The sequence below is a fragment of the Felis catus genome, chromosome A1, assembly GCF_018350175.1.
Source record: "Felis catus isolate Fca126 chromosome A1, F.catus_Fca126_mat1.0, whole genome shotgun sequence".
Lineage (NCBI taxonomy): Eukaryota > Metazoa > Chordata > Mammalia > Carnivora > Felidae > Felis > Felis catus.
The window spans coordinates 66,541,691-66,685,869 of record NC_058368.1 but is presented as its reverse complement, the minus strand read 5'-3'; the positions used below and the strand labels follow the sequence as shown (position 1 = coordinate 66,685,869).

At 41.0% G+C, this 144,179-nt stretch overlaps 3 protein-coding genes across 7 annotated transcripts in view; 2 read left to right on the top strand and 1 right to left on the bottom strand.

Moving 5' to 3' along the window:
* SOX21 (SRY-box transcription factor 21) overlaps window positions 1-833 on the top strand; it is a 2,428-nt gene extending 1,595 nt beyond the window's left edge. Inside the window, exon 1 of the mRNA XM_023252642.2 lies at window positions 1-833. This exon is cut by the window's left edge and continues 1,595 nt beyond it. The gene's annotated coding sequence lies outside the window, so the exon portion shown is untranslated.
* Window positions 834-60,962: 60,129 nt separating this feature from the next.
* On the bottom strand, window positions 60,963-102,515 carry GPR180 (G protein-coupled receptor 180). 3 transcript variants are annotated; one of them, XR_002741714.2, is made up of 10 exons: window positions 102,273-102,515; window positions 99,478-99,636; window positions 91,169-91,369; window positions 84,567-84,747; window positions 84,376-84,425; window positions 81,521-81,678; window positions 78,823-79,014; window positions 76,873-76,950; window positions 75,292-75,611; window positions 60,963-63,163 (listed from the first exon to the last, which is right to left on the bottom strand). XR_002741714.2 is itself a non-coding variant. In XM_023252632.2 (9 exons), exons 1-9 carry the CDS (start codon window positions 102,415-102,417, stop codon window positions 75,453-75,455), a joined length of 1,323 nt encoding a protein of 440 aa, XP_023108400.1. In that variant the 5' UTR covers window positions 102,418-102,515; the 3' UTR covers window positions 68,742-75,452. The 3 variants fall into 3 exon arrangements, 1 of the variants encoding a protein (XP_023108400.1); XR_002741712.2 differs by having other exon boundaries at window positions 60,963-63,147; XM_023252632.2 differs by lacking the exon at window positions 60,963-63,163 and having other exon boundaries at window positions 68,742-75,611.
* Window positions 102,516-105,889: 3,374 nt separating this feature from the next.
* Window positions 105,890-122,277, top strand: TGDS (TDP-glucose 4,6-dehydratase). 3 transcript variants are annotated; one of them, XM_019828546.3, is made up of 12 exons: window positions 105,890-106,119; window positions 108,285-108,351; window positions 109,331-109,399; window positions 111,226-111,316; window positions 113,694-113,755; window positions 115,089-115,187; window positions 116,239-116,298; window positions 117,511-117,554; window positions 118,191-118,356; window positions 119,729-119,787; window positions 120,215-120,312; window positions 121,519-122,277. In XM_019828546.3, exons 1-12 carry the CDS (start codon window positions 106,034-106,036, stop codon window positions 121,602-121,604), a joined length of 987 nt encoding a protein of 328 aa, XP_019684105.2. In that variant the 5' UTR covers window positions 105,890-106,033; the 3' UTR covers window positions 121,605-122,277. The 3 variants fall into 3 exon arrangements, with proteins under 3 accessions (XP_019684105.2, XP_006927417.2, XP_003980524.2); XM_003980475.5 differs by having other exon boundaries at window positions 105,892-106,119; window positions 113,694-113,836; XM_006927355.4 differs by lacking the exon at window positions 120,215-120,312 and having other exon boundaries at window positions 105,891-106,119; window positions 113,694-113,836.
* Window positions 122,278-144,179: the final 21,902 nt, after the last annotated feature.

Here is a 144,179-nt window from a genome sequence, read left to right as displayed (position 1 = left end):
TTAGCCCTTTAAAAAAAAAAAAAAAAAAAAAAGACTGCTAGGTTTCCCTGAATCCACTTGCTTGGATTTCTGACACAGTTTACAGAAAGATAAAAGGCACTGTTCCTATTATCCCCTTATGGCTGAGTTCACCTTAAGATTGTAAATGTGTATATGTCCGTGAAAACACTGAGTCTGAAAATGTGTTGTTGGCGTTGCCCTAAATTTGAGTCGGTTTTAGACTCTAAAGCATTTTGAGCAAATGTCAAAGTTAACTTTTAAAAATTGCGGGACTATTTCTAGAATCGCAATTTTATCTTAAGAATAAATCAGACTTTTTTGTCTGAGTGGTAATTATATATTTATTATTTAGCAAAACTGAAAAAAGAAAAAGACACCAGAATTGTTTTGACAGATGTCTCTCATTTTCAGCTAGCATTTCTTCACCAACTTGAACCGCTTAAATGTGTTTTGGAGTTTCCTCCCTAATTAGCTTATTTTTTAGATTACCTGCAATTCATTTGCAAATTATGATAAAACACATTTTAGAGAAAAGAACCTCAATTATAGCTTTTTGTTCCTTTTTTAAATGTATATATTTTGACTAATGTTTGTGAATGAAGTTGGCTAACATGTATTTAGTTTCATTTTGACTTTATGTAATATAAAGTTTAAAAAAGTTTAAGTATTGGTTTTAACCTTTATGTGTAAATGGTTTTCTTGTGTGATCTTCTAATTTAATATTAGACGTCTAAACTATATCTGTAAATTAGAATCCGACTATCACTCTGTTCATTTTTTTTGAACAAAGAGTTTAAATAAAGCCTGAACCAGGGAAAAGAGAAAATCCTCTATTTCTTGTTGAGTTCCTAACAAGATTTTTATCTGAATTGCCCTTACGTGCCTGGTCCAGGTGAAGTGTAAGGTATCCTGCAAAGGCAGCCTTTGTTTCACTTTTGAATAGATTTACTAGGAAATCTAAATCAAGCCATTGTTATTCAGAGCCAAAAACCTGATTTATCACATTTTTAATCGTGAATAGGAAAGAAGATAAAAAAAAAAAAACCCAAGTAGTTGTATTATCTTGGGGAAAAAAAAGCATTCATGAAGCAGTAGAACAGAGCCCATTGAAAACATCCAGACCGTTCAAAGCATTTCACTAGTTTCCAGTAACATTTTAAGAGGGGAAAGTTGCCTGACCACTTTATCTTGTTAGTAGGAGAGCCCCACCACTTAAGTCAGTGTAATTTGTTCCTGTATCTTTGGCATATTCCTTGTTTACACCTTAAGATTTTATTTGGAAGGGTAATCACTACTCACGACAGTGTACAACTTTTGGCCTCTTTAGGGCTTTATTCTGTCATACTAAATTGCTTTAAAGTAGAAGTATAACAAATTCTGATGCAGAGGGTTGAATTTCCAGGGCTAGACAAGTTTCCACTGGAGAAAGCCTTGAAATCATAAAGGATTTTCATTTTAGAAAAGAAATTATAGGGCACCAGGAAGAATATCAGAGGAAAAAAAAAAAAAAAGTAACCGTAAGGTGATCTTGATTTTCCGCCCACCCGGACAGAAATTCTCAAGATACAGGACTCAACTAGTCCTAAACTAGTTTCCCCATTGACAGAGACCATCTCTGGGAGCTGCACGTCTTTATAAGCGACCCGACTCTTTTAAGTCATTGTTTTCCCCCAACGGAATAATATTTTAAAAACCATGCAAAGTTTTGGAAATGTGAGAAACAGGCTCTCCTGGTTTGACCCTGATTTACTAATTAAAACGATCCCTCTCCTGTTATTCCCTGAGCTCTTTGCAATATTATAAGTTAATTCATATGGTTCTGAGCGATTATGCAAAACTAATTTGGACTGTCCAGGGGTAATTATCCCTGACACGGTTAATTAAATCCTTTCAAGGCTTCGTCTTTCCCTTTTGTAGCAGCCCATCACTTCTCAACACGGAACTTCCTGCGGCTTGCTGGAAATCACCCCAGCCCTAAATCTTAGTTACCTCCCTGAGCCTTCCAGCTCGGCCCCACCGGCCCGAAGATTCCCCGCCCCCTCCCACCCCTCCCTTTTTCCCAAAGATCAGCTTGTTCTGGGAGCAAGGCTCCTGAGTGTTGGTGAATGAGAAGAGGTCTGGAAAGATGAGTGAAGGGAGGGGGGTGGGGAGTTGCCGGGGGAGGGGGGAGGTGAGCACATCACCAACAGATTGTGCGGCTTGTGGGGTTGAGTATGTCCACAGGCCCCGCGGGGGTGACTAGTTTATCACCCCTCCGACTCCAGTGCTCTTGCTAACAAGTTGCGCCTGGAGAAAGCCTCCCTCCAAGTTAGCCTGTGCAGAAGTAAGTGGGAGCGACTCTGCGGCAAGAGAGTGGAGAAGGGGCTAGGTGTGTGTGTTTAAGAGTCAAAGTCGCCCACAAATACAGCGCTGGGACTAGGCAAAGAGCTGATGCAGACTTGAGATCTATCTCTCGCTCTTCATCCATCTCCTCTCTCCCTCCCTCCCTCCTTCCTTCCTTCCTTCCTTCCTTCCTTCCTTTCCTTCCTTCCCTGCTTCCTTTCCTTTCCTTTCTTTCCTTTTCCTTCCTTCCTTCCTTCCTTCCTTCCTTCCTTCCTTCCTTCCTTCCTTCCTTCCTTCCTTCCTTCCTTCCTTCCCCACATTTTCCTTTCCTTTTAAGGCTTCAGAAAACCACAACGACATTTTTTAGGTAGTCACGGTTGCCCAAAGGCTGTAAACAAGCCTCACATCGGAGGGGCCAGGCGTGCTGCCTTCGGGCTTTGCGCAAACAGGTGGAATTTATTCTGTTCCAGCATGAAGAAGCAGAGCTGGGGGACGCCACCGTGCGAGAGATGGCTTCCGGGAAGCAGTGGAGCTGGCCGCTGTTGTCGCTTCTATTGACAATTTCCTCTCCCCCTCACTCCCCCGCCCACGCAAGAAGCAAGAACAAAACAGCGCGCGCCCCTTCTCAGCCCCCGACTCGGGCGGCCTCCGCGAGGGGCGCAGAAGCTGGAGAGAAGGTCCGACCGGCTCCCCGGAGCAGATAGGGACCCGCGCGCCAGCCAATCAGAGCGCGGCTGGGCGCGGGCGCTCCCCGCCGCCGCCGCCGCCGCCCCCTGCGGGCGAGGGAAGTTCCCCGCAACTCGCGGGCCTCCGCGTCGGTGTCTTTCTCGAGCCCACAGCCCCGCGCAGGCAGAGAGAGCGCCGTCCAAACTTTATTAATCTCTCCCCCGTTCTTTCTCCCTCAGCCCAGTGCATCTCAAAGGTCAGCCCTCTTCTTTTAAAAGACTGATATTATTAATTCACTGACAATCCCCCCCCCATTTCTTTTTTCTCTCTTGCAGGGGGAAAAAGGGCGGGGGGGGGGGGGAGAAGGCATAGTGAAAGAGCTTTTTTTTTTTCCATCTTTTTTTTTTTTTTTTTTTGTCCTTCAGTGGGAGCGTTTAGACAGTCGAGGAGGTTTTGTCCGGGAACAAAACGCAGGGTTGGGAGGTTTTGTGAGAGTGTTGTTTGTTGAAGTGGAGCTAAGAAAAAGCGGCGGCTTTCTCCTCATTGTGAAGAAACCAATCAGTGGTATTTGGAAAACTGTTAGCATTGTGCACTTCTTCTGTGTCCATTGTGAGGCGTTTCTTTTCACAAGGTTTTTTTTTCAGCCGATCCAGCTGGCCGGAATGAATAGCGGCGCAATGTGTACACGCTTTGTCCCTCCGGCCTTCAAGTAGCCCCCATTGAATAGACTAAGTTGACACTGCGTGACAGTGAAACAACATAATAAAAAATACATGAGCCCCTGAATAGGAGCAGGCGCATAAATAAATAAAATGGGTGACCAAAACTGGATAAACTGAATGACAAAACGGTGAAAGGGGAACAAAAAGATATTTAACACGCTAGATTAGCATTAGAATGCGATCTACAAGGCAGAACAATTGATGAATAGGTTTACCGGCCAAGAAAGAAATGGACTAAATGCCCTTTGAATAGATATGCTTTTTGCAAGGGCTTTGAATAGATATGCTTTTTGCAAGGGTTGAATGGGAAAAGGTAAAGATGAAGCTATGCAAATGAGCGGGGGAACTTTTTATATATATTCTTTAAACACACACACACACACACACACACACACACACACACACACACCGCGGGAGGAGAGTGCTGCCTCGGGATGTTTATAGAAGCAATAATTGCCATTATTAGCATTGTCTATAGCAGATAGAAAGTGAACAGGTTGGGATAATATAGGGTAGCAGTAATTATTCTTCTAATTAATGGTCCTTTGGTACTTGAAAAAAGAAAAAAGGAAGGGAGAAGTAGAAGTTATGCAGAAGTTAGGTTTCCTTGTGTCCGTTTGCCCAGCGTTGGAATCTGTAGAGCAGCAAGTCTGGCGATCCCAAGGTGTGTGCTGATCTTAGAACATTCCGGGGAGCCAATCCTTAGGCTCTGGGTTTGGGGCCTGATTTACATTAATGCTGCGTTTTTGAGAGTCTAATACAGTGTCTGGTGCATGGTAGGTGCTGAATGAAGAATTGTGGAATGAAGGAATCTAAATTTCATGGGGGAAGCCGCGCCTCCTGTGGATGTGGGGGGAGGGGAAATACCAAGGTCGCTTTGCCTTTCACCGCCCCCTACCATCCCCGCCCCCTTTATCTCAGGGAGTGGTCCAGGAGGGAAGATCGCCCCCACTTTTCTGAGGGTTCTTCCTTCCTTTGTCCATCTGGGCTGCTGGAAAAGACCTAAAAACCGAACAAGAGAGGAACAACTACTGCCCCCCCCATTCCTGTCCTCACCTCTAAATCCACCCCAAAGCCGGAGCTTTTGAGGCGCCCCAGCAGGCCGCATAGAAACATTGTACCCACCCCTTTAAAGAATTAGAATACACTTAAAGCATGGCTTTCTCTTAATTTTCTCCCCTTGCCCCCCACCCCCACCCCGTTTCCCCTCCTGTCTGTACGTCTTTGACCCAATTCCACAGGACTGGGGAGCCTCCTGGCTGAATTGCCGGCGGAGGCAGGGCGCGAACCCGCAGAGATCTGGGCAGTCCTTGGATTCCTTGTGCTGCCCTGGAGGCAGACGTCGGGAGAACCCTTTCCAGCAGACGAAGTCCATTATTTTCGATAGTTGACGGCCAGGCCCGCCGGGCCGCTGGGCCACCCAGCCGTCGAGCTTTCCAGTTGCTTTCTGAGTTGCCCCTAACTTATATGAACAATGCAAATTATAGACAGCAGAGCTGACAGGTCCCTGCAAACGCGTGGAAACTCCGAGGGCTCTCGGAGCAGCAGCTCTCCCGACCTCCCCGACGGCTGGCGGGAAACTGGGTTTTGAAAAGCAGTGACAATTGCTTCTGAATTGTGGTGACAAAGGGAGGAGGGAGAATCCCAAACTCTAAAAGCAGGTTTTTTTTTTCCTTCTTCTTTTTTAAAGAAGCAATTGAGCCTTACCAAGTGAGGGGGGCCGCGCGGAAGCCTCGCATATTTTAAAGTGTAACCCGAGCCTTCACGGTTTCAGCTTCACTTAAAACATGCAAATTCTTAGAAACTGACAAATCTGAAAAACTTGCAGTGAGCTCTATCCGGGATAAACCCGTTCAAAGTCACTTTAAGGTGATAAAATTCACAGCGATTCGGGGTGATGCGCATTTGAGGGGGAGGCAGCGACCTGTTGGATTGGGGTTCCAGGTTCCAGGTGGCCGCTGGGCCTCCGGCGACCGCCTCGACGCAAAGCGGGGAAGTGGTAGTCACAGGGCAACCGGTAAAGGCATCTTCGCTTTGGTGACCCCCACCGCCCGGTCCCACTCCCCACCCCAGCCCCTTCAGTGCATGCTTTGTCAGGTAGGCTCCGTCACTGTCGCCGCGGCCGCCCCATCATTCACACTTGACTGAAGGAAATAAAATCGGCTTCGGCTTTTTAATTCCTTTTGAAGATGTTTCCACCTGATTTCTACCTCCTTTGGGCTCTTCGCTTGATTGGGGGAGGGGTTATTTAGGGACTTCTTGACAAACAGCACAAGTTTGGGTACTAATTGTAAACACCCCGTTGCTCTCTTTGAATGTATTTATTATCATATTAGCCGAGTACTTGGAGACACACGGCCTATTACTCATTTCCAGCCTCTAGGCAAAGAATTCTCCTACTGAGATCGACCAGTAAAACGAGATTTCTTGAGGGAAATTACGAGGACGTCTTCAGACTCTCTTCACGGAATGATATTACTGGATTGTCAATTTCACTTGAACAGCCTCCTCCCTACCCGGCCCAGCCTTACTATTTTATTTCGGGATCACCCCAAGGTAATTAGCCACTCGCAGAAAGCTTGGAATCTCAAAGGGAGAGGCGCAGCCTAGGATAACAGAGACCAAGTGAGGCTTTTCAGATTCGGTTGGCTCCACTGGGGCTCCCTTTTTCATAAGGTCAGGAGTAGAGAGAAGGCTGTTTGCAAGAGGGAATACCTTTGAGAGGGCTCTCAGGAACCCAGGATGTGTGTGTCGGGGGAAGGAGGGGGGGGCAAGCTTCCCAGAATACTACCCCCATGACACCGCAGGAAACTCTGTCCTCTCTAGAGTTCCCCGCAGGTACCGCCAACTGAGTTCAGGGGACTTTACAGCGCTTTCCCCATTTGCTCATTTTATGTTCAAAAGTGCGCGCGCGCGCGCGCGCGCGCGCACACACACACACACACACACACACACACACACACCTGCTTTGGAGTGGACCCGGGTTCATTTACCGTCATATATAACGTAAAGCCCGGGTTTGGGAATAGCCGCCGAGATTCCGACAGACTGAAGTCCATGCGAGCGTGCGTCGAGTAGGAGGAAATTGCGTGGAATTATGACTGCGCCCAAAAAACACACGCGAATTCTTCCCACCAACGTTTTCGCGAGCGCTCCCCCTCACTCTCTCTTGCCTAGCTGAAATTTTGGTAAGGCTGTTTGCTTTAAACTGGATCACCTGAATGGTGGCCTACATGGCCTCACCCTGCCAGCATAGACCGGCTCAGTAGCGAGGAGAGAGCGAGCCTGGGAGAGCAGATGGAGAACCTTTTCAGGGAGGCGTAGGAAAAGTGGGTGCTGAGCGAAACGGAAGGGAGAGAGAGAAGGTGAAAGAAAAAGAACATGGGGATGAGAAAACGAATAGAACTGCAGCACTATTGACACTCCCTCTTGCCTTCGGGTTCAACACCTGGGAAAGGTGCAGCCGAGGGCGGGTGAGGGACAGGACCTGCCCAACAGCAGGAACCCCAGACTTCCAGACGCCCCCCCCCCCCAACCCAGACTCCTCTGCAAGGTCCCTGCCGGTTCAGCCCCTACTGAGAAGAGTGGTCCGGTTGGGGAGGGCAGGAGTGGGAGGCGATGATCACGCGGGCTCTGACAGGTTCCGCGTGGAACTGAGGGATCCCGAAGCGAGGAAGGGCCCTGAAGCCCCCCCCCCCCCCACCCGTCCTCAGCCCCTGCAACGCCCTCTCTGCGGTTGGAGCCGCCTTAGAAAGAGGAGTCTCTGGAATTGGGGCCAGCCTCTCCTCCACGAATTTAATCCCTGCAGACCCATAGTGGAAAACGCATTCTGTGCTGCCTGAAACTTACGAAAAATAAATAGCAATTATGATAGCACTTTAGAAGCGGGGTGAGTGCAAGCGTGGGACGTGGAGCTTTAGCTCTTGTCTTTTCCTGGGAAAGCTGCCCTGATAGACCTTTAGGACAACCTGGGAGCTCTTCCCAGCTTCCGGCGAGCCTGGGGGCATAAATAAGGCCCTTAGCTAATCGCCCCAATCCCGCTTCTCAGCCACCGCCTCACTTCGGGGCCGCTTGGGAACTGGGCTACGGGGGACAAAAGCGTAGGCTGCTTTGCCCCAGACCAGGGCTTCCTCGCGCCTCTAGAGCCCAAGCCCAAGTTGGCTGTTCTTCCTTTCCAGGGACTCGGTTTTCCCCTGCAAACCTAGACTTGAGTAAGTAGTTAGAGCGGTTGATGAATATGTATTCGAACGGACTGTTTAAGGCCGCGTGAATAAACATGAGCCCGCGGCAGCAGCGCCCTTCACCTCTCTGGGAGGCGGGGAGACGGCACCCGCGAGTCTCGAATGCCTGATACCACCGGGACGGGGGTCGGCCGGAGCAGCGCTGAGTCTCTCTGAGCCCCCACACCTGCTACACCCCCTCCTCTCCCCCCCACATGAATTCCCGAACGCACCGCGGGTGGCACAGGTCGGCGCGCACCCACTCCCCGGGGTCTTTGGAGACCGTTTCCTTTCTCGAAAGCTGCCTTGACTTTCGTTACTGAGGTGCAGACTTTGGGAACCTAGCGGGTGGGAGAGGCGCTCTTCCCCCCTCTCCAAGTTTTGGGCTCACATTACTCAACGCGAGCCTCTGCTGCGCGCAAAACTGGAGAACCCTGAACTTGTCCCCGGGTCTGACGGAGGGAGGTCGTGACCCACCTGCGGGAGAAGAAAACGTCGAGCTTCGGGTTCCAGGGAGGGGACTGCCCTCGCCGAAGGCGGAAGGCGTTTGTTTTCTGATGTGGTGGGGCCGAGGGGAGGCCGCGGGGAACAACTATCCACCTACCACCCTTCCAAAGCCCCCGCCACCTCCCGCTGGGAAAAGTCGCCCTCGGGCCTCTTTGTCTCCCTGGAGCCGGGGCGTCTGCGTCTTTGGAGGCTGTGAGGAATAACAAAGCTGAATGTACACGCAGGCCTCGGCAGCTTCACCACCCGCACCCGCCAAAGGCCCCCACGCTCTCTGTTTTCTCTGATGCACGCACTGGGCAACAGGCCTGGGCCGGGCCAGAATCGGGTGCCGGCGGCGGGAGCGCAGCCCGGGAGCTCAGCAGGAGGCAGAGGCTTAGCTTGCCCCTGGCCCTGGAGGACCAGTCGAGATCCAAGCCTCCTCCGACCCTGAGGCCTTCCTCAAGCCTCAGACTCCCGCAGCCTCGGAAATGCCAGCGCCCCACGTTCACCCTCCCCTTGAGTGTGAGAGGAGGAAAGTGGGCTTCCGCACCCCCCACGCCGTGCGCCCCGGGACAGCGACCCTTCCCAGAGCAGAGAAGCGCTGGGAGGTGGCAAGCGATCGCACCCCCAGGCCGCGGGGTTCGGTGGCTAGCGCACTCCTTGGAGTTATTTTTGCTAGCGCTTGTCAGAGGCCAAGAGAATGCGGTCTTTGAGATAAAGAGGAGAGTTTGTCTTCCAGCTAGCTGAAGCTTTGGGGACTAGATCCAGGCCGTGTTTCTACCCTGATCGCACCCCGGAGGCTTACTCAAAAAGGGTTCCCTGAAAATAATGACTTGTCCGCTGCAGTAGGCTTGGGGCATCGCTCCAGGCCAGGTCACCTTCATGGGTGAGGCGGTATAAAGGCCGCTCTAGTACAGGACTGCAAGCTCTTCCTGCAGGAAGAACAGGGCTGGTAGTTGTAGAAGCAGAGGGCAAGCCTTGGGGAAGGTTTGGAGAATTCCAAATGGTTCCGTTGGCTAAGGAGAGCTTTCGGCTGGGGAAATACCCTCACAAGAAGGTCAGGAGTGGGCGAAGAGAAGGTACTTGGGGTTCTGGACTAAAAGATGGGGGCAAAGCTGGACAGAACACATCTGGGATAAATTTCATCCATATAATAGCAAGGCAGAGAACACTAAGTCATTTGGAGATGGGGATGAGCCAATCATAAGAACTGCTCTTCCTGAGCTAATTTGTGCCAGGAGCACCCCATCAGGCGCCTAAGAAGCATCGCTCACAATGTACCCTGTGTGAATGGCGCCCCCCTTTGCAACAGTAAGATTTCCCTTCTGACATCCTGGAAAAATCCACAGAAGCCCCTTGATGATTTGCTGTTTCTGATGTACTCTGCTCTCCAAGCTGAAATTCACTTTATCATGACTGTGGGCAGATGGGTCTGGGGATGCTGTTAGTCAAGCTAGAAAAGTTTGTCTCCTATTCATTATAGCATTATGTACAGTAGCTGAGATAGGGAAGAATGTAAACATCTGTGAATACATGAATAGATAAAGAAGATGTGTACATACATACACACACACATACATATATACCACAGGGTGTGTGTGTGTGTGTGTGTGTGTGTGTGTGTGTGTGTGTGTATCACATCTTCTTTATCCATTCATCTATTCACAGATGTTTACATTCTTCTCTATCTCCACTATTGTAAATAATGCTACATACACACACACACACACACACACACACACACACACACACACACACTGGACTATTACTCAGCCATAAAAAAGAATGAATTCTTGCCATTTGTGACAACATGGATGGACCTAGAGGGTACTATGCTAAGTGAAATAAGTCAGACCAAAAAGGAAAAATACTGTATGATTCATTTATACGTGGAATCGAAAAAATAAAACAAGCAAACAAAACAAAACAGAAACAGACTCATAGATACAGAGAACAAACTGGTGGTTGCCAGAAGGGAGTTGTGTGGGGGGGAATGGGCAACATAGGTGAAAGGGATAAGAGGTACAAACGTCCAATTATAAAGTAAATAAGACACTGGGATATGATGCACAGCACAGGGACTATAGTCAATAATATTGTAACAACTTTGGTGATAAGGTAACTACACTTACTGTGATGACCATTTTATAACATACATAAACATTAAATCACTATGTTGTACACCTAAAACAATATTGTACGTCAATTATTCTTCAATTTACAAAAAGAAAGAAAGAAAAATTTGTCTCACTTTTCTGCTTCAACAAAACAAGCCACTAAAAAGCCTTTTCCCTTGAACTACAAATGTTGAAAGGCAAAGTCTTCTGGCTTATAATAGGGCTTTTGAAAAGTGAGAGAAACCCATGCGTGAAAACCCAGCTGGTGAGTGAATTCCTCAGCCACATCTCTTCTCTCACTTCCTTGTTTCCTTCTCCTACTCATGCTTCCTTGTGGCTCTTCTGACATTTTTATGAGTCAAAGAATAAAACTGTTAGTAAACCCTGGTAGTGTGCTTTAAAAGCACCACTGTTAAGGATTTGAGAGGGTAGAGCTGTGTCAGTCTAGATTTAGAATCCTGGCTATGCTGAAGGCTCCAACAGAGGAAGAAAGGAAAGCAAAGCCTGGATCTTCGTGTGATCTCCTACCATTCTACCAGGTATTCGGTGCTAATGAGCAGATACCGCACTGAACCCCCAACAGGGACCTACCTACCTACCAATTTCACACCCACAAATGCTGCCTTCTTTCCTGTGACTACAAATGGACAACAACTGCTCACAGCGAGGGCCAGCCTCTCCACCTGGGCATTAGACCCCATCTCCTTTCTGGTAGGTGACCTCTCAGATGCCCCCGAATGACCCCCACTTTCTGGAATTCATGCATTTGTGTCAACCTCTCCTTTTGAGTGTGGGCTAGACCTAGTGATTTGCTTCTAACAAAAAAGTGATGGGATGGCATTTCCTAATTAAATTACAGAAGTGATGACTCCCTCTCCCCCGCTTTCTCTCTTGGCTCTTGCTCTGGGGGAAGTCAGCTGCCATTTTGTGAGATGCTCCATAGAGAGCCCCACCTGGCAAGGATTGGATGGTCCTCTAACCAAAGGCCAACAAGGACCTGAAGCCTGCCACCAATAGAGCAAGTGACATGGAAATGCATCCTGACCCAGTGGAGCCTTGAGACAGGGCAGCTGGGGCTGACTCTTGATTGTGGTCTTGGGAAAGATCCTGAGCCAGAGGTCCTCAACAAGGCACCCCTGGATCTCTAAGCCACAGACATCATGAGATAATCAATGTTTATTGTTTGAAGCCATTAAGTTTGAGGATGATTTGTTATGGTGCAAGAGATAACTAATATACCATGTGACATATGTAAGGATATGGCTCCAGAAAATCTCTCCCCTTTCTCTTGCAATAGCAAAATTTTCCCTCCCTACTTAATCATTCTTGCCAGCATAAAAATAAGTGCTATGCTCTCTCTTTATTTATTTATTTATTTATTTATTTATTTATTTACTTACTTACTTATTTATTTTGAGAGAGAGAGAGAGAGAGGTAGAGAAAGCACGAGTGGAGGAGGGGCAGAGAGAGGAGGAGGAGGAGGAGGAGGAGGAGGAGGAGGAGGAGAGAGAGAGAGAGAATCCCAAGCAGGTACTGCACTGTCAGCAAGGAGACTGATGTGGGGCTCGAACCCACTAACTGTGAGATCATGACCTGAACATAAGTCAAGCGTCACACACTTAACCAACTGAGCTACCCAGGTGCCACAAATGTTATTCTCTCTTAAAACAAACAAACAAAAAAACCTCTCGTGACTCCATTTTCCCCTCTAGCTACCATTCCACTTCTCTGCTCCCCTTTATAGTGAATTTGTTAACAACAACAACAACAACAACAACAACAACAAATGATGTCTATATTCCCTATTTCTATTTCCCTGTTTCCTCTTTTCCTTAAACTCCTTGCAGTCAGAGTTTGTCCCCTCCCCCAACACCACCCATCAAAACCTGTTCTGACCCGGGTCACTGATGACTTCATAAATCAAATGGTCAGTTCTCATCGACAGCATTTGAGAGAGTTGGTCACTCCTCCTGGGAGCTATGTGGCAGCTAAGCAACCACACTCACCTGGTTCTTCTGCTACATCACTGGACCCTCTCTCCTAGTCTCCCTTCCTGATTTCACTTCTCTCCAACCTCTTGTCAAGTTTTATCAGATAAGATACAGATTCATTTCATATTCTCATCTCGTAGCTGAATGTTTGTGTCCTTCTGCCCCAAATTCATGTCAGAATCTGAGGCGCAGTGTGATGGTATTTGGAGGTGGGGATTTTGAGAAGGGATTAGGTCATGAAGGTGGAGTGGGATTAATGCCAAGAGACTCCAGAGTGCTCCCTTGCCCTTTCTGCCATTGGAGAACACAGCCAGAAGACAGCCGTCTGTGACTCAAGCAGCAGGCCCTCACCAGACACAGAGTTGGTCCCGGACTTCCCGACCTCTAGAACTCTGAGGAATACATTTCTGTTGTTTATAAGCCACTCAGCCTACGGTATTCTGTTTTAGTAGCTGGAATGGACTAGGACTTTCTCCAACCTTCAAATGAATTCCAATTGTCTTGGGAAATTATTTTAACAGTGTAGGAAACCACTGTAATGTAAATTACGTATCTTCATAAACAGCAATATGGGTTTATCAGTTAGTATGAGCCAGAGTACGCGGAAGTAACCTATAAACCCTTAATCTCAGTGGTTTACACAACAGAAGTTTATTTTCACTCTGACTCAGGTTAGTAGGGGGAGTGTGCTCATCCAGGCTGACAGAGATTCTTTTGTTTTTTAATTTTTTTTAATTTTACTATTTTTTTTTGGCAATGCTTATTTATTTATTTATTTATTTATTTAAAAAAATTTTTTTTTCAGCGTTCTTTATTTATTTTTGGGACAGAGAGAGACAGAGCATGAACGGGGGAGGGTCAGAGAGAGAGGGAAACACAGAATTGGAAACAGGCTCCAGGCTCCAAGCCATCAGCCCAGAGCCTGACGTGGGGTTCGAACTCACGGACCACGAGATCGTGACCTGGCTGAAGTCGGCCGCTTAACCGACTGCGCCACCCAGGCGCCCCAATGCTTATTTATTTTTGAGAGAGAGAGAGAGAGCGCGAGCAAGGGAGGATCAGAGAGAGAGAGGGAGACACAGAATCTGAGCTGTCAGCACAGAGCCGGACGCAGGGCTTGAACCCATGAACAGTGAAATCATGACCTGAATCAAAGTCAAGAGTCAGACACTTAACCAACTGAGCCACCCAGGTGCCCCCAGGCTGATAGAGATTCTATGTTAATAGACCTCTATTTTGCTGACTGCTTCAGCAGGGGAACACAGCATAACAACCATACACGGGCTCTTAAAGCTCCTCACTAAAAATTATGCACATCACTTCTTACATCTGTTTAGTCAAAGTAAGTCTTGTGGCCATACCAAACCTCAAAAGGGGCACAGAAATACCATCCCGACCACGTGCCCAGAAGGTGGAGAGCCAGAAATATTTGATGAACTCAGTATTGACCATCTCAATAGGTTTTATGTTAATCACCCTCAATCTTAAAAGAAAACATTACCAACTGGGCTCCTTTGTATTAAGAGACAATGTTATCTGGAAGAAAATGTGGCTAAAGCGCCCCTGACTTAACCAGTGGTCTTTTTACCTCCCGTAATTGAAAAGAGTTCCTATGGCTTTGCAGGTGCAGCCAAATTTGGGAAAGCCATGTGATGCTTGCTGCTCTGCCTTTCATCTCAGGCTTTGATAAAAAATGTCCATCTCCTCTCTGAATTCACAGCTTGCCAGGCGGTCTGTTGCACTGGAGGATTTCTGGAAGGTCCATAACCCCACTGAGGGATTTGAAACTGTACTTCAGCAGTACAGCTCAAGAGTTTCTTATTTCCTGAATTTATGCACCCCTCCCCCCCCAAAAAAGCCAGACTCTTCCTTCCATCTTTCCAATCTTGTCTCTACCCACTTCACATAAGCACTCATACATTCATCCTGATACACACGCCCCATCGAATGACTCTCTTTCGGGACCTGGTGTTGTAATTCTACATTTGTTCCCCCCTCCAAAGTCCTTCCCATCATTCAAAGATCTACTCAAATTTTGTCTTTTTCTAGATCTCACACCCTGCCAAGTTCTGATGCCATTTGGCTTTTTTCCCCTTCTGTTTCCCATTGTATTTTTGTTGTTGCTGTTTGTGTTCTATTAGGCACTTCTTGGCTTCATTGAATTGAATAATTCTCTGTATGTGTGTGTATCAACACAACTGTGTGAAAGGAAGAGTATCTTACTTAGCTTTGTATATGAAAATGGCCCCCTCTCCTTTCCGCAGTGTCTGGCCTAGACTCTGGTCCTCAGTAAATGTTTGTAATAATATACTCTCTGTGTTGGAATATCTTCTTTCTGAACCTACCAACAATTGGAAACACTTCTAGCTTTAATCAACTTTCTTTTCTCTTCTGATCTTATTATGTGTGGTCTCACTGTGAGCATTTCAGTTAGTTCAAATCTAAATGCCAGATTTACTTCCAAGAAGCCTAAATCTTAACATTTGAATATGAGATTATATCTTCTGGGCTCATATCTTGTCTGTATCTTGTGGGGTAAAGGGCTGAAGGAAGGAGATTGTTGAACACTCAATATGAGAAGAACCTTTCTGTATTAGTTGGGGTTATTAATGTGAGTTGTTATAACAAAAAACCCCCAACATCTCAGTGGCTCAACACAATTTTTCATGCACATCACTGTCCAAGGCAGGACATGTGGCTCCTCTCTAAGTAGTGACTTGGGACCCAAACTTCTTCCATGTTGTAGTGGGGCCATCACCTAGGGCCTTCTGGATTCTCTTGCATTCAGCTGACTGACAGGCCCAGACAGCCCATGGAATTTGCAGGGGTTTTATGCCCATGCCTGGAAACAGGAGGCATCACTTTGCCTATAATTCTCTGGCTAACACCTCCACCTAGTAATAAGGCATGCTGGGAAATCGATTCCACTGTTGTACCAAGACAAAGAAGAGAGGATTGGTAAACATCTACCTTGTTACTTTCAAAGGGCCTACGAAGTCATTTCTTCACTATGCAATATTGAGACATTGTTCCAACACCTTCTTGAACAGGGAGATTTGAATCCATGTAAAGGGGGCACGGGCAGCTTCCCTGTAACCATGCTGAATTTCTAGTCCTCTCCTTTGTCTATAAATCCCAGAATTTACTCTCAAAGCCACCCCTCCCCCAAACAACAACAACAACAAAAAGAATAAAGAGATAGGTAGGCAGTCTCTTCCATCAGGTTATTCTCTTCTCTCCCTGAACCCAGGCTACAGGAAACATTCTCAGAGAATGTTTCTCAACCTTAACAGAGCATCAGGGTCAATGTGAGCTTCTGAACCATTCCATTGAACATTACTCCCTCCTCCTAGAAACACTTCCTTCCCTCAGCCTCCAGGATCCCACTCTTTCTTGACTTTCCTCCTGTCTATCCCATCCTATCTCCTTTTTCTGTTTTTTTCTTCTTTCCACTAGCTTTAAACAGTAGGGTGCCCCAGGGCTCAGCCCTGGAAACTTGTCTCATCTCTGTCCAAGCTCATTCCCTTGGTGATTGTATTAGTTTTCTATTTACGGCATAATACGTTACCACAAACCAAGTGGCTTACATGGACATCCCTTGTCGACTCACAGTTCTGTAGGTCAGAAGTCAATGCGTGGTGTGGATGGGTCCTCTGCTCAGGGTCTCAGAAACGGAAGTCAGCAGGTCAGCTGGGCTGCGTTCTCATCTGCAGGTTCTGGAGAAGACCTGCTTTCCAAGCTCAGTCATGCTCAGCTTTAGAGTTCAGTTCCACAAGATTGTAGGACTGAGGCCCCCATTCTCCCTCTGGTTTTCAGCTGGGAACTGCCCTTGGCTCCTACAGGCTGCCTACATTCCTTGCCATGTGGCTCCCATCCTCCAGCTTCAAAGCCAGAGATGGAGACTTTCTTATGCATGTAATCCCTCTTGCTTCAAATTCCTCTCCTCTCCCATCTCTGCCCTCTAGAGCCAGATTCAGAGGGCTCATGGAATTAGGTCAGGTGCACTTGATTATCCCCTTTGACTAACTCGAAGTCAGCTGATTAGTAACAACTATGGACTGAATGTTGGTATCTGCTCCCCATTCATATGCTGAGCCCCTAACCCCTAGCCAGTGTGATGGTATTTGGAGATGGGGCCTTTGGGAGGTAATTAGGGTTTGAAGAGGTCATGAGGGTGGGGCCTTCATGATGGGTTTAGTGCCCTTGTAACAAGACATGCCAGGGGGCTTCCTCTTTGTGCCCTCCCACCCCATCCCTCAGCTGCTTTCTTTCTCTCGCTACCAAGCAAGGACACAGCAAGGCAGTGGCCATCTGTAAACCAGGAAGAGACTTCTCCCTGGTAACTGACCATGCTGGCACCCTGGTCTCAGACTTCTATCCTTCCAGTCAGGGGGATTTTGTTACGGCAGCCCTAGCAGACCTACACAGTAACCTTAGTTATACCTGCAAAATCCCCTTTGCCATATACTGTAACGTAATCATAGGAGAAAAATCTCACTATGTTCACAGAATCCACCCATAGTTAAGGGGAAGAGATTCTAAAATCTCTGGAGAGGGTGATAATGTTAGAATGGTGTTCACCTCAATAATCCCACTTAGTCTCATGGCTTTAAATATCATCTATATGCTCATGATTCTCAAATTTATTTCTCCAGTGTAGACCTGTCTCCAAACCTAGACTTTCTATCTACCTCCTAGACATTTCCACTTGGATGTTTTCCAGGCGCCTCAAACTTCACATAGATGCCACCAAATTCTCCATCTTCCCGCGCAGACCTGCTCCTCACGTAATCTTTCGACCTCAGGTAGTGGCAGCACAATCTTTCCTATAGCTCAGGTGAAAACCCTTGAGTCATTCCTGATTCCTCCCTTTCTCTGTGCTGCAGCCATCAGGAAGTCCTCTGGAGTCTAGCTTCAAGGGCCCACGCCGTCATAATCTCTCATGTGAATTACTGCAACAATCCCTGTTCCAGTTTCTATTGCTGCCTAAACAAATCACCGCAGATGTAACAACCTCAAACAACACCGACTTCTTATCTTGCAGATGTGAAGATCAGAGGTCCGGGGGCTTTGGCCAGATTCTCTGCTCAGGGTCTCGGTGAGACCAAGATCAAGGTGTCCATTGGCTTGGGCTTTAATCTGGAGCCTCTGAGGGGAAAATCCTCTTCTAGCTTCCTTCAGGTCCTTGTCAGGACTCAGATGCTTTTCATGGTTTCCTCTTCCTGCCTTCTCTTTCTGCCACCTTCCTCTTACTCCAGCTGAAGAAAGCTCTCTGCTTTTAAGGGCCTTTGTGTTTAGATTGGGCCCATCAGGACAATCCAGAATAATCTCTCTATTTTAAGTCCATAACCTTAATTGCATCTGCAAAACTCCTTTGGCTATGTAATGTAACCATTCACACATTCCAGGGATAAGGGTGTGAACAGGGTGCAGGGATCATCCCACCTGCCCCAGTCTCCTAAACTGGCCTCCCCGCTCACGCCCTTGTTCCCCCGCAGGCCATTCTCAACGCGGCAGACAGACCTGCAGTGACTTTCCATCTCACTTAGAGCAAGTCCACATCTTCCCTATACCCCGTGTGCCTACTGAGTTTGGATGTCCCTCACCTTTCCGACCTCCTGCTCACACACCAAGCATGCTCCCTCTTCCAGCATTTGCCTTTGCTCTTCCGCGCCCCACACTCTCTTCCTTCCAGTACCTCCATGGCTCACTCCCTCATCTTGAAGTCCAGGCCAAGATCCTACCTTCTCAGCCAGGCCTTTCCTGACCACCTGCTTAAAACCGCAGCCTCTGTACTCCCCAGGACTCCTTTAGTCCTTTTCCAGGCTTTAGTTTTTTTCTCCATAGCACTTTTCGCTCCCGAATGTAATACATATTTTATCTGTATTTGTTTACTGGATGCACCAAAGCAAGCCGCACAGAGATTTTTGCTCATTCTGTTCGCTGCTTTATCTCCAGTGCCCAGAACGGTGTCAGACGCGCAGAAGCACCCAGGAAATGTTTGTGAGATGATCGAATCCATGAGTATGAAATGGAGATCCTGGCCTGCCCTACATGGAGGAGATGCTGGGTTGGGACCAGCAGAAAGGAGTTGGACCTTCCGTCCCATGGAGTGCCCTCTACTCGTCGGACAAAACCGTAAGTGCCACGAAGACCAGGCTGGTGTCGCATCAGAGGACCTGGCACGCAGCAGATTCTTGGTAAATGTTTGCTGAATACAGTTGATGTCGCTGTGCTGGATTCTGCACATACATGATCTCATCTCACCCCCTACGACCTGTAAATTGTGAATTTCATTTTACCACTTTGACCCTTCTCACAGTGAGCCAAGGGAGACGTCACAGTGTGAGAGCACACTGCGAGGTGTCACAGTATTTCTGGAGAGGAGTTTCGGTCATCCAGTCCACCCTGTACATCCCAGGCTGTATCCCTCTCCACAAATGTGCACACTTTTGAAAGTGTTAGGCCGTGGGAGGACAGCGTGCTGCAGTGACAAGCACGTGGGGTCAGCCCTGGAGAGGTCTGACCGTCATCTGGCCACTGACCGGCTGTGCGACCCTGGAGTAGTTACATAATCTTGCTAAGCCTCCCTTTCGTTGTCTTTAAAAAGAGGGCCAATCATCGCACCTTGTAGGGATATTGCGGGGATTAACTGAGATCATGCAGGTGCAAATACCCAGCAGAATGCTCGCTACAATGATAAGAGTTTCCCTCCTTCCTTTATGAGAGCCCGAATCCACCTCTCGGACGTCTACCCTTTCACGGGAGCCTTGCTCTTGGGAGCAGCGGAGAATGAAACACCTCTCCCTTCCAAACAGCTTTCAAGGCAGTTATCTTGTTCTCCCTCAATCTTCTCTTTCTAAAGGTGAAAATGCTCAGTTCATTCGACCATTCCTTATGAAACCGGTTTTGATTTCTAAGTGGGCACTAGCTTGACAACACAGCTTCCGAAATGTGCTGTCTGGGGAGGACTTCTCCGAGAACTGAGCTCGAGTACTTTTGTTGTGTTTAGTTCCTATCGTACCCCCAGCGCCTGGAGAAGTACCAGCACATAGTGGGTCCTCAATAAACACGTGTCTATTTAAACAAGGAGTCTACAGAGGTGCTCCATATTGCTTTTTGTGGGGCTCACACTGCTTTTAATGTCAGCTCTCCTCACATCTCAATGGTCCCGAGTGAAGTAAAAATCCACTTCAAACTAGCTTTTAAAGATAATTGCTTGAACAATATCCTCACAGTCTCTCAACTAGAAAATTTGAAGTTGGTACCATGTGATGCCCAGGCACCCTTCCAATTCTGGGTTTTGTTCCCTCTTTTTTCTTTTAATAAAAAAAAAGAGGTATAATTCACATAACATGACACTCCCCATCTAAAGTGTAGTTCAGTGGTATTTACTGTACTCATGAAGTTGTGTCTCCATCCCCACCACCTAATTCCAGAACATTCCCATCACCTCAAAGAGAAACTCCACGCCTATCAGTAGTCAGTCTTAATTCCCTCCTCCTTCCATCCCTTGGCAACCACTAATCTACTTTCTGCGGCCATGGATCTGCTTATTCTGTCCATTTCCTATAAATGCAAACATCCACGATGTGGCCTTTTGTGTCTGACTTACCTCACTTAACACAATGACTTCAAGGTTCATCCCGGTGGTAGCACGCATTCGTTTTGATGACTGAACAATATTCCATTGTACGGATATGGATACACTATATTTCATTTCTCCATTCATCTGTTGGGTTATTTCCACTTCTTGGCTAATAGGAATAACGCTTCTACAAACACGTATGTACAAGTTTGTGTGACACATGTTTTCAATTATCTTGGGTGTACATCTGGGAGTGGAATCAACGAGTGATGGGGCGACCCTCTGTTTGACCTTCGGAGGATGGCTGCACCGTTTCACATTCCCACCCAAAAATGTCTTTGGTTGTGTGAAGGTTCACACACATTCACACACACTTGGTTGTGTGAAGGTTCCGATTTCTCCACATCCTTGCCAGTACTTGTTATTTTTAGTTTCTTTGATTCCAGCTGTCCCAGGGAGTGTGAAATGGTATCTCGCTGTGGCATTCGATTTACTTGTCTCTTTTAAGTCAGGAAGTTTAAAGATACTCCCTCCAAATATTCCTAGCATCCTGTTTGTCTTAATATTAGTCATATACTTGTTAAACAATGATTAAAATTAATTTATGTTCTCAACTTGGACCACTTGTTAAATTTTTTTAAATGTTTATTTATTTTTGAGAGAGACAGAGTGCAAGTGGGGGAGGGGCAGAGAGAGAGAGGGAGACACAGAATCTGAAGCAGGTTCCAGGCTCTGAGCTGTCAGCACCGAGCCTGATGCCAGGCTCGAACTCACAGACCGGGAGATCATGACTTGAGCCCACGTCAGGCGCTTAACTGACTGAGCCACCCAGGTGCCCAGCTTGCACCACCTCTTAGTGTAACAAGTTTGTTCAATGTACAAATCTGCCTAATAGAATGCTTGCTGTAGTCATTAAAAAAACAAAATAAAACAAAACAAAAAACAAAGGATCAGTTCAACTTTTACAAGTTGTGCCTTAGTCCTAATGATCCATTGGTTGAGGGCTCTCATACTCAACCCCTCCTCATTCTTCAAGCTTCTGTGGATATACTTCATCCCCTCACCCCCCAGGGTCCGTCTTCTGAGAGTTCAGAGTTTATCAGCTTGCCACAAGCTCTGGCAACAGAGAGAGGTTCTAAGTCAGAACCACCGTGCCAGGAGAGCAAAGAGGTGCTGGGACATTTCAACCCCACGTCGCTTCTTGTAGAAATAAAAGTCAAGCCTCTATCCAAGAGCAAGACTGGAAAAGATACCTAAAAATCCTGAGCCACAAATTCACAGCCTGCATAGATCAACCAAAGACCACATACACTTAATGTGACACAATGGCTTTCACCGGGACAACTGTGCCCCCCCCCCCCCCCCCCCGGGAGCATCTGGCAATGTCTCGAGACATTTTTGGTTGTCTACTGGCATCTAGTAGGTAGAGGACAGGGACACTGCTGAACATCCTACAGTGCCCAAGACAGCTTCCAATAGCAAACTTTCTGGCTCCAAATGTCAACATGCAAAATTGAGAAACCCTTGTGTAATAGGTTACTAAAAAGGACTTTTCCTATCTTTTGTCTTCAGCATATTTCACAGACTTTGGTTGAAACTATCTGGTTCCACCTCTCTAGCTGAGCCCCCAGGTGACAGTGGAGAATAAATAGTTAGGTTTTCTATACTCTTATTAAAAGTAGTGCTCAAAATCTCACCAGTGATTGCAGTGAGCCATGTATAAAAAATATATTTATAGTATCCAGAAGGTAAGTGGAGAGATGGTATATAAATATAGATATAGATATATGTAATACATGCACACATGTACCCATATATGGGCGTGTATATATTATCACCTATGAAAAACTCCTTGTCATATAAAGAAGGGTATCTAGACAAAAGAGAAGGAAAATATTATAAATGGTTAATTATTTATTTTTTGAGAGAGAGAGAGGGGGGTGGGGGGGGCAGAGAGAGGGAGACAGCAAATCCCAAACAGGCTCTGCGCTGACCCAGGGCTCAAGCCCACAATCCATGAGACCATGGACCAAGCAGAAAACCAAGAGTTGGCTAATTAATTGACTGAGCCACCCAGGTACCCCAAGAAGGAAAATATTATACAGGTGCTTCTGGCAGTAAATGAAGAAAAATATTGTTATTTGTCAGACTTTCATTTATTTTAAATTTTTAAAAATGTTTATTTATTTTGATAGAGAGAGAGAGAGAGAGAGAGAGAGAGAGAGAGAGAGACAAAGCATTAGCAGGGGAGGGGCAGAGAGAGATGGAAACACAGAATCCGAAGTAGGTTCCGAGTGCTGACAGCTCAGAGCCTGACGTGGGGTACAAACTCATGGACTATGAGATCATGACTTGAGCTGAAGTTGGATGCTCAACCAACTGAGCCACCCAGGCGCCCCATTATTTGTTTATTTTTTATTCATGCGCGCGCGCGCGTGTGTGTGTTTTAAGTAATCTCTATGCCCAACATAGGACTTGAACTCACGACCCTGAAATCTAGAATCACATGCTTTACCAACTGAGCTAGCCAGGCGCCCCTTGTCAGACTTTTAAAATGTGTAACTTATTTTGTAATTTCTCATTCTAAAGAGATTTATACATTTACACCTCATTTTTATTAATTCTGTATTATTTTTCTTTGAGAGAGCCCCAGGCTGTAGAGCCTTCAGGTCCTAAAGTCAACCTTCTGAGTCCACGATCTTAACCACTACAACCTTCTGCCTTTCTCCACCCACCAGGCACAGACCTGGTTATCATTAAACTTGATCTGCCCCTGCCTGAGCCCATCCCAAACAAGCTTTGTCCTCACCCGTCCACAGATGCTAGCTACTCTAGGGATTACCCACAACTTGGCAAACCCAATCCATGGACAGTTCTCAGTCACAGTATTACCCAATCCTCTGCAGCATCTTACACAGTCGATTGCTCCCTCCTCCTTGAAACTCCTCTCTTGGCTGTCATGACACCACACCCAGAAGGTTTCCTCCCTCCCTCTCTGCCTTCCCTGTCCAGCTCGTCTCTCGCCCAGTGCCATGGCTTGAAATGCCACATACATCCGGCGGCCCTCAAATCGCCAGCACGGATGTTTCCCCAGAACTCAGACTCGTTCTTCCACCGCTCTGCCTGACCTTTCTCTTTCCTTGCGCATCTAATATGCATCTTAAGCATCGTGTCCAAAACAGAACCTGCGATCCTCCCCCACCTCGACCTGCTCTTCCCTACAGTCCTTCCCAGGGCAGTAGATGAGACCTCCGTCTACGGTACCTGACTGCTCAAGCCCAAATCTGAGGAGCCGTCCTTTTAATCCCTAGATCCAACTCCACTAACAGCTTCTGTTGCCTCTTCTTGCCAAACATATCCAGCCTCTCTCCATGTCTCCCCAGCACCACTCTCCTCGTTCCTGGCTCACTGCTGTGGCCTTGGAGCTGGTCTCCCTGCTGCCATCCACGCTCTATACCACACAGTCAGGGGAGCTCAGGTCATGTCGTTCCCCTGTTCCTCTGCTGGAAACCTTCTGGTGGCTTCCCTTATATTTAGAATAAAATACCCTGGCCTGATTTCATCCCATCTCCTGCTTATCTGCAACCCTCCAGCCACATTGGCCTTTCTTTGACTTGAACACACCAAGCTCATTCTGGCTTAGGATTTGTATTGCTGTTCCCTCTGCCTGGAAACCCCTTCCCCGTGATCTCTTCATGGCGACTCCCTGCCATTCTGGTCACCTCTTCAGAGAGGCTGTGCTAAGCAGCCATCCTGTCACTCTACCACATAAACCTATTTTGTTTTTTTTCCTAAACCTATTTCGATTCTCCTCATTGCACTTACTACTCTCTGTTACATCCTAATTTATCTGTTTATTGCCTTTCCTCTTACTACAATAGAGACTCCATGAGAGCAGACACGGTCTTGTTCACCTCTGCACTAGAGGATTCAATAAACATTTATAATAGTGAATGGCTGGGTGAATCCCTGTTTTACAGATGGGAAAACTGAGGCACAGAGAGTTAAGTCTCTAGGCCAAGGTAACACAGGGATAGCGTAGAGTCAAGGTTTGAACCCAGGCAGTCAGTCTTCAGAGTCTGTGACCTTAACCATCATAGCACCCTACCTTTCTCCACCCACCAGGCACACACCTGCTGGTGATTGACTAGAGACCAGAAAGGCAAGAGGACGCAGGGCGGCTACTCTGTCTTGTATCCAAGGGCGACACCTCCAGGGATGCAAGGAGATAGAACAACCTCATGGGTCCATTCTTAAATACTAGAAGGTGAAATGTGAGCGGATTTCCAGAACCCATCACTGGGTCTTCAAGTCAAGCCTGCAGCTGACTTTGACCAACTTGCTCCTAAAGTCTTCCCAGGGCCCCTGAGCAGACCTGAAAGTCACCCTCTCTTCACTCAAACCCAACACAAAGCAAAAGAGAGTCCACTTCGCAGCAGCGGTGTGGTCGCTTTTAGGAGTAAGCGGGGTGCACCCGGAGGCTGCCAATTTGGTATTTCCAAATTAATGAAGGCCCCTCGTGAGGTGACTGTGAATGGGCTCCGAAGTTACCTGTCACTCCCCGCTGTGCCCTCCCTGTCCTGTCGGGAAAGGGATTCCCTTCTCCTGCAAGCAGTTCACACTTTTTTTAAAAAAAATTTTTAATGTTTTTTATTTATTTTTGAGACGGAGAGAGACAGAGCATGAACAGGGGAGGGGCAGAGAGAGAGGGAGACACAGAATCTGAAACAAGCTCCAGGCTCTGAGCTGTCAGCACAGAGCCCAACGCGGGGCTCAAACCCACGAACCGTGAGATCATGACCTGAGCCGAAGTCGGACGCTTAACCGACTGAGCCACCCAAGCACCCCAAGCAGTTCACACTTTTACAGCGTGGTCTCCAGGTTCCTGAGTCTGAGGTCATTTGTTTTTGCTGTATTTGATGAAATATTGTGTTCTATTCTTCCCAGGGCCTAAGTCACTACCTGAAGTTAAATTTGCCTGGGGAGTGGCCTTCTCGTGCAATTAATGTATAGAGGCACCGCCAGGGAATGAACTTGTTGTTAATTCAAGCGTTTAACAGTATCTTCAGCCCACCCCTCCCTCCACTGCCCTCCCCCCACAGTGACTGGTGGGTTATTTGGTTTTTTTCTTTCCCCTGATACCTAATAAAGTAGAATGAATACCTTCCACGTATTGTAGACACTCTCCCCGTGTTTCTTGTTCCGTGTATGACTACAGCAGAAGGAGAACGAAAGGGTTATATAGATCCTTGAACCTGAGTATTTTCAAGCTCATCGCTTGGAGAAATTACTAATCACTTTCGCAAAGGTTATTCCTTTGGAATCATGTGATTTAAAAACACATTCCTCCCTTTCAGATGTAATTTCTGTGAAATGATAATAATTCAGCAGTTAGTACAAAGAGCAGTAAAGTCATATATCAAGATCACATTCTAGCCTTCTACCATTTCTATTTCTGACACATAAAAAAGGGCAACATATTAATACTAGAGAAATTCAGAATTTATTTTCAACTAAGAATGACTGAAAAAAGATTACTTTTTGACCTTTGTCTTTCTTTGCTAAGGAGAGCTAAGACCAAATTGTCAACCTTGGTTACCTTGAATAAATCAAGATTAAATTTCTTTATATAATGTCTTCTTATATGTTGCTTAGAAATGATTATTAATTAGCACGCTAAAGCATACACAGATGTATGTATTTTGATATCAGAATTTAAGTTATTATTTAAATATGGAAAAAACTGAATCTTAGGTATATCAGAAAATTAGGGATTAAATCAAGTGTGTGTATGGGTGGCTCAGTCGGGTTCAGTGTCCAACTTTGACTTTGGCTCAGGTCATGATCTCGAAGTTCGTGAGTTTGAGCCCCACATTGCTGTTTCTGCTGTCTGTGGAGCCCACTTCGGATCCTCTGTCCCCTCTCTCTCTGCTCCTTCACCGTTCGTGTGCATGCATGGGCACGTGCACACTCTCCCTCTCTCTCTCAAAAATAAAATAAAATAAAATAAAATAAAATAAAATAAAATTTAAAAAATAAATTAACTAAACGTGTGTGTGTGTGTGTGTGTGTGTGTGTGTGTGTGTGTGTGTGTTACTCCCTATTTATTGAGGTTTGGAGCATCTAGCAGACATTTACTGATAAGGACTTCCCAAAATCAAGGGCTGAGACCATTGCTTGGGAGGTCAGAGGCAGTGTTTCCCTGGAGTTCAGACAGTTCAGACCTATGGAAATGTGCACAGTGTGCAAGTATATTCATCTTAACCAACACTCATAGGATCTCAGAGTTGGGAGGACCCTTAAAAGTTATTTAATCCCTTCTCCTTGCATTCAAAAAAAGATTCTTATCTTACAAGGGGTGGAGGAGGAAGGAGTTCCTTCCTAACCCGACCCAGTCTGGCTGGGTTGTGTGGTAAACTTTTGATTACTTAATATTTTGTATCTACGAACAAAGAAGTTTGATCATTAATAAAGCAGAATTTCCATATGGGGTTCTGCGTTAATTGCTTGGATTTAACACATAAGTTTGAGGAATTTAAATGTTTGCTAAATTCAGATGCTTCTCCAGTAAGAAGGGCTTGGAGGGTGGGAGATGTTAATGCCCCAGAGATCTCAACATTCCCTTCCAGAGTTCCTAGGGCTCTTGGGCAGTTGAGCTCAGGCTTCAGTTAAAAGCTCTTGTCTTGTAGGAGAGGAATACTCCCGAGTCCATCTAGAAATGGCTCGAGGTGCTGGCCACTTCTCCTGGAGTAGTGGAGCTTACCTCTGGACAAGGGCAGGCGTAAGCTCTGCTGATGGAATCAACAACAGGAGATGGGATTTTAAGCTCTTTGTGGCCAGGTGACAACCAGACATGGTAGTTATGACAGCCCTGACAGACGAGATACCCCCCACACCCACACCCACACCCACACCCACACCCACACACATGTAAAACACCGCGGAGCTCCTAAATTCACAGATGACAACAGAGCCTTCAGATCCCCCCGGAAGTCTCATGGAAGGGCAAGGACTACTGACATGCATTTGTGAGTTATGATGATTGTTCTAGATTTGGAAGCCAATTGTTTTCCAGTACTTGATTTGCAGGTTAAAAAAAGAAAAAAAAAAAGGTCTTTCCCGTGATTTTCAGATAATGGCCGATTTGACTGACTTCCTTGGTCTCTTGAATTTCATCGCAAAACTCAAACGATAATCACTAACATCCAAGTCATGTGGGGAAGACTTTGGCAGCTGAGTCCACACACCCAACGGCGAAGTCCAAGGCTGTTTTGTTTCCACCATGTTCACATTTCGATTCATAATATTCTGCTGTTTGAAGGAAAGGGTCAGCTGGCATTTAGTCTGGTGGAAATCCAAGTGGCCGCATGCCATCGGCTAAGCAGCACACATTAAAGATGCGTGTGCCTCTTCTTGCTGATTCCTTTTGCTAGAAGGATGCACTTTCCTGATAAATGAAATCTGGAAACCTCTCTTCCCTCTAATTTGCATGAGAGAATTAGGCAAAGGGCCTACGAGGATTAGGAAGGCTCTTGCACCATTCATCTGGAGTCCCGTCGCAGTCACAAAGCTCCACGTAGATAGTGCAATCACCACCACATTCAACATGGAAATTATTCTGTAATTGAACTTTATTAGACACTAAGGCTGAGCCTCCCCGAAGGAAGAAATTTGAACATTTGGGAATGTTATCTGGGAAATTTAGCTTTAAAAAATATTCATTTGAAATATTTGGCTGATTTATTAAAAAAGTACTTTTTCCAGAAGTTTAAAATATTCAAAGAATGACCTGGATTCTTCCTTCCTGTTGATATGTTGTAGGACCCATCCTAAAATACGCACATTCTTAGTCATTGTGTTTCAGTTCTTTCGCGGGAAAGAAGTTAGATTGACTTATAAAAGAGAGAGGTCTAGGTCCCTAGCCTGGCTGCTCTCTAGAGTCTCCATCTTGCATTTCCACCTAACTGCTGGACATCTGAACTTGGATGCTTTGTAGTTACCCCAGAGCCCAGCTAACTCCATGCTCCAATCTCCCCCTTTGCTCCCAAATGACTCACCTCCCTGATTCCCCTCACTGTCTCTGGTACCTACGCTCACTGCCACGTTCCTTGCCTTTGTCCCGAATATCTGTGAGTCTCCAAGGCTTGCTGGGCATTCCCTTGCACTATCTCTCACATTCCACCTCTCCTTTCAATTCCCATTGCCCCCAGACCCCCGCCGCTTCAAGCCTGGATGATTATAATAGTCTCCTAACTAATCGCTTACTTGTTTCTCCCCTCCAATTCACTGCTGCCACGGTAATCTCCCTAAAACACCATTTAATCATGCCAAACCCTTAATTAAAAATCTTCATTATCTCTTCATTACCACCAGGATAAAGTCCAAGCGCCTTAGTTTCCTTCCACTATCTGGCCTCAATCCACATTTCCAGTTTATTGCCCACTATTTCCCCACAGTTTTCGTAGACTGCGCTAAAACCTGTCTAGTGACACCTTTCATCCACCTGGAATGGTTTTTCCAGGCCTCTAAACTGGGATTTCTGTTCATTCTTGGAGGCCCACGTCAAATCCTTCTGTCTCTTGTGGGGCAACTGTGTCCTCCTCCTAGGACAATGTCCAGTATCAAGCCCATTCGGAGTCATTACTTGATTTTTGAAGTGTTTGTGTTTTCTGACTACTTGGACTCTATGTGTCTTAAGATCAGGAACTTCTCCAGATACATGTTTATATCTCCTTCTCACTATAATCACCACCACCATTCATTGCCTGCCATCCCCAGTAAATACCAATTACGATATGATTTGGTTATAAGATGTTTGGAGTTTGATGGCCAAAGGGAATAACTGGTGTGGTGTGTCCATTGTGGTCCTTTTTATTTGGGACAACCCATATGGGTGATTGGCATGACAGATTATAAAGGGAGTTCATTTGGTATGAACAGGTACTCAGTTAAATTCACCCAATCCCAAAGAGATCTAATTAAAGAAGGAGAATTGCTGGGGAAAAGCATGTGTGGGGAAATCCTGTACTTCTCAGTACCCATAAGGACTAAGGAATACGATGAAGGAAAAGTCCTTATGCACAGCCGTTGAGAGAGACTGAAGGGAAAGCAGGCACACTGGTGTTAGCGTCTAAGTTCTAATCTGCATCTAAGTGTTCAGAAATGTGTAGCTCTGCCCTTGTTTGCTTTGATGCTAGACTCACACAGGAGTAAGCACAGAATACCTGGGTGGAGAAGTATCAGGTGATTCTCCTGATTCTCTTCTGCATTTGAGTTCTGATTAGAATATAGGCACCTTGTCCTGAAAAGACTTTCGTGGTTTAAAAAAGACAACCAGGTAGTGTCTTTCCTGCTCTCTGCTAGCCTCGAGTGCATTTCACCTCAAGGACCTTTCCCTCTTCTGCTTCGTCTCAATTCACTGTGTTCCTACAGGAGTTCAGTGCTCTCCTCGTCCCCTGGAGTTCTGAGATCGGGCACTTATAATCTCACATGCCATCATCGCAAGAGTGAAAATCTTCCTTAGCGTCACTTGAGTAGAGGATGCCTCTTCATGTCTTCCCCTACTTTCCTCCCACTTTAGGGGGGGGGGGGGAAGCTTCATAAGTAAAGCAACATCAGATAGTCAATGATGCGTTTTCTTTTTTCTTTTCCTATCTTTTTTGCCCCTTCTTGTTAATTTTTTTTTCCACTGGGAAACGGTGAATCTGGGCCACTTGTGCATTGGCATTATTAGAAGCCAGGGGCACAATTGATCATCACGATTGATGGCATGACCCCGGGCACCAGCTAGTGGTTTCCCATGTTACCTATTCCCTACTGATGAGCTGTCATTCGAAGAAGCCCCCAAAGATTAGCTGATGTCCTCTAGCCTGATCATCCCATCGTTCCCAAAGGGTCTTCTGTAACAGGCTTTTGTTTTCCCTAATATAATCGTTAAAAGCAATATTTCAGTCAATGAGAACTGAGGTCACCCTATGTGTGCAAGATATTGTTTTCAAAAGCTTGAAATCATTCTGAGCAGGTGAACTGACGCTCACATGACTCGAGGTTGCTCCTAGGTTAAGGTGACATATGAATGCTTACAAATTACAAATATAATAGAGTATGTGGCTTAAGTAAGTAATCTGAATTAGAAGGTGACTTAAAGAGGTACATTTGGGCACAATTTTGATGCCCATTGTATCAAAAAGTGGAAGAGAGTGGTGAACAAAAAGACATGGACCTGTTATCGGAGTAATGGGAGGATGAGGGGGTTTGATTAAGAAAGAGAGTTCAGGGATGCCTGGGTGGCTCAGTTGGTTAAGTGTCCGACTTGCACTCGAGTCACGATCTCATGGTCTGTGAGTTCAAGTCCCATGTTGGGATCTGTGCTGACAGCTCAGGGCCTGGATCCTGCTTCAGATTCTGTCTCCCTCTCTCTCTCTGCCCCTCCCCCATCATGCTCTCTCTCTCTCTCTCTCTCTCTCTCTCTCTCTCTCTCCCTCAAAAATAAATAAACATTAAAAAAATTTGAAAAACGAAGAAAAGAAAGAGAGTTCAGACTGGAAGTTTATTATCCCAATGGGTTTGAAACACATAGTCTCATCTATCTTTGCATCTACAACAACCAAGATAGTGCAAGGCACATAGTAGGTGGGCGATTAGTACGTATGAATTAATGCATAAAAAATTAATGGTTGCAGGATCAATATATCAAATAAAAAGTTAGCTAGTATATTTTTAATTTTCTTCAATCTGGGTTTAAATTTTTTTTTCTTCCCCTATTGCCTAATGGACTTCTTGACTTTCTGACAGAGTTGATCAATAAATGGAAATCTCTAGATTATTATTTTATGCACATCTGTAATGTTTTACTTGGCCTCATGCTGGGTGTGAGGCTCAGACAGGAAAAAGCACTTTGATCCCCTCTTAGTAGAGAGGCCATGTCAACACCTAAGGAAGATAATACCACCAAAGCATGTTTAAAAGCTTTTTGTTATTGGATGGACATTAAGGTCTTCAGGGAAAGGGTGAGGGCATCTTGCAGATCATTGATGTGCTACAGGGAACTTCTCTAAAGTTCTGGTTCAACTGGGAAGTTGAATTTTCCCAGGGTTTTTGCCCAGGTCAAAGTAACACTTGCAATGACCTTTTCTTGCCTGAGTACAAACCTAACATAACATACCTCTCAGTCTAAAGAGGAAACCACAACAATTTCACTCCAATTGGAAGGTCGTATATTGCGCAGAGCAGAAATACGAGCAGGGCAATCATTTTTTAGAGAAGAGAAAATATGGAGGCCTTTCCCTCCGCGTGAACTTGGAGGTCTCCTTGGTAACTGTGTGCTAATTGGTGAACCGTGCATCTGCAGACAGCGGGGCGGGGCAACTCCCTGCCGGACCTCCAGGCACAGGAGCGCCACCTAGTGAGGAAATTCCCCTTCAAAACTTTCTGAATAAAACAACCCCAACTGTATTCATGTAACTTCTCTTTGAAAAATGATTAAGTTCACATAGATAAGTATTTGATTTTAACTATTTTAAAAAAGAATTTTAACTTAGGAGCTAAGAGACGAGAGCTAGTCAAGTAAACAGAGAAAATTCAAAGATCCAGCCAATACTTTATCACAATTTAAGATTTCTTTCCACCTTGTATATTTTCAAAGTGCTGATACGTTATTTTTCAAATACAAAGAACATATGCAAAACTTCTGGAGGAAAACAAAAGGGATATGTACGGAGGGCTGGGAATAGTGTGCAGGGGGACAGAAACAAGACCTTTCACTCTATACCGAGTTATATTATTTTCAGACCAGGTGAATGTGCTGCTCATCCAAAAATTATATTTAAAAAGAGCCTTTGGCACATATTCATGTTGCAAAGAGCTGTGAAGTGTCGACAAAAACAATATCACCAAGTTACATTAAATTTGCTAATTTACAAAGAAAAATAGTGCTTCGTCTCCACATGGTTAAAGAATGTTCTCCAAGTGAAAGTATTTGTCTGCTAAATGTAGACTGGTGTATATATAAACTTCATCTCTCTCACACACACACGCAAACACACACACAAACAGTGTGCACACACTTCTCCTCTGAGTTTCCTACATGTTACATAGGCAGACATCTCAATTATTGAATTAAAAGAGAAAACAGACACTCATGTCAATGGTACTCAACTTCTTTGAACAAGGTCTACCGATAACTTTACCTAATTTGATCCTTGGACATACCAAGTGAAAAAGTAAAAGGATATTAAACATTACAAAGCAAACCTCATAGGACATGTCCTTTAGGATGCCACAAGGGCGGAAACGAGTCTTCCATTTATCTTCTGAGGCTTGGAGAGAAAAGATGCATGGAATCCTGCACCCAATGCAGCTGACAGTCACCAAAAAGACCAAGACCCAGAATCGTCAGGCCGGCCTGGTCAATGTTCCCGTGACACCAGGTCACCTGCCCGTGTGTTCAGGAGTGGCAGACTGCCATATTGCCTTCCATCACACTTCAAAAACTATGATAATTTGCTTTGACGTTATTTTATAACCAGGCAGAACTGGATAAAAAATGTGAAAAATATCATGTAGCTTTGGAGGGTTTTTTTTTTTTTTTTTTTTTTTTTTTTGCCTCTGCGGTTTAATTTTTTTCTGCCCACAGACCACTTTACCGTTAGGTAAAAGACCCTGGAAACTCCACAACTGTTTCCACAGAATTGAAACAAAGTGATACACAAGCAAACTAGACAGCTTTTTGCTGAGCAAGTGGATGCGATTTTTTTCAAGTTCACTTTGAAATTTCAAACCAGACCCTCAGGGAATAAAAACCCCATCACCACCACATTTTACTGTTTTGAATTTTGGGTCAACACTGAGGAGGAAATACATTTCTGCCATATATAAAGCATTATAATAGAAAATAAAAGTACAGGTTTAGGGTTCTGCATATTTTAGATATACAAACCACAGACTGTGGCCTAAATAGAATCTAATCTTTTTTTCTAAAACGATTTTATTAAAAAAGTAAAAATTAAAAAAAAAAGATTTTATTTTTAATCTCTACACGCAACATGGGGCTAGAACTCACAACCCTGAGATCAAGAGTTGTGCACTCTACTGACTGAGCCAGCCAGGCACCCTTACAATCTAATCTTAATAGTGTTCATTGGTGTACCTGATGTCAAGTGTTATCTTTTATTTTCTATATTTTTTATAGAGAAATGATAGACAGTATTAAAATAATTTCAACAATTATTATGTGACACGTGTTTATAATTTTTCCTTACTTAGAGTCCCTTAAAGTATTACATTGTATAGAGTCTGACAGCTAAGAAAAAGTTCAAGTGAGGGTGTCTGAAGATTTTTAGATATATACATTTCTATCTTTCACCGGATAAGCTTGTAATTTTAGCAAAGAAGTATAAAATAGGGTGGAATCAGTGATGAGGCCATTATCCTGTAAAAATAGACTAAGATGAGAGATTTGTATTTATCTGACAGTTGGTTTTTGGCATTATAGAAAAAAAAAAAAGGAAAAATATGTACAATTGCAACTGCTGAATGATATCCAATTTATAACTAGTCACATGGTTACCAAGCTAAAAAGCAGTGAAATTGAACCATCCTCCAGTAAATTAAACTCATGCCAATATCCCATCTAAACTGTTAGCCCAACCGTTCTCTTCATTTCATCCGAGTTGACCCAACCCTAACCTGTCCATTGTGAAATTGTTCTTGGAGCGACAACTACAATCCAACATTTAGTAACGGATTATTAAGTAGGGGAAAAACACAAAATGCACATCAGTCAGAACTTGATCTTGGATCCTCAATTCGAAAATATTTGCCTTGCCAGAGCTACAAGTAGTATGAGAAAAATCTTTGGTGTTTTTGTTTATATATGATTTTGAAGTTATTTTCTCTAAAAGTGCCATTTTGGTTGCTTAGTTCTTTACAGCTGGGGAGAACCTAACGTTCTCCATGGAATTTAAAAATTTTTTGCTTTCCCCAAATTACTGTATGTTACAAGATATCTTTTACATCGACTAGATGGGTTTCTGTGTCTGCATGAATGGACTATTTGCAGCTTATTCTTCGATTAACAGATAGTAATGCTGATTGTTTCAATGTGACCATTGTAACAGCTGAATTGTAGCTAATCAATTCTTCAAAATTCTTTCTTAGAACAAACAGCAGATCTATTAGCAAAATTATTTGAATTAGGTTAAGCTTATTAGACACTTATGAGCTCAATATATAATTCTTTGAACATATACTTTATAACATGTAATTACACACTACAAGATTATATATATTTGAACATATATATAATTCTTTGAACATATACTTTATAATGTAAACACAACATCTACTTTATAACATGTAATTACATACTATATGATCTGAGGTGCTTTAACACTACCCTCAACATATTGTGTGAAAATTCCATAAACTTCCCGAGGAATCTCATTTTTCTCTGTAAACCTATTCAAATCATTAGCTAGTCTATCAAATAAATTAACTAGAAATAAAGCAAGATAAGGGATTCTTAGCAAAATTTTCCCTTCCTCATTCATTCATTCATTCATTCATTCAATGAACCAATATTGAATATCTAGTAAGTGCCAGGCACCAGGTATTATAACAGCAAACAACAGAGACCTACACGGCCCTTGGCCTCATGGGGAAGATGAACTAGAATCAAATAAACACAAAAATGAAAACATAGTTACAAGTGATGTGGAGGAAATAAGGGAGAAGAATGGGGTGGTCTGAAAGAATAATACAATAATTTACATTGGGCCTTCAAGGGGCATCTTTGAGGAAGTGACATTTAAGTCACCGGAACAATAAACCTGAGGCAGCCAGGTGATGAGGAAGGTGGGGTAGGATTTCCAGATAAACAACAAATAATGTTTTAGTAAGTTTGCAAGATTTGGGACATACTTCCACTAAGAAACTACTTGTTGCCCCTCTGAAATTAGAATGTTTCATTGAGCTATAACTGGCATAAAACATTATGTATGAGTTTCAGGTGTACAACATAATGATCCGATATCTGTAGAATTGTGAAAAGATCACAAAAAATCTAGTTAACATCCATCATTGGACATAGTTACCATTTTTTCCCCTTGTGATGAGAACTGTTAAGATCTGTTTTTCTTAGCAGCTTTCAAACATGCAAAAACGGTATTATTCACTACGGCCACCATGCTGTACCTTCTGTCCCCAGGGCATCATGTATTTTATAACCGGAAGTTTGTACTTTTTGACTACCTGCACCTATTTTGTCCATCCGCTACCCCTGCCTCTGGCAACCACCCATCTGTTCTCTGTATCTATGAGTTGCATTGTTTCTCTGAAATTTGAGTGTAACTAGCCAGCCTGCGTTTCGTCTAATGACCCCAGGTAGGCACAAGCCCAAAGCAAGTGGGAAAGCTCTGAGGTGGGCCCCGCCCAGCCCCTTTGGACGAGGGGCGGTGGCTCGCGATGGAAGGGGAAGCGGCTGCGCTGCGGCTGGACAACCGGGAGCCCAGCGTGTCTGCACGACGTTGACTTGCAGGTGTTAGTCTTTCATGCCTTGAGTTTGCTTAAAGCAAACTTTTGCAGCACTCCGGTTGGGAACTCGTTGCAATTCAATATGATGATTTTCCAATCACTATAGAAACCTGAGAAACATTCTCAGCAAATACAGGAACTGTACGCTCCAGAAAGATGTGCTTATTTTCTTGAAAGACTAGCTAACATAGGACTTTGGTGGATAAAGCATGCACGCGTTCAGTCTCTGCTTTCCACTTGGCTGTTTCATCCCGCATTGGCGCAGTCTGTTGTGGTGCGCGTAGGGGTCCTGGAAGATGCTTGCTGTCTGCGGAGGCATTGTCCTGGCAGTCCGAGGTGCCCTGCAGAGGGATGGGACTCAACTCTCGCCTCTTGAAAGCTGCCCATTTCAGCCCCCTGAGGTAGTCTCCTCACACAAGCCTCTCAGGTAGCACAGAGAATTTAGTCTTTTCACATCTTTGAGTCAAGGAAAGATACTAGCTGCTGTTTGATAATTTTCTGTTTGGTGTGAGAAAGCATATTACCGTACAGCCTCCCCTGCGGGGTTTCCCCCACCCCCCCAGGAGTGTGTACCGATGTCAAAAAAGTTTACCTTATGTTCCAAATTCAGTAACACTTAGGTGGTAGCTTTTTGTTTACATGTAATTAAGGAAGATGGCAAAGTCTTTTGCCCCATCCCTGAAGTAATCTAGGAAATAACAGAAGAAAATCAAACTATCTCTAGTCTGCAAATAGAATGGGGGCGCCTGGGTGGCTCTTCTTGGGATTCTCTCTCTCCCTCTCTCTCTCCCTCTCTCTCTCCCTCTCTGCCACTACCCGGCTCATGCTTGCTCTCCTCTCTCTCTCTCTCTCTCTCTCTCTCTCTCTCTCTCTCTCTCTCAAAATAAGTAACTAAACATTTAAAAACAAAAAGAACTAAAATAGAATAAAGTTAACTATAGAGTCACATATATTGGCAAGTTGGCTTCTCATATACATGCACGCGTGCCCCTTCTGTACACATACTGATAAAGGTCCCACTGTGCACCCCACCAAGTATTTTCTAGCACTTTCAAACAAAAGGTCAAATACAGCCTTATGCAATTTACGATAGAACTCATTCACTGAGGGTCTATCATCTTAACGACCAAGCACTGTAACAAATTCCAGGGGTACTTATTAAATCATATTTAGAAATAAAGATGAAGCAATCCTGGAAATTCAAAGAGTCCCTGAAGAACACAGTGTGGATAGTTACAAACTAAAGGTTGCAAATCTCATTTATTTTTAAGATCACCAAGCGTGCCTTTCTCCAAATACACGTAAGGCCTAGTATCTCTAAATTGCCTTTAGCAAAAGAAAAAAGATGAACACGCATAAAGTAATGCACAAAAGGGAATCTGCATTCCGTATTCCTTTTGGGAGGTATGTTAGTTCCCTAAGACTTCTGTAACAAAGTACCGCAGACTGGTAGCTTTGTGTCAGGCCTGGAGGCTGGCAGTCCAGCTCAAGGTGTCCACAGGGTTAGTTTCTTCTAAGGCTGCGATAAAGGATCTGTCTCTGTCTCTCCCAGGCCTCTGGTGGTTTTCTGGCAACTTTTGGCACTCTCAGCTTGGAGAAACGTCACCCAAATCTCCTGTCTACACACGGTGCTCTCCCTGTGTCTTCACATCTTCTTCCCTCTGACTGTGTCTATCTCTGTCCAAATTTCTCCCCTCTAGAAGGAAGCAATCAGATTAGAATAAAGCCCTCCCTACCGACCTCATCTTAACTTGATCATCTGAAAAGATCCTATTTCCAAATCAGGTCACATTCACAGGCACTGGGAGTTAGGACTTCAGCATCTTTTGGGTAACCCAATTCAACTCAAAACAGGGGAGACTGAACCAATAGTGCAAATTCCTCTGCATTTAAAAACGGAAGCCCTTTGCTAAGCTGGTTTTCCTAACCTTGATTTTATTTATTTATTTGTTTGTTTGTTTGTTTGTTTATTGTAAGGTTTATTTATTTATTTTGAGAGAAAGACAGAGTACAAGCAGGGGAGGGTCAGAGAGAGAGAGAGAGAGAGAGAGAGAGAGAGAGAGAATCCTAAGCAGGCTCCACAGTGACAGCACAGAGACTGATGAGGGGCTCCAACTCACCAACCATGAGATCATGACCTGAGCTGAAACCAAGAGTCAGACACTTAACCCACTGAGCCACCTAGGTGCCCTGTAACCTCAATTTTATTTAATGAAGAGTTGGTGTGTGAGTCTGAAACCATTCAACCTGGACACGGGAAAGCACGTCACACGGGTAACACAAGATACTATGAGAGCAGACAGTCATGGGGGGAGCGGTAACAACTCATTTTCCTGACCCACCGACCAAAAATAAAGATAAGAAGCTCCCAAAAGATTGACTTACAACGTTACTAGTGAAATCTGATTTTGACACGTCATGATCCCTCATAAAGACAGATCGCCTAGTTACACAGTGAAAAGGGGCACAGGGCTAAGTAAGAGACAGAGTCTGCCTTCCAGGCATGGCCTCCCCCAGATCGCTGGTGGTTCGGGGCAGATAATTAACTTTCTTCGTCTCAGTAGCCTCATGAGGGGGTTGGACGAGCGATTCATAATCCCTTCATAGACCTACGCCTTAGTCACCATGGGACACTTGAAGATGTGGTGAGGTGTGTTCATGCATCCCTCAGGTGGGGAAAGAAGTAGCTCTTTCTCTCTTTCTTAAATTTTTTTAATGTTTATTTTTGACAGAGAGAGAGAGAGAGAGAGAGAGAGAGAGAGAGATCAAATGCAAGAAAGAGCAGGGAAGGGGCAGAGACAGAGGGAGACACAAGGCTCCAGGCTCTGAGCTGTCAACACAGAGCCTGATGTGGGGCTCGAACTCACTAACCGTGAGATGCTTAACCGACTGAGCCACCCAGGCGCCCCAGAAGTAGCTCTTTCTAATGCCCCAGAGTAAGATCCTCAGGCCCAAATCGGTGCTGTCTGTACATCCCACTGATTTAACTGAGCCCTGCCAACAAATGCTACTTTTGCTTTCATAAGCAGTGGACTGTGGGGTCTTGGAAATATCAAGGCCCACTCACAGGAAATGAAGAACTTAGAGCTGCTCTTGCCAGGCCCCACGTCTAGGTACTTTCTTTTCTTTTAATAACTTCCTCTGTACTCACAAGCACGAGGGAGCCACGGTGTAGCCACAATGCTACAAAGGACATGAGAGCGAAGGCCTTTGCCTTTGCGGGACGTGTTGGTCTATGTGGAAGGTTAACCCAAGTCCTACCTGAACCTAAAGGAATGTGAACACATTGGTAAGTTTCCCCGTAAGGATGGAGAAAGAGCTGACACAGAGAGGGGTCAGGTCTGCGGACACTGGTCACCTTCCCTCGGGTGATTTAGAAGTGCCTGATGGCAGGGCTGAGACCCTGAGTTTTGTCTTCTTAGAACAAGAATCATACAAAGTAGTTCTTGGTGCGTGAGGGTCTTTGTGACCATGAACGCTCTCATGTTCGGCCGTAAGCCGAACTACTGCTCTAATGGGTTTTCACGAGGATCCCAGTTCATATAGAATGGAAAGCCTCTTGAGAGCCTCAGAAAAGTATCCCAAACCTGGTTTCCTTTTGAATCCTTGACTGCGTCCTGCAAATACACAGAACAGAACTGGACCCATATACACCTGCGAAGGGTGTTGGCACAACGTCTTCTTCCCAACATCTCAGCCAGGCTAGTGCTAGGATTTTTGTAAACATATCCAGAAAACTGTGTCTTTTCACCTGTATCTGCCCCACACATCCTTTACAGAGGGAGGGTAAATCAGGCTTCTGGAGGGCTACAGCTCCAAAGGGTGGGAGTGAAGTTAGATTTGGTTTGGTAAATGCCTCCACTTTCCCACAGGGGTTAGGTAAGAGACCCGCTTTTTTTTTTCTTTTTTTCTGGCAATATCTCTTGGCAGAAAGGCTTTTTTTGGAAACTCTCACATCAGAAGCAGTAACTGCTATTTTCCTATGTATAGTAACACATTTGAAGGGGCCTTCTTTTTGGCCAACAGTCATCAAGCTTCCAGCTTTCCATGGCGGGATAGGAGTCTTCTTAGGCTCGATGTTTAAACTGGATGCTTCAGTACAAGAATGGGGGAGCGGTTTTTTTCTTGAGAACAGGTTGTTGGGTCTTGGTGAGTGAGACTGCCGGAATGGAGTCACTCCTCAAATCAGTAAGGCTGAGATTGGCCAATGATTTGCCCCTTGTCAGTAAGAGCATTCATTGGTGCTGCTGTCAAGACTTTTCCGGCACATGGCACACTGCAGAAATCGGAGTGTTGAGTGTATGTGCATCTTTTCAGAGGCACATCCGATAATGTTGATAGGAAGTCACAGGGTGTGGGGGGAAAAATCTGCTGGGGGAATCACTGCAGTTTCTTTTCATTGAAAATCTTGATCGAATGCCGAGCAATATTGTGGCAGATGTGATTTTGGATTTGCAGTGGAGCTTCAGGCTGAACAGGCCTAAAACAGAGCCACTCAGAGGAGTCCTTTACGAATCTCTGCAAATATAAATCCCTAGCCCCTTATTCCGGACAAGCTGGTGATGTGCTTTCTTTTTCAGTTGTCTTGAATTACTTTCCGCTGCACGTGTGTGCAAGTTACCACCTACGCTTTCTCACTCACTCGGCTCAGCACCGTCAGCAAGGACAGTCCCCGATTACAAACGCACTTAGAGGGTGATTTATGCGTGGAGATAGCAGCATACTCGATGTTGCTGAGGGAGGAAAAACTCCTGATCCTTAAAGGCAATGATAATGATGTGGGTGTAAAGAGAAGTCAGGGTGAAAGAGGAAATAGGCCTTTATCACCAGCAGATCTTTCCCGTCCAAGATAAAGCGAAGCCTTCGGACTGGCCGGTTGAATCGGTTGCCCTCCTGGCTGCATCCCACCTCCTTTCATGGTCCCATTTATCTCGTCACCTGATATTGTCTGTGCCTTAAAAACTCCCGTCACAATAGAGACTTCAAATAGGTGGGGAGGAGAATTAAGAGCTTAAAGACATCTGGTGATAGGCAACTTGGATTTAGGCTTGGACGTTATAGGATCTCCATTTTAAAACATCAAAATGTTCATTTTGTGCGGTGTGAAATGTGACTTTCAAAGATGACCCTAATCTCAGGGGAGAGATAGTCTGTCGACATATGTGAATTTCACTAGACAGCCTGTTTTTGCTTCCCTGTGAGGAATTAAAGTAGATATGCTAAAAGGTTGTACCTCTTTCAAAGCTGATTCTCCCTGCAAGAAAGTGTTGAACTGCAGTTGGCGATGGAAGGGGCCGATAAGGCGTCTAGTCAGTCACTGCCTCCGTGGGTGGCTGCTCTTTTGACATATCTGAATTCGGAGTGAGGGGCTGTTTGTAACAAAGACTCACATACGAAATTTACATGGTCAGAAAGGTTTGTAATATAACGAACGCCCTTATCATCGCTGGAATCTTTACAACAGCTTGGATGACTTTTTAATTGTGGCTTAATACAGTTAATTATGGCAACTCTTCCCCATTTTCCAGGAGGATGAATTAATATTACAGATCATTAATGCTACTAAATTGGCATAATAATATACTAGATTGAACGTCGCAGTTATGTTAAGACCTGCTTTATAATTTGGCTCTTTTGTTATTTGCCTTAAATAGGAACAGCATGCATGATGCTTGCCTCTGAACAGTGGGCTTCATGTGACCACTTGTGTCCTCTTCCTTAATAAATTATTGATACATAAAATCCCAAATGGAAGACTTCTTCGCCTTCAGACTGTATGTGAAGCCAACATTTTCTTTCTAATATCCACTTCATCGGTATAAAAGTTAGAAAGCTCTCTGACTCTTGAGCCAGGTTTTATAATTAGACAAGACTGCATTTTACATCTGCAAAATACTCATGCTTAGTGGGGAAAAAAATGAGAAACGCGATATGTTCCATTCTATTGCAATGGTTATACCATTTTAATCTCTTAAGTTCAATATATATCCTCTAGCAGGCTATACTTCTAGGATTTCATTTTTAGATCCTTAAGGCTGCATATATCTGTCAAACCGACATAATGAATTTAAAGTGCTAATGCCAGAAGACCAGAAAAACATTGAAATATATCCTTGGTTGATTAAATTACCACCTCCAGCTACTTTACATCCTTATGTCCAAATAGATTTTCTTTTTACTTACCAAGTGCCGGATCTGGAAGATGTGGAAGATGTAATTTTATGGTAAAAACATGCACATGTCTTTAGACAAGAGCATTTTATTTAAGCATCTTTTTAAAGTCTGTCCGGTATTTCTGTGATAGGACTTGAAATTTGATTACGGGTCCTTTCAATTACGCTCAACCTGCAGGTTAACTGGTAACTTTCAAGTGTATTCTTGGAATGGAATTCGTGTTTAATATCTGGAGTACTAGTATTCAAATGCGCATGATAACAATATTAGAAATATGTGAACTTGCTTTGCAAAAATAGAAAGACAGCAACGGATCCTAATCTTCATGTTAGAAATTGTTTCTTCAGGAACTGCCTAGATTGACCAACTGACAACTTAAGGTAGCAAAAATGACTCAGTCCTTCCTCCTAAATGGGGTTGCTTAGTCATCTAACTAGTCTGTCACAAAAGGGAGACCGGGTGGAAAATCTTATTCTTACTTGTCAAAGGTGCAGTCAAAATAATCCTAGAAATAAAAATGCTATGGATCTCAGTAAGGAGAAAATACTGGTTTTCCTTTCAACTTTTGCTCCTGGAATTTAAGGTAGAATCGAAGCTGAAAGATAGTCATGTTTTCTATATGCCTGTCATCGAAGACTTCGAGTACACTGCCTTAAACAACTCCACACACCTTCCTGTGTGCTCTTATCACGCGGTCTGGTTCGTACACACTTACACACCCAGGCACACTCAATTACACAATCACAACTCTCAAATGTACGCATATTTCAGTGATCACCCGCACACAAAGGAAACATAGAAGCAAATGCGGCTGCAGTGTATGGGGTTCATTTTCTATCAGAAGATGGCCCGCTACGAGCATCCGCATCCGCATCTGCTACAAGACACCCTTCCCTGGCCATCAGGCACGGGGAGGACCGATTCTGACCACATGTTCACCATCCACACCCGTCCAAATCTGACCGAGGGTGGGAGAGGATGGTTCTTCCATCTCAAGGTTAAGTTTCTGGAACCTTGCAGAAACAACACGCAATGCAAAGACAGTGGGTATCAGTGCTTAGACATCAGGGTGCCGTCACGTCTGGGGGTGAAACTAAAGTCTGCAATGAACGTGAAATCAAATGACGAGTATCAGAGGAAACAGGAGCAGGGACCGAAGGCAAGACAGCAGATTTGTAGTGCTTTGAAATGAAACGTTATAATCCCTCCGACAATCCTGTTGACTATGAGCTATAGCACTAGGAGTACAACGCAGGAAAAAAGATACATTGTGGGATAAACAGCTTCTTCTAAGGTAAAACTGAATGGCCAAAATAGATGAATAAAGACACACAATGGAGAGAGAAAAAAGAAATGAGTCAGTGGCAATATAAGCAAAAGGTAAAAGTGAACAGAGGACAGAAAGGCAGAACAGAAAAAAAATGTAAATGAGTGAGACAAAAAAGCCAAAAGACGAAGAAGAAAAAGAGAACGAGAGGGGGGAAAGAAGTAATATTTTCCTTGATAAAAATGCACAAAAGGGAAGATGAACTTTGTTCTTTTTCTCTTTCTACTCTCCTCTCTTTTTCTGCTTTTCGCCTCGCAGCACGCCAGCCTAAGCTGAGAGCTGTAATGTCATTAAATTGCAAATGCTTTTTCATTTCCGACACACACTGTTTACTTATCTGGCAAAAACATATGTTGGAAGGAATCCGTTAAATTCTGCCCATTGCCTTGGGTAAAAGTGCAATGGAAACGGACCCACCGAGCGTCCTCTTTCTTCTTCTTTAGCACTCCCCTTATCTACAAGACGGCTTCGCAGAAAACTGGCTAGTTCAATGAAAAATGAAGATACAGCGGGAGATTAGGGGAGAACACTGAGCACAAAATTCCTGGAGAGAGGGTCACTCCATTGCAAATGATTTCACTCCTCTAGATCTGCATAAATTACTATTTTTAAGGCATCTCCAAAGTCTGTATATTTTTCTCACTCTGTCAAACATTTAATTTCACGCCCCGTGTTCTGAATATGCTAAAATGCATATCTCTGATGCACCTTTAAGCCAGAAAAACGAATGCAAAATTGAAGATAAAATGATGTGATTTGCACTACAAGCCTATTACTTGAGGTATTTACATATAGTTTACCTCTGCAGTTCTGAGGATGATTTATTAAAAAAAATCTGGATTAAGCTCATATAAATATGTATAAATCTTTGTTTAGAAAATAGATTTTGCAGCTGTTGTGTCAAAAAAGTTCTTTAAGATTCTGTGAAGAATTTTCCTTTTAGCATGCTTTAAGAGGGAAAAATGGGGGACAGAATTTGACATTCTGCTTGGGGGGGGGGAGAGTATATCCCACCATCCGGCAGTTATAAAGACTCCTTTATTACTCTTCTTTGCCCAAAGCAGCTTGGCCCGTCCTCGCTCTTTTATTATACTTATTTAATTTTCTTCTTCTTCTTTTTTTTTCCTTTTTGCTTGGGCCCAAATAATAGTGCCCTGGATTACTAAACTCAAATTAAATATCGCTGTTTAATGACTGAAACAATCGTGAGCCTTTTGGACTCGTCCCCAGCCCCTGCCCTGTGGCCTCTCCCAAACTCGCCGTCTTCCAATCAATACATCCTCCAAGAGTCTCCTCACTGACACCAAGCCCTGGACCTACCCGGCGAGAGACTTGTAGCTACCGCCTTGGAAATGATTATTAACACACTGCAAGTAAGAGATCTTCTCCACTGGAGGAGCAATTCTAAAAATATTGGCGTAAAATAAAAGTTATTAAATAAACAAACTGGCGTTTCCTTTAAACAATCCCCACATGTGTGTGTTAGCATCCCCCCAGCTAAAATCTAGAGTTTTGCCTTTTTATCTGAAAAATGCTTCATTTAGTCTGGCTCTCGAATTCCCCCTGATCCCTGTCCCTCTGTAATCACTGTGGGTGGGTGGGTGGGGGGGGGGCGGGAATTACTCTTTGCTGTTTTCTTATTACGCTTTGGGTTTGGGAGAGTTCAGGTAACGAAGTTGACTGGTTCCGAGCTGAGCACACCCAGACCCTGCACAGACAGCACCCCACTACGTGATGAGGGCTGGGCCCAGCTTCTGCACCACACCTGCCCAGATGCTGTGGGAACCGTTGCTTCTGGAAGCACGTAGTGGGAACAGCTCTGTCTTCAAAGCCCTCATTAATCCTTTCGCAATTAAAACAAGAAAGGGATGTTTGCAGGCATTTGATCACTTTCGGTGGAGATACGAGTTTGCTTGCAAAAGATTGAATTCCAGTTCTGGTGCACTGCGCCTGCTTCAAGGTGACTAATGACGATTTGAAAGAATGAAACGGCATCGTTCTCAAAAGTTAAAGAGTCATTCTTTTTTGCACAAAATGGCTTAACAATCCCCCCTAGTGGTCTGTTTCCTGTTACTGTGATTTATGAACACTGCTTTCCCAAACTGCCTGCTCGGTTTGTTATAGGTTCATAGCAAATAACTGCAAAAAAACATAACCCAAACCAAAGGGAGCCTGGAGCTGGGATTCCCTCCTCTCCGACGCCTAGGTGCTGCTTGATTTTCTCCCCCGCACAGAGATAGGACTAAATCCCGCAAAGCCTAGCTTTCGATTTCGAGGGTGTTTCTCTGAACTGATGAACAACCCCAGCTTTCTGGTGCTTACGATCTGGACACTGAAATCAGTGGGTGGACTGACCATCATGGGGGGTAAAATGCACTCAGGCTTTCCAACATTTCCAGTGCTGGGTTTGGGTTCCTGAAGGGAAGAGGAATGAATCATAGAAGTGGTCTGTGCCCTTCTTACAGGAAGGTTTGGCTCAGACTGGATTATTTTAATCTTTCAGGAGAATTATCTTTACATGATCAAAACCCCTATTTGTTTTTCAAGAGTCCACAAAGAAAATGCCTCGTCATCACTGCCACCTCGTATTCTAGCCTTTTCTCTACTCTGCACACTAAGGGCGGGAAATCCTGTCTCCTTCAGTGTTTGCAGGTGCCATGAACTCTGGCCTTCTCCTCTGCTTCCTTCTAGGCCCCTGTCAGTACATGAAGCTGGCTCACACTGAGTTGGGGCCACCTAAGCATTTCAAGCTTTGAACACTGAGAGGGAGATAGCCCATTCACCTGAAAGCTAGCTTCATTTCCCTTGGCCATGCTGCCATTCATGCTCCTTTCACACTCTATGTAGAAACAGAATCTAGCACATGTTGAGGTCATATAGCATTGCCCCTTGATAGCTCCGATGAGGACAGCATCAAGGTTTCTTATGTTACGGGGATATCTTTGTTCAGGCTGCTATAACAAAATACCACTCATTTGGTCACCTCACAAACAGCAGAAATTTACTGCTCATAGTTCTGGGGGCTCTAAGTCCAAGATCAGGGTGCCAGTGTGGGTGGGTTTCCGTGAAGATCATCTTCTGACGGCTGGTTTCTCCCTGTGTCTTCACGTGGTGGGAGGAGAGGGTCTGTATGGGTCCTTCATAAGAACACTAATCTCATTGATGAGGGCTCTGCCCCCAGGACCCAATCACCTCCCAAAGGCCCCATCCCCAATAGCATCACACTGGCAGATGAGGATTTCAACGTATTTATTTGGGGGAGACACAAACATTCAGAGCATAGCCCTTGAATATAGGGCTATGTTAGATATTTATTAGATACACATTTACAAAAAAATAGTACAAAACAATGCTAAAACCCTAAGCCCCGACTCACAAGAAGCTTACAACATCAGGAAAAATTAACATGTGAAAATGAATCCATTGCCAGCCTCCATGCACTCCAGCCTCAGTTTGCAGACTTGTATCTAGACGATTCCCCTCAATAATGCTCGGACCGGCATTCATTTCCCTCCTTTCAGTTTCTTCAGTCTCCCTCCAGGTGCACAAAACCATCATTTCTTGCTAGAAATACTCTGGGAGCCCCAGCACCTCCTTCCATTTACTTGGTAACTCATCTTAGCCCCAGTAGCAAGAATGTTTACCTAACTGTGCGACTTTTCTTCTCAGAAATGTGCTCCAGTTCCAAACTACGTTGTCATGAAACTTCATCTTGGCTTTGAGGCCCCCTAAAAGGACTGGCCTTTTCAAGCAACCATTTAGTAGCGTAATTGTCACCTTCTTCTGTACTCTAGACCATAGTGAGTTCAACCTGTTTGCTCTTCCTCGGACCACAGCTTAGGGTTTTTTTTTACACCTACACATACCTCTCCTGCACAGACAAATTGACCAAGGAGCTACTGACGCTTAGGCCTCAGGGCTCAGCCTGGCATAGGCCATTTCTAAGGCCTCCCACCAAATTTTGTGTCAGTTTTCTTAAGGAGGGTCCCCAAGATTTTATAAGGTTCAGGCCCCACAAAATTAGTACCTCCTCCAGCCCCTTTGTTGTTTTACCCAATGTGGACATCTACTCAGTCCAGAACCTTCTTGGGACTTGCACATATGCCTGTTCATTCTCTCCTTCTCTCTGAACTACATATTGTACTTGTGCGTATTGTCACTTTTAGGAGTTTGAGGATTTCCCCCTGCAATTGTGTTATCTCTCCCATTAGATGACATAATGATTCCACAGGAGGGACTGTCTCATTTTTATATTCTGTACAGAATCGAAGAGCCTTGGTTTCACATTTTAAGCATACTAAACAAACATTTTGACATTGTTTCTGAGGAAACAAACATTGCTTCTGAGGAAGTTTTAAACAGTTTGTAAGTATCTATATTAAAGATTATTAGAGGCGAAAACTGTAATTTCTCAATACCAAGGTATTTCTCAGGTCAAAATCAAAATAAGCAAACATTCATGGAGCATATTCACTGTTGTATCTTTAAACCCAGCGTGGATAGGTAATAAATACTTCTTGAATTCATCATATGTAAGTCAGGACTGGAGGTAGAGGGTAGAGATTGTTACCCACTGACTTATATCACTAAAGAAACCAGGGCAATTTAACAGGCTTCTGGCATGGGGCTGGATCTAGAAATCACTCTTCCTCCATTGGTTCTACGTCTGTGTTGGATTCACTCCATGCAGGTCTAATCCACACACTGACATGACTTTTAGTACCCCTAAAGCATACTTCCCCAGAGTGGGAGAGAAAAAAAAAAGATCCTTTTCCCCAAACTTTCCAACAAAAGTTGCAAAGTCAAGTCTCATTAGGCCAACTCAAGGCACAACTTGTCCGTCCTGACTTGTGCCTGGAAAAAGGACCAGAGCTGGCTTTGTGTCCTCTGGAGAGTGGGAAGGAGGTTAACCCCCAGGGAAGCCACAGGGATTGAGAAAACAGTGGGAAGTAGCACCTAGCAGAAAATTGAGGAGGTCACTCCCACTTCTTTATAGAAAAATGTGAAGAATAATTAGAAAGCAAGAGAAGTCTCTTTTTTATTTCTTTTGTCTTTTTAATTTTTCTTTTTATTTAAATCTAAGTTAGTTATGTATAGTGTAATTATGATTTCACCCAGTGCTCATCCCAATAAGCATCGTCCTTAATGCCCCTTGCCTATTTAGCCCATCCGCCGACTCCAAATGCCCTCCAGCAACCTTGAGTTTGTTCTCTGTATTTAAGAGTCTCTTATGGTTTGTCTCCCTCTCTGTTTCTATCTTACTTTTGCTTCCCTTCCCGTGTTCATCTGCTGTGTTTCTTAAATTCCACATAGAGTGAAATTATATATTTGTCTTTCTCTTACTGACTGATTTCCCTTAACATAATACACTCTAGTTCCATCCATGTTGTTGTAACTGGCAAGGTTTCGTTCTTTGTGATCACCGAGTAATATTCCATTGTATATACAGACCACATCTTATTTATCCATTCATCAGTCGACGGACATTTGGGCTCTTTCCATACTTTGGCTATTGTCGATAGTGCTGCTATAAACATTGGGGTGCATGTTCCCCTTTGAATCAATATTTTTGTCCTTTGGATAAATACCTAGAAATGCAATTGCTGGGTCATAAGGTAGTTCTGTTTTTAATTTTCTGAGGAACCTCCATACTGTTTTCCAGAGTGGCTGCACCAATTTGCATTCCCACTAGCAGTGTAAAAGGGTTCCTCTTTCTCCACGTCTTTGCCAATGTCTGCCGTTGCCTGTGTTGTTAATTTTAGCCATTCTGACAGGTGTGAGGTAATATCTCATTGTGGTTTTGATTCAATTCTCTCTGATGATGAGTGATGTTGAGCATCTTTTCATGTGTCTGTTGGCCATCTGGATATCTTCTTTGGAAAAGTGTCTATTCACGTCTTTAAAGCAAGGGAAATCTTTATGATCTGCTGGTTGGAATATGATTTGGTAGAACCACTGTAAAAATAGGTTGGGGTCATGTTGTGAAATTAACATGTGTGTTGTCTGTGACCTGCAGTCTCACTGCTCAAGTGTGTCCCAGAAAACTGCTTTCAAAATAAAAACAGTTTATTTATTTGTTTTTGAGAGAGAGCAAGAGAGGGGGAGGGATCGAGGGAGGGGGTGAGAGAGAATCCCAGGGGTGCTCCATGCTGTCAGCACAGAGCCCAACTCAGTGCTCCATCACCTGGTTGGTGAGATCATGACTTGAGCCAAAATCAAGAGGTGGATGCTTAATTGACTGAGCCACCCAGGCTCCCCCCAAAGAACTGCTTTCACACAGGCACAGTGACGTCCACGGCAGCATTGCACAGAGTTACCGATTTGGAGGTGGAAAATGGTGATCATCTATCATGCCAACTCTCCGTTTACAAGCTGGAATACGTGTATAAAGAGAAATCTTTCCTTATCTACTAATACAGTTCATATAGGGAAGACAGGGTAAATACTTTATGTCACCTTTTTGCTTTATCAATTTTCAAAATCATGATTTAGCTTCCTTCAATGGCAATCAAGTTTTTGGTATTTCATGTGTTTAACCATGTTTGATGCATTTCAGTCCGTTGAGGTTAACAGTCTTCTTGATGCTCATGTCGGTCCATCTTTGGCTATGGAGAAGCTTTTCATGTTGGTTCTCAAGTCTGTTAGAAATCTTTGATTGTTTTTCTCTTTCTGGTTCAACAAGATGCTCTGGCATCATCTTCTACATTCCCTGTGCCAAACCCAGGGCAGCAGATGCTCCAAGGAGTCCTAGTTCCTTTGAGTGAAACATGGCATATGGAGAAGGCCTGGAAGTGTTCATGGCTACTGGGCTCACCACTGGTTCTTGGTTTTTACAATGGACAGCACTAGGAATGTATATATATTAAAGATACATGATATCAAGAGTTCATAGTGATATTTCTAATTTAAATTCAGGGCTACAGGGTTTTACTTAACCTCTTCTATACTACATTGTATCTCTCTTTTCCCATGTTGAGAATGCTACTTCTCAAAGCACTTAATACTTGATTTAAAAAAAAAAAACGCAACTTCTTTTGAATAGTTGATCATTTTTACTAATTGATCAACGTAATTGGCAATAATGTTTCGATTTTTCTTATGGTTCTAATTAAGCTCACTCAAAGAAAATTATCTCAAAGATATCATTCTGTTCCTAAAGAAAATTTTAAATCGAAGTATTTTACCTTTACATAGTTCCAACATTATTGGGGTATCCATTTCTCTTGTACTACTGCTAGTAAAATATGTAATATTGGCAATGTTAGCATTTTCCAGTTTGGGGTCTGAAGTCCACAAATTATGACTCTTGAGTAGTCCAATTTAGTCAGATAAGTGCTCTGTTCACAGGTAAGACATAAGCTGCTTTGTCCACGTAAAACACATGCTACTAAATCAGACCAGTGATTATGTAGTCTTGCACCAAAGAATGTCTATGAGAGAGCCTGGTGATGGCTTACAATGACATCAACGTATAAAAAGATAGGCCCAAACTTTCAGGTCCTCATTAGCACAGTAAAGATGTTATCAACTCTACCAAGCAGGTTAGTGGAGAAGTAGGATAAAATGCCAGTCTAGGATTAAATGCCCAGAGGGTGCCTTCCTTCTCCCTTGGGAAAAGTATAAGAATTTGAATACAACTTGTCCAAAGTTACATCATTAAGTGATACAGCTGGAGTGATCCTTGAACAAGAAGAGCCCAATGTCCATACATGTTCTTTCCACTAAAATAAACTGTTGTGATTGTAAAATATATGTACTAGGGGCACCTGGGTGGCTCAGGTGGTTGAGCGTCTGACTCTTGATTTCGGCCCAGGTCATGATCTCACTGTTCATGGGATTGAGCCCCACGTTGGGCTCTGTGCTGAGTGCTGACTATGGAGCCTGTTTGGGATTCTCTCTCTCCCTCTCTTTTTGCCCCTCCCCCCAAAATAAATAAATACACTTTAAATAAATAAATAAAATATGTGACCTATACACGTGCCTAGCTCTCTACTCATCCTTTACCATATTTGTATATATACTGTACATGTACACACCTGTGTGTATGGGCATAAACTCATATATACACACATATATGCATATGTACACACACACACATACATTCGTATATAAATAAGATAAAAGAAAGTAGGTAGAGAGTTAGGCATGTTTATAATTCACAGATATATCCAATACATACATATGGCTGACATGGCTTCTTTGGGTGATGAGTCTTACATATTTACGACATGTTTTAACAACTTGCCTTTGAAGTATATGCCTAATACAGATCATAAAGCCAAGGACCGAGTTTCCCTGCCATCTTGCACCTTATTTAATTCTCAGTTTGTACTCCAGAAATATTAACATTGTGACCATAACATTATAACAAACAAACAGAACAATTCAAAATCAGAAGTCACAAGAAGGGAAAAATTAAACTGGTCATTTATGGAAAACTAAGCCATAGTCATTCCGATCTCATCTCTTCTAACCAAGATAATACTCGGAAAAAAAGAACAAGTAGATTACACACTATAGGAAGTATACTTATGACTGTAATCCTTCTTTATATAGACATGTAATAAAGCAAAATCTCGCTTCTGTAGTATATGTTCCTGAGGCAGGGTTGGGCACCTTAATTTTAGCATTTCAACTGTAACTTTAAATTTCTTACAATTCAAGTATCTACTGAATTCACTTTTAGGCACACACCTATTAGCATTTAAAATAAGTTAGACCTCACATCTAGTAAGTATGAAGACTCATTTGTTGCAGTGTGGCTAAAGCAAATGCCAATAAATTTTGTATTTCTTGGTAGATGTGAGGAGAGTGAACGAAACTGTTCACTTTCAACACACCATCCCACAAATGTGGAATCCAATGGGTGAATTCAAAATAAAATGAAATGAGACATATCTGAAAAGTAGCTGCTGTACTTATGTGCTAATCACACCTCAAAGCATAACATTGCTTGTTGTTTTTTTTTTTTTTTAAATAGGAGCAATAAAATCCTATTATGGATTAATCTTGTGCCAAATTTTGTTTTTTAATCAAATCTATTTTGAGCTAAAGAAAATACAAAATGCAAATGAGGGGCCTGATCCTCCAGATCTTGTGAACATGTAAGGGCTGATACACTTCAAAGATTTGTTTAAAAACTCATCAATTAAAATCCACACACGACACAGCAAAACATGCTTATTTGTAAACCTTTTAATTTTATATTCCATGTAAAGTTCCAACCTAATAAAAGTCTTTGGGGGAGAAGGTTTTAAAATTCCTAAAACTAGACGTTCATAAATAAATACTGGCCCAATTTAATTTCTTACATATGTACCAGACTCTCAGGCTGCAAGTTAGAATTTCATGCTGTAAACAAAACCAAACAACAACAAGAAAACCATGTTGAAAAGAGTCGGTGCTCTCAAATATGCAGCCCCATTCTCTCCAGTATACACACCACTTGAACACAAAGGGTGGGTGAGTTCATGGAAGGGTTGTTTGTGCGGCATTTCCCCTGTGTGCTTTCTCCATCTGGGATGAAATATTCATTAGCAGACCTAAACAAACTCTTCAGAACATTTTTATCTCAAAGTGAGAAAATGCTATTCAAACAGGCTGCTAATGAAGCCATCCACCATCTTGTTTGATGTTCTTGTAGTTAAAGAGTGCTCTGAAAGGCTTCAGGCAGTCCCTACTCTCAGTTGGCAACTGTTTCAACCGCTGTGGGGCCATTGTGTAGCTGCAACACAGACTCCTGTAAAATGCCAACCCACATGCTGTAAATGTAAAATACAACAATATTCATGGACATCAACTATATAACATTAGGTATCACATAAACTACATTTTACTACATGAGATCACACTCATAATAACATATCATTATAAGGATGCTGCTTCTGAGAATTCAAAGCATAAGAAGGAATGTGTTTCAGTTTCTGTCCTGAAGCCAGAGAACACAGAAAATATTGGGACATAAATGTACACTGTTGATGAAATATGTAAAACAGGTAGCTTGTGCATATATATACTTCATAGGCATATCTCACACTACATAAGAGGCAAATATGGGAAATGTATATTATTCCAAGGTGTGTGTGGATATGCGTATATACGCAAAACTATAAGTAAAATTAAACTGTGTAAAATGAAAATTTTATACTAATATTGTGATGATTCAAAGAAATTAAAAAATTTTTTTAAACATTTATTTACTTTTCAAGGAAGAGAGATTGAGCAGGGGAGGGACAGAGAGAGAGGGGGACACAGAATCCAAAGTGGGTTCCAGGCTCTGAGCTGTCAGCACAGAGCCTGATGTGGGGCTTGAACTCGTGAGCCATGAGATCATGACCCGAGCCAAAGTTGGATGTTTAACCGACTAAGCCACCCACGTGCCCCAAAGAAATTTTACGATGCTTTTATCATATAGGCTATTACTACTTTGGTTCAACTGGATTGGTACAGTTATTCAGAAGATGATTTTGCAGCATTTGTGCTGAAGTGGAATGTGTGCCAAAGTCCATAGGTACTGTGTAGAAAGTCACTAAATATAACAGTCTACACCCAGATGACACACAGGTATTTCAAATTCAATATGTTAAAAGCTAAACACAACATTTAATCTCAATAAAATTGTCCCTCTTCACGTATTTTCTATTTCAATTCATGGCAACCTCTAGGCAAAATTCTAAGAGGTCTAATGGCAACACCCATCCATTGGTGTTGGGTGCTGGATAAGGCCTGTGAATCCAGTGGGATCATATTCATGGGGTCACTCCCGTGGTTATGGTACACTATGTGGCAAAGGTGAAGGGATTTTGCAGATGTAATTAAAGTCCCTAAATGGTTGACTTTGAGTTGATCAAAAAGGAGATGAACCTCGGCAGGCCTGATATATTCAGGTGAGCCCTTTAAAAGAGGGTATAGAAGGTTGAGAGATTCTCCTTCTGGCTCTGAGGCAATAAACTACCATGTCGGGAAAGGACTGTCAGAGGGCCACATAGCAAGGAACTACAGATGGCCTGTAGGAGTTAAGAGCAGTCCCCAGCTGACAGGTAGCAAGAGAACGGGACCTCAGTCTTACAAGTGCAAGGGACTGAAATCTGCCCACAACCCATGAGCTTGGAAGAAAACCTTGGGCTCCAGAAAGGAACATGGCTCAGCTGCCACCTTGATACAGCCTTGTAAGACCTGGGCAGAAGCCCAGTTAAGCCATGCCTGGACACTCGACCCATGGAAACTGACATAATAAGTGTGTGTGGTTTAAAGCTACTAAGTTTGTAGTAATTTGTTAAATAGCAATAGAAAACTGATACATCAACCTCCCCAGTTTCCCGAGGCAAGGCAGAAATCTTGGGCGTCATCCTTACCACTCATTGATTATGACTGTTCACAATCGATCTTATTTCCAAAATACATTTTTTATTCCTCTTTGGTCAGGTCTGCAGTATTTCTCACCCTTGTATTCTTAGTCTGATAGTCAAAATGCTTCCTGATCGGGCTACTACCCCCATCGCTAGCCTCATCTTCTGGCACTCTCCAACTTAGACTTTGCTCTCTGGTCTTACCAAATGACTGTATTTCTCCATGCACGCTCATTCAAGACTCTGCGCTTTACACAGGCCCATTCACTTTGCCTGAAACATCCTTCCTTTCATGGGCTACCTGGAAAACCTCCCCCAGTCTTCAAGATCCTGAAATCTTCCCCTTATCCTTCATTTCCTCAATGAAGCCCTCTCTACCCCCTATCCCTAGACCTGGAGTTGCTTTCCTCTACAGTCCTTCTATCAGATTTTGTGCATAATTACTTCACTTTTACCTTGGCATAACATCATTATTGGATTCCATACCTACCCTTTTCTGTTGTTGTTTTTTATTTTATTTATTTTGGTTTTTGTTTTTTCATTGTTTTTTTATTTTTTAAGTAATCTCTACTTTCAAACTCACAACCCTGAGATCAAGACTCGCATGTTTTTCCCACCGAGCCAACCAGACACCCTTCCATGCCTATCCTTTATGTGTAAAATTTGAGGACAGAGCCTCTGTCTCCTTTGCCATTCCTTCGATCTCTACCTCTAACACACTGCTTGGTACACAACAGGCAGTAAGTAAAAATTCACAAATGCAAAAAAGAGTAGAACCCACTATCATAATAAAATATTATTTGTGAAACTTCCGCCTGCATTTGGCATTGTGCAATGTGCCATGTAAAGTTTAAAAGGTGCAATGAGTTAAGACCACTAATGAATATTGCTGTAAGACAAATCATAGAAACACTGCAGGCAGGAAGATAATAAAAGCAAACTAAAGACTGAAAAGCAGGAATATTGTTAAATTTGTGCTATGCATTGGAAAGGAAGACAATTAATTTGGGCATTAAAATACGCAGATCCGGGTAAGAAGCATAGAACTTCACCCACAAATGGGAAAGACCATTATCATAGAAACTCATTCTCTCCCTCTTGTATGTCATCATGTAAACTGAGTGCCCGCCCTGTGCCAGACAGGGCGCCAATAAAACAGGTGTGACCCAGTATAGCAGAACATTTGGTGAAGATGCATTTTCTTTATTCCACATTCTCCGGAAAGGGCTGCTTGCCTTTACAAATCCTGAAGGAATAATTTAGCATTTTCATAACAATGGAAAACTGAAGAAAATCCAATTGTTTCAACCAAATGTCCAGAAATTGGCTAAATAAGTGGTGGCATGTTTATACAATGGAATAACGTTCAAGTGTTGTAACTGATGCTAAAAATTAGTATATCCTAAACATGATGAAATAATATTATGGTAGTATCCCACTTCGTATGTGTGTGGTGTGATATTTAGATTATGTTTGACAATAGAGGGGAAAATCTTTTGAGAATACATACAAATGTATTAACGGCGGTATGGACATAGAGTTTTATTTTGTGTTTGGAATATTCTTTTCTTGATTATACTTAACATTTTTCTTCCCTTAAACTCATCTAATTTTCCTATGCATTTAGTTTTGAAATGGAATATATTAAAAAAGGAATTTCTGATTAAAAAAACAACATGGATCCTTTTCTCCATACGTGCACATGGCCAGTAGGAAGGAGGTCATTGTTCTTGCTGACAAACTTTAGATAAATGGTCATTACTCAACAGATACTTACTGAAAACCCACTCCCCTGGTTGGTCATATTCAACGGCAATCCAACATGATTTTGCTTGTATACCTTGTGTCTACTGACTTATGCCCCCATCTTATGTGAAACAACTTTGTTCGCTACCTTCATAGCTATGAATATAATGCAATCTTTTAAAAATTTAGGTGAAATTTTTAGGTGAAATTTACATACAGTAAAATGTGTGTACATTTAAGTGTGCAACTTGGTGAATTATGATAAATGTGTATATCTATGTCACAACATCCCAGTCAAGATAAGATGATTTCTAGCAACCAGAAAGTTCTCTTATGTCCGCTTCTAATCAATTCTTGCTGACCATGTTTCCATGGCCATAGATCAGTTTTACCCATTCTAAAACTTGATATGAACGTGAAGATACTCCATGTATGGCTTCTTTTGCTTAACATAATATTTTTGTGATTCATCTATGTTGCTATGTCTATCAATAGTTTGTTGCTTTTCATTGCTGAGTAATATTCCATTATATGAATATCCCACAATTTATTTATTCATTCCCCTATTCATGTTTTCCCCCCCAGCTTTTGGCTATTATGAATGAAGCTGCTATGAACATTCTTATTCAAGTCAAATGTCTTAATGACATATAGGCTTTTTCTCTAAGATAAAGGCCTATGAGTGGAATTGCTGGATCTCAGGATCAATGGTTTAACTGTATAAGACACTGCCAATGAACTTTCCAAAGTGGTTGGGTCAGTCTGCACTCCCCACAAAAATGTATGTGAGTCGGAGCTGTGGCACGTTCTCTCCACCTGGGAGCTGTCAGTCTTACTAATTTCCGTCATTCTGCTGGATGTGAAGTGGTGTTTGGTGGGATTTGTATCTCCCTGAGAGCTAATGTTGTGGAGCATCTTCCCATGTGTTTATTCATCATTCATATAGCTTTTTGCTGTCACATCAGTTCAAGATTTGTGCCCACTTTTAGAAATCAGGTTATGTTTTTTTCTTATTTATTTGTAGGGCTCCTTGATTTACTCTGGAGAAAGTCCTTTTAGGGACAGATGTACTGTGAATATTTTCAGTCTGCGGCTTGCCATTTGTTTTCTTCATGGTGTCTTTTGGAAAGAGTAAGTTTTGGTTTTGAGCCCATTTTATCAACTGTTTTTGACGCTTGGTGCTTTTTGTGTCTTAAGAAATGTTTTTGCCTACCCAAAGGTCACAAAGTTTTCTTGCAGAAGTTTTGTAGTTTTAGCTTTTCTATTTTGGGCCTATTATTCCTCTCAAATTAACTTTTTGGGTGTGGTATGAGATAGGAGTCAAGGTTCATTAGTTCATTGTTTTTTCACATATTTGTGCAGTTGTTTTAGTAGAATTTGTTGCAAAGATTTTTCTTTCCTCATTTAACTGCCTTGGTATTTTGTTATAAAGCAATTGACTACATAAGTGTGGGCCAATTTCTGGACTCTATCCGGCATCCAGTGATCTATCTTTATATCAAAACCATATCATCTCGATTAAGGTGGCTTTATAGAAGGTCTTAAAATCAAGTCCTCTGAGTCCAACTTTGTTCCTCTTTTTCAAGATTATTCTTTCTATGTCTTTAAAATTATATGCTGTTTAACACTAATAAATATAATTTTTTTTAAAAAGTCAATTTTATTAAGTGAACAATTCCAAAATAGTTCTTTTGGCCAACAAAACAATAACCAATGCAATCCTTCTTTATCCTGAGGGTCTTGCCAAGTCTGTTTAAATAGGTTAGCAGCCTTATATCCCACATTGACATTTGTACACAGAATCATTCAAGGATGTGTGTGAACAGAACAAACACTGACTCAAAGTTTAGAGTTTTTAATTTTTTTTTATTTTTAAGTTTATTTATTTATTTTTGAGAGAGAGAGAGAGAGAGAGAGAGAGAAAGGGAGATATCAGGGAGAGGCCTTAGAGAGAAAAGAAAGAATCCCAAGCAGAACACACTACATGTGCACAGAGCCTGACGCAGAGCTTGAACCCATGAACTGTGAGACCATGACCTGAGCTGAAATCAAGAGTTGGGCGCTTACCAACTGAGCCACCCAGGTGCCCCAATTTTAGAATTTTTAGAATTAAAAGATACCAAAAAAAAAAAAAAAAAAGAAAGAAAGAAACTGTGATGAGAGAGCCACATGGCATTGCTAACATACTATTGCTAAAGGGAGCATTTTATAGCTCTGACACAGGACATCTTTATGGAATACAAGGCTATATATTTGTAAAGAGATTTTTAAAATGCTGAACAGCTACACTTGTTAATAATGGGATGAATAAATATGAAACCTAAAAACACAATAACAAAAGGTAAGAAAAGAATCTAATTTTTTAAACGTATCTCAAGGAAAGGATAATATTTAATAAAAATGAATGATAATCTGGTTGATGAGAATAGTCAATGCTATGAATAAAAATCAGACATATAGTGACCTAGGAAAATTGAATGCCTTTTCCTCCCCTTCCCCACAAGCACAGCACAAAATCATCAGTGAAAGATCCCTCTCACCAAGTGTGTCCCCTCCTACTCCCAAAGGGGCTTTGAAATTTTTGGCAAGTCTGTCGAACTATCTCTTGCAAACATGAGAGGCCCGGGATGTTTGTCTTCTTCTTCTTTTTAACGTTTATTCATTTTTGAGAGACAGAGAGAGACAGAGCACAAGCAGGGGAGGAGCAGAGAGAGGGAGACACAGATTCCAAAGCAGGCTCCAGGCTCTGAGCTGTCAGAACAGAGCCTGACGCGGGGCTTGAACTCATGAACTGCGAGATCATGACCTGAGCTAAAGTAGGACACTTAACCGACTAAGCGCCCCAGGTGCCCCAGGATGTTCGTCTTCTATGTAGTACAGAATACCTCACTTGAAGTTAGTTCTATTTTATTTTATTTTTAAAAAGATTTTACTTTTAAGTAATCTCTACACCCAACGTGGGGCTCAAATTCACAACCTTGAGATCAAGAGTTGCGTACCAGCCAGGCACCCCGAAGTTTTTTTAATCATAAGAAGGGAGTAGATTGCAGCAGCTAATAAGCTTTAGGGCCTGACACACTCTCAATTCTGTCACTTACCTGTGTAACACTGGGAAATTACTTAATCTATTTGAACTCATTTCCTCTCAAGGTTGTTGAGAGGATTACATTAAATAACATGGACTTGGTCTCTCCTTGGACTCTAAGTGGTGAATAAGTCGTGAATCCTAGTTTCTTTTCAGATTTTTCCCAAAGAAGGTGAGGCAAACATCCAAAAACACATAAGCCAAAATAACCACACAGTTTATAAATTCAGTCCTCTTAAAATTACTTAATAACTCTAATCTTCCTCATGTCCCTGAATGTCAGGAATATGAAATAGCAGAAAGGGCACGAGACTAGGATCGAGGGGTCTGGCTTCCATCTGGGCTCTGCTGCTCTGTGACCACGTGATCTGCAGCAAATTATCTGCCCCCAGAGGCTCTCGGTTCCTTTTCCATAAACTGAAGGGATTGTTTTAAGAGAATCTCTATGACTCCTTTTCAAATATAGGATTTTCAGATGTGACTAAGCAATATAATTGCCACTGTACTCAGTTCTAACAAATCAAGTATTCAGGATAAAATATCTCATATATCCTCCCTCCACTCGAGCATTTGGGGAAGGTGCCAGACCTATGGCAAAGTAGTTGCTGACATCATTTAACCAATCTCAGTGCTTTGGCAGAAGAACTCTTGCTGGCTACGTTACATTTAATATGACAAAAACAAATGTCTCCAAACAGGTAATTCGAATGTTACTCAGATTGGTAGGAAGACATGGCCTCTGATAAGTCACGTATAAAGTTCATCCCCCACCATAGTACCTTTATCAATTGGACTAAATTATCGTATAAAGCCTTTCTTCACTAATCTCAATTATAATATCTACAACTTTACTATAGTGTGAAGAACAATCTGGGTATTAAATCCAAATCCTGCATGTATTGGACAAGAAAATTTCCTCCTCTTTCTGTATTCTCATTTAAAAGAATAACATCTGGGCGTCTGGGTGGCTCAGTGGGTTAAGGGTCTGACTCATGATTTCGGCTCAGGTCATGATCTCCCAGTTTGTGGGATTGAGCCCCGTGTCAGGCTCCACGTTGCAGCATGAGCCTGCTTGGGATCCTCTCTCTCCCTCTCTTTCTTCCCTTTCCCTGTTTTGCTCTTTCTTCCTCTCTCAAAATAAATAAACTTTACAAAAAAATAACACCTATATTTCATTGATACTAAGATGAATATATTTTTCAAGTTTTACGATCTTGAAACTGGACGCGTTAATAGTGTGTTTGAAAAACATTGTACCATAATGTGACTAGCCACACTTTTTCTTTCTTAGTTAAATTAATGGTGAGTCTTCAAAGCAATGGAATCTTAGATTCAGTTAAATACAGTAAAATCCTGCCAACCAAATACAGGAATTATTGTAAGGCTCTGATGAAATAAATGATCTTCAAAAAGTCTTGTCAATTATAAACAGGAACATGGACTGACCATTGTCTAAAGTTCTTAGTCTTTAATGTCTTTAGAAATCCAATATGAATTTCGATCTTATTACTAAAATGAATTCCCTATGCAAAGTAAGGACATGGGCTAACACAAGCTAAGATAAAACCATACTGGCTGTTATGATTCTCTCATTGACCAAAGCAATAAAAAACTGAAGTATATAGATTCTTTTTATCAATTTTCCCCAAACAGTATTTTATTCTCAGAGATAAGGCAAATAAAATATTTAATAAAGTCAGTTAAAATTCAAATCAGTATATGTATATAAAATAGATAAATATCTATTTATTTATAAAAACATAAGCGGCAAACTTAGCAAACCAGTGCGTATGTCTTCATCTAATAAGACACCTTTGCAAACGATAGACTTGCTCTAATGATTCTATCACATTTATAAGGATACTTTTCTATGCACTATTTAAAAAATAATGACTAAAAATTAAACTTTTTTAAAAAATTAAGGTTCCTTTGCAACAATTTTTTTTCTCATATTAAAGGATAATACATGCTTCTTATAGAGAATTTGGGAATTGCAGAAAAAGATAAATAAGAAAATTTAAGTCTCACACCTCTTAGATGATTACCATTGAGATGTGAATGTATTATTTAGTCTTTTACATAGTACTATATACATTAGTGTAAACTTGGAATCAGGGTATTGGCATGTGTGTGCTTCCAAAACATCTTTGAGCGGTGGATTGGAACAATTTGAGCAAGCGGAACATTGGATGCATACATGACTCTTTACACAGCGATTCCTGACTCTGGTTGCACCTCACAAATCACATGCAGAAATTCTAAAACAATGCAATGGCCAGACTCTCTCCTCAGAGATTCTAAATGAGTTTTTCTGTAACGGGATCTAAGCGTGAGGTTTTTTTTTTTTCTTTTTCTCATGTAATTCTACGGCATAGCCATGGATGAGAACTACGGTTTTCCATCAAGATAAATTTCAAATAGATTAAAAGTTGACTGTAAAAAACCTGTGGAATTAGTGAATAAAAATATAACTGTATATGTAATCTTAGGGTACTAAAGGGAGAAATATCAAAGGAAAATATTCACATATTTAGCTACATAAGAATCTTCAAATTTCTGAATGCCAAAAAAAAAAAACAACCACAAAACCACAAACAAAACCAAGGCAAGCAAATCGCAAAGTAGGAAAAATACAGGTAGAGCTATTAGAAAGTATAAAGGAAAAGATAAAGAATAGAAAAGGTTAGGTATAGGTAAATCACTCATGAAAAAAAGTCACGACATATATATATATATATATATATATATATATATATGAAGATAAAAAGTATTTCCTTTTTAAATGGCAAGCTGATCACTTCAGAATATATTCCTCTCTTCCTGACTCTTCCCCTGCCGCTCATAACTCAGGGGCTATATAGTAGCATTTACATTTATACCCTGAAGCTTTACCTCATTAAAAAAAAAAAATCAAACTCTAAGCAAATATATTAAAACTAAAATATGAATACATAAAGAGGAAAGTCACACTGACACATAAAGGTCTCATAAAATCAGATGCAAAGGAACATAGCACCACTTTATTACTGCCTGAGTCCAACTCTGCACAGGCTCAACTTGCAATAAAAGGAAGTCTTTTCAATCTTCTGTAGTGACTTTACCCTTATTAGAATGCATACTCATTATTTTCTCATTACTCCTCTACATAAAACATACCATTTTGCACCTTGGTTCCCACACCCCTTGTACTGTATTCATATTTTATCTCTAAAGATTGTAATATATCACTTCAAACACAATAACCCATTTAAGAATGGATTTTACAGGCAAAAAGGCACACCTTTCGTGCTGTGATTGCAATCATCAGCCGCTCCAATCCTCAAGCACATATTACACGGCGCGCACACAAACGATGCAGAAGCACAGAAGAAGCTACTGCAGGCTGCACGAGCCAACGCAACCCAACGTACTTCCTGGTTTCGGGAGGTAACCATAGGAACCCTTTGAAATGTTTTGTTTTATTAATTTGGCTCCTCTCTATTTTTCGCGAGTGCCAACACTTTCAAGATCATGCGGTTTAGACATGTCACAGCTGTTGAAACTCACAGCAGAAGCTCGAGCTGACAGTGGTATATCCTCAAGAACCAGAAACACCAAAACAACATTATGATAAAGAGCAGAAGTATGAAAACGAAGAAGAAGACAAAGGGCAGGAAATATTGCCTTACCGATTTAAAGCAGAGCCCTGGGGGGAAACATCTGGTTCAGAGCAAACAGTGGTTCTTTCAGCACAGCAAGGGGGTCCTACTGGAGAGAGTGAGGAGTGGCCACAGGTGAGACCCGGAGACCCGGAGGCTGAAGAGCAGGCGGCGAAATGTTGTTCTCTGTAAGGGAATTTCACTATTTAAAGAGGTGAGAGATCTAGGACTTTGAAATCCAGAGAGGAGCCATAATTTACGATTTTTTGCTACTGGGTTTAAAACCTGACCTATGACAGAAGCGCTTCCTCTCTTGAGATCTCAGGTTAAGTGTACGAACCATTTTACACACTCTGAGGAACAAAGGTAGACTTTACAGGGGTTTAAAAGTATTGTTAGTTTGGAAATACTAAACTTGAACAAGTATCGAGTATCACTTATTTCTACAAAACCTGTTGTCCTTACAAGGGGAAAGAAAGAATCTTCCAGTTTACTAATTTGATGAGGAACTCCAGTCATAGCAATTGGTGTATCTGAGGAAAAAAGCCACTCTTCATTTCAAAAATTCACCCCCCCCCCCCCCAGTAAACCTTTTACAAACACTCTTAACTTCTAGGTGAGTCTTTAACATTTATCTTCTGAAAGATCTGTAAGGCTCACAGGCTAGGCAAAAGATTTAAAAGTTTATTTTGTGTGGGTGTAAGTTGGAATGTAGTCGTGTGTAAATTAGATAGAATCTTGAACGTATTCCAATCACGCCTACTTTCTGTTCTAACCACATATGTACGATTATTTAAAGCAAACACTTTCATCTCCTGGACATTTAAATATTATCTCCATGAATGAACAGATTAGGAAGAATCTCAGGTTCACTGAAAGTTTTGCACACAACTTTCAGGACTGTAAATAAAGAGCACTGTACTGAGTAAGCATGAGCGCCACACATAATCTTTACAACAATCCCGAGTTAGTAATAGTAAAACCCATCTCTCACATCTGGCCACTTCTCATTCTAGTCGGAGGACCCCTTCTCCGTGCTAAAGGAATCACTGTTAATTCCAAAACCAGGCAACGAATGAGAAAATCATTGAAAAATGGCAGAGTCTGGATGTGAAATCAGTCCGTCGCGCCAAAAAGTCCCTGCTCTTTCCAGTAGATCATAATACCTCCTAGATATAAAAGAATTCAGCACCTTATTTATACCTAACCAGCTATACTCCAAAGCATCTAGTGGCAATAAACCTGAAATATAAGTGACACTTAGGCAAACATTCACAATAATAATACAACTGACTTTAAATGCACTTTTCAGAACAAACACGAGTCTTGTCTTTCCAAGACAACCTCAAGAAATGAATCTGAATATTTTCATTTCCAAACTGCGTGAAGTTTCTATCCTATGAGATACCTCAGATTTTAAAAAATCTTATCAGACTGGGGTGGTAAAACTTCCAAAAATATATTGAATGATTCTACATAAGGAAATTTGTTAATACTATTCACTACGTTAATAGAAAAAAAGAAAAATGATATTATCTTTTTTTTTTTTTTTTCGGAAGTAAGCTCCACACCCAGCATGGAGCCTGAACTCACAACCCTGAAATCAAGACCCAAGCTGAGATCAAGAGTTGGATGCCCAACCGACCCAGGCACCCATGTATTATCATATTCCTAGATGACAAAAGGATTAGATAACATGCAACATCCGTTTTTAAAATTTTTTTATTCTTTAAATTATGACACAGAAAATTGTCTTTTTTTGGTGTACAGTTCTTTGAATTTTAATATGTGTATAGATTCAATGAAGCCACAACCACATTCAGTATACAGAAAAGTTCCATTACCCTCAAAACCTCCTTGGTGTTACCCCTTTGTAGTCAAACCTTCCTCCCACTGGTAACTCTGGACAATGACTGATTATTTTTTCTATCACTACAGTTTTCTCAATTTGAAAATTTCACTTAAATGGAATCATACAATAAATGACCTTTTAAGATTGGCTTTTTTTTTTTTTTAGTTTATTTATTTTGAGACAGAGAGAGAGAGAGAGAGAGAGAGAGAGAGAGAGAGAGAGAACAAACTGGGGAGAGGCAAAGAGAGAGGGAGAGAGAGAATCCCAAGCAGGCTCTGCACTGTCAGTGTGGAGCCCTGTGCCGGGCTGAAACTTACAAACAATGAGATCATGGACCTGAGCTGAAACCGAGAGTCAGACTCAACCAACTGAGCCACCCAGGTGCCCCAAGACTGGCTTTTTAAATTCATCATGTCTTTGAGACTCATTGAAGTTGTGTGAACCAATAGTTTGTTTCTATTACTGACAGTATTTTTTGTATGGATATATTATATACTGTCAATTTAGGACATTTGGATTTCCAGTTTTTCATGATTGTGTATAGAGGTGCTATAAACATTAGCATACAGACATTTGTGTGAATATACTTTTTTACTTCTCTAGGGTTAATACACAGAAGTGGGGTTTCTGGGTCATATGGTAATTTAACTTATAGGCAACTACAGGACTGTCTTCCAGAATGGCTATACCATTTTGCATTCCCACCAGCAATGTAGGAGAGTTCTAGTTGCTACACATCCTTGGCAAGACTTGGCATTTTCAGTATTTTTATTTTAGCCATTCTAATAGGTGCATAGTGGGTATCTCGCTATGATTCTAATTTACAGTTCCCTAATGGATTTTACTTCTGTTGAACACCTTTTCATGTGCCAATCTGTCATCTGTATATTCTCTTTGGTAAAGTGCCTGGTGAAGACTTTGGTCCATCTTTTTTTTTTTTTTTTAACTGGGTTATCTGCTCACTAAAGGGTTTTAAGAGTTCTCTATATATTCTTTATGTGGACTTCTTTATTGGGCATGTATTTCCCAAATATTTTCTCCTAGACTGTAGCTTGTCTATTCATCTTCTTAACATTATCTTTTGTGAGCAAAAGTTTTAAATTCTAATGAAGTCAAATTTATCAATATTTTCTCCTTGGATTTATGTTTATGTATTTTTTTAAATGTTTACTTATTTTTGGGAGACACAGACAGCATGAGCAGGGGAGAGGCAGAGAGAGAAGAGAGGATCCAAAGCAGGCTCTGTGCTGACAGCAGAAAGGGAAATGCAAGGTTTGAACTCACGAACCATGAGATCATGACCTGACCCAAAGTCGGACACTTAAACTGACTGAGCCACCCAGGCATGCCGTGGGGTTTGTGCTTTTGGTGTCTAAGAACTCTTTGACTAAGCTTTCATCCTAAGTGTCCTGAAAGTTTTATGGTTTTATGCTTTACATTTAAATCTGATTTATTTTGAGTTAATTTTTGTGTAAGATGTGAGGTTTCAGTTGAGGTTCATTTATTTTGCAAATGGATGTCCAACAGTTCCAACGCTGTTTGTGGAAAAGACATTCACTTTTCCACTGAATTGGCTTTACATTTTCTCTCCCTTCTATTTTTCTGGAAGAGATTATGTAGAATTGGTGCTATTTCTTCTTTAAATGTTTCATAGAATTCACCAGTGAAACCATCTGGGCCTGGAGATTTTCATTTCTGAAGGCTTTGAAACAAGAATTCCTTAGTTGTTATAGGACTATTTGGGATATTTAGTTCATCTTGAGTGGGTTTTGGTAGTTTGGTGTTTGTGGCAGTATGCTATGGGCCCTACGCATCCCTGCATACCTTGCTGGTTATGCCAAGAATGCAAAGCTCTAACGACTCTTCATTTCGGCCCTTTCTCAGGACTGTGAGCAGAATGAAGTAACATTTTCCTCTCAACCCAGCACCAGTTATAAAAGAGATAAATTTCTCAACTTCGGTGTTTCTTGGGGGCTACATGAATCCCACTGCCATGGACTACATCTATTGCCACGATGGACTGTATCTATTGCCTCCATGGATGTAGGAATTATGTGTAACCCATGCAAACCAACAGGAAGCTCATGATATTTGCCAAGCTATGAGTAACAAAGTCCTTCATCTCTGACCTAGGAGTCTCATGTGCTCTGCAGGCTTTATGAAAGAGTAACAGGTTAATAGTTAGCTTCTTAATAAAATCTCACACTCTTCGTAGTTCTTGACATACATTTCCAGAGAGTTGATTATTTAACCCAAATTGTCCTATTTATGTAGATTTTTGCAGTATTTCCTATTGTCTTATTAATATTTGCCAAGTCTAATACCTCTTCTTTCATGACTGCTAATTCATATTACCCCTTTTCTTCCTTTGTCAATTTTACTAGAGCCTTAATTTTACTGATCTTTTCCAAGAACCAGTTTTGGTTTCATTAATTTTCTCCATGGTTTTCTGTGATCAAGTTAATTGAAAACTACTCTTTATTATTTTCTTTCTCCTGCTGCTTTGAGGTTATTTTTTATTTATTTTTTGTTTTCTTAAGTTAAAAGTTTTGGATTATTGATTCAAGACTTCCCTTCTTTATAAGCATTGTTTTTTGTTTGTTAAAGATTTTATTTTCAAGTAATCTGTGTACTCAACGTGGGGCTCAAACTTACAAGCCTGAGATCAAGAGTTGCATGCTCTACCAACTAAGTCAACCAGGCACCCCTCTGTATAATAGGTATTGAATGCTATAAATTTATTCCTAAGAAATATTTTAGCTTCCTCTCATGCATTTTGATATGCTGTATTTTCATTTTGTCAGTTCAAATTATTTTTACTAAGCCATGGTTAATTTGTTTGTTTTTCAAGTATTTGTAGATTTTCCAGTTATCTTTGTGTTACTGATTAGGCTCAGAGAGACTATTTGATAACTTCAATTTTTTTTTTTTTTAGATTTGTTATAATTTATGACCCAGGTTATAGTCTATCTTGATGAATGGTGCATGCATACCTGAAAAGACTATATTCTGCTGCTCTTGGGTTGAGTGTTCTACAAATGTCATGTAGATCCCATTGACAGTGTTTTTCAGTTCTATATTGTTCTATTCAGTTCTATATATGATGACTGAAAGAGGAGTGTTGAAGTCTCCAACTACAATTAAAGGTTTGTCTATTTCTCTTTTCAGTTCTGTTAGTTTTTGCTGTATGTAGTTTGAAGATCTGCTGTTTGGTGTATATATTTAAGACTGAGGTGTTCTTGATGAATCAACTCTTATCTTTTTATCCTTTGTTTATCCCTGGTAATTTTCATTACTCTGAAGTGTATCTTGACATTAATATAGTCATACTGTTTGCATGGGTATATCTTTCCTGTCATTTTAACTTACCTATATCACTATATTTAAGTGAATTTTTGTATACAGCATAGTTGGGATACAAAAAAAAATATTCTGACAATCTCTCAATTGGTATATGTAGAACATTTACATTTAGTGTGATTATTGATAAGTCTGGATTTGGGTCTATCAGTTTGTTATTTGTTTTCTGCTTATTTTTCTGTTTTTAATTCCCATTTCCCTTTTCCTCTCTTCTTTTGGGTTATTTGAACACTATTTTAGCATTCCATTTAAACTTTCATATTTTAATTTTGCCAAAATATTTGGGTGTAGGGGTGGTGGTGGTGGTGGTGGTGTGTGTATTTTAGTTATTGCTCTAGGGATCACAATAATATGTACTTAACTTTCCAAAGTCTGCTTGGAATTATGTCATGGGGATGTAGAAATCTTACTGCCATGTTACCAAAACCAATTAACCCTGTTTTGAAGATACTAGCAATAAGGGGGTAAAAATGAGAGGTAAAAAAGGGAAAGGAGAGAAAGAATATGATCATTATATGCAAATGACACAACTGTTTGCCTAGAAAATACAAGAGAACCAACTAGAAAATTATTACAATTATTATAATTCAGTTAGAATTGGGAGCAAAATTAAAATACAGAAATTAACACACTTCATGTGTAAAACAACAGCCATTTGCAAGACAGAATGAAAGAAAACACTCAAATATCCAAGGGGTATAATGAAATGTACAAGATCTATATAAAGAAGTCCTTTAAAAGTGATTGGCAAACACATGTTCACATTAAACAAATAGAAAAGTATTTCATACCACTTTCTTGGATCACTATGAGAGCAATCACAGGTTCACACAGTTAATGAAATGCTTGGCTAAGGAGCCAAAAAGATGAGCAACCATCTGTGGGATTAATATCCAACATGTTAATGAAGTCGTTTCTCCCTAATTTGATATAGGAATTTAGTTCATCCCACTAGAAATAGTAAACAAGATTTTTCTTTTAAAAATCAGAAAAATTGATTCTAAAGTTCATTATGAAAGAAGTGGTAGGTATAATCATAAAAATTATAACAAAGAAGAGCACTAACAGGTAAATCTCCCCACCAGACAATATGGCATATTTTAAAGCTACAATAATTAAAATAGTGCAGTTTTAGATCATGGATCAAACAGTTCACTGAAATAGCCTTAAGCCCAGAAATAGACTAGCAACAAATCAGTAAAGAGAAGGTAGATTACACAATATATGATGTTGTAAAAGAGGGCAACCATCTGAAAAAAATTAAGTTGGATCCCTAGCTTATATTTTATAGCAAAATAAATTCTAGGTGAATCAAAACTTTAAATAGATAAAAATGTAAATCTACTAGAAAATATGGACAACTGAAACATAATTTCAAAGAGGTAATGCTTTTCTATCTGTGACATAAGAAGAACACAGAAGCCATAAAAAAATTGAGAATTCCACTGTATTAAACAAAACAAAAACCAAAAAAGCTCACCTGGGCTTGGTGTCGGGTTTTTGTTGGGCTTTATTACATAGGCATAGCCAACTGAATCATTGGCCACAAGGCTGAATTTAATCTCTCCAGTCCTTCCCACCCCAGAGGTCAGGCTGTTATCACTGTGCCCCAAAGCCCCAACTCTCTAATCACATGGTTGGTATTTTGGGTGTGGCTAGCCTTCATCCTGAGTCATCTCATTAGCATGAACTATCAGGTTCCACCATGAATAACAAAGACACTTCATTCACTCCGGAACTTCCAAGGATTTAGATCCTGGAAAGGGGAGGGGGGCTGTAGTGCTGGGAAGAGGGGAAGAGGCATATTTTTTATCCATTTTATTTTATTCCAAGTGTTTAGAAGCTACTTGTAATAGCAAAAGAGTGGAAACTAACACTGTCCAGTGGCAAAGGACTGATTTAAAAAAATTAAAATATACCCATATAATGGGGTTCTATGCAACGAATGAAGAAAATGGGGCAATTCTGTAGGTAAGGACACAGAATAAACTGCTGAATATGCAAAACATTGTGTACGGTATACTATAGTACCATTTGTGTTTCATATATATGTGCGTGTTTATATACACATGAGTCCATCCAGAAAAATAAACAAGAAACTGATAGCAGAGTGTGGATCAATGGAAGGGAAATGGCTGACTTAATTTTTTACCCTTTCAACCTTCTGATTTTTGCACAATTATGCACATAATACCTACTTAACAAGAATAAAACATCACAATGTATTTGCACATTTCTCTGAGGATACTGAACATTACATGTAATTTAATCTTTGATTACTAAGAGCCATTGTCGGAAGTTATACTGAACAACGAAGCCCTAAGGGTCTATTCAGGCCACAGGGCTGTTTTCACCCACACTGCATGACCCCAGGCTCCTGTGATTTGAGTTAGTGCCATTTTTAGTTTTTCCGATTTCTCCCAGCTACTTCTCACTGCCATCAACCTTCTTCCTCTAGTTGACTCAAACTTCTTTTAAATTGGTGCTTTTAGTTGTAGTGGTCTGAGAAACAAGGCACATAGTTCCAATACTATATAAAATAGAGAGAAACTGCCTCTTTGACAACTTGAGGAAGCCTCTCATAACTGATGAGTTTTAGAGATTAAACTTCAGAACAACTACTTGGCTATGCAAGATTTGTACACATTCTTGGTTCCATGTAATTAAATGAAGAACAGGCAAGGAAGGCATTAAGTCATTATGGGAGGTTCTATGATTTAATTCATGCCATATTGCTAAGTGCATGTCTGAAACTTTTTCAAAATTGCTTTCATTAATTCAAGAAACATTTTTGAGCATCTCGTGTGCACCAGGGAATGCTCTAGGTGCTAGGGATACAGCAGTGAACAATCCAGACGATGGCCAGACTCCCTTAGAATTTACATTCTAATTGGGGTGAGAGGCCAACAGGCAAAGATAAAGTGGGAAGTTTAACCAGAAAAGGGGAAATGTGACAGAGCAATCCGGATGGGGTAGCATCTGTTCGGATGACCTCTCAGCATCTGATCAGAGAAGAACCACTAAGGTATCACTCACACACCATTTTTAATATATAAAAGAAAGGATTTGTAATAGGGATTATAGGAGGCTGTTCTTTTGTGACAGGGAGGCCACAAAAAGGGAAGGGGGGACGGATGTGAAGCGGGGGAAGCGAGAACATACTGGGAGCTGCCAGGAGAGGAGAGCAGAACCCACGGGGACTCAGTGGAACCCATGCCAGTCTCCCACTGCCTCCAAGCCTCCAACCTCAATGACAGGGTTGTGCTGCAGAACCTGGCACCCTCTGTCACAGAATGAAACACACACCTGGCCGAGGAGTCAGAGAAAGTAAAGGAGGTGATCCAGCAGGAGCTGGCGTTTCTGCATGCCTGGTTGTTGGCCCACAGACCAAAAAGATAAGCCAGCAGATACGCAATAATGTGGGTAAGCCACAACAACGCGTGCCCTGCTTGGACCTTTCAATTATAGAAATCTGGATCTGGCTACTTAACTTCTGCCTTCTGAATCTCACACCACACATCTCTTGTGACCCACACGATCCTAAAATTATGCAGGGAGAATTAAGAGGAACATATCTCCAGCTTAGCTATACTGGCACCACATAAAGCCACTACCGATGGTCAGAGGTCTCTGAAAGATATTTGAGCTGAGAACCTGGAGGGCAAGGAGGATTCAGCCACACAGCCAATGCCAAGATTTGGAAGAGAGTATTACAGGCAGAAATAGTTACTGCAAAGGCCCTGAGGCAGCGATACAAACACGGTATTTTTTGGTGATGGGGTTGGAGTATGGTGAGAGGGAGAGTGGTATGAAATGAGGTCAGAGAGGCAGGGATCAGTTCACATGGGTCCTTGTAGAATACGGTAATGAGCATGGATCACTTTTTTCTAAGTGCAAAGGAAAGCAAATGGAGAGTTTTTGACAAGCCAGTAGTAGTCTGGTCTGATTTATCATTTTAAACTCTGTTTTAAAATAATTTCGAACTTAAAAAAAGGCCTAAGATTAGCACAAAGAATTCTATCATCCAACTGATTTCCCTTCACTGTGCAGAGAATGGGCTTTGGCGGGCAGGGCCACTTCTCTCTAGGACTCCTCCAGATCTCCTGGTTTTCTATGTAAGCCACACTCCTAGAGGACGCTGTGCACGATGTCCTGGGAGACGTGCAGAAAAGGCTGCCGGAGTGTGGAAGCAGCAATGTTCCTTCAAGAACTATTCAAGAGTTCAGGCCAGTGTGCTTCCACACTGCTTTTCAGATTTCACAGGAAAACCAATTTTGTCATTTTAGTCTCAACTCAAGAATTCATGTTGGTACCAAAAATGGTATTACCTTTTTAGATCTGGTCTCAAATTGATTGGTTATATTACTTCTCAAAACAAACAAAAATCTTGAAGATCTGACACCACTGAAGCTATTTAAATAGAATGTTACACAAATAATTCTGGATTTCCTAAGAATTTCCCGAGAATCGGCACTGCCTCCTCAGGGTAACGTGCTGAAGGGGCCAGGGCTCATGTTGATGCATGTGTTCTAGTCTCACTACATCACAGCTGGCCTTGGACTTGCCAATCTTCTAGTTTCAGTAGACTTAGCCTACAAGTTGAGACCACAGACAGCCTTCCTAAAACAAGCTCTTTTGCCTCTAGCTGAAAGCCAAGGTTCAAATACTGAAGTGTGCTCAGTGCACACTTACACGTGAAACCTCACTTCTGACCTCAGTACAATTTCAGGTTTAATGTTAAAATCAACAGCCAAAATTAACTATGGATAGCCACGCATTCTCACTGAAAACATACACACCTAATAGGTGCTCATTAAATCATGAGGGTGAAGTAGAGAAATGAAAGAGAAGTCAGGTGCCTTTAGAGAACTCATTTATTCTCTCTCACACGCAGTTGAAGGGGAGCTCTGCCAGCACGGTAGGGCTCAGTGACGAAGATAAGGGGCCTGACGCACAGCAGACATTCAGTTAAGTAGGAGCTAGTATTGTTACACGTGTCAACAGAAGTAAATATTTTCTTTACCCTCCTAAAGGAAGAAATAAAGTGGAAAAAAATGGAAAAAAAAAAAGGAAAAAAAAAAGCTCTGGACATACTCATCTTCTTTAAGAAAAAAATGTAAACACAGATTTAGGAAAGCATGATCTGTCAGAAAGAAAAGTAGAGCAGTTTTGATCTTAAGGAGAGTTTGCAGTCTATCCTTCCATGCTCGGCGCTGACAGGTCTCCTGCAAACATCCAGCAAGAGAAGAACGATGCTGTGCCACGACTTACGGACTATAAATTCTGAGCTCTGATTACTAGATTTATTAACAGTGTCTTAGGTGTTATGTGTTAATTATTAACAACTGTTTTCCTTCATTTAACAATGGCTCCTGAATAACAAAATAAATTATCAACAATTCAACCATAAATTAAAAGATACTTAAAGTAAAAAAAGACCTGTTAAAGTTTCATATATGCAAGCACAACAACATATTTCATATATTCGGATTACAGTTTCTGTGATCTCTGCGTAAGCAACAGAAAAGTTACTCCCTTTCCACGGTTGCAAGTTCACAACACTTAGGAAAAGACTTCACCTTTTTGTCCTGCTTAATTAACTGCACCTCAGTCGAACGCGACAGACAGAAACCGGGGTTATGAGCGAGACGGGCTAAAAGAAAAGGTTGTGACCCCACAGCAGATCACGTAAACCTAAAATATACTTCGGACTTTCTAGTGGTAACCTGCAGCCCTCATTTATTAGATAATTTACAGAGAACTGTTAGGAAAATGATTTAATGAGCAGGCTGACCTCTGCCATTCTGCCAGTTTGCTGCTCAAGACCCTATGCATCTTGCCTTTAAAATGAAACAGAATACTGTTCATTTCCAATGAGACTAGGTGTCAGGTAAAAACAAAGACGAAGCCATAGATATATTAAAGTTACGCTACGTTAACTACTTAATTAAAAACTTTAATTACCAGATCAGTGCACCATTTCTTGCTTAAAAATGTAATACCTTTGACAGTTGATAAAGAATATTTTTTTTAAAGCCAGATGTGAAAATGAAAAGGTCTGAATGACATGACACACAGAAACAGAATCCTTTCCAATCAGTGACTACTAATGGGAATACTCATTTTATACAGCAGGTATTGACAACCATTTAGCAGTTCTTTAAACAGGCACTTGATAGAGTGTTTTGCAGCTAGCATACTCAATACTGGGGCATCACATACACAAAAAAATATGGCTTTATTACAAAGGATTCAAGATGGCAACTACTTAGAATCCAGTGCCAACACGGATTATAACAAATCCAGTGAGTATTTTGTTTTTCAATTATTCATAGAAAATTTAATCCTGATTAAGTATCCTTGGGCAGGAATTCATGGGTAGTTGATGACTGAAACCAACATTTATGTGAAATGCTTCTGTTAATTTAATCTGTGTATACGGCTTAATTATGATTGGGGATTCAATGTAAGAGAAATGAATTATATCAGGATTAAAATTTTAGTACCTATCACATAGTACTTTTTCCTTCTTTCTTTTTAAACATAGAACCCTGTTTGTCTCTTCACCTAAGTGCTTACATTTGAGAACTCTTTGTAACGAATAACCTATGTAATGTATCTAAGTGTTATTTTTCATAAATTATCTGTCAGAAACCCTTTGCTAATCAAGCTAGAACCTGAACTAGAGCCAGAAGTGATAGAAGAAAATGGAGAAGAACCCCACACACAAATAAACAAAAGCTTATTCATTTAGCTATAAATATACTTTATATTCACATTCTGAAGTAATTTCATTTTCGATTCCTTTAAACTCCAATACGAAATGCATTTTCCTCAAAGCATAAAAAGAAGCAGTTTTAAATCAGTGTATTACACTGACTTTGTAACTGGAGTTAGATATGTATAAGCAAGTAATCATTTAACTGATTACTTTTCACGAGACTATCAAACCTGAGTTAACTATTGATATGAGACGAGGCATTGTAAGTGGTGAATCTCTTACCAAAATATCATATAATTCTTTTTCATCTTAATTTCCACAGAGAAATTGCATAAATCACCTTATAACAACACTCTTTCTTCAAAGTTTATTAAGCATATTTCAAAACATTTATTACCTTTTTTCAGTTTGATACTGCTTCAATGCAGTTGTATAAATAACATGCTCGGCCTTCTTTGTTCAATTTTCCATACCACAAGTATGAAAGAAAAGTCACTGCATTTGGATCCTTATTGCACTCTCAAATCAATTCACTTTTCCTTTAAAGAAAATCAAGTATCAGAAGTGAGGCCGACTTTTGTGCCCAGATGATATGGTCAGTGGTAGTGTTACTGAAGAAAGTGAAGAGACTTCCCAGTATAGACTGTGGGACAGAAAGAGTCTGTAGAGAATAACCATGGAAACGGACTGGCAAAGGATAACACCTATTGTAATAACCTGAAAAGAAAAGAAAGGGAATGCATTTACTGCATGCAGCAACAGACAAATTATATTCAAGTTATCATGAACCCATGTACTTTATATTTACATACATCCATATATATATATATATATATATATATATATATATATATATACACACACACATAAACTACTCCTCCATCTTTAACATGGGTACATTTTATCAAAGAAATTTTCAGTAGGAAAATAATGACCAATGTTCAGAACTGTAACTGTTCAAGGCAAAACTTATTTAACAGTTTATAAACACACTCAATTTACTAACCCATTCTCTCCTCAGGGTGCACACACCACAGGAAGAGATCCGAAAAATCAGCTTCCTGGATAATCTAGTAATGAGAATAAAGCATGATTCAGGTAGGGACCTGAATCTTGAAGAGTACTCTAAAAGCCCTTTCAGAAATTCTCAAGTTGCTTCTTTATTTTTGTAGACTACCTTCCTATCTATTTACTCCTTGTAAACACCTCAGGTTTAAGAAACATCCGTGTGTTCAAGCACAGACTGCATTGCTTGTAAAAGGTACCCAGCAGAACACTTTGAAATGATGGAGTCGTTTACCTAAGAAGGTGGGTTTCAGCACAATGAAAATGGTGGCACACTTGAGCGTGGCATTGCAGTCTGCAGTCTGTTAAAGCAACTAGACTGATTTTTTAAATCTATTTTGATTTTTCCACTATGCTGTAAAACATCTTAATCAATTTTTCCTAACAACGACGGATTATGAATCGCCTCATTTATAAAATAGTATTATGAAATAGATTAAAATTAACAAAAGCTATTTTTATCATTTTTTATTAACTAAATTAAACATTTTTCTTTTACACTTAAAGTTCTAATTTATATACCCGCCAGTTCAATATTTTGTTTCAAAGCTTTATTTTAAAGAGTTCAATGTGGCGCCTGGGTGGCTCAGTGGGTTAAGCGTCCAACTTCGGCTCTGGTCATGAGCTTGTGGTTCATGGGTTTGAGCCCCACACGGGACTCTGTGCTGAGAGTCCCATCCAGCTCAGAGCCTGGAACCTGCTTTGGATTCTGTGTCTCCCTCTCTCTCTGCCTCTCCCCTGCTTGCACTCTGTCTCTCTCAAAAATAAAATAGAGCTTAAAAAAATTAAAAATAAAATAAAATACATAAAAAGCTCAAAAAAACCTCTAAATGGAAAAAAATAGGCCTTTTCACCTTTAATAATTTCCCAATAAACACTATAAAAAACCACTGTGATCATGTGTTTTACTTACCTTATCTCTTTGGTAGTCACTAAAAACGACAGAAATACATGCGAGACCTGGATGGCATAAAAACCACAAGATACAGCCCTGAAACAAATGAGAAGTAAGTCAAATGCATGCAGCTGTATCTTTATTTTCAGAGTAACATTACTAGCATATTTAGGAGGTCCTGATTGACCTCAATTGATCTTCAGAGTAGAGCTTGCTACTCTAAATATAAAAAATAAATTTGATGCTGCTAGGGTAACATTTTGTTTCTAATCACGTGGGTATTTAAAATTTTGTATTTGTACATCTCTTATATGTACACATTTTAATATACTTAATACTGTACACTATGTTATATATTTAACCATGAAAATTCATGAATATAAGCAACATCAAACATTGAGAAAAGCAAAGTACAAACGTGTACTATTTCTGTAAAAGGAAAAAAGTAAGACCATGCATTCGTATTCGCATGTAGATACAGGAAGAGATTCTGTAAGAATGCCAAAGCACTGACAGTGCTTGCCCATTTGTGAGCTAGTACACAGGACAGCGGAACTGGGCAAGGAAGGATGGGAAACTTTTTAACATTATACTTTTCAAGCATCTTTTTCTATCTTCCCTAGAACCACGGCAATGTATTCTATCTTCCAAAATTAAATGTTAAGTGAAATAATAAGTTAATAATAGGAGCTGTTGAGACGCCTGGTATACTGAAGAGAAGGGAAAAAACAAGATGTAAAAAAAAGTGTTTAGTATACTACTGTTCGTGTAAATACGGAGGGAAATACACAGGAATACATACATGTTTAAAGTTCTCTAGGAGGGTAAGTCAGGAATTGATAGCAGTGATTATAGGAGGAGATAATAACTGGATAGACAGACGAGAGGTAAAAAAAAAAAAAACAAAAAACTGCTCTTTAAACACTTTCAGATGTTTGAACCCATTCAAAAAGTTAAAACATATAAAAATTTTTTAAGAAAAAGTTTGTTACTATCTTAAATATAGAATGAAAGAGGAAATTTAGTTTTAAACGCCCTTAAACATATATTAACTTTTCAAACAATACGCAAACCCATCCATCCCTGTGACAAATTCAAAAGCAAAGTGACGTGTTTTTTTGCCCGTTTGGCACTCAGAAAGCTGACGTGGGTTCCTGCGGCTGCAACAGCAGCTTTAAGATGCTGAACACTGGGATTGAGGAATTTGGCCCTACTTCCACAGCCACCTCGGAATGGACGCTGAGCCCTGTGGACTCGGGCGGGCAGACTAAACAGCTTATCCGAATACCGTTCTGGGTTGCCAAGAGGAAGGTGTACGGATTCTGTCAATCTGACCGAAAAACAGAACTCTCTAGGAGGTAGACTCCTACAGCGTTGCTGCCCCAACTTCTCTCATTTTTTCCTTTGTTAAACGGGTAGAGAAAAAAAAAATCAAATTTGCTTTTAGATCCCACGAGGGTAAGGGACACAGAAGTAATAAAGTAAACATGACCTCCTTGGGAGGCAGTGAAATGGCTGAAACATACTATGTCCCCAGGCTCCTGCTTCATCTGCTTTTGCTGAGAGCTCCTTACGGCTTGTTAGAAAAGACTGCATAACTCTGCATGTGAACAGTTCATAGTTAATAACTGTTTTTTGAGAAATGTAAGCTGTATTCTAATGTAATTTTTAAAAAACTCTGATACGGAAAAAGAGTGTAGAATTCCTATTGACAAAGAAATCATGACATAGGCAAACTGACCTAAGATTACATGGAAACTACTATCGCAAGGGTTCTGTAAAATGGGATAATACCTACATCTCACAGGTTGTGAAGATTAGATGAGCTGGGGCACATAAAGGGCGTATCTCAGTGCTTTGGCACAGAATACAAGCTTAACCAATATTAACATGGGGTTGCTTAACTTCCCCCAAAAAGTAGAACAAAGCTGATAATCACAAGAAGCCATTTTCTACCCAAACCCATACCTTGGCAAATGTGATGTAAAACTCCCTTTTCAGCGTGCTTCTCTCCACTGTGATGATCTGGTAGAGTCCACAGCCTAATGACAATGCTAGGCAAATTCTTAAAATGATTAGCAAGATCCCTGCTAAGTTGTGATGTGAATGGTAGCTGTGAGGACTGGTATCTTCAAACTGTTCCCAAAGTAGCAAAATACTCTGCAAAATACAATATTACATTTAGAGAGAGAAAAAAAATCATGTCTACTTATAAGTAGAGTACTTGCTTTTTAAACACCTCCTTAAAGCATATATAAATATTCCTAAGAGGTTCTAAGACTTATCACACCATAAAGGTTGTTAATAAAACACAGACACCCAGCACAGACTTTACCCCCCTGATACCCTACCCTACAGCAGAGAAAAGGGATTTTTATTGAATGAGACCAACATACAGAAAATAAAAAATGTGAATGTTACCCCGATACAAGATATCTTTAAGGATGAAAATAAGTTGAAAAGGTTAAGAGTAGAAATCTGAACTTTCTTCTAAATCTTTCTTCCTTCCACACTATATGAAGAATCAAACTGCCCTGTATTCAAGCACCATTGTATCAGGGTGACTTTGAAACATGTCAGTATCTTCTGTAATCCAGAAGTGAATGAGTCGGAGCTGTTGATTTCAGATGTAACCTCTCAGGGTAAAGGAGGGTACATTTTTTATATTCACTGGAAGCAGCCAGGCTATTCTCAGATGACCAGCATCGTTACTTATCCATTTGTTTGTTGACTTTTTTCCTCCCGTATGGTTACTGTTACAGTAAAAAAAAAAGCTCACCAAGTTCCTCATTAGCTGTTCTGTGTTTTGCTCTTTTGTAGAAATCACTTTCCCTCCATCTTTTCTAAACACTGATCACAAGCTATTATAATATTTTTGCCATCACACATGTCAGGGGTCCCCCGTGTTTCTTTGATTTGCCAGCTCGGCCCTTAGAGTGGTCTTCAGTGGCTTCCAAAGAATTTAGATCAAAATTCAGTTATTAAATCCAATTCTTAGACTTTATGGGGTTTGTCAGAAACCCCTTCCTCTTCTCATTCTGAAATCTTCCTGCTTCCACGCTTGACAGCTGAATTTCTCTGTCATCCCCCACACCTACATTTCCTTCTTAGGGTGAAGATGTGCTCTCCATGACTGAAGTGTTATTTCTTCACTCCACCAAATTACTATACCCATATGATTCCCCAACCTGCATTTCTAAACTTAACTTGTACAAAAAGAAGTCCTATTGTAAACTACTATCTCCTGGTATCTATGTGAGGTGATGGATATGTTAACTAGCCTGATTTTGGTGATCATTTCAAAATGCATACATATATCAAAACATCAAGTTGTATGTCTTAAAAATGTACAATTTCTATTTGTTAATTAACCCCAAAGAAAACCAACAAAAAAGAACTATTATTTCCCATGATTCGCATTTTTACATCCTCAAACCCCACAGTTTCAGATATGTATACTAGCATGTGACTTGTGGAATATACATGTGTATTTGTACTTATGTAGTCTCATTCACCTTCCCTGTCTGGCTGGTTGAGGACCAGGGTCATGTGTCATGTATTCGTCATAAACGCTGACATAAACTCTAGAGAAGTGTCATAATCTCAGTTCTCAATTCCTATTTGTCTATGATAATGAATTAACATTATAAGGAAATCATGAAAATTCAGTTTTTAAAAAAGCTCTTTATTGAGAAATGAGAATTTAGCCTGATATGTACACTAGTCTCCATAAGCCCTAGATCAAAAACATTAACTTGGTAGAATCTTGCCCTTATACTTATCATTTCTAATTCAGTTGTCATTAGCCTTTCCATCTAATGCCTGAGAAAGGCATTATTTCCTTTATATATATTACCACCTGTCATATGGTCTCTTTCTAAATCAATCATGAAATTCAATACACGTATTTCACTCAACACCTATACTAAATAAATACTATGAGTATAAAGATGAATAAAGCACAGGTCTTATCCTTCATTAATGAAATTTTCAATTTATTTAATGCATTAAAACTTAGACTATAATGTCCTCTGCAGAGCCCAGGTGTAAATTTCATTTTCATCTATAGCTAATGGTGGTCATGAACTCAGTATAAATTTTTGTTTATACCTTTCTTTGTAATTTTTATAAACTCCATTGCATATAAGCATATTGAGATCTGAGAATAAGAGAAAACAAACAAAAAAAGGGCTAAGAGGACTATATTTGTTTTTGCATTTGTTCTCAAAAACTAGATCCCATTCTTTCTCATTCTGTAAATTGCTTTTTCATTAATCTCAGATATTCACTTGAATTGTTTCATGTATAAAGTAGCAGAACTGGACCTAAAGATCCATGCCTATGGATGAATCTCAGATTCATTGATTCACTCATTTAAAATGTTGAATACTTACTATGTGTGTTAGAAAATATAAAAGAAAGCTATTAAGAAGGAAATGAGAATCTAACCTAATAGTAAGCATTCTGCACTTGAATAAGCTGAGAGAAATCTCAAATTCAGATAAATTACAATTACATTCTGCAATCTATACCAGCACTCAGAAGATGAAAAGACTTTAAAGTGACAAATTGCTCATGGGTCCCAAGTTTTACCTTTGAAATGAGACATATTCACGTTTGCATTTCTGCATATTGCAAAGGACAAACACTGAGGATTAATCCTCACCTGCGTTATGACAATGAATACAGCAATGCCAGTGGATGCAGGAGTAGAATCCCACTGGAGAGGTCTGCTTTGAGACTTCTTCATCCTCACTATTGTCCAACCCATACACAGACTCAGAAGCAGGTATAACATTTGAATTTGGGAAGCAATGTCAAAAACTAAATGGGAAATGAAAACCAAAGTCAACCAAGTTTTCATAACACGAAGGATCTGGTTTTTTCTTATTGAGAATATTAAGCAATTATTTTTTAAACACAAAAAGATAGGCATTTTCAAAGAGAAGTTGATAAAATTCAATAATTAGAGATATCCACGTCGAACTCTAACAATTAAAATTTTGCCTTTAAGTTCTTATTAACGGCAATATTCTTTCTCTCTCTTTCTCTATACATCTCTATTAAGACTAACTTTGGGATGAGCACTGGGTGTTGTATGGAAACCAATTTGACAATAAATTTCTTTTTTTTTTAAATAAATTTCATATTAAAAAAAAAGACTAACTTCAAATCTTTGTGTTTCCCGTTTTTCTTAATTTTTCTAACTACATAATACTGTTCTCTGTAACTTACTGCTTATTAAAATAAACACATTTTAAATGTAATTTCTGCCATGTGGGGCGTACTAGTGTCTTCAGTTCCAGGTTGTTAATTTTTTTTTTTGATGGCTGAACTACACAGTGTGAACTTATTTTCTCAAACTGTTAGCAAGAACTAGCCATGACAACAAAATGCACGGCTGCTGTAGCATTCGGTGATGTTGAGTCCGGGAGACAAACGAAACGAAATGATCCGTGCCCTGGTGCGATGTGCCACCAGGCGGCCACCACGTACACTGCAGGGAAAGGCTGCTAGTTTAAACAAGTAGCAAGGAGACCACCCACATCCGGTTCCAGCTTCAAGAAAACAACAATCTCCAAATACTCCAAGTTCCATGCATTTTTACTTTGGAAGCTGGTATTTATTGATTTAAAAAAAAAAGATGATCACTTTCTCACCATAGTATATTTTGGTACCGACTTTGGCACAAACGTGATCAGAATTGAACAAAGTGAAACTTTCTTCAAATTGCCATCCATACCTTGGATGTTTACAGCTTTTATTTCTTTCATATAAAGATTTTCTTGTAGAAATGGATAAAACTAGCTGTGGTATAACATATTAGCAACTTATAAGCTGAAAACCTATTCATGATACACCTCTTCAGATATATAATGACCACTGTTCTGCCCTCTAAATTAAAACTGAAGACTCTACATTTATGCTCATATACTTGTAATAGTGAGTTCTGATAATGAACTATCATGACATTTGAATGGTACAAAATGCCATGACCTTTCAGATCAAGCAGTTTTCTTTCACCACAGATTTCAAGTGACAGTGATGCCAAATACTTTTATTAAACATCTCACAAATACATATTCAGTTACTTAAAGAAGCCAGCCAAAGAAATATTCCTGCATAAACTGATAATTAGCAAAAACAAATACCTGGGGGGGGGGGACCCTGATGTTCTGGCTCATTTCTCTGTATACTAAGTAATACACATATTGATAGAATACCATAACTGTAAGCATAGGTAGAACACTGCTTATCTGTTTCTGAAAAATAACTATAAATAAAAAAAGCAGATCACACAAAAATCCCATTCTGTGTGATTTTATTAAAAATCTTGACATTTAATCATTAAACCAAATTTGTTGTCAGAACACCAAAATTTAGCAACGCTGATTTACTGTAATTAAAAACACACATACAAAAAAACCTTTTGCTTTTAAACCTACAGTGAAGATGCCAGACAGCCAAAAAAAAAAAAAAAAAAAAAGTGTTTTGTATATAGCAGACACTCACAAAAATCCAAAAGTCTTTGATTTTGGTAATAGCTTGCCCGTGATGGGCTTTTGTGTGTTTTACCTCTCTAAAATGCATAAGCTAAATTATTTCTAAGGTTCTGTTCAGATTTAAAATTCTACGGTTCTGTTAAACATCCTAAGTCGCCTAAGAGACAAGAGCAAGAGAAACCAGAGTTCTCAATAACGTTCAAAAAGAAGCAACTCTTTTTCGTGGCCAGGAGGTGACCAGCACACATTCTCTTCAGTAGGAAAACAGGTTCTAGAAGGCTTAGAATCTTAAGACAGGCAGCAAGATGAGGATAAATGGGTCTTCAGATGATTACAGGGATTACCATAAGCTACCCTATTAAAGAGAGAGGAGACCAGAACTATGGAAATATTTAAAAAAGTAAATCCTAGAATGGTTTCATATTCAGAATCTGCTTTTTTAGAGCAAATCTTGACTATTTTTCCCATCATGCTTAATTGAAAAATTACTTCATGAAAGTTCCTCATACAAATAAAAGAACGAGATGTGAGGTCAGTTCACTTATAGGTGTACTCTATGGCTCTGGGTCAGAAACAGACAAAGAGTCAAAAAAGGGTTGAAAATAGGACTACAAATGTCAGCTCTGGGATCAGAAAACTTGGGTCTGACTTTTGTCTTTACCGCTCAAAAGCTGCTGACATTTGGAAATGTACTTCCTGTCAACGAGCCCAGATTCTTTATGTGCAAAATAAGGCTAATTGTATCTACTTCAGTGAGTTTTTACTTAAAGTGAGAGAATGTATATAAATATGCTCCAAAAACAATGAAGAACGACGCACATGACTGATAATTAAAAAGAAGTTAAACAGGACACATGGGAACTGAATCTGTAACCCTGTTTTCAGTTGAGCTGAATTCTAACCAACCTTGGATAGAAAAATTGTATTATGACAGAAAACAATGTACAAAAAAGGAAAGCAAACAATAAACAGACAGCAAGTTTATGTTTTAAAAAATGAATCTCAGAAAGATACTCACATTCTGCCAAACTTCCCATAAAAGGTATCCCTAGTCCATCTTTGGAGTAACTGAGGAATTGAAGAGAAGAGTATTAGTGTAAATTACAAATGTGAAAAGATTATTCGTAATCAAAGCAGGCATAATTTTGGTGAACTAATTAGGATTAATTAGACATAATGATGAACACAGTTTTAGTGGTTTGGAGTTACCTGGAAAAATGAATGTAATTAGCTAAAGCCGAAGCAGCTTGTAACAGCAATGCAGTTGTCAGGACCTTTAAAATCATGTGCATGGGTCCTCCTTTCTTAATAGCCTGCCACAATGACTGAGCATAAATGCAGGCAATCACAAAGTACACAAGGACTAGGAGGAAGAAGAACTCATGTAGCCCTGTGGAGAGAAGAAAGGAGCTTGCTTCAGTCAAACAAAGCCACTTACAGTGCAGGGTTGCTTTCAAATCTTCCTGCCAATATATTTCTAAAACTTGTTTTTTCACTGGAGTCATAGCATTCACTTTTGTAAGGAAAAAAAAAAGGGAAATTATTGAAACTTAAAACAATTTTTTTACTGTGGGATAAAGATTTAAACATAAGAAGGCAGATTAAACTAAAAGCAGGTAAAGTCAATATATAAAAAAGCATAGCGGCCGGGGGATAAGCCCGAAGACTAACTGTAAGATCACAGTTTTGTTAGGAAACAGTAAAAACAAGGATTTCAGCATTGTGAGACATACTTTTTACCCCCAAAGTGGATTACTTCCATATGAAAGTTAGGAACAGATTCAGTCAACAACACTTTAATATACCCTGACAATGGCTCTCAAAGTGTGATCCCTGGGCCAGCAGCAGCAGTAGGGAACTTGTTAGAAATGCACATGCTTGGGCCTCATCCCAGATCTGCTGTATCAGAAATTGTGGGAGAGGGGACCAGCAAGCTGTGTTTTAATAAGCCCATCAGGTGATTCTGATGCAGAAACACAACTCTGAAATGTACCATTACCTTACATTTTCAGTTGGAGAGAGTTTCAAAATACCTGTTATGACCAGAGTCCCCTTCTGAAGTCAACTGTCTTCAGCTCTTGTCAAAAAGGAAATCCTATGGAGACCATAAGCCTCCAGTCTACAGTTGACTTAAAACTGTTTAACACCTGACCAGATGGCCAGCAATCCAAAGACGAGCCACTGGCCACCAGTCTAATTTGGTTCTCCAACGTAAGTTAGGCTAATCATATTCTCTCAGGAAATCAAACCACAAAACATGGAAAGAATCAGGCAATAGAAACTGGAGTTGAAAGGAGCTGATGTTGGGACAGACCAAAGAAGTCGAATGAGGTCACAGTGAAAGAAATATTTTGAGTAAGCAGAAATTTCCAAAGAGCAAAGGGAGCTGCTTGGTAACGAGAACCAAGTAAGTGAACAGACTTTATATTAAAAACGGTGCCAGTCATTAAGCAGGCTCTAGTTCCTACTAGCAGCTTGCCAGTACAGTCTTCGTGCAGCCACAAGAGAAATACCCCTTTTTCTGCAGTACCTGGAATCTTTGAGCTGTGTTATTTTTCAGAAAATTTGGAAAAAATTTATCATAAACCAGAGGGCTAGCTAGTCTACAATACTACGATTTTATATTATATTGTATCTAAACAACACTGGCACTTAGTGACGGTGGCTGTGAGCAGAGCTGCCTCTCCTGAGCCTGGGGACGAACAGTCTAAACCCCAATCACCTCTATCGATCATGAACACCGACTCTGCTTTAGCTTCCCCTTTGAGGTAAACTCCAATCAACAGGCAGAGAAAGGAGTATTCTTTTTGAAAAAGCAATCCAGAAGATGCAAATAGTAGGAAAAACAGTCAATAAACAGTTCGATCTCAATCATGTTTTTGGCATGGTCAGGAGGAAAAAAAAAAAAAAAAAAAAAAAAGGTAAGTATTTCAGCCACTGGGTGTCTCTCCTGCTCTACATATATAAACGTCGCTAGTTCATTTCTCTCCTCCAGGTGAAAAAGCATGTTTAGACTTCAGGAAGAGAAGATCAAATAACTGCAGAGGCATAATTTCTTTTTAAACTCCTTACATAGAAAAGTATTCCAGCTTTAGAAATAATGGAACAATAAGCCCAGAATTGTTATAGTAATGGAACAAGACAGAAAATACGCTAAACATATTATCACTGGGTCAGTAAAATTCTTTATGCTAGTCTACCTTTCGAATCTTCGTTATTTTCCTCCTTAGTATGAAGACTTAATTATGGCATTCTTTCGTTCTATTTATTTATAATGCTTTACAGAATATCCATTACAAGATAAAGTTTCAGACTCCACTAGGTTACAAATCTACCATGAAAAGAAAATCCTCAGACTATGTACTGAGTAAACAGAATAATAATATCGGAGGAGGATACTTTTGAAAGCATGTCAGTAGCAAAAAAATGTTTTAGGATTATTCAAGATTAAGTGTACCTTCCAGAAAAGCTAACATTGTAACTAGTAAATTATTTCATTCAGATAATATATTAAATAACTTGAACTAGCTCAGGACACCTGTGCCCTGTACTTTGTTTATTCAGTTTTGCATAAATTATTCTTACCTTGACCCTGTCCACAAGACAGTCTAAAGATAAAATGCTGACTCTGCACTCACTGTTCTTTTAAATAAAGTTGCTCTCGAAAAAAAAAGTGTTTTTTTTTTCTCTTCAGTGATCAATTTTTATTTTGCCACCATCCATCACAAGAAAGCAGTCTGTATCTGTTCACCGTGAGATTAGATTCTAATCCTAAAACAGGCACTAACCCTAACCTAGATACGGAAGAAGAAAAGTGCCATCAAATGAGTATGCAGCAGGCGGCAAACACATGCGTTATGAGAAAACGTGTGGGTTTTAAGGCAAGCTGCACGGCAAGAAGCGCTGGCCCAATTCAGCAGGAAGAAAACTTACAGCACAGCTTCGAAAAACCCAGCTCCAGCTGAAGGACGGGAGATGAGAGGAAAGAGGGTAAGACAAGGGGAGAGTCACCGGCCATGGCCGCGGCACTGGCCCACTCCCGCCTGCCCGCTCCGCTTGCAGCCTCAGAGCCCCGGTGTCCACACCACCCTGAAGTGTTTCAAGATGGATCTGGATCAGTCTCAACTGATCACAGAAATTCCAACACTCCTGCCAGTAAGAGGGAAGCCTAACCCTTTTCTCTGACACGTCGGTCTACCCTCTTTGACACCTTCACTTACATTTCTCTTAGGATGCTGTAGAGCAAAGGCATATGACCCCGTTCTGCCCAGTGAAGTGCGACGAGGGAGCCTCTGAGGAAGGTGTCCTTGCGCTCAAAAGAGATACTGAATTTTGCCGTTATCTAGATGCGATGCCCACACAGTGAACCGCAGTTAACTCTGAACACGAGGGAGCTAGCCTACGGACAACGTGGACAGTCAGAAGACAGGAGGACACAGACACGCTGACTAAACCACCATGAGGAAGCCTCACAAATTCTTGTTATGGAAGATAATTAATTTCTGCCTGATAATTCATTCATTGTATGTACCACCTGCATTCGAGTTTTCTGTTACTTTCAACCAAAAGCATGCCAACATGTTACCAGAGCTAGTATCTGGAATCTTGAAAAAACAGTGAGATGGCAGACGTAACAGAGAATAATATTATAATATTATTGCGATGAAAACCAGTCTACTTCAGATGATAATGCTTTAATTCTCAGTAGTCTACTTCTGTTCGTCTCTAACAAGAACACAGATACAGTGCTGATTTTTTAACAAAAATTCTAATTTTTTTAAGAAGCAGTTCTACTTTATTCTACCTTAAAGCATAATATTCCTATGTAGTGTTTTGTCAAGTGGCATCATACTTGCCTTAACGGTTTTTTTTTTTTTAACCTAGACCAATCTGTGAAATAGGAGCTTAACCGAAGTTTGATAGACACAAAACACATAATTGGTTTGAAAGAAAACAAATGATAAAATCTAACCAGAATAATGCGTAGCATTGATTGCAGCTATCCGCACCAGGTTATGTAATTCAAACCCCTCAGACATACAGCTTACTAGTCAATTCTCAGTAAAAACCATAGCAAATCAATTTTCCCTACTCAGGAAAGAAAGACAAATGAGAAGAAGTTTCTAAGACGAACTAACTGGGGATTACTCCCTGGAAATAAATTCCATACCTTGAGGCTTCCTATACTGTAGGAAGAATCCCTCTCAAGACTGTACTGTAAAACCAATACAATACCAAAACAATGTGGAAAATGGACTTTTAGGTCACTGGTTCTGTACATTAGAGTCAACTTGAAGCTCTGACAAACTATAGTTGCCTGGCTTCCACTCCAAAAGCCAATCTATTGGAGTCTCAGAAGGTGGACATTTATATATTTTCTAAATCTCTCCAGATGCACAGTGATGGGTTGAGAACCACTGATTTAGACTTCGATGTAAACCATCACATCTCATGGCAATGTGGAATTAATCATATTTTAAGGCTCCTAGGCATTTTAATCAATAAAATGATGTGATCCCTAGGAATGAAGCCAGCTATATAACAAATCTGAATACTTCTGAGTATTTCTGGCACTTGTTAATAATCAATCCCCACAGATTAGCCTTGCACAGAATCCCATGCTTAATGAAAATACATACTATAGTGACATTTTGCCCGTTGTTTAAATGTAACTTTCCCCATTCTAGTATAAGACAGATTTTAGACATAAGTATAAGCATCAAATCAAAATCAGTCATAGGAGAAGGTAGGTCAGAAGGAGTCAGGACTAAGAGCTGAATCAGAATAGTTTGTATGAACACTAAAGACAAAGCTAGCCATAATTCAGGATGCTGGGAAAAACAATGGAAGATGTAGGCAGGGTTCAGGGTGAGCCAGGGCAAGTATGACTGATGTTCAGTGGCACAGGCCACAAACGTGATCATTCTATGGCCTATAGTCAATGTTCAGAAGTCTAATTAGGAATGAGAGAGAGACCAAAAATGGGAGTCTGGGTAAGGAAGCCAAAAAAAAAAAGCATATCAGGATGTTGCAGAGTCTCATGGATCCACACAATAAATAAAACCACCTCTTGAATTGAAGCCATATTGCTGGAAGGGCAGGAGGGAAAAGGGCTATTAGATTTGAACTCCGCTTCAGGCTGTAGGGTTTTCACATCCAGGGACCACAGCAGAGCATTACTTCCCTCTGAGCCTTTACCAGTCCTAAAAATTAGTGTCATAGGAAATAGTGAAGACTTATTGTTAAAAGGGACCATACAAGCAATTTAATCCAACTGTCCATCCAATGCTATCAGTAGACCTGGATTTCATCAATGCGTTTCCCAATACAGAAAATGTTATAAAGATAAAAGAAACAGTAGGACTAAATTAACTTCCAATAATGATCCATACTGCTCCAAAGCACTATTAAGTAAAATTTAACTTTTAAGTTCATCTTCATTCAAAAACAACTTGAGTGGCTTACCCTTATGTCATTTCCTTCACAGAAAGAACTTTTTAACTATTTAAAAATGTTTGGCACTCTGTCACTATGTAAACATTGTTTTTAGACTAAAAGATAGTTTAAAAAATTCATCTTTCCACATGTTAAGTTACTGGTGACCTACTGCCCATAAGACATGCTCCTCGAGTTACATTTCTAGCTGTGACAATTTACACTTTGAACTAAACAACCGGTTTAATCTAACGTAGCCTCAATTCCTGTTCTTCCTACACCCACTCACCATGATGGTCAATGAGATTTAATGGGATTGAAATTTTTCTCTAAGCAGACTGATTCTTCCAAATGGGTAATGAACTCAGTAAGAAGTAAACTCCTAATCCTTTTCTTTGATAGACAGTCTACAGATCTTAGTTTTCATTCTGACATGCTGATTTACAAGTCTGCTAGAATACTTTACAGCATGTCTATCATTAATCGCAAGAAGTCATTCATTTCTATTTGGGCTAGGAATCTTACTTCCATAGAGCAATACACAACCAAAAATTAAAAAAAAAAACATTTTTTTAACCTTTTAAATTTCTTTTTGAGAGACAGAGAGAGACAGAGCATGAATGGGGAAGAAGCAGAGAGAGGGAGACACAGAATCCAAAGCAGGCTCCAGGCTCTGAGCTGTCAGCACAGAGCCCAACGCAGGGCTCGAACCCACAAACCGTGAGATCATGACCTAAGCCGAAGTCGGACACTTAACTGACTGAGTTAAGTGGGTGACTGAGCCACCCAGGCGCCCCATGACCTAAAATTTTGATGGCATATTTTATGGGAGTAATTCTGATTTTGGAAAACATTATAAACTTTGATCACTCTTAAAATGGTTGCAAGCTCCTATGAAGACAATCCCTAATCTGTTTAAACAAGTTGGAAAAAGTAGGTCAGTTTCTATCTCACTTAAAAATTGGTTTTCCAATTTAGATTGCTCAATTTATTAACATTTTTCTGTTTATAAAAATAATGCTACGTTATCATAAAAACAAAAAAAGGTTTAGAATGTATAGAGAACACTAAAAATCATCCATAATACTACCACCCAAAATATAGAAACATTCTATTAATATTTCTGTACTTCTCTCTGCTTAATTCTGTGCATTTTGTAACATACTTGAAATCGTAGAATATAAAATTTAGCGTTCTGCTTCTTTAACTTAATAGTAGAGCTATTAAAATGCTATTAAAGGATTCATTTACCATCTGCCTACTACTACACACTTAAGTTGCTTTTAAGTTTTAATATTCTAAAAACACAACATGAAGATATTTGTGCATCAATCTTTTTCTATACTTAGAACATACATTTGAGTATATATTCTTACCAGATTCTCCAGCACTAAAATGATCAAATGGATTCCCTTCGGCATCTGGGTTTAGTAACATCATTTCAAATGGGATATCTTCTGCCAGAGAATTCTCATTGTCATCTTTGCACGTATACTTGTCTGCATAAAACACGTGCCACGTTTGTGGATATGGAATCTGGGACACAGTCAGATTATGTTCAGTCTGATTCATGGCCACTTTAAAGAGAAAGAAAATAGCACTTTCAAAGCAAAGTTCGCAAATGTATTCGTTGTTTTAGTCATATAATCAGTTCGCAGTTTTGTTTAGTTCTTATTACCTTGAAAATCAAACCCCTGGTGTAGTTTTGGAATAAGGTCTGTAAATCCTAAGGTAGATAAAAATAATGTTATCTTAACCAAAGGAGTCATTATAAAAGTCCTGTGAAGCATCCCAAATGAGTAGAATGGTTTCAATGAAATTCTGAATTTGAATTTTAAGTATGTCAAGATTTTCATGTGGATTAGCAACACTAAAAATATTTTCTTTTTTATTGTGGTAAAACATGCCTAACACATGACCGTTTTAACCATTTTGAAGTGTACAGTTCTGTGGCATTAAGTACATTCACAAAGCTGTGTAACCGCTGCAGAGACATTTTTGAAAATTATATTTGCGTTAAATTTAAAATGGAGCACTCAACTCAGGGAATCACTGTATCTAAAAACCATGACCAACATATACCTTCAAACGATTTTCCAAAATCTTTTTCTCGTTGATTATTCATTAAAAAGATACTCAAAGTGGAAAAATAGAAATGATGGGAACGTAAGAGTTGTCATACTGGGCCCAGCCTATATCGTGGGGGAACGGGGAGGTTCATGAAAGTTGGCATCACACAGATCTGTGTTTGAATCCTGGCTTCCAATACTTACCTACCATGTAAACTTGGGCAAGATGTACAAGCAATGACATTTACTCTCTTCATCTGTAAAATGGAGATAATACTTGGAGCAAGGAGCGGAAGAAAGCACTGAGGTATAGGAGTCACGTATGATGGTACCTGTCATACAGTAGGTGCTGAATACAGGATAATTCTCCTTTTCCTTTCTTTAAAACAGGTAGTTATACCAATAAATGGCTCTCTATGCAGGGTAATCCTGCTCCCCTCCAGGGCATTTGCAAATGTGCAGGGACAGTTTTGTTGTCACAATAGTGGACAAGGTCCTTGGAGGGAGGCTGTGCCAAACCGCATGTAATCCAAGGTAAAATTTCATACAATAAAAACCTGTTCCACCGAAAATGTCAACAGCACCCCTTCTGAGAAACACTTAATGATGTCTAAGATGCATTCCAAATCTGAAACTATGATTCTGACTTACGAGGTACTCTCACGTAGGAGGGTTATGTCTCAAACACACTGTAGAATAAAAAAAGTAGCAGAGTTGGTGCTATTACTTAATAACTTCATGACTCAGCAAATAAATTGCTTAACCTCTCGAAATGTGCTTCTTCAGTAGTAAAATTAAGGTACCCGACCTGTCTGGCTCACAGTTCTTGTCAGGAGCAAATGAGACAGTATATAAAAATCCTACCTAAAGAGTCTGATTCTATACAAAGTATTCTTAAAATGTAAGATAGTGATGGGCCCAATCTCCAACTCTAGATTGCCCCCACAGCAGGCTAGCTAGTCCTGATCTTTTTCTCAATTGAAGAAAAAATACTTTTTAATAAATAAAAGACACTTGTTGAGATAAACTTGATGATCTGCGTGTGGAAGAGATTTTAGAGGATATTACAAACTTATTCCTTTTCTTAGGCATCATAATGGTAATGCTAACGGAAGAATTTCCTCACTCTTATAAGATACATGCTGGGGCAAACTGCTCATGACATCCACAGCTTATTTTCTTATGCTGTGATTTAAAACAAAAATCACACACATACGAATAAGAAGCAAATGTAACAAAATATTAACAATTACTGAATCTAAGCCAGGATATACAGATGTTAGTTGTACTACACTTTCAACATATCTATATGAATGGAAATGTTCCTAACAAAATGTTTAAAAAATACTACTTATGGATGGTCTTTAAAATGAGATACAGATTTAGCTAGTCAGGATTCAAATTTTGAGGACTTAAAACTTTACAATTGGGAATTTCATTAACAGCAGTTGAAGCGGACAAGCTGATTTTATTAATAATGCCACAGCATTATATTGCGTTTTTTTTTTTTTTTGCTTACTTATTTTTACTGCATAGCTTCTTGAAATGCGTAGCAAAGACTCTAGTTTCTGATAAATATTTGAAGACCTTTAACAAGAATTCAATATATGATCACCAGTGGTTCAGAAATTAGGCATGTGAACTGTGCAGCTCACAATGACATAATTTGGACCTCATAATATAACGGTTCTGCTACTTTGCTATTTTATCACTTGTGATTTTTTTCTTAGACAAGATGACATAAAAAATAAAAATTAACTATTATATTTTTCACCAATATACTCTTTAATGTTTCATTTTCAATTGTGCAGATTTACATCAAATAAAAACAAAACTGTGCTTCAAAAAGTGATACTGGCCTTCAGTTTTTGTCTTGTGGCCTTTTTTAGCAGGCCTGGGAAACAAACCTCTTCACAAAACTGTATGTTCATTGTTTTTGAGACAAAAGACTGCCACACAGCATGCATGTTCTATGCTGATGTAATTAGTATCTCAAATATTAACAAAACTTGAATTGCAGACAATAACGTTAAATGGCTAGTTGCCGAATCATGTTATTAAAGAAAATGAATACTGTTAACAAAAATACACAAAATAATAAAATGCTAATATCTTTAAATGATTTATAAAACAAGTCAATTGTACAAAGGGAAATCTTATGCATATGATGTAAAAAGATAATACTGAAAATGTTTTATATGCAAAATATTTAGCTCTTGTAATATGACGGCAAATTACCCCAAACCTCCTTGTTAAATGTTTTTTACATACAGTTGTAATTTTCAGTGCTTTTAAATGTCTCCTTCGCTTGCTTTAAAAACCTACAAAATAGTTTTTACCATTGTTTTAAAATTTGATGTTTTATAACATTACTGAAAGAGGAAAAAGGAAGACAGAAAAATAATTTCTCAAACATTAATTTGGGGGAATATATATACTCACAAGCAACATCTGACACTACAGGATTTTTCAAATCTGCTAGTCTTTTCATAGTTCACAGTCACAAGGTTTTTCAAAGGAGTTAGAAACAGTTAAGGAACACATCACCAAGTAGGTAAAAGGCTATTCAATCCTCAAAGTCTCATTAATGGCCAGGAAATGAGAATATTTCTACAAGAAATTACTTAAAAATATGTGGTACTACTACACTGTCATGCATTTAAGGATATGTTTTGTGTTTCGATGCACCAAAGCCTCTAAATAATAACATAATATAATTATGACCACTAATATGTAAAAGGTAGAGAATATAGATTTTCTTAAGACTTGGCTTTTGGTATTGGGAAAAGAATTGGTTAGATTTGTAAAAAGCAATATATATATATATATATATATATGTATATATATATATATATATATTACCAGTACTTAATTTATTTCAGGTCCCCAAATTTAACAAAACAATCATCATTCCCCACAAATTCTTATTACCTGAGATCTTCCATTCCAATAATAACCTTGCACTCAACAGAAGAACAGAAAAGAAGGAAAAATAGTCTAAGAAACATCTGCTAGAGATTTTACATAAGTTATAGCCCTATATAGATTCAACTCCATCCTGAAGAGTTATATTTAGAATTACATCAGGTTAGGACTTTGGGGAACCTTAGCAAAAACTAACCCAACTTTCCTGATGTACAGATAGGTAAAGTGAGGCTCAAAGAAAACAAGCCATGGTTCTCAGTTTAGCAGCCTTTCCATCACACCGTACTGCCTCCTTGTACCCATAAGTTCTGGGACTGAAGGTATATGACTGATATAAAAATTATGTTTTTGCAAATGTATACAGGGTATGGTATAATATTAACAAGGTAATATAAAAAAACCAAATCAATTCCTAGAAGTCAAAGCTTTAAATGGCCTCATAAGTTTTTACTGGAGAGAGAAAAAGACTTTGAGGTACCAAATACAAAGCAATCAGCCTACCAACCAGAAAAAAACCCTCAATATCTTCAACAAATGGTGTTGGGAAACCTGGACAGCTACATACAAAGGAATGAAACTGGACCACTTTCTTACACCAGACACAAAAATAAAAGTCAAAATGGATTAAAGACCTAAATGTGGGTCCTGAAGACCTGAAACCATAAAAATTTTTGAGATCACAGGTAGTAATTTTTCTGACACTGGCCGAAGCAACATTTTTTCTAGATATGTCTTCTGAGGCAAGGGAAACAAAAGAAAAAATAAACTATTGGAACTACATCAAAATAAGAAGCTTCTGCACAGCAAAGGAAACAATCAACAAAACACAAAGACAACCTACTAAATAGAAGATATTTGCAAATGACATATCTGATGGAGGATTAGTATCCAAAATACATAAACAACTTAAAATACATAATATAACTCAATACCAAAAAACCACAATCCAATTTAGAAATAGGCAGAAGAGGGGCGCCTGGGTGGCGCAGTCGGTTAAGCGTCCGACTTCAGCCAGGTCACAATCTCGTGGTCCGTGAGTTCGAGCCCCGCGTCAGGCTCTGGGCTGATGGCTCAGAGCCTGGAGCCTGTTTCCGATTCTGTGTCTCCCTCTCTCTCTGCCCCTCCCCCGTTCATGCTCTGTCTCTCTCTGTCCCAAAAAAATAAACGTTGAAAAAAAAAAATTAAAAAAAAAAAAAAAGAAATAGGCAGAAGACACAAATAAATATTTCTCCAAGGAAGACATCCAGATGGCCAACAGACACATGAAAAGATGCTCAACATCACTCATCATCAGGGGAATACAAATCAAAACCATAATGAGATATCATCTCACACCTCCCTGAATGGTTTAAAAAAAATGTAAGAAATAGCAAGTGTTGGCGAGGATGTGGAGAAAAAGGAACCCTCATGCACTGTTGTTGGAAATGGAAACTGGTGTAGTCACTATATGCAGAATGGAGGTTCCTCAAAAAATTAAAAACAGAACTGCCATATGATACAGTAATTGCACTACTGGGTATTTACTCAAAGAATATGAAAACATTACTTTGAAAAGATATACACACCCCTACGTTTACTGCAGCATTATTTACAATAGCCAAATTATGGAAGCAGCCCAACTGTCCATTGATAGATGAATGGATGAGGAAGATGCGGTATAGACATACAATGAATACTCAACCATGAAAAAAAATAAAATCTTGCCATTTGCAACAATATGGATGGATCTAGAGAGTTACTGCTAAGTGAAATAAGTCAGTCAGGAGAAAGATAAATACCATCTGATTTTTCTCATATGTGGAATTTAAGAAACAAAACAAACTAACAAAGAAAAAGAGACAAAAAAAGAAAAAAAGACTCTTATCTACAGAGAACAAACAGGGGAGGAAAGTGGGGGGACGGGTGAAATAGGTAAAAGGGATTAAGAGAACATTTATTATGATCAGTACTGAGTAGTGTATAGAATTGTTGATTCACTATATTATACACCTGAAACTAATATAACACTATGTTAACTACACTGAATTAAAATAAAAACAAAAAAAGGGGGGCCTGGGGGCCTCAGTTGGTTAAGCATCTGACCCTTGATACTGGCTCAGGTCATGATCTCACAGTGGTGAAATCAAGCCCCATGTCAGGGTGGAGCCTGTTTGGGATTCTCTCTCTCCCTCTTTGTCCCTTTCTCACGCACCCTCTCTCTCAAAAATAAATAAATGTTAAAAAAAAATTTTTTTTAAGTTTATTTATTTTGACAGAGCATGAGTGGGGAGGAGCAAAGAGAGGGAAACACAGAATCTGAAGCAGGCTCCAGGTCTGAGCTGTCAGGACAGAACCCGATGTGGGGCCCGAACCTACAAACTGTAAGATCGTGACCTGAGCCGAAGTCGGATACCCAAAAGACTGAGCCACCCAGATGCCCCTAAATAAATAAACTTTAAAACAAACCAAAAAACCAAAACCCAAAGCCCTTCAAGCCCTAAGCTCTATGACGATTCATCCTACAAATACTTAGTAAAAGCTACAAAGACATGTTTTCATTCTCCTAACACCATGTGACTAGCATCCATAGTACTTACCACAATTGCAATTTCATATTTATTCACATTGATCAGATTCATTCCTGTGACCCCCACTAGCCATAAAGACAAAGAGAGTGTATTTTAGTCCCTGATTTATCCTAAGTGCCTTGCCTAGTACATGAAGCATGAAAGTGCCCAGTGTATGCATGAATGAATGGGTAGACCAGAAGAGCTTTGCTTCTCTCGCTGATTTTATAACAAATAAATAAAATGAAAAGCGGTAACTATAATATGTGCTGTGGAGGAAAACAAGCTATAAAAACTCACATGTTAACTTAGTGTAGGAAGGAGCCAAAAAGGGAAGGAAGGACAAGAGAGGAAAAGCCTGTGCAAAGGCCCAGAGTAGCACTGAAATAGAACAAGCCCACAGATAAAATGAGGCAGGAGGGGACAATGCTGTGAGACGGAACTGGGGGGCAAACACTGGCCAGACTATGCTGGCTTTGCTAATCAGGTTAAGGAGGCATGTCTTTGTCCTAAGAGCAGTAGAAAAAGACAGATTTATGAGTGTGGTAAGAAGTGAATGTGACGTGATCTCTGTTCAGAAAGATCACTCTGGTTCCGGGGGGCACCAGCACGGCAGCAGTGGCCACATGGGAGACTACTGCAATAGGCAAGAAATTATGGCAGACTGGAATAACGTGGTGGAGGCAGAGATGAAGAAAAGTAGATGAATTCAAGAGAGATTTAGAGTTCACTCACTGATAGACTGGAAGGAGATGGAGAGGTCAAAGATGGAGTGTTGGAAGACTCCTTGATTTCTAGCTTGCTTACTGGATAGACGGTGGTGTTGGTTCCTGAAACAGGGAACACTGGAAGACGGTGAGGTCTAGATGGGCAAGAGGATGAATTGGTTTGGGACATTATAAGGAGTAGGAATGGAAGGCCAGAACTTTTTATACATATGTGGAACATTCAGATGACCAAATTGGTATAGAAAGGAAAAGATAACTGATAATGAGCATTTGCACAAATTTCCCAGGTTAGTTCTAAAATTCAAGGGAGAGGTAAATAAGTTTATATAACTGTCTCTTTGATATCTGAATCCAGTCATTTGAGACTTCTTCAACATACTGTTAATGTCATCTCATAAATCTAAATAAGAGATCCCCACACGAGGTGGCAAGGACTGGGGTCTTCTACTCTTAATCCTACTGTAGCTAGCTACCTTATGAGGGACCTAAGAGAGCTGCTAAGACTAGGAAGGCTGAAAGTTTAGAAATGGCAATGTTTTACTTGACTAATTAAAAGAAGATTCAGAGACTCACTGATATGCAGAAGACAGTAGGGGAAACAGAAGGATAATTCTGTTTCCCTACAGAAGGGAGAGGGGAGAGAGGAGAGGGATAATTCCTATTTCTTCTAATGGAAGTTTCACATTTCTCATGTCTTCTACAACCAATTAGCTTCCAGCGGGTAACATGGGTAGCATGGTATATGCCCTTCATTTATACAGAAATTAAAAAGAGTTGCACTAATTCTGGATAGTGCACTCTAATACATGGGATAGTCTTGATGAGAATGGAAGGGCTCCAGGATACAGGCAACTAAGATAATAAAAGCAGAGCTTCTCTAGAGGCAAATCTAGAAGTTTACAAATGATGTGGTGCTTGTACATCCCAAGATGACATACTGTGTCACCACATGATTAGGTCCCATGTTCTAGTAACATGTTGCAAAACAGCATCACTTGGGCTAAATTATACAATTAACTGAGATAATATATGTTTAGTGCTTTGCTCAGTGCTAGCAGATAATAAGCGTTCAACAAATGCTATCATTCATTTGACCCATGCTGCCACTGGGTCAAAATATATTTGCCATACTGGTGTGAATTATGTGACTTGTAAGAAGTCCAAATGAATGAAAGTATGCCTTTATAAATTAGCTAGATATTTAAAAAAAATTTTTAATGATAAAGGGAGGGAAAAGACATTCTACCCCGTGATCAAGGAAAAAGTCGGTTTCCTTAAACTTCAGCTTAAAATGTACTAGACAAAATGTCATCAAAGCATGATGTGTCATGAAACATCTTGGTATATAAACAACAGACTTCAACATTCAGGAGTCAAAAAACAGATCCAATGATCAAAAGAAAAAGGAGATACTCACTTGTCAACTGAGCTTTGGACAATTTTTCATTGCAACTATAACCATGACTGCTTTCCTGGAGCTTTAGCCATTCCTGCGCTTGGAACAGGTAGAGTTTAGCTTCTTTCCCAGCAGCTCCTGCTATGTTGTTGATTCTGACACACAGAAGAGCATGGTCACCTTGACATTAAAACAAAAATTATCAACGAGTTTGGTCTTGTATGGAACTGAAATGACAAGACAATTCAACATCTGTATTTATCAAAACAGGAATTTAAAGAATTTTTCTTAAATCTCACTTAGCGAGGTAGATCACATGAGAATGAACAGCCCATTCAGAGGCAAGTCAAGAGACTATTCATATTAATTATCCAAACTTAACCTGTGGTGTCTCCATCTACTTCTGAGGAAAACTGATGACATTTCACTATATCTGGACATTCACTGTCACAGAATTTTTGCCTCATTTTTAGAACCACTCCACATGGCTTTAATCTTTGTTTATAAACCATCTACAGCAATTTCCCACCAAAGTTGGTCTTGTTTTCTAAAGTAACATGTATGTTAATATTTAGCTATACTTTTAATGTAAAAAATAAGCATAGCTAATAGCAAGAAAGTTTAAATAAATTAGTTTGGGGGTAGACATTTTAGACCATGTGAAAAATGTGACATCTGTGACTTTTACAAAAGAACTTCCAGAACAATAGATACTGTAAGACACTACAGAATGAGCCTGGTTGCACACACTAACTACATTTAAGGCCCTAACAGAAATGGTAAAAAGTAGTTGCCTCTAGGTGAGAAGAAAAGCTGGAGACTTATTTCACTCTAAGATATATTCTTGTGTTGCTGTCATCACTTTATTATAATTTTACTCTAATTAAACATTTTAAATAAATTTAAACGTACAGTATGTATCAAAGAATGTCCAAGTCTCCTACATAAATTGATCACATTACAAATTATCAAAAATTTTATTTTATTTTTAATTTTTTTGTTTATTTATTTTGAGGGAGGGAGAGAGAGAGTGAGACCAGGGGAGGGCAGAGAGGGAGGGCAAGAGAGAGAATCCCAAGCAGGCTCTGCACTGTCAGTGCAGAGCCCAAAGCAAGGCTCGAACCCTCAAACTGTGAGATCATGACCTGAGCCAAAACCAAGAGTCAGACGCTTAACCGACTGAGCCACCCAGGTTCCCCCAAGTTATCAATAATTTTAAGAGTGACTCAAAGGCTTACCATCTTAAATTGCACTGAGTTAGAGTTTATTATTTCAGTGTAATTTAGTAATATTATTCTACTGAATTCAAATTCACTGAAAATTGGTAATAAATACACACAATGAGAGTGTGTGTGTGAATATACTTGAACACTCAATTCCTCAATCTTCCTTAAAACACCTGGATTCCCAACGTATGTTTCTCCTCCATGTTTATGGAATATCATGATGATATTCATGAAATAGCATCATGAAATATCCTGGCCATCTAAATCCTCTGCTAGTCTTGAGTGATAATCCAGGTTGTAGCTTCCATATAGCCCAGATTTTCCAGCACTGTCCAGGTTGTGCCGTTTATTGTAATGTCTTTACTATCACTGTCAATATTCAAAGTACAGTTACAGCCAGTTGATTAAAAAAACTAAAAATGTGACCTAAAATATAATAACAAAACCGTTTCTAGAGTTTCTTCTTCACCCAAGATCTGTGCCACACTGGATTTTGGAAAACTGGGTTGCTTTTCTTTTCTCAGTTGTTTTAAACACTTTGAGATAAAAAAAAAAAAAATTCAGGTTCCTCTTCCTTTACATCACCAATTCTGTACCTTCCCAATACTTTAAATTCCCTACACAAAATAGCTTCTTGCTCCTATTATCTTCTCCTAAGAATCCTCTCTAGGACCACAGTCTGACATTGCGTCTTTTCATGCTAAAAGCCACATTAATCAAGGATCCCAACCTCATCAAGGCAAATAATTATTTGCAATATAGTACTAGTCAAATAGAGTAGCAAGAGTACATACCAAGAAAATCACTTAAATTTCGAGAGTGCAAATAAAGCAAAAATTAGAATGAACTGCAAATTCATTCATTCAAGAATTATTGATTTTTGAGGGAGACCAGAAAGTACGAATCAAATGCACTTCTCATTTCAGAAGGTCCAGACAGGATACAAATTATGAAGCTCCCAGGACCCCCTTACAAGCATTTCTGTCAAGTTAATTCCGGGCCTCCTGGTCCAGAGTCAATCTCCTACTTTAGGCGATTTGACCTAGCAATTGTGACCACCAGATTAGCAGGTGTTTTATTTGGTTTCCCACACTTCTCTGCTTCAAGGAGGTTAGAGCAAATTGATCTTAAAAACAAAAACTAAACCCAGTAAATCTAAGTTCTGGGGCTTCGATGAACGCGTAAGTACAGTGCCTTAGTGTCTACAACCAGTTTGAGTCAGGGGTGAGCAAACCCTGCTTCCTTGAGGGAAGGATCTCGAAAGATGCATTAGAGTCTCCGTACTTTCGTGCGTGTGGGGAGGGTTGGCGAAGCGGCGTTCCAAGCGCAGAACACAATCACTCCTGGGGGAGGGTGCAGACTAGGGAGTGGGGAGCAGCAACACCAGAGCTGGCATTCGAGCAGCCCAAGATTCCGGCAGCTGCGGTCGGGGGAGGGCTGCCAGCGACGCTGGAGTCCGGGTGGGCTGGGAGAGGGGGGAGGTTCCCGCGTCGCCGCCGCCGGCTCCAGGCCTCCTGAAGCGAGGTGGGGAGGCGCGGCCCGCGAGATGGGCCCACGCGCCTGCATCCCGCTCCCCGCCCCCGCACCTACCGTGGAACTCGAAGTGGCCGATGCTCTGGCCCTGAGCGTCTCGGGCCGCGGCGCTGCTGAAGCTGCCCCGCAGGGTCTTACCCTGGCCGCCCGGCGGCCACCAGCAGCAGGTGAGGGCCACCGCCAGCAGCCGCAGGCCTCCCATCCCCCCTCCCGCTCGGGACCCACGCCCCGGCCCCTAACAGCCTGCGGCAGCCTTCCCCACGTCGGCAGCCGGGGGTGGGGGAGGAGGGAGCAAGACCGGCGTCGCGGACCCGCCCCCGGGAGACTGACAGCCTATGTGGCAGGTCCCTCCACCACGAGCCAAGTACACCCACCAATCAGAGGCTAAAATGGGCGGGACGTGAGGAGGCGCGCGTCCCATCACTCCTCAGCCTGTTGGCTAGTTCCCGCCTTTTTTATGGAGACTGAGAAGGATGTTGCTTCAGGTTACGGAAAAAGTATCCCCCTCCGTCTATGTGCGTGGTGCCACGGCGCATGCGTGGGATCGCCTCCGCGGCTCCCGAGGGCTCTCGGGGGAGTGGAGGGTGTGGAAATTGGAAAGAACTGAGAAACGCACGATGGCACCGTTTCTGGCGAAAAAAGAAAAGCCCCGGCAGAGCTCTAGGTGCCTATGCAACCTGCTGGACGTTTCCGCTTTAATGTCTCAAAGACACGTAACTGTACTCGTCCAAGTTTAACGCATGAATTCTCTTGGCACCTCTAACCGATTTTAACCTCCTAGGTTCCCTATCTTCTTGAGTTATGTCATCAGACACCTGGGAAGTATAGCTTACACCCCTACATCCAATCATCTCAATGAAACACATGCCAATTTAGCGCCTCTTCTGGGCGGCGATGGTAGGCAGCGCTGCCATTTCTATCCAGGCCATCGCGGATACATCATCTTACTTGGCCTGTGGCAAGTGATCTGGCACCAGCCTTAATTTTCTCCAGTTGGTTACACACAGCCCATCTCTACCCTGGAGTCACAGAAAGCTGTGGGAAACGCAATCTGACTGCATCACTTTCCTTCAAACGCCTTTGATCGCCTGTAGTACACAAGTCAGACTCTAGAATATAGCTTTCAAGGCTCTCAAATTTCCATCTCTCAACTTTTTGTCTCCATCCTTACGGAGCCACTGTCAGTTTCCAGAACACTCCAAGTTGTCCTCTCTGAGCCTGGAGCACTTGCAGATCCCTATGGCTGGAAGGCTTCTCTTAGTCTACCACTCAACCTCTCCATCACCTTCCATTTTCTACTTTAACTCTTCTTTCCCAATTGGCTTAAACAAACAAACAAACAAACAAACAAAACTTTTCTTGGGGCGCCTGGGTGGCTCAGTCGGTTAAGTGCCCAACTTCGGCTCAGGTCATGATCTCCCGGTCCAGGAGTTGGAGCCCCACGTAGGGCTCTGTGATGACAGCTCCCAGCCTGGAGCCTGTTTTGGATTCTGTGTCTCCCTTTCTCTCTGCCCCTCCCCAACTCATGCTCTGTCTCTCTCACTCTCAAAAATGAATAAATGTTAAAAAAAAATTTTTTTTAAATTTCCTAAACCTCTAAGGCTGTGTTAGATACCCTGGGAACCAGAATCCCTTACTTTCCTACACTGCGTTGTAAATGTCTCTAGATGTCTCTAATCCTCCATTATATAAGAAGCTTCATCTGGTCAGAGACTGTATCTGTCTTGATGAGAGCAGAAGCTCAAAAATTTCATGAATAAATGTATATAAATTATTTTATTTCACAACATGCTTTCATTACATATAAGCAACTTCTCACAACAGACCTCACTATTTAGAAAAAAAAAAAAAACTTGATGAAATGCTTTCTATAGTATACCCAACATTTTCTATATTGCTGGTCAACCAGGAATAAACTAAAGGTATTAATATGAGATTTTTAAAAATTGCACTTTTTTATTATAAAAGTAATTCATGTAACTTAGAAAAACAATTTCACAGCCAAAAGTGTATGAAGTAAAAATGGAAGTCCTCATTTTTTCCTTGCCCTGCCTGATATGGTAACAAGGTAACCCCTGTTAATAGTTTAGGGTAGATCTTTTTAGACATGTAGTTACAAATGTACATGGTATTTGCACACCAAGGACAGGAATAAAATTGGTCCTGGAAAAAAAATCAGAACATAGGCCATGAATGCTGTGAGGCCCTTTCTGTCTCTTCTCTTTGTGATCAACTCTGTTTTTCTTTCACTGAAGACAGATTTTTTTTTTTGATTCCTCACTTCATTTGAATGAAAATGGCCACCAACTAGTCCCAGATTTGTAGGTCCTCAAGAGTTCAAGAAGAGCAACCAGATTATACTAGAACCTTAGTCCAATTCCAAATCCCAGGAAGATGCTTCAGTTGGCCTAGTGTGAGTTCGATGCTCCTGTGACCTTCCTGAGGTGGGGGAGTGGTCAATTTAGGGTGATTATAAAGGGTAGGAGAGTCTGGTCAGATAAAACCATAAGTATCCACTACAATATATTTTGGTCCTCATTCCATGTGCGTACATTCTTTTGAAAGTGTTTATTTCAGCCCATGGTATTTAAAAGGTGAGACTGGATCTAATATTAGATTGTATCCAGTTTTTCACTACTACATATAAGCAATATAGCAATGAACATATTTGTGTTTATTTGCAATGATCTATATTACACATCATGGAATTTGGGGATCATAGGGTATGTACATTTGAACTTTTCATATATGTTACCACTTTGCCCCTGAAAAAAGTTGTAACAAATGGCATTTCCACATATACTGCGTATTCTCATTCTTTTTAGACTTTGCCAACACATTACATGAAAAAAGAAAAAAAACAACAACCAACATTATCTATTCATCTATTCAACAACATTAACTGATCATTTATTCTGTCCCAGGCCTTGTCCCATGGCCTGGGCATTACGGCAAAAAACAAAACGGAGCCCCTGACCTCATGGAGCAGTATCAATGAGCAGTTAATTGACATCAATGACCACAATGTAGAAAATGAAAGAAGGATAAAGTGGTTCTGCAGGGCTGGGGTAGGGCTTGCTATCTTAATCGGGGTGGTCAAAGAAGGACTCTCTAGAAGGGTGACATTCAGGCGGAGAACTGACGAAGTATCGGTAAAAACTAGGCAGACATCTGGGGAGAGGCCCAGGAGAAGTAGCAGACCTGACAAATTCAAGGAAGAGCGAGAAGGGCAGGCAGGCTGGAGCATAGGGATAAAGAGGGAGTGTAAGGGCAGAATCTAGGAAATATCTTTACCACTACGGTCAGCAGCCTGCGTTGTCGGTAAAAATATTAACAAAGTAAAAGGCATTTTGCAATTCTAACCTCCTATTTCCACACTTTGCAAGAAGAGAACGCCTGTTCTCAGCTCAACTGGTGGTAAACAGTTGGTGGAGATCGTTGCAGTACAAGAATGAAAAGAAGGTAATCATTCATAACTCCGACATCTGCGTATCTAAGTAAAAACCCGATCCATACTGGTGTCACTTGTCACGAACCGTACCAGACCTCATCTTCCCAGCCACCCCAATTGCGCTTAACCCGGTGGGTTTGAACGGAGAGGAGCTGCGCCTGCGCAGTAGCGCTGCGCCGCCCGCACCCCCGCGGGCCCCGCCCAGCCCGCAGTGGGCGGGGATAAGTCGGCCCAGCTCCGGAAGCTGCTGCTGCCCACCCCACTGACGTGTCGCGGCAGCGAGACGTGTCGCGAAGAGTCACGGTGGAACTTACCTACGGTGTACAGATCTGGCGCTTTACGCTGCTAGGCACTGCTGAGCTGGGAGATGTCGGCTGCGGGCAGGGTGGAGCCCTTGGGTCCTCCCGGCAGCTTTGCGAAGCGGCTCCTGGTGACCGGGGGTGCTGGTTTCATGTAGGTAACGGCGTCGCTGGCCGAGTAGTGGCTCCCCAGAAACCCCAACCTTTTCCTGCACCTCTACTTGCTCTTGGCAACTTGGGACCAGCTTAGGGGGTCTGAAATGGGAAGGGTCTTAACGCATGACTAGGATCAGCCTACCTTCTGCCATCACCCCCCCTCCCCGCCCCCCGTCCCCGCCTCCGCCTGAAAAGTCTTGGTTCCTTTGAAACTCCGACTTCTTTAAGATGCTTCCCAACCAAAACCAAAGTGTTGTGGTACCGTCTGTCCTCTTACCTGGCCTGGGATGCACCTGTCACTCTTCTGAGTGCACCCACGTTGCAGTAAGCTTCCTCGACTGACCCAGCCTCCAGCCCACCCCTTCCGTACACAGGCCTTCTACATATAGGCGCCAAGCAACCATTTTTGGGTTACAGTAGCACATTCATTTAGTTAGCGGGCTTTAACAGCACCCCTCTGTTAGTGCTTTGACCTGGTCTAGATGTGTGATGGCTCTTTACCTCTCACACCCATATTCAATCAGTGAGTCCTCTTTCACTACTTTCAAAGCAAACACTTCTCACACCGCCACCCCACCCCCCGCCCCGCCCTCCTACCCTAGTCCACTAACTGTCTTCTTCTGCCTAGATTACTACTGTTACTTCCCAATTGGTCATACTGCTTCCACTCTTGTTCCCTTAAAGTCTGTTCTTCCCACAGAAGTCAGTGTTTATTAAGTAAATAAGTGCATAGAGTTTTACCCTAGTGGTTCCTGTCAAACTTAGAATAAAACCCAAACTCTTTAACATATCTACAAGACTCAAGTGTCCACGCCCTACTTTTCCAAACTGATCTGCCATTCTACCTCTTTGCTTTTCTGTGCCTGCCACACTTACTCTTTTGGAGTTCCTGTAAACACCTGAGGCCCGTTCCTCTGTCTTGAGGCCTTTGCACTTGCTTCCTCTTTGCTTAGGCCGCTTGCATCTCTCAATTCGGATGGCTACTTAGACATCACCTCCTGGGAGAGGTGTTACCTGGCCATCTTATCTAAAATAGCCCCTTTCTCAACTAACGCAGTAATCACTACCTGAAATTATATTGCGTATTAGTGTTTACTTGCTTATTGTCTGCATCCCCACTCCAGAATGTAAACCGATGAGGGCAGAGATTATTGTTTTCAACCAGTGTTTATAAGAATGCCTGGCTTATTTTACGAAGGTCTTCAAAAGTTGTTGAACGGATGAATGCACAGGTACCAACAGGAAACTCCCAGTGTCTAGTGGAAGAAGAGAAACATGGGAATAACCTCCCCCATTAGCACCTTAAATAAGCTCTTCTAATCTGACTGTGATTTGGAGGAGGGTACCAGACAGGCAGGGGTTACTTAATGAGAAGAGGAGCATGAAAGGGTGGAACTTGTGTGAGAGTGCTGGTCCTGGAAGGGCAGGTCCTAGAAAATGCTGTGAAAGGGCCGTCAGATACAAAAGTCTGAGTTCATAATTTGTTCAAGGGCTGCCCTTGTTCCTGGGGGCCCAGTGTTTTAGTGTGTATGAGAAAACCTGGTGAATCATCTCACTGAGATGCCTCCGGTTCCACTTTGAGGCTATCCAATTCAGGATGGCCTCAGCCATTATTAGCCTTGGAAACCCATGTTATTCTGAGGATGCTGGTTTACACCACTAAATTCTTATACCAAGAGATAGAAATTGTAGTAGGGGTGCTGTGAACATAGACAATTCCTATGCTCATACTAACTTAATTTTTGCATAGTTATACCTAAAGTCCCTTAAAAGGTACGTGATAGTTTCAGTCTATCTGTACTGACCACCACCCATTGTATTTATCACCCTGCTTTATTCCCACACGCAAAGCACAAATGGACAAAATCATTTGGTCAAACTAATTTTTTCTTATACCCAGGACCAGTAAATTCTCTTTTCCCCACAGTGCAAAGGCATATCCATATATCGATGCTGATTATTGATGATACTGTTGAGAAAGTTAGTGAAAAGTGGAGGGGAGTATGTATTCAGTATCGCTATGTTATTTCTGTTATTTTGCAGAAACTGAAAAGGTATCTTTGAATAGTTTCCTAATACTCGACAGCTTAGGGTAATGTTTAGGAAATGTTTAGTTTAGGGAAAAGGTTAAGTTTTCTAACAAAATATACTTTTTTCTTACAGCGCATCACATGTGATTGTCTCTTTAGTACAAGATTATCCGAACTATATGATCATAAATCTAGACAAGGTGAGTTTTATAAAATGAGTTTCATGCACTGACATTGATGTACTTTTTTAAATGTTAAAATCTTATGCTGATATTTTAGTTTTTTATTTAGTCATTTGAGCAACTTAGGGGGGCCTACATAGTCATGTGATCATGCTGTGTTTAATCTTAGTCCATTTAAACTATAAACTAAAGGTTTTAAGTGCAGTATTTTTACCAAGAGAAAATCTTCAACCCTAAATTTAATATGTAGTGTAATCTTGTGATTATTAACTTTTTTTGGAGTTGGGATACTCTGTTTATCTGATTTTATCATTGTTTTATTTGATTTTGTAACTGCCACCTCCTGGAAAATTACATATTTATTTCTTAAAGTTAATTCAGTTTTGAGAATTTTTCAGTAATAATCGAAGTCTCCTTGCAGAGTCCAAAAGCCATGATTGGTAATCACTGGAATTTTTATTTTAAACACAAGATGCAGATAGCTACCTTAATGTCATAAAACATAATACTAATAGTCCATAAACAAAGAATAATATGTGGGGCTTATCAATTTTTGCCTACCTTACTATCATGGACAGTAATTTTTTCCCCATCTGTACACTGATTTACCAACAGTTAACTCAGGAAACAGTGTGATCAGTCATAATATGCATAACACAGGTGTCTTTGTTTTCAATTACTAATTCCTTTGCAGTAAGAAATGGTAAGCTTTTCTGATGGTTGGAGGCACAGGTGGGCAGGAAAATTTTTTAAAGGAGGGGTTTCTACAATAATTTTTTTTTGAATTTTAAAAAGGTAGCAGAATTACACTTTTTAAAATACTTTTTTTTAACATATCAGAGACTTCTAAAAACACAAAGAGCAAACACTTTAAGAAGACATGTTCTTGTATTACAAGCAGAACATCTATAGTCTTAAATAAATTGATATCTTATAGGAAAAGCTATTATCACTTTTTCTGTTGTTTCTCTCCCATTCCTCACTTACTTATTTTAAGCTGGATTACTGTGCAAGCTTGAAGAATCTTGAAACCATTTCTAACAAACAAAACTACAAATTTATACAGGTATGAGAGTTTTCTTATAATTATATAATTATTTTACTGTGCCTCTTTAGCCATTCAGACATTCTGTCTTTCTACTTTGCAAACTTGTGTAATGTAGGCATGGAAAGTATGCTTCTTAAAGACCTTTTAATTTCTAGAAGTACAACATGCTACAGAGAATACCACTTTTAAATCGATACCACATATAAAGCAGCATGTGACATTGGGCACATCGGCAGATCTATGGGTAGCTGATTGAACTTAAATGGTTTGTTATTTTTTAGGTCCTTACCAGCCTTCTTGATAAGGCCTTGCTGGGATTTAAAGAGATTGGTGTAAAGGGGAATGTTACTCAGGCCAGGCAATAGTCAAAAAGCCCACCATGTAGCCCCTGGGATAGTCTTCTCTTATGAAGGTGGATTAACTGGCTCTGGAAGGCTGATTCTTACTGGCCACCCTTAGATGAGTCCAAAGTATAAACCAGAGAGTCAGGTCATTGACTTGCAAAGGGAAATTTTAATGTCAGATGAAACTATTTAACTCATGATTTGTGGGGGGGGGGGGGGGGGGGGGTTTAGAGATATTCTATAAATTCTTTTAAAAATTTTTTATTTAAAAATTTTTGGGGGGACACCTGGGTGGCTCAGTTGGTTAATCATCTGACTTCGGTTCAGGTCATGATCTCAAGGTTTGTGAGTTCAAGTCCCGTGTCAGGCTCTGCTGACAGCTTGGAGGCCGGAGCCTGCTTCAGATTCTGTGTCTCCCTTTCTCTCTGCCCCTCCCCCACTTACACTCTGTCTCTCTCTCTCTCAAAAGTAAATTAAAAAAAAAAGTTTAAAAATTAAAAAAATTTTTTCTTCATTTTTATTTGAGAGAGAGAGAGAGAGAAAGAACATGTGTGAGCAGGGGAGAGGGGAAGGGGGGTAGAGAGAATCCTAAGCAGAATCCATGCTCAGTGTGGAGCCCAGGCTGAGCCGAAATCAAAAGCTGGATGCTCAACCAACTGAGCCACCCAGGCGCCCCTACAAAGTCTCTTTTTAACCACAAATCGTAAAGAATATACTGAGAAAACATTTTATAATTCTTTTCTTCTATATGAAAGTATTTCAGTCATTAAAGAATTGTTGAGAATATGTATTTTTAGAAGAATTAAATATACACACAACATCAAAAGTACTCATAATGAGGCACCTGGGTGGCTCAGTTGGTGAAGTGTCCGACTCTTGGTTTCAGCTGAGGTCATGATCTCATTTTTGTGAGTTTGAACCCTGGGTCGGGCTCTTCACTGACAGCTCAGAGCCTGGAGACTGCTTGAGATTCTCTGTCTCCCTCTCTCTCTGCCCCTCCCCCACTCACTCTGTCTCTGTCTCTCTCAAAATAAATAAATAAACTTAAAAAAAAATTCACAGTTCACTTAGTTGTGGTAAAATACATTTTTCAAAATGTCATCTGGTTGTCAGACTTTAAACATATTTCAATAATGGTTACCTCAAACTTAAAAAAAAGTATGTTTAAAAAGTTTCCTGTTAACATAATGACCTGAGGTTGGCAGGAATGTTACGGGAAAAAGCCAGCACAGTTTTTAGTAGTAGTTGGTGCTCAATAAAATATTGTTTTAAAAACTTATTTACAAGAAAGCATCTTGAACTGAATATCTTATATCCTAGGATGCTGGAGAAATACTTCATTACTATACTTACTTGAGCCTTTGGTTGAATTTTCAAGATATTCTCTATTCTCTCTATTCTCTATTTTCTTATCATTGTTTTGGTTCATGTAGTAAAATGGTTATTACGAATGACAGTGCTCAATGAAACTTAGTTTTTTCATGTTTGCTTTTTATATAGGGTGACATATGTAATTCTCACTTTGTGAAACTGCTTTTTGAAACAGAGAAAATAGATATAGTGCTACATTTTGCTGCGCAAACACATGTAGGTAAGCATTGTTTTATGTTACAATTATGATGGGAAGATTTTTTTCCCAGTGACTAGTCCAAATCAAAGTCCACCATTGAGGTTGAATAAGTAGGTACTTAATATATATGTCTTTGAAAGAGCACATACCATGCTCCCCCAGGAGAATAGGACAATTTTAATAATGTAGGTTGAAGTATAACCTTGAATGCTATCTTAAAACTTTGAGTGTAACCAAATTCAATATAGTGATTACTTCTGGGGAGATGGGCCTTCAACTGCATTTTTTATGTTGTTTCTTAAAAGCTGGGTGGTAGGTACACGGTTGAACATATTATCATTATCTATACTGTTATGTGCATCTGAGATCTCTTCTAATTGTCTAACATCTCATAATTTGAAACATACCATACATTCAGAAGAATTTAGAAGTAAAGTGAAATGAATAGTGATAACGTGAATACCCATGTAGTCATCACCTAAACAAAAGATAGAGTGTTGCTAAATTCTCATTAGTAGTAGTACTCTGCCTTATTACCTGATTTTAAAATTATCATTTCCCTTGGTTTTCTCTACAGTATATCTAGGAGATTATTCTAAACAGGATATAGAGATATTCCTCATTCCTTTTTATTTTCATACATTCCATCGCATATACGTACCCCAGTTGGGTTTATTTCCTACACATTGCTATTTAAATGGCACTGCAATGGATGGCTTTGTGCCTGTGTCCTTGGGTAGTGTCCGTTTGTATGTTTGTCAATTGATGTTGGGTAGAGATTCCTAGAAGCAAGAATTGAGAGTGGATTAGTTTGCTAGGGCCCCCATGACACAATACCACAGGCTGGGGGGCTTGAACATCAGAATTCTATTCCTCACAGTTCTGGAGGCTGAAGTCCAAGGTTAAGGTGCCAGCAGGGTTTGTTTCTTCTCAGGCTTCTGTCCTTGGCTTGCGGATGGCCACATTCTCACTGTGTCCTCACCTGGTTTTCCCTAGTGTTTTTTTGTGTCAGAATTTCTTCTTTTAAGGACACCAGTCATGTTGGACTAGGGCTTACCTGAATGATGTTGTGTTTAATTACCTCTTTAAAGGCCCTGTATCCAAATATGGTCACACCATGAGGTACTTGGGGTTAGGGCTCCAATATGAATTTGGGGGGAACACAGTTGAGCCTAATAACCAGGATTGAGGGGGTAAAATCATATGCAGTTTGCCTAGATATTGGGAAGTTTCTTTCCTTAGGGGTTGAAAACACTTTGCATTCTTATTCCTAATGCATGAAGTATCTTTCCCCTATAGCTTCACCAACAGAAGTTATTGTCAAACTTAAATTTTTGCCAATCTGGTAGGTAAGAAGTGGTATCTATCAGTATTCATTTTGGATTTTCATTATTATAATTCAGGGTGAGCATCTTAAGCTTAACGACCTCTGTATTTCTTATCTAAACTATTTGTTCATGTCTCCTATCCATTTACAATAGGGTTATTCCTTTTTATTTTCTTATAACTTCTTTATAAATTGAATATACTAGCCCTTTGTTTCTGAAAAGTTTAAGTATTTTCCCCAGTTTGTCATTTATTTGTATTTTTACTCTATAGATTTCTGGTTGTTTTTTTCTGCGTAAGAGCTTTTATGTAGTCACAGTTAGCAGGTTTTTTTCCTTTTACGTCTGGATTGTGAGCCATATTTAGTAAAGTTCCCCTCATTCCCAGGTTATAGAGAATCTATTCTTCAAAGTAAATTTATTTTCAAAAATAATTTATCTAGCATTTATTGTTCTTTCAGCAAAAGCAGGTTGATCTGAAAAGCCTAGCCCTCTATTAGTAGAAACTAGATGTTTCAAGTTTCAAATTTAAGAACAATTTTAAATTTAGATGTCTTTTTTTTTTTTTTTTTTTTTTTTAGAATAGAAGTGTTTCCTGGGGCACCTGGGTGGCTCAGTCGGTTAAGCTTTCTGCTTGCTTTCAGCTCAGATCATGATCTCATGGTTTGTGAGATCGAGCCCCACATCAGACTCTGTGCTGACAGTGCTGACCTGCTTGGCATTCTCTCTCCCTCTCTCTCTGTTCCTCCCCCACACATTCTCTCATGCGAGTGCGCATGCGCACCCTCTTGAGAAAGACAGAATAAACAAACATAAAAAGTAATAGAATAAAACAGTGTTTCCTGCAAATTTAGCACTGATAGTTTTCTAGGTTCTAAGAATTCACATGTACTTTATAATTTCGGCTTAAAGCAATAGTAAGTAGCAATGTGTTTTTGTTATTTTTTTAAACTATTACAGTTGTAGTGAATGAAGAGAAGTGAGTAGAACTTTCCTTAAACCTGAGTCTACCGTTTGGTGTTTGTTTTGTCCCCTGGGTGGCATTGTTCTAGCTTTTTCTCTCTTTTTTTTAGATCTTTCATTTGTACGTGCCTTTGAGTTTACATACGTTAATGTCTACGGCACTCATGTTTTGGTAAGTGCTGCTCATGAAGCCAGAGTGGAGAAATTTATTTATGTTAGCACAGATGAAGTGTATGGAGGCAGTCTTGATAAGGTAAGCTTAGAAAAGTATATGTTTCACCCACTTACCATGAACCATGAAACAAATGTGTCTTATTAAAACTTACTCTGGGGGCGCCTGGCTGGCCGAGTCTGTGGAGTGTGCGACTCCTGATTTTGAGGTGGTGAGTTTGAGCCCTGTGTTGGGTGAAACAATTACTTAAAAATAAAATTAAATTAAAATTAAAAATTAAAATAAAAGAAGTAAAACCTACCCTGGGCTTTTTCATGCTGTCATTATGCACACTTATAGGACTCTCCAAACTATCATTTCTTTGTGTCCTCTCTTCAGATAAAATAATACCAGCCCAAATGGCAACAACCATCTAGTCTCGGTACATATTTATATGTAATTTGACTGACGGTATTTTTGCCAGAGAACAGCACGTCCCGCCTTTCTGTCCCAGTCCAGACATGATGAATGTCATTCCCACGGGCCAAGCAGAGCATACTGCCCACTCCCCTTCTCTTCCATTCAGGATAGCGCATTGGAATGTCAAGGGGTGCATGTGAAATTATTGTAGCAGCTGGAATCTGTTCTCCTTTTTAAATCACTTGTACATATTATGCTTCCTATGCAAAAGATGGCTCCATTCTCATGTATATTTTTCACAGTCAGTGTTTGCAGTGACCTCATTCTGTGTTACGTTTGTATGAAAACACATAAGTGAAAAAAATCAAGCGGTTTGAAAAAAACTTGTAATAAAAAAGCAGACCCTGACCACTTCTCCTCAATATCCAGTCCCACCCGTGAGAAGCATTTTCAATTCTCTTTGCAATCTTTATGAAGGAACCCTTTTTTCTTCTTGTGTCCTGTTATCCTACATCAGGTCTGACACAGGAGCCAGAACAATTTTTAGAATATAAGTCAGATGATGGGATTACTCTGCTCAAAACATGTTCACGTTGTTTCAGTGACCTTCAGGGTTCCACAGGTTCTGGCCTCCCTCTAGCTCTCTGGCCTCAACTCCCATTTCTCTTCCCTCACACTAACCTCCTTGTGGTACCTTTGGACGCACTCTGTCTCAGGGCCTTTGCACTTGTTCTCTCTGCCTGCCTTATAGGGTTACTGTGAATGCTACCATATAAAAAACGCTTAGGAAAAATGCCAGGCAAGTAGTTGGGGTCCAGTAAATGTTTTTTAAAATGTAGTAATTAATATTTAAGGTTTGTGATATGTTTTCTGATTTTTCTACTTAGAAACTATGCATAATACATATTTATTAAATGCATCTTTTTAAAATTAGGAATTTGACGAATCTTCACCCAAACAACCTACAAATCCATATGCATCATCTAAGGCAGCTGCTGAGTGTTTTGTACAGTCTTACTGGGAACGATATAAAGTAAGAACTGATTTCAGAAACTCTTGAATAATTTTTCTTTGGACTTAGGTGTTAAAACTCCAAGTTAGATTAGCAACATTCCATTTTTAGAGTTAAAGACCTAGATTGAGCAGTTTATATACTAAGGAGTTTAAAATACTTATTTCCTATATTGTGTGGACAAAGTAGGACCTACTTCTTGTTCAGTTCATCATTTAAAGGAATAATTTGTGGGTGGCTCAGTCAGTTAAACATCTAACTCTTGGTTTCAGCTCAGGTCATGATCTCACGGTCATGGGATCGAGCCCTGTGTTCGGCTACCTGATGAGTGTGGAGCCTGCTTGGGATTCTCTCTTCTCTCTCTCCCTCTGCCCCTCTCCTGCACTCTCTCTCTAAAATAAACAAAAATTAAAAAATAATAAAGCAATAATTTGTATACATTTTTTCCTACTTCAGTGATACATAGAGAATTAGAGCTGTAGGGAAAACCTGGTTGGAATATCCTGATTCCCAGAATCCTCCGGGGGAAAGAAGACAGAGAGAGGGCAGGTTCCACGACCTACCGCATGCTCCTCTCTGCATGATTCACCTCTCTTGGCTCCTCGAGAATGGGAGTTGACATTCCCTTGCCTTTTGTGTTCCATAACTTTGGCCCTTTTCCCATTTGTGGTAGCTCCTTTTATTTGTAAGGGTTGGTGCCTCAGAGAAAGACAACTTGCAGTTTCACATCCTAACCAAACCTGAGGTCCAAGATAGAGTCTCTGAAATCATCAGGTAGAAATTTCTGTAATTTTTCTGCTGTCAAACCTAACAAACCTGGCCCTATCTCTCTTCATCCTGCACTTGTCCAAGTAGATATTCCTCTTCTTCCTTTTGGGAACCCCTGCCTTTCTCTGACTCCCATCCTCTCCTGTCTTTTCAAGAACCTTACATTAGAAAACTGTCCCTTCACTTCTGTCCTTAAGATGTGTGGGGTTACTTAGCTGCAAGTGCCCAAATTTTAGAACTGTTTGTCTTTAGATAATTATTACAGTTGGACCTCTTATTGCATTAATGTCGACAACTCTTTAAGTTTCCAGCTGTCATCACACGAAGCAGTAATGTTTACGGACCACATCAATATCCAGAAAAGGTACATTTTATTCCTGAATCCATAGTGTGCTTTAGTGATCGTAGCTTCTCATCATTTAAAATAATCTCTCCTCAGTATTTGTCCAGAATAATTTCTGCTGTAATTGTACATAATTATAAATGCTGTATAGGCCAAAGGCAAATCTCATCAGGTTTAGAGTCTGGAGTCCTGAGTTCAAGTCCCAACCTGACAGCAGCTGGTGTGACCTTAGGCCCTTGGAGCGTGGTTTTTAAATTGAGGGATAATGAAAATGCTCAGAAAGGACTTTGAAGGATCCAGAGAGATGACCTTCTGAAAATGCCTTGTACTTGGCAGGATTCGGAAGCACCATAGAGTACTGCCATTGCTCCTGTCCTGGCTGCTGAAGACTCCTTCCTGGTTTGCAGTCTAGAAATTTCAGAGCTAGTCAGAGCATAATGCGGGAAGCTGGTACAGAAATTTGTCTCTCCATCAGCTGGTTAATCGTTCCCCTGATCCTCTTTATTGTTGGCTGGCCTGAACGTCTTCCAGAAAGTAGTACAAGTACTGAATAAAGAAAGGTAGTTAAGAGGCTGAAGACACCGGGGCAGTTGGTTCTGTATCATTAAGCCCAATTTTAAGTAACCATTGCTTTCTCTGCTTAAATTTGGAGATAGGGTTTTCCACTTTCCAGCTGGTTGCATTGATCTCTTAGCCCAAAGAAAGGGGCCGGCCGGGTCATGATCTGCTGGTCTTAATATCTACTTTGCTTAATTTGGGGAGTATCTTTCAGAGGTGCATTGTTAATTTAATAATATAGCTCGCCCCGTTTAACATAAATTTTCTTTGAATTCAGTGTCACTGGGATTTACTTTTTATTAATTTCACAAGCGCTGAGTGTAGGTGCTGTATGCAAAGCAATGAGTAAGATCGGATTCCTGCCCTTAATGAAATCCGAGGTGAACTTTTGTGATGACAGCAAACTGTTCATGAAGACTTCTGAATTTTTACACTATGTGTCATTTTGTCTTTATATTCATCTAGCAGATAACTTATCTTTGTGCAATAGGAAGCTATCTTAGAGTTCTTTCACTTGTCAATATTATCATAGGTTTCTTCTTGAACTGGTAAGAAAAATTAGAATTTATCCCTATGTATAATTCTTAATAATCATCTTTTAATCATATGATGAGTTAGATTCATATGGATCAGTGAATTTCCAATGTCTGAAACAATATTTAAATATTCTTTTAGGTTATTCCAAAATTTATATCTTTACTACAACACAACAGGAAATGGTATGTTATCATTTACCTTCGTACCCATATGTTTTTCTGGTACATGGATAGTATTCAGTGACAGCCAGTCTTGAAAATCACAAAGTCTTAAGAGTTGAAGGCCATAGGATTGAATGTTTCAACAAATTTACAAATTCCTTCTACAATCGATGTGACAGATTTTTAAATAATTACCATCTGTTATCCATCTTTGTAATTTACTTACTAACATCATTGCAACCTTTTTTTTTTATAACTTCAGTTCTTAAATAATGTATCCTAGAACTTTGAATTTTAGCATTAAAATTTGACATCTATCTTTATATAATTTTACTTTTTCAGAGGAATTATTTAATTCACAGAGCTATATGGATTTCTTCAAAATTAATTTAAGGCAGAAAATTGATGAATAACTTATTTCTCAGGGGTCACTTAGATGCTTGCCACTTTCCTGCTGAGTGCTGAAGGAGGTTTGGAGATCATTTACAAATTATGATAAAATTTAGAAAAGTCTTGAGACTTTGTGTTTTCAGTAAAAGATTTCTAGGATCCCATGGCAATTGGCTGCTCTAGAATGTACACAGTCATTGTGGTACCTTGGTTTGGGAGAGCTTACATTTTTATACGTTGTGATTCCCTTTCATTTCATCTTTTTAGCTGCATCCATGGATCAGGGCTTCAAACGAGAAATTTCCTTTATGCTACCGATGTAGTAGAAGCATTTCTCACTGTCCTCAAGAAGGGGAAACCAGGTGAAATTTATAACATCGGAACCAATTTTGAAATGTCAGTTCTCCAGCTTGCCAAAGAACTAATACAACTGGTATGTATATATTGCAGAAAGGTCGTGTTTTCAAAATTGTCACTAAATTAGTGGTAGCAATCACTAAGGTAGTCAAAATCAACAGTTTACAGTTTACTCAGTTGGAAAGTAAACGTGTAAAAAAATGAAATGTACGTGAAGATATGTCATTATTTGAAATTATATCACTCGTTTATAACAGCTTTTCAGGAAAATAAAAATCCTAACACATTAAATGTAGATACTCATTATAACAAATATCTCAATATCAGCAATATAAACTTGTATGTGCTAGTCTTAAGAATCAGTGATATAGAAATAATTGTAGTTATGAGTGTAGGTACGTATTAATGCACATCAATATAGATCTCAAGGATTCAGTGTATAGAAACTCTTCCTTTATACCACTCTCAGAATACTCTGGACTCCAACCATGTGGGCCTTCCACACCAAGCAGTGCTCAGACACAAGCTGGGTAGCCTATAATTTAACTCAGTTCTGACATTATCTGCCTGGAAATTGCTTCAGATGCCATAGATTAAGTAAGGGCTCAGTCTACAAGACTATCCCCTGCTTCAGATGCCAGTCACAAAACCTGGTTATCGCCTGTGCTTCTGACCAACTGGCTATAAATCAGAGGTACTTTGCTAGAGTGACTCACAGAGTTCAGGAAAACAGTTTACTTTCTAGATGGCTGGCTTCTCACACTGGGTGTGACTCCGGAATAGTCAGATGGAGGAGCAGCCTGGGGCCAAGGAGGAGGAAAGATTGTGGATTGACCATGTTCTCTGGGCATACCACCCTCCCAGCACCTCCATGTTTTCAGCAGCCCACATGTTCTCCAAACCCCATCTTTTAGGTTTTTTATGGAGGCTTCATTAAGTGGGCATGATTGGTGAAATCATTGACCACTGGAGAGTAACTCAATCTCCAGCGCTCTGAACATATGGTTGGTTCTGTTGGCAACCAGCCCCCTCCTTAGGGGCTTTCCAAAATTCACTCATTAACATAAACTCTGGTGTGCTTAAAAGGGGCTTGTTATGAACAGCAAAAGACACCTTTATCTCTCATCACTTAGGAAATTCCAAGGGTTTTAGGAACAGGGATAAAAACCAAATATATATTTCTTATTATAAATCACAGTATCAACACTGAGTAATAACCAAAAGTCAAAAAAGTTAATTTTTTTCCCATAGTTTATGCAGTGTGTATTTTTGCTGAGCTTCAGATGGAATTTGGGTTATAAAATATGGGAAGTCTACTAAAATGCTGTTCATTTTAGCTGTCTCCCCCACTTTGAAGGGGTTGTTCTTCTAGTCTTTTAAATCAGCTATGTAATACTTTTGTTATTCTCTGGTCTTATTTTGTAATCCGACACAATCCATTTTCACAGATCAAAGAGACCAATTCAGAGTCTGAAATGGAAAACTGGGTGGATTATGTTAATGATAGGTGAGTAATAAGCTAAAATATTGGGGAAAAGTTGTGAAATCTTAGATACTTATAAAATTCTAAGATATGTTCACTTAATCAGAAGCTACCATTATCTCTCTTTAATTTTCTGCTATAAGAACATAGGAGCCCTAATAAGTTTATGTGTATTTATTTATTCACTCATCAAACATATAGGTATGGGCTGCATTCAAACCCAGATCGTGGCTGAAATCAGAAAAGGATAAGCCACGGAGAGGGTTCGGCATCTGGGATTATAGATGATTTTTTTTTTAACGTACTTTATTTTACAAATTTTCTATAATAAATTCAGGGAGAATTTTTTTAAGGAAAAATGTGAATTATGGTAAAGATTCATGGACACACATTATTTACATTTGTAAATATATATCCACAATGTCATTTTAAATCTGTTTTGTTTTCTAAGACCTACCAATGACATGAGATATCCAATGAAGTCAGAAAAAATACATGGTTTAGGATGGAGACCCAAAGTGCCTTGGAAAGAAGGAATAAAAAAGACAAGTACGTTATGAATTGATCCTTTTGGGGGAGATTCAGAAAAATTTAAAGGAAAAGTAATTTATTTTTAGAACACTCTAAATTCAGTAGAATGTTGTGATGAATCCTTTCCACTTTTCAAAGTGTTACATTTAGTATGTTTCCAGCCATAGTAATCTATTTCCTAAGCATCTTGAATTTCACAGACTGACTTCTGATGAGTCTTCCTGTGTCTCATCAGTGTTTGTCAGAAACCTATTTCATTGATTCTCAGGTGCAAATTTTTCACATCCTTTAAAGGTATGTGGTTTAAAGTCACAAATGTCTTATTATTATTGCATCTTTCTTTCTTTCTTTCTTTCTTTCTTTCTTTCTTTCTTTCTTTCTTTTCTTGGTAACATGTAAAATAACGTTTACAGGTCCATTTTAACCTCAGTGGCATCTTAGATTTGATGACATCTGGACAGTTGCAGTCTTTGGATGTCTGAAGCCTTTTTTACATTGAAACAAACAAAATTTAGTTGTGTGAAGAAATGTCCATTAAAATAAGTGTATAGAATCTGTATATATATATGTTAAAGTTCGGTTTAAAAATGTATTCATGAGAAAAGATAAACTCACATGTAGAGAAAAAGTCTTCATTCAGAGCTTGACATACAGAATACTTGTGCTGAATTTTTGAAAGCAAATTCAAAGATAATTTATCATTTTTTAACTAAGAAAAACTTTCCTGATAATATAACAATATAAAATGACTTTACATATTAACAGAAGAAAAATCACACCTTCTCATTGTGCCTGGAATGCTGTATTGCTACATTTACTTGAACAAAAAATTACTTGTCCTATAGCTTTAAAACCAGTGCAAATGACGTATGTCTCCTTCTCCCTCAATTTCTTAAAGTCAGAATTTCTTCAGCACTTATACCAGCACATTCAGTATTGAATGACTTTTGAAATGAAAACAAACGATAACCATCTTTTAAATCTAAGTTTTTGGGTACTGAAACATCTTGTGATTAATGACCTTGGTTGGTTCAAAATCAAGCTGTTTTCATTAGGCATCCCTTTGGCAAGACTGATTCTTACTTAAATTAAGAATCTGAGTACAGTCAGCTGAGTGGCTGATGGGTAAGATTTTTCTGACTTAGCAGGAACTCAGTAAATGCTGGTTAACTGGTGTTTAGTGTTTTGTTTTTTATTTTTGTCTTTTGGTTTTTTTCCCCTCAGTTGACTGGTACAGAGAGAATTTTCACAACTGGAAGAATGCAGAAAAGGCATTGGAACCCTTTCCAGTACAACCACCGTTTGTATAGTCAAGACAGTTTTCAGAGAAAGAAGAAAATTATCCTACCTCCACAAGCCATGGGAAACCAAGTGACCAAAAGGTGTCCTCTTTTCTTTTGGAATTAGATTCATGACTTTTTGCATAAAATTCGAATGCAAAACACCTCAATCTTTAGAATAGGTGTGGTGCTGGCATAGGATTTAAATTTCAAGATTCTTTCCAAAAACCTTTCTCCTGAAAGTTAGGCACCAGAAGGCCTAGAAAGACCTTTCGTAGGAAGGGGCCAGGAAAATGGAATCTCATGGTTCTGAGAACAAGGACCGAGCCCAGTTCTGCGCTGACGACAGCCTTCGCGGGCCCTGAACTCAGTTGCCCGACCTTCCCCACTGCCTACAAAGTCTCTCAAGTTTCCATTTTTAGGCAACATAGGATGAGCTGTCTGTCCTCATTCATCTTTTTTATTAAAGGTCTGATATGCTATAATTGCTTTAAAAGTGGAACAATGGAAGCATATCTAGCACTTTTTAACTTTAGATAATTTTGTAAAATTAAGTTAAATGTTTTTTAAAAGAAGGATGTAGTTTTTACATTTTCAAAATCAGTTGTTGGACTATATATGAGTAATCTCATATGAGAGATTTTTATCATGTATTTGCCATTTATAATGATTTTATTTATAAAAGTATCACTATTGTAACATATTTAATGTAGAATGTGGCTTTATTTTTACTAAGCTATGTTTTTATTTTGCTGTAGAAAAAATTCTTAAATATCTTGATTAAATACTTTTAATTCCTCTCTCTCCTAAAGACTTTAAGATGGCTTGAAAAAGCAGCTGACTGGATATTGCGTTGAGAAAGGGTGAGGAGTTCAAGGTTGTGCCCAGCTTTCTGGCTTCTGTGCATGTGTGATGACTTCTTTCCTCCATGAAGTGGAAAGCTAGGTCATTCACTCACAGGTGGTTAAAAGTAAGAGGGGTAAGGGTGGAGTAAGGGCCTCGAAGAGGTGGAGATCGGGAAAAGAATAAGCAGCTCCAAAGTTGGAAGAGGATTTGCCAAGCAGGAGTGAAACACAAACTGACATTGAATACGGTCATTTCAGGATTCTGAGATGTGGGGGCACCTGGGTGGCTCAGTCAGTTAAGCATCAGACTCTTGATTTTGGTCAGATCGTGATCTCACGGTTTGTGAGTTCAAGCCCCGAGTTGGGCTCTGTGCTGAGTGTGGAACCTGCTTGGGATTCTCTCTCTCCCTCTCTCTTTGTCCCTCCCCTGCTTGTGGTCTCTCTCTTTCTCAAAATAAATAAACATTAAAAAAAAAATAATTCTGAGATGTGCAAAGTGGATTGATCCAGAGGTAGGCATAGTAGGAGTCGGGAGGGGCCGAGGGGCAGAGGGCTAAGAATGAGCAAAGAGTGAGGCCCCCTGGTCCCGATTGTTTAGGGAAGAAAATTCCTCCTGGGGGTTGGCTGTAGCTAGAGGAAATGGAGAGGGGACCAGGCACGGAGGTGTGGCAGTGAGAAGTTGGGGAGGCTGGGAAGTTACAGGCAGAAAATGGGGCCAACTGAGAGCAGATGGTCTTTTGGTAGAGTCTGGTCATTGAGGGTAGATGACAGAAACACTGTTTTCTGCGGCATTTAGTTTTGTACATATTTTTGTGTGCCTTTATTCCCAACTTTAATATACTCAATTTGGCTTAACTTTATCATTTATTTAGTCTCAGGAGATGACTGGACAGGCATTAAGAACATATAATGAAAAACCAGTGGAAACAAATTTATGCAAAAGTGTTAAAAAAAAAATGAACGTTCTACATCATATGTCATCAGAGAAGCGCAGATTAAAACAAAAACTAGATACCTATTAGAATGACCAAATCTGGAACACTGACAGCAACAAATACCGACAAGGGTGCAGAACAACAGGAACTCTCCTACACCTGCTGTTGGGAATGCAAAATGGTACAGCCACGTTGGAAGACAGTTTGGCAGTTTTCTTACAAAAGTAAACATACCTTTACCACATGATCCAGCATTCACGCTCCTTGGTATTTACGCCAAGGAATTGAAACTATGTCCACACAAAAACCTGCACACAGATGTTTCTAGTAACGTTATTCATAGTTGTCGAGACTTGGAAACAACCAAGATGTCCAATAGGTGAACGGATAAATAAACTGGTGCATCCAAACTGCATGAGCTGTCCAGCCATAGAAAGGACATGGAGAAAGCTTACATGCACATTACCAAGTGTAGGAAGCGAATCTGAAAGGAGCGTGCAGGAAACATGCTGAGACAAAGTAACGCCTGTAACGATAAAAGAGGAAGCAAGACTGGGCAGGATAATGGTGCTGGCTCGGGCTCTGCAGGCAGAAAGGGCAAATCCATATGCAAAACGTTATCTCTTGTGAGAATAAACCACTGGCCCTTTCAGGATGAAAAGGGCTCCAATGGAGTCAACTTGCCACCAAGTACCTGATGGGTTTCTTCAAGGGATCGTGCCATATTGGGACTCAGCCTTTGTCTGTTGCCAGCAGGATGGATGTGCAGAAGTGGCAGTGGCTAGATTGGCCTTGGTAAGTGAGAATCTGTGCTGGGGGCCCCACGAGTAGGTTCCGTCTCTACAACTATGGTGACTGCATTCAGACGCCCACTGTGGCAGTTCTGGGGTAGTTGATGGTGAAGCCTAGCCAAAGTTAACTGACCACCTCATCTTGTCTACCAAATGGTTCAGTGACTCTTCCATGGTGGTTGCTTTCTGGTGGGCATTAACATGGGATAAACAGATCTTCATACTCCCCAACCACCCCATGTGGCCATTCACACGCCTCCAAACCTGTCTTCTTATCTCTGCATCTCTAGTCTTTTTCCTTCCAAGTCCTTGAAGTGGCTTAACCAGGCCATTCACCACTATCTATGAGTTCATACATTTCTCAATTCAGGTCACTTCTCTACAGAGTGAATAACCAGGTATGCTGCTCGAAGCTCTTCCCTTTGATGGATCTCTCCTTTGCACATTCTTTTAAAGCCACCCCTATGTGGCTTTAATGCAGCCACCATCCATCCATTTTTGGTTTGTATACACATGACAAGCCAACCCATCTATAAGCTAAGCTTAGGGTTTTCTTTTTTCTTCCCCTTTTCAGTTGGTTGTACAGAACCCTCCACAAGGCCACAGGTGTAAGCTGAGAGAGGTATAACCAAGCTGGTGACATGGGACTCTAGCCTAAATGCTCTTGCAGTTCACTGGCGTCCTCTGATTCCTCTCAGGCTCGGTCCTGATGGGCCATTTTCATCTTACCGTGGACTGCTGCAGGGGCCACCTGACTTTATAGCTATTTGGGTGTGTCAGTTTCCTAGAGCCTCCATAACAAAATACCACAGACTGGGTGGCTGAAACAAGAGAAATTTATTTTCTCCTAGTTCTGGAGGCTGGATGTCTGACATCAAGTTGTTGGCAGGCTTGGTTTCTTCTGGAGCCTCTCTCCTTGGCTTATCAATGGCGACCTTCTCCCTGTCTTCACGTGGTCATCTCTCTGTGCATGCTCATGTCTGTGTCTAAATTCACTCTTCTTACAGGGACATTGCTCACATTGGATTACTGCCCCACCCCCAAGACCTCATTTTAATTTAATTCTCTCTTCGAAACCTTTATTTCCAAATGCAGTCACATTCTGAGGTATTAGAGGTTGGGACTTCAACATATGAATTTGGGGAGGGAGGCTCAATTCAGCTCACAATAGTGAGTCCAATAGAACCTGGCACATTATGGACAGTCCTGAAATGTGGTCGCTTGATGTCCTCTAGTCAAGCATTCTGTCTCTTCCAGGGCCCAGTAAACTGCCAGGAGCTGTTTTCTAAAACCCTAAAATTCTCAGGGCACCTGGGTGGCTCCATTGGTTAAGTGTCTGACTCTTGATATTGGCTCAGGTCATGATCTCATGGTTCACGGGATCAAGCCCCGCATCAGGCTCTGTGCTGATAGCGCAAAGCCTGCTTGGGATTCTCTTTCTCTCTCTCTCTGTCCCTCCCCAGCTCATGCTCTCACTCTCTCTCTCTCTCTGTCCCTCCCCAGCTCATGCTCTCTCTCTCTCTCTCCCCCCCCAGCTCATGCTCTCACACTCTCTCTCTTTCTGCCCCTCCCCAGCTCATGCTCTCACTCTCTCTCTCTCTCTCTCTCTGCCCCTCCCCAGCTCATGCTCTCACTCTCTCTCTCTCTCTCTCTCTCTGCCCCTCCCAAGCTCATGCTCTCATTCTCTCTAAATAAATAAATAAATAAATAAATAAATAAAATCAAAATTCTCCACTGTAATTGGGAAGTTTCTCCCCCAGAACCCCAGGTACTTGCACTGTGATTCCCCCACTGGGGCTCACCATAACATCTCTGCTGTGACTCTTTCTATGACCGACATCTCCAATACCACAGGGCCCACCAGAGCACATGGCCCGAGTGACGGGGAGTTGTTCCCCAGCTTGGACCTGCTGCACACAGCCCTTTCCCTGCTCCAGAGAGCCTTTGTGTCACCCTGTTTATGGGCGGAAGCATCATCCCTAAGTGTGGAATGTGTGGCCTCCAGAATCCAAAGAGGCTACCAGGCACTGTGCTTCCCTTGTGGAAGGGGGTGCAAGAGGCAGCAGTTTGATTTCGTCACTGCTCTTCTAAGAATTTCCTGAAATGGCAAGTCCTGAATCTTCATAGAGTTTATCTTCCACCCTCTAGGCTGCATGTGAATTAGCAACGCCACCAGTGTGCTACCTGCTCCTGCTAATTCTGCCTGATCAGCAGGACGCCGTCAGTTTAATAGATGCATGTGACATTCCACAGGAAGGTCAGAAGGTCCAGGTCTCTTCAGAGAGCGGAACCAGTAACAGAGCCCCGAGGCAAAACTCTAAATGTACCTGGTTTCTGGTATTCTTTTTTGATTGAGATAGAAAAAACATATTCACCGGATCAATGGCTGGATGCCATGTTCCAGGGACCGTAGACTCTGGTCTAGCAAAAGAGATGCCACATGGGCCCAGCAGTTGCTGTGGGAGCCACTACTTGACTGAGCTGTCAGTTGTCCGCAGCCATTTTTTCCAGAATCCACCCAGACTGGTGAATTCAACGGAGAATTGATGGGGACCCAGCCCGGTTTCCTGAAATCCTTCAGGGTGACACTCACCTTCACGGTCTCCTCCAAGCTGCGATTTTGTTTTTGATCTACTGTCTCTGCTAGAGAAGGAGTTCGAGCTGTTTGGAAAAACCTGGGACCCTGACACTTGGGAAGGGAATATCTGGGTGGATACCCATAAAGATTTCGACTCTTCTTTTAACTATTAAGTTTTGAGTTTGGTTTCAGGCCTTTTCTGTTCTCCTGGTTTAAGAACTAAGACCCTCACGCTTAGTTGTCAGTGTTGGTTAACCGCCCTCAGCTTTTCATCATGCTCTGTGGGGCATCCATGTGACTCACTAACAACCAATCAATTCCATTGTCCTCGTATGACTTGTTCCCTGAACTTCGCAAATGCCTGAATTATTGCGAGTTTTAGCATTTGGGTTGCCACCTTGTGCGAGGGACGCTCTGTGACCCATGCCCCACTCAGGGTGGTATTCTCTTGACCGGCCAGGCAGACAGTGCGGTGATCTGTTCCCAAACCTAACCTCCCACCTGCTTGGTTGGACCATCGGCCTTCGTTGGATCCCCAGGGAAGGGGTGACGGAGACAGAGGTAGGGGTGCAGGCACTTTATGGTGAGGGGAGATGCTTGTGAAAGGTGTGCAAGGGAGGATGTGCAGGAGGAACCCTCGGGCTGCAGTGCAGGTCGGACAGCTGTGAAAAGAAAGGGGAGACGAAGGCGTGGGGAGACAGCCTCAGCCTGTGATGCAGATCTGCCCAAACACCAGGCGACTGGACAGGGAGCTCCAGAGCAAGTACAGCGTGTGGGAGGAGGTCTCGAACCGGGCAGAAATGCGGGGTGCCCTGTTGTGGTCGGTCATGGGCTGCAGGCTGCTCAGAGACAACTGAGATGGATCCCGAAGGCTCTGCAGGCATAGGCTGTCAGCATAGCTGACTTGGCAGCTTGTGTGTCAAGCCTCATCTTGAAGGGAAATCCAAGTGGTGAGACCTCCAGCGCTGCTACTGGGCTGTTTGCCCTGAGGAGGGGCTTATCTGCTCCCAACACAGACTTTCACTCAAACTGCTTGCTTTTACTCCAGGGCCTTGCCCTCCCCCACCTCCCCTGGGCCCACCTTCCATAGCTCCTCGCGCTGTGGGGGCCTTTTGTGAGGTCAACCAGCCCAACCCAGATGTTCTGAGAGAATTTTTGCAGATGACATTTGAGTTGTGATTTGTTTTAAAGGATGACCCACAGTCAGCAGAGGAAACTGAGGCAGAAGGGCCAGACCAGCGAAAGCACCAAGCTGTAAATGATACTGTGTGTTCGTGGAATACGGGTCAGGTCCTCTGCGTTACCCTAGCACAGACATTCTCGTGTGTCTCCAGTCCGTTAGGGAAACGCAAATAAAAGCTATACTGCGATGCCACTTCCTACCTATTAGGATGGCTGTTAGTTTAAAAGGCAAAAAATAATAAATGTTGGCAAGGAAGTTGGAACCCTGGTGCATCACTGGTGGGAATGTGAAGTGATGTAGCCACTGCGGAAAACAGCATGGCGAGTCCTCAAGAAGTCAGACATAGAATTACCATGTGACCCAGCAATTCCACTTCTGGGTATGTGGCCCTGAAAGAATTGAACGCCGGATCTCACACAGATACTTGTACACCAACATTCGTAGCATTATCCACCGTAGCCAGAAGGTGGAAACAACCCCAATGTATACCTGCAGATATGAGTGGCTAAGTAAGATGAGGTAAACGTAAGATGTGGAATGGTATACAATTCCGCTTATATGAGGTAACTAAAAGGGGTAAATTCAGAGACACCGAAAGGAGGCTAGAGGTTTGCGAGGAGCTAAGGGAAGGGGAGAAGAGGGTGTACTTGTTTAACGGCTCAGAGTTTCTGTTTGGAAGGTGAAAACGTTCTGAGAGTGCGTGATAGTCAGGGCTGCACAACACTGTGAATGCACTTAGTGCCATTGAATTGCACGCTTAAAAGTAGTTAAGAGGGTAAATGTTATCTTTGTATATTTTGCCACAATAACAATTTTTTTAAATGTGTCCCCCCAGACCGATAGCATCTTTAGAGCTGCCAGTTCCTGGGCCCCACCTCAGACTTACAGAATCAGAAACTCTGGCGGGGCACCCCCATGTTTGAGAACCACTGCTCTATAACACGAGAGAGTAAGTAAAGCTAGAGAGGGGTGTAGGGGCCTGGGCCAGGTCACCGAAGGCTTTGTGTGCTCTGAAAAAAAGTGCTTGGACCACATCCTGCCAGCAGAGAGCTAGCTCAGGATTTCAAGGAAGAAATTGACATTGTTAGATTTGTGGGATTAAACTATTTCCTGATTTCAAAAATAATATGTTCTCATTGCAGAAAGCATGGAAAACTAAATCAATAAAAAAAGACAATCACCCATGACCTGCCACTGGGAGATAACCCCTGTTGATATTTAGATTTCTTGGAGCATATATACACATTTTTAAAAATCCAATATGGGCTCATAATGGAGACATACTGTTTTGGAGTCTGCTTTTTTTCCCCCACTAAGCAATATATCATGAATGTTTTTACATGGTATGAGATCTTTTGCCATTTTTATTGACTGCAGAATTACGTTTTTGATAGCTTATTCTGGCAACAGTATGGAAGATGGATTTGAGATTCTGGCAAGATTGAGCTCCTGCAGGGATCTGAGTCATGAAGCTGTTGCAATAAATCAGGCTGGTGGTGATAAGGCCTAAAGCACAGCACTGGAACAGGTGGCGTCGAAGCAGACGTGAGAACTCTTTAGATCAAAAAACTTGATTGATTATGCATGGGAGGTGCGCTTTCTTGATGGGGGTGGTATTTTAAGGTTTTGAATGTTGAATTGTTAAGAGAATGGTAAATTATGTTTGGGAGATGTTGAACTGTAGAGATCCGTGGGATGTGCAAGCAGAGAGATCTAAGGCAAACTTACGAATCTAAAGCTTGAATCGATGGGTGGGGTTCCAGATCGACAGGTTCATATTTAGGAGTTAAGTGGCTATTAAAACCCTGAGAGTGGATTAAATCTTCCCAAGGGAGAGCACACAAAATGGCAAGGTTGATGGTGGGCAGCATAATTTACAGACAAGCCATGAAGAACACCAACGTATAAGCTGTAGGCAGAGGAACCAAGGAGAAGATGAAAGAACGATTAGAAAAAAAAAAAAAAAAAAAAAAAGGTCAGCAGAGTGGAAGAGAACAGGAAGAGCTAACATCACAGAAACCAAACGGGTCGATGTTCAATAACAACCAGGTAGCCAGCTGAAGTTCAATAAGGCAAAGACTGTTAAAAGTGTCTGATCTGGCAATGTGCAGGCAAATTTGCTAGTCGTTTTTAGTGGAGTGTGGGGGAGAAGAGCATCTGGATAAGAAAAATTGAATAGTGATTAGGGATCCAAGATTGGAGAATTGAAATGTAACCCAGTTTTTCAAGGAGTTGAGAGTCAAGGAATGGCCAACCCTTTGGAAGATGCAGGGTCATGGAAGGTGTGCTTTAGAAATCTATTTGGTCTTTGTCCAGGGCTTCTGGCACAGCTCCTAGAACCCTAGGAATTTTCTGAGTGGTAGGAGTGTCTTTGTTTTTCATAATAAGCCCCTTCAGATCACAAGGGAGTTTATACTAATGAGGTGACTTAAGATGGGGCCCCATGATAGCCTCAGGATAGGGCTGGTCACCAGAAAGATCAAGGAATTAGGGAATGGGGTCACTTAGCGCCGCCCACTGTCCTGGCAAGGGGAGAAGGTCCTGAGGATCGAGTGCAATAAAAACTCTTGAACCAGGAGATTTGTCAAACTTCCACGTGGGTGATCGCCTCTCCCTGGGGTGCACCAGTGGAGGGGGTGGGAGCTCTGTCCTCCTTATCCCATATCTTGCCCTATATATCTCTTCCATCTGGCCGTTCCTGAGTTGTATGCTTAATGATAAGCTGGTAAATGCCAGTGAAGTGCTTCTCTGAGTTCTGAGAGCTATTCTGGCAAATTACCACGCCCCATAAGGGCGTCATGAGAACCTGCAATTTATAGGCAATTGATCAGAAGCAGAGGAAACAACCTGAACTTGCCAAGGGTATCTGAAGTCAGGCCAGTCTGGTGGGACTAAGCCCTCATCAAGATGGAGTCCTGTGGGATCTGATGGCGACTCTGGTTGGATAGCGTCAGAATGGAATTGCATTGTTGGATGCCCAGCTGGTGTCCACAGAGAATTGGAGAAATGCTCAGTGTGGGGAAAAACCCATACATTTGGTGGCCGGAAGTGCAAGTGTGGTAATAACAGAGAGGAGAGGAGGCAATCTAGTTTTTCCTTCAGAAGGGTTTCCAGAAGCCGCCCTATTTTGTTTTTAGCCTGGAAGGGACTTCTGTACTAATGTAAAGCGATGCCTGGGCAGCAGAGGAGGAAAGACTGATGATTGTCAGGGGCGGGATGTTCCTGGGGTGCAGCATCTGACATGGGCACCACGGGCAAGACTAGCTTTGGGGTGGAATGGGACCAGGCCAGTTCACCTCATCTTCCTGGACCAATAAAGGCATGAGGTGAGAAGATTTTGGATGTAGAGACTTTGGGGACAGAAGGTGAGGGAATTCAGCATGGCTACAATTTCTTCTTGAGAGTAAGGGGGGAAGCAACTGAGGAGAGAAGTGAGAGTTTTGATGAGTCTCAGAGCAACATGAAGGCACAGCCAAGTCAAGGCAGCGGATGTCTAGCGGCACCCGGTACAACGACTGGAATCACCGCCGCCTCGAGCATCCCTGTACACACCTATCTACACAGGTGTGCATGTTTCTGAAGGTCCAAAGCTCAGAAATGCCACTTCTGGGTCCAAAGGCACAGGCCTCTGAGGTTGGAAAGGCACAGCCAAACCCGCCTGTGCTGTGGCCGGTCGTGGGTATTAATAAACCCTTTGGTCTGGGCCGATTTGAAAGATGCAAACATTCTGTTGTTTTATTGCACTTCTGTAATCTTTAGCCAGCTTAAATCTCTGTGTGTGTGTTTATTGGCCACTTGTGTTCCTTTTTGTCTGATTTGACTGTTTATATTGTTGCTGGTGTTCCAACTGGGGTGTTTGAGGCAAATCTTTTTTAGTGACATGATTGAACATTAATTGGAGCATCTCCTTGAAGTCATCTCCCCTGACATGGGCTCCGGGGACCATCCAATCCTGCTTCCACCTAGAACCTCAGTCGGATGAGCCATGACGGTCTGTCTCATCATGCCCAAGGTGGCTTCACTCCTCTTCCTACTCAGTCTGGACCCACCATGGTCCAAACTGGTGTAAAGTCATTCCTAGTGATGAAGTTTTGGGGTGGTGGTGGGGTGGTCTGGAGCCGAAGGCCAAAAAAGAATTCTTGGACGTCTTTGGTAGAAAAAGGTGATTTTACTAAAGCACGGGGACAGGACCCGTGGGCAGGAAGAGTTGCACTGCAAGTGCGGGGGGTGATGTTTTATGGAGTCCGGGGAGATACAGTCAAGGAGGAGTTTCCAAAGAGACTTTCACAAGCTAAAGATTTAACTGGAGGCCTAGCTACCGTCAGGCTAAGGTTGTTTTTCCCTCCAGTAAAGCATTAACATTAAGACAGTAGGGATTTCCTGGACTTTGGGCCATTGATGGGATTGCCTTTTTCTTGTAAACTGGTGGAGACTCTCATTTGTGTTTTTGTCCTTTCCTGTTTTGGGGTAGCCGGGGTGTCCAAGGAATATCATACATGTCCCACTCGGGGTGGGGTGGGGGTTGTTCGCCTGTACTCTGCCCTCAGCTTGCCCCACACTCCCTCATCACTAGCACTCTTAATTTCGCTGCTTGCTCTCTTGCTGTCTCATCCGTCCATTTATCTATTCATCCACTGCGTGTTATTGAACATCTACTGTGTTTTTGGCACTATCTCTAGTTAGCCCAACCTTGAATGAGCCTAACCTTTCTCCTTCTCTCATTCTACACCTATATTATAGGCTATCGCTGGAAAAAAAAAATTCAAAGTTTTACATATTGGTACCACAAACTTAAATAGGTAGGAAAAACTGTAAGCAATGCCTTCATCTGTTCCTGGCCAGCTCCCTTTTACATGCTACAGGGAAGGGGCTCTCAATTTTTTTTTTTTAATTTTTTTTTTTCACCGTTTATTTTTGGGACAGAGAGAGACAGAGCATGAACGGGGGAGGGGCAGAGAGAGAGGGAGACACAGAATCGGAAACAGGCTCCAGGCTCCGAGCCATCAGCCCAGAGCCTGACGCGGGGCTCGAACTCACGGACCGCGAGATCGTGACCTGGCTGAAGTGGGAGGCTTAACCGACTGCGCCATCCAGGCGCCCCGAGGGGCTCTCAATTTTGATCACACTGTAACATTCCTGACCCTATTCTGCTCTCAGTCATTCTTAGCCCATTCTTCTGCTACTATTGTAGAAACAGGCAAAATGATGCAATGGTCACAGGGGCCTGGAGTTGTGTTTCCGGGGCCAGAGCAAAGGTGAAAACTGGCGCTCACCTTTGAACATTCTTGACTCACCTTGGAGGAGATGTGCTCAAGCTCACAAAATCCTAGAGATCTAGGGGCACCTGGGTGGCTCAGTCGGTTAAGCGTCCAACTTCCGCTCAGGTCACGATCTCGCGGTATGTGGGTTCGAGCCCCGCATCGGGCTCTGGGCTGATGGCTCAGAGCCTGGAGCCTGCTTCCGGTTCTGTGTCTCCCTCTCTCTCTGCCCCTCCCCTGTTCATGCTCTGTCTTTCACTGTCTCAAAAATAAATAACAACGTTAACAAAATTTTTAAAAAAATCCTAGAGATCTAGATACATCACTCCTATGAATTTCCTTCCGCCATTCATTCCACGATTGAGGACATTCCGGAAGAGGATCAGCCCAGGGGAGTGCCAGGACAACCATGTCCAGACAGACTTCCTTCTGGGCTGTCACCTGCTTGGAGGGACTAAGCAAGGAATCAGCCACATGGAATCATACTGCTGGTGAATTCTTAAGGAAGCATAAACCCACCTTTATAAATCTGGGATGGAGGGCTACCGTGTCCCAGTATCATTTTGTTAGCCTCCCACTGGGCATGAATCGAGTGAGTACCATGGTTAGTTGTAACGCTGTCCTGCCTGTTTCTCGGCTTTGGACACTGCCTTTGATCCATCAAAACAGGCAACTAAAAATGAGCAGCTCCAGCATCTGCGCAGGATAAACATGAAACACCACCAAGCTTATGGGAGCCCCCAGCACTTCAAGTTCAAAGTTCCAGTTCACCACTTCCTGCTTCTGTGATCTTTCGCACATTTCTTCAACTGGGGCTCAATATCCCCCTTTGTAAAATGGAAATAGTAGTTATTGTGAATTTTAAAGCTTTCTTTATTTATCTTGAGAGAGAGAGAGAGAGAGAGACAGAGCGAGTGGGGGAGAGGCAGAGAGAGAGGTAGAGAAGGAGAATCTCAGGGGGGCTCTGCACTGTCAATGCAGAACTCAGTGTGGGGCTCCAAGTCATGGACCATGAGATCATGACCTGAGCCAAGATCAAGAGTTGGATGCTTAACTGACTGAGCCACCCAGGTGCCCCTATTATGAATTTTAAAGATATTGCATGTAAAACACTCAGCTAGTGCCTAGTACATAAATTAAAAGTAATTTATTCTTATTTCCCAGGAAAAAAAAAAAAAAACAGAGAAAACAAGAGTCTCTGTTCCCTAAACAAAAAAAAATTTTTCCTTGCCTCCTGTCTGGTCTACCTTCATTTTGGGCTGGATAAGTCTTAGTTGTGAGGAGATATCATGCGCATTGTAGAAGGCTCAATAGCATCCCTGACCTCTCGTCTCCCATCCCCACGCCCCCCCGCCCCGGTTGCGACAACCAAAAATGCCTCCAGACATTGCCAACTGTACCCTGGTGAGCAAAATTATCCCTAGTTGAGAACCACTGCCCCTAGTGATGGTGTTCCCAGAATTCCTTCCTCAGCCTCCTTACTCACATCCCTTCTGTGTGTGGTCTCATTCATTCCTGTTGCCTCAACTGCCATGCTCATGGCGACCATGATACCCACCTTTCATTTTCCCAGCACCTGCCTTTTTTTCCTGGGTTATAGGCTCAGAGTGCCTATTGCTTCCTTGGTCCACCCATCTGGATTCTAGAAGATACCTCAACTTTTACAGGTACAGGAAGGAACTCCCCTCCTCCACAGCCCTGGATTAGTTGGCCGCATGTTTGCAGTCTTCACAAAAGCTATCACCATCCACCCTATCCAAAGCCCCCAACTGTGACACCACCGTTGACTGTCTCTCACTGTCCCTTTCTATAGTCACTAAATCCTAAAGATTCCTCCTTGACCATCTCTGAAATCTGGTGTCTCTTCTAGGGCTCCCACTATCACTGCCTTATAACACTTGTTACATCCTCCCCTCTGGTTTCCCTGCTTCCAGACCCACTCAGACCTTTCCTTCATACATCCCCGGACTTGCATTTTTATAAATCAAACCCCTTCCTGGTATAGAAATATGCTCTAGTTCCCTGATGCTCGGTGCTTCAAATTCCAAAGGGTTATGCATACACGGGCGAGCTCTCCCTCCTTCCTGACAGCTCCATCCGGGCTGTCCTCGCACTTGCCACCTAGTGCCCCAAGGCACCAACTTGGCCTTGCCAGCAGATGCTGAGGTTCTGTCCTTTATACCACATCACTCTGTATTCAAACGATTCACGAGTTTATGGGTTTGTGCGCCCCACCGGACCTGTTGCTCCTGGGAGTGTAATCATCTCTGTATCCCACCACCTGGACCCTCGGCATCTCTATGGTCTGTGGGGTTTTAATGGAGCAGGGTCTTTGTCATGTCTCTTGGTCTCTCAGTTTCTCTCTGCCTCTCTTTCCATCCATCCATCCATCTCCCTCTTCTGCTCTCTGCCCTCACTCCAGGCAGAGCCCCTTGCTTTTTCTTACACCACTGACCACTTAATGCTCACTTTTTCCTTGAACCTCACACTTCAAGAGTTAAACCGTTTTGCAAGTTTTGCACTGGCTACTGACTTCACTTACATTCTGTTGCTGTTTAGGACTGATCTTTAACCCTCACTTTGGTTCTTCACGGTAGAAACATATCTTTTGCGAAAATTAATAAAAGGAAACCTCATTTAGAATGGAATCAGAGGGCTGGCAGGGGGACCTCTCATGCCCAGCACTGGCATTCTTCTTCTTCTTCTTCTTTTAAATGTTTATTTATTTTGAGTGAGCGAGAGAGCACAAACACGGTGCACACACACATGCAAATGGGAGGGGGGCAGAGAGAGGGGGAGACCGAGAATCCCAAGCGGTCCCTGCACTGTCAGCACAGAGCCCGATCTCAGGAACTGTGAGATCATGACCAGAGCTGAAATCAAGAGTCATAGGCTTAACCAACTAAGCCACCCAGGCGCCCTAGTCAGCACTAGTTTTCAATGACAGACTCAATAAGAAGAGAGGGACCTTGTTAGTCCATATACCTTACTATCCCAGCAGCAGGAAGGGAGTTTTCTCTATCCCTCCCCTCCTGCAAAAGCCCAATGAGAGTCACAGCTCAGCCAACGAGACGCTCCTATACTTCAAACTCCTGGTTTATTCCAATGGACTTACAGTGTATAACAGCCCCTCCCAGCCTCCCCTCTTTCCTCTGTAAAAGCGGTCTCTCTGTTCTCCAGAATTGCCTATGGTTTTGCCTCAGCAGGTTTCTTTCCCTGCTTTTCCCAATGAACCCATTTTTGCTGGTAAAATGGCAATTTTATTTTTAAGGTTACATTTTGAATAATTGCTCTTTGATCTTTTCTTAGCTTTAATAGTATTTCTAATACTCTTGTGTTTATAGCTAAACTCATTATGTTCTAATTGACACACTCTTAAAAAGATGAGTTTTACCCAATGGTGGAAAACTTTCTATTTTACCAATGTGATCTTTCTATCCTAACTGCAGAGAGTGGGAAGCCCCCTTTTCATCATCTTGACTTAATTAGGTCAGTTTTAAGAAGCAAAAGAAATAATTCTAATTCATGGTCTCCCTCCCTTGGCTCTAAACTGATGGAAAACCCTTCAATCAAATATCTAATGGAAGTTCTACACTTTGCTTAGTCCCTCATCTATTGACTTGGAGTGAAAATCTCATTTAATGAAGATAGCTGTGAGCATTAACTATAGAGTTAGGAGAGGAGACAAAGCACATTTTCAGGTTAAAATGCTGAGTAAAATTTATAGAGTGGGGGGATAGTAAATAAAATAGGCCAAATAAGCCCTTGAGAAATGTCATTCTATTTCCAGAAATTTTTTAAAGTTTGGTTAATGGTTCTGGAGTTCTGACCTTCACTTTCTTTCTTTCTTTCTTTCTTTCTTTCTTTCTTTCTTTCTTTCTTTCTTTCTTTCTTTCTTTCTTTTTTCTTTTTTTTAATAGAATAAGCTTAGGTGAAAATATAAAGCAATTTTCTTTGCCCAGAAAAAAGCCTCCAATATACAATGTTCCTTTTAGGTATTTGCATGTTACATATCAAGGGAAAACTCCATGTGTTAACGTTTAGAAAATACACATTTCCCTTAAATTAATCTGCTACTTTGCAGGTATTCCTTTTGCCTTGGTAACGTTCTAAATAAGTATGCTACCTCCGACTTACTCAAATATTTCAGCTGTCATAAAAAAAGAATGGTGAACCACACAGCTAAAATTAAATCAGTTTAAAATTCTCAGGAGTTGAAATTATGGTTGCTTAAGTTAATGGACTAATCAAACCATAGTTTTAGATGATGTTTCCGCAATATTCTAATTACTGCAATCTGATTTTCTTTAGTCATTGTGAAGGTCAAAACTGAAAGCCTGATTCAAAAAGGAAATTAAAAGTTAAGAATAAAAGACAAGGAAGACATTTTTATCCCCAACATATGTCATGATAGATTATTAAGTTGACCTTGTAAAGCTAAAGAAAGATTTTGCTGTAAATCACATTGGAGTTGACTCTAAGATACGGAAACTGCATTCCACATTTTCTTGAAACAATATAATTTTCTTTAATTGTGTTATGTTCCTTTAAGAAAGGTGATTTGTTCTATATTAAATAAACAAAAAATAACATCTATGCATGTTTTGGTTTTTATGCCTTTGTAAGGCTTTCATGTGAGTAAAAGCAGAAGTAGGGGGAAAAATCCTTTGTCAGACCATATATACTGATTTGGTGATTCCAAAAATATAGTCCTTGTACACACAGAACAAACCTTAGCAACAGATGGACAAAGGGGCTACTTAGACTGATTATGGATTTTGGCAAAAGCTTCTCTAGTCTTACAAAATACATCTCTAAGTCACATTCTGACACTGAAAATTCCATTAATAAGGAACAAAATTCTTCAATCTTTGGTGAAAAATAGCATTATATTTAGAAATTTCTAGGATCTGTAAGATAAGACTAATATTCATCTTTTTAAAACTGTTTATTATGAAAAATTTTGGACATATAGAAAATATAGAAAAAGTGAAAGAAATATTTCTCCTCCTGCCTTCAACAACTGTCAACACTTTGCTATATTGATTTTATTTGTGTGTGTGTGTGTGTGTGTGTGTGTGTGTGTTAACACATTAGAAAGTAAGTGAGACATCATGATGCATTAACCCCAAATACTTCAGCATAAATCTCCAAAAAGAAACCATAGCATTTTCCTACATAATGGCAATATATCATTTCATACCTAAGAAAATTAATAGTTATTTCTTAATATACATATTTAAGTTTCTCCATGTTTCTCTAAGAATTAACAGAATATGCACCCTCCCCCCAAATGCGCCACTTAGGCATACATAAGGATTATTTTGAGCTGAAGGCAATTGAGAAGAAGCAGATACAAGAAAACTCTGCCTTCCCCCTGTTTGCCTAAAAGCGGGCATAAATTGGAAAAGATTCCCCCCTCCCTTCTTACCAGGAAGGACAGAAGGTAATCACCAAAGACGACAGTACATCCTGATCAGCCCACACATGGCGCCAGAGGAATCTATATAACAAACTTTACTAACTGAACTTATCTGCCTTCAGTTTCCCATACATTTACCTTCCCACAATTTGCTGCCCTAGAAACTTGATCTTTTCTCTTTGTCTTGTCACTACTCTACAAATTTATTGTTCGTTTGCTAAGATGCTGTGTAAGCCCAAGTTCTCACCGTCCCCCTGAGTTACTCATCACTGGGTACGCCCACGTGTGTGCCCACACAATGTGCAGGTTAATAAGCCCCTGTTTGCCTTTCTTTTGTTAATCTGTCTTTTATTCTTCTAATCTCTAGGGCAAAATTCGGTGCTGAGTGAGGTCAAGAAGACCATGTGCCTCAAAACCTAATGTCCCCAAAGTACGTGTGGGTCATAGATTTAAACAAACCACAATGTTTTGATAAAGCTGGTTTGATATGGGACAAGCACAGTGCAGTGTGACAGCTCTGGCCTGGAATGAGTTGTAGTCTTAACTCTGCCACCAAATAACTATGAGATACTGGCAATCATTAACCGCTTTCATTGACTGACACATGGGGTAGAGGCCATTGTCCCAGCTGATCTGAGGTCGTTCTGTAAATATTACAGAAACACCTATGGGATTGAATGTCAGAAGTTACTTCTTGTGGAGACGAGGAACAACACTTTGATTTTATTTCTGGCATTCCTTATGGGGCAAGCAGGGAGGCATCAGTCATACCCCCTTATCCAATCATTCAATCCTTGCTCAGAGGACAACATGCACAGTCCGAAGAGGGCACTTCTGTCTGGTGAGACAGGTTCCTTCCTGCCCGTCCAGGAGGATTTGTACACTGGACTGTGAATGGGAAAACACCAAGCACGAGTGATGCAGAGAAGCCACAGCCCCTTCTAAATCACATGCAGCTCTATGTGTTGGGGAAACCTGGGTGTAGCCAACTTTTCCTCTTGCTAATGATGGGAGAAGGCCGGCTATCTGAGAGGTGGGATCTGACGTCAGGACCCCACTTTCTGCCCTGTAATTTAGGACAGCCCTGGAAATGTGCCCAGAGAGCTCCAACTGTTGGACAGAGGAGAGTCGGTCTGCTCATTTTATACCACAATCTTGTGTATCTTCACTGGCACAAAGGAACAGACTGATTTATTTCTTGTGTCTGTTTTGTTTTGTTTTATTTTTTGTTTAAATTATCAGAGGACTTAAGAAACTCCTGTGCTAAGTTTATTTTGTCTTATTTCTTTGGGTGAATAATCAGGCTTTACCCCTCAATTGCTGGATAGGTGTGGAGTGGGGAGATGGGGTAGGGATGCTGGTCCCCTTCATCAAGAAAGAGAGGCAAGCAATTAAGCTGACAGCACTTAAAAATCACCCATGTCTCTGAAACTCAAGCTCTAGAATCCAAGTTTTCTGGCCTTGAGGGCATTGTGCAAAATCCACATGGTTAGTTAGGCATTTGTTTGATGGATGTGGGAGGATTGGATTAGAACATATGAAAAGCTTGGTAGGTTGTTCTTGAGTATAATTTACTTGATTGTTTTTGGCCTGGCAAGTACACCCAGAGGCTTTTTACTGATGTATGTGATTCAACAAAAACAAAAAACAATAAGGTCTTTATAGACTTGTGGTTTAATGGCTTTAAATAAATTAACTTCTTTTGGATCAATTCAGCACACTGATGATATTTACAATCTATTAACTTTTTTACACTTCTCCCCCAAGTTGCCACTTTAATATATAACTTTGGAGAAATGGCTTTATATCCCTCAAGCAAAAGTATTACTTTCTACACACAGGAACTTCAAAATGCATAGACATGCCCATAAAAAAGCATCTACAAGAAAAAGCTGAGCCCTAACCCCAGATTCCAGTTTCAGATTTCGACTCTCATACCAATTTTTAATTGAAACAGGGAGTTTCTTAAAAAAATATCCAGAGCATTTGGTGCAAACTAAAGAATATGCTCTACTGGTCCCCAGTCAGTTCAGCACCAGATTAATTGTGCAACTAGTATGGACTGAATTGTGTTTCTTCAGCCCCAGTTCATATGTTGAATCCCTTTTCCCCACTGTGACTGTATTTGGAAATAGGGCTTTTAGGAGATAATTAAAGTAAAAAAGCTCATAGGGTAGGGTCCTCATCGGATAGAATTGGTGGCTTTATAAGAAGAAGACAGAGAGAGGTCTTTCTATGCACGTGCAGCAAAGAAAGAACATGTGAGCACGCAGAGAGGGAAGGCTGACATCTGCAAGCCAGAAAGAGAGCTCTCACCAGGACCCTATCCGGCTGCCACCTTGATCTTGGACTTCACAGCCTCCAAACTGTGAGAGAATACATTTCTGCACCCATCTATGGTGCTTTCTTGCGGCAGTCCAAGCGAAGCAAGACAGTAACCTTAACCAAATTATAATGTCTCTGGGCCTCAGTTTTCTGATACGTAAAAATCTGTGGATCAGGTTAAATTAATCCTAAATTCTCTTCCATCCCTAGCATTCTGATCTGTGATTCTAACTGAAATTGTTTGGCTCCACAAGAGAACCACATTTGTATTAACAAAAAAAATTTTAATGGAGTTTTCCAATTTTCAGAATAGTTACAAAACGGTACAGAGAGGTGCCATATATCTCTAACTCAGATTCACCAACTTTTAATATTTTTCTCCATATACTTTTTCATATTCTCTCTCTGTATTTGTACACATATTATTTATTTATTTTGCTGAACCACTTGAGGGTAGATTGCAGATATACCTCTTTATCCCTTTAGAGTTCAGGATGTATTCTCTAAAAACATGCATATTTTCTTACCTATGGTTCCCAACTCAAGGAAATTTAACACTGATAATAACACTTCTATGTAATCTACAGCTCATGTTCCAATGGTTCTTCAATGGTTCTGTTAATATTTTCCCCTCCCAGCTGGGAATCCATCTGGGATCACCTACTGCTTCTTATCACATTGTTCTCATGTCTCCTTCTCCCCCTTCATCTGGAACAGTTCCTTTGGCTTGTCTTTCTTTTCATGAGTGTAAGAGATTTGTTAAGAATACAGGCCATTTACTAGAATGACCTTTATTTTGGATTCGTTCAATGTTGCCTCATGATTAAGGTCAGGTTCTGCATTCCTGGTCGGACCACTATATAATGGATGTTGTATCCTTTCCAGAGAATCACATCAGGCAGCATGTGATATCTGAATGTCATTCATTGGTGATATTAATCTTTATGACTAGATCAAGGCGTTGTCCCATTTCTTCATTTAGTTATATGGTTTCTATTTTTCTCTTTGCAACTATTATGCAATCTGTAGAGAGACACTTTGAGGCCATACAATGGTCCGACAGGCTTAGTAGCATCCACTCACGGTTCTTGACTGAGCCAGTCATTACTATGATGCTTAGAAAATGGTGACGTCCATTGCCACCACTCCATCCACTTTAATCAGTTCGCACAAGTCACTTACCTGTAAACCAGAACCCTCAGTCCCCTCCCCTCTACTATTGTACTCATGGATTTTTGTTTTATCCAAAAGGTAAATAATCTATTACTCTTCTTATTTATTTTGATGCTCTGATTGTATCAGATTTGGCCAGCAGGAGCCCCTTCAAACTGGCTCCTATGTCCTTTGGATACACTTCCATCTTTTGAACACTTTTGAGAAATGTTGATCCAAATCAGAGGCAAATCAAAATAAGTGCTATTTTTCTGTGTGTGCTGTGGGGCCCTAGGAACGAAGCTAAGGACACATTATCAACTGACAGGAGCTCAAAAATGTATTAGATGTTGTAACTATGTACAACATATTCTCTTTAGTTGTATTATTCTTAGGTTTTCCAGTTAGTTGTCGTAATTAGTTTTCATAGTTATCATAGGTAATGAGACTGGATTGCCAAAATCCTAGGGCTAATTTGGAAGACAGGACTGCAGCCTACGCAAAGCTTCTTTTCAACATGGAGGTTTCTTCAACATCTTATCTTCATTTGAATGCCAACATCGTTATCATTTGTCCCTTACTGTGATGCGTGTGCACAGGCTTACACTTCACATTAGCTCTTGGCACTTGGTCTCTGTGGAAGTTCTGACGGTTCTTCTCGCCTCTGCAATCTCGCTGAACAAAGCCAGATTTTCTCCCAAACTCGGTAATAATTGTCATTCCTGCTATCAACACTAAGGCACTAGGCTGGAGGTTTTCAAACTTTCATAATATTCTTAGTGTCGCAGTAATTTTTTCCAATGCTCCCATGACAAAAGAAATGCTGAACAGTTCCTTTTATTAAACATTCAGGCCCAAATAACTTAGTGTTTATGCCCACAAGCTTTGTAATTGTTTGGAAAAATTATATACAGAAGTTGAAAGAAAGTTGTATGTTTATTTCATCTGTAAAGAGCCATCACTACTTATCTGTGGGGTGTGTGCACCTGTTGGGTAGGGCACAATTTCTCAAGCCTTGAAGCAGCTTGGACATAACCATTTTTATTTCCTTTAATGCATTTATTGTCACGGGCAATTGCTTTTTATCAGAACTGCTAAAAACCTAGCTATGCAAAGTGATGATGTCACTGAAAGCGATGTAGACTCATCTATGGCTGAAACTATGAGCTATTGAGTAGCTCGTGCGGTGTCCCAAAGATGTCAAGTTATCACTGTGTTTCCCTCAAAAGTGTAAAATATCCCGCACTACAGTACTGCAGGGTGCTTTGCCGCACAGTTGGGAAACTGTGACACTAAGCCCTGGAAACTTCCAGTTCCCTTGGTAAAACAGCGACAACAAATACTGAGCCGATGTTAAAAATCGTGTCACTAATGGTGTAACCAGTAGAGTTCGTTATGTAGTACCAAGCTGTGGCCCTTTTGCACACTTGATAAATTGGGGGATCCCATTGTTTATTTTTCCAGGCGCTGGAGACTTTTAAAGAGTGAAAGAGGTACTAACCATGACAGGGTTCTGGGACAACAGGTGCAAACAAGGACTGTGCTGGGCAAGCCGAGCTGTGCGGCCACCCAGTTCATCCTGACATGCATCACAACACTTAACATTCTGACATGCGCCTTCACTCAACACATGATCACCGCTACAACGTAGTTTCCATGATCGTGTAATTTGCGGAAGGATCTTATCGCATGGCATGGTGAAAACGTGAAATTTGATGGTTGTGCTCTTCTCTGTCCTATCCTTTTTCCTCCATCTCCCCTTAGACGCTGGACCTTCTTCCCCACCCCCACCCCCCCCAATCCCATCAACACTTACCTGCCACTTTCCTAGCCACCCAGGTTCAAGTCTTCACCTGCAATGTGCTGAAGAGAATGTGAAAGGTACCTACATTCATGGCACAAGAAAGCCTGTAAAAAATATTCTCTTTTCTCGTCTCTTTCTGTAGGATCTGCACCAGGCAGGTGCTCCGAATTTCTTCTTCTTCCACTCTAAGCCCCACAAAGCCCTCACAGATCAACGTCCAACCCCAAGGTCTTTTGAGTCTCTTTTTCCTCCTTAGCTACAAGGTCTTTTAAATCTCAAGCTCTTCTCTTAGCTGCATTCGACACAACAAAG

Bases quoted from the DNA above. Each gene is read 5' to 3' on its own strand.
- GPR180 (XM_023252632.2), bottom strand. From the start codon at position 102,417: ATGGGAGGCCTGCGGCTGCTGGCGGTGGCCCTCACCTGCTGCTGGTGG. The intron at 81,679-84,375 runs GTGAGTATCTTT...TTTCCCATTTAG, and splicing joins TATGGGAAGTTTGGCAGAAT to TTTTTGACATTGCTTCCCAA. The intron at 79,015-81,520 runs GTGAGGATTAAT...TGTATTTTGCAG, and splicing joins TATTCATTGTCATAACGCAG to AGTATTTTGCTACTTTGGGA.
- TGDS (XM_003980475.5), top strand. From the start codon at position 106,034: ATGTCGGCTGCGGGCAGGGTGGAGCCCTTGGGTCCTCCCGGCAGCTTT. The intron at 108,352-109,330 runs GTGAGTTTTATA...ACTTATTTTAAG, and splicing joins TGATCATAAATCTAGACAAG to CTGGATTACTGTGCAAGCTT. The intron at 113,837-115,088 runs GTAAGCTTAGAA...TTTTAAAATTAG, and splicing joins ATGGAGGCAGTCTTGATAAG to GAATTTGACGAATCTTCACC.